Source organism: Mus musculus, chromosome 7 (assembly GCF_000001635.26).
Source record: "Mus musculus strain C57BL/6J chromosome 7, GRCm38.p6 C57BL/6J".
Lineage (NCBI taxonomy): Eukaryota > Metazoa > Chordata > Mammalia > Rodentia > Muridae > Mus > Mus musculus.
In genome coordinates, this window is record NC_000073.6 from 113,465,257 (window position 1) to 113,609,435 (window position 144,179).

The 144,179-nt window shown below is 40.0% G+C and overlaps 1 protein-coding gene, 1 long non-coding RNA gene and 1 pseudogene across 11 annotated transcripts; 2 read left to right on the forward strand and 1 right to left on the reverse strand.

Annotated features, from left to right (window-relative positions):
* Nucleotides 1-48,462: 48,462 nt before the first annotated feature.
* On the forward strand, nt 48,463-106,250 carry Far1 (fatty acyl CoA reductase 1). 10 transcript variants are annotated; one of them, XM_030242932.1, is made up of 13 exons: nt 48,463-48,772; nt 60,732-60,782; nt 74,017-74,210; nt 75,280-75,455; nt 82,146-82,325; nt 84,710-84,887; nt 85,817-85,861; nt 85,979-86,097; nt 86,679-86,746; nt 88,861-89,032; nt 96,120-96,249; nt 101,129-101,256; nt 102,839-105,629. In XM_030242932.1, the coding sequence occupies exons 3-13, from the start codon at nt 74,022-74,024 to the stop codon at nt 102,999-103,001; spliced, it is 1,548 nt and encodes a 515-aa protein (XP_030098792.1). In that variant the 5' UTR covers nt 48,463-48,772; nt 60,732-60,782; nt 74,017-74,021; the 3' UTR covers nt 103,002-105,629. The 10 variants fall into 10 exon arrangements, with proteins under 10 accessions (XP_030098792.1, NP_001347597.1, NP_081655.2 ...); NM_001360668.1 differs by lacking the exon at nt 88,861-89,032 and adding an exon at nt 88,386-88,557 and having other exon boundaries at nt 48,578-48,772; nt 102,839-106,249; NM_027379.4 differs by lacking the exon at nt 88,861-89,032 and adding an exon at nt 88,386-88,557 and having other exon boundaries at nt 48,578-48,681; nt 102,839-106,249.
* Far1os (fatty acyl CoA reductase 1, opposite strand) lies at nt 72,770-99,731 on the reverse strand. The gene is made up of 6 exons (NR_126544.1): nt 99,670-99,731; nt 91,003-91,092; nt 85,382-85,483; nt 80,504-80,588; nt 75,351-75,430; nt 72,770-73,243 (listed from the first exon to the last, which is right to left on the reverse strand). It is a non-coding gene; the product is annotated as a fatty acyl CoA reductase 1, opposite strand (long non-coding RNA).
* A 21,266-nt stretch (nt 106,251-127,516) lies between the features above and the next one.
* Nucleotides 127,517-127,798, forward strand: Gm33828 (annotated as a pseudogene).
* The last annotated feature ends 16,381 nt before the right edge of the window (nt 127,799-144,179 follow it).

The following is a 144,179-nucleotide window of genomic DNA, read 5'->3' on the forward strand; positions in this document are numbered from 1 at the left end:
TTCTCTGGGGTTCTATTATCTGCATCTTAGCGTACACTTGGCCCCCTGGCTTGGGAATCTGTTCAGTATTGGCCTCTCTCCACCACACTCTCCCAGGGCATGCTCTAGAATAACTTAATCATTGCTTCTGGGTTTCACAACCTATAAATAACTTCTTTAGGCCTTTTATCTTCATTGTTATATTGTGACCTATTTTTTTAAAACTATAATCCAATTAATCAAACATATTGACATACTAAAAAATAATAAAAATATGTCCTCATGTAAAGTTTATAGAGTTACTTGCTACATGTAGCCAGAGCATCAGGCCACTGGGAATTTATTTTATATGCAGTTAGAGATCAAAATACACATACATATTAGATTTTGACATTTAATTGACCTATTTTTAATTGACCACAGTAAAATCTTTTCATAGCAAATATCTACATTTTTTTGTATGTCTACCTGGGTCTTCATCCTATTCTTTTGATCTATTTGTCCATTTTTTTGTAATAAATTCAACATGGTACGAATTACTGTAGCTTTATAAGGAGCAATGCTACCTTTCAGAATAAGAGTTTTATTTTATATGTGTAATGTGTGATTTCATACTTTTTAGTATAAATTTAAATCATCTAATCAATTTCTTCAAGGACACATATATGTGCTGGTATATTAATTGCAATTGAATTGATTGCATTTAGGAGAAAAAAATATATTTTTAAATGCTTTGTATGTCAAACTGCATATAATTAGGAGTTTTGTTTGTTTTTTAAGTGCTGGGGACTCAATCTAGGATCTTGTACATATAAGACAAATGCTCTACCACTGAACTGCATCTCCAGCCCTGAGTAATTGGGCCTTGGTTAACTGCTCTGTTTTGTGATTGGTGACAGAGTGCTGTGGTGGCTCTTTTGCTAGATTTTGGTATAGTGTGGCTCTAATTTATCAAAACATATGACATAAAAATTTCATTTTCTACTTGTTTGTTACTGGCTCATACAGATATCTCTAGATTGGGTTTTCTAATAGTTTGCTTAGAAGGATTGCCCACATGGAGACGGATGACAGCAACCTGCAGTGTTCTTCCATGGAATGTCCATGATATTAGGATACTCTTAGATTTACAAATGACTTGAGACATTCTCCCTTTTTCCAGATTATGAAAATATTTGTGCAGGATTGGTGTAAATTCTTCCTTAAATATTTAAAAGACTTCACTAGTGAATTCACTTAGGAAGATTTTAAATTACAGGTTCAATTTCTTTACTAGATACGCCACTTTTCAGATTTCTAGACCTGTTAAATATTTTTTTCTACAAATTTGTCATTCTTCTTACCGAAATATAAAAAATATTGGCAAATCTGGTACTCTCACAGTTTAGGAGGCTAAATCAGGAAGATCTTGTGTTTGGGGCTAATGGGGTCTACAAAAGCAAGAATCTCTCTCTCTCTCTCTCTCTCTCTCTCTCTCTCTCTCTCTCACACACACACACACAAACACACACACACACATACAAACACACACACATCACACACACACAAATCAAAACGTGGCATACTGGTGTTCCCATTATCCTCTTGAAATCACATAGTGTCTATATTTTTATTCTCTGATATGGGTATTTTATGTTTTCTTATATTTTTAGAAATTGATTGAAATAATGAGAAATTTGGAAAATTTATCATATGTCAAAGATACACTTTTGTCTTGAGGATTTTCTTCACTATAACTTGTATTTTGTTGTTGTTTGTATGTTTATTTTATGAATTTCTCTTCTTCCTGACTGAATTTCACTCATTTTTTTGTGTGTGATGGCTGCTTAGTTCAAGCATATCCAACTTTTCTTTTTCTTGCAAAAGATGTGTCCAAGGCCATCCATGCATCTCCCTCTAACATAACATTTTCACTATTATTTCTTTTTTTAACTAAAATTATTTCACAATATTCAAATATGCATAGAGAAATAAAGACTAGCAATGGAGATGTGGCTCAATGATTATTTTCTTACTGTGATTGAATGTGCAATTTTGAAACATCTTTATAGTTACAGTATAAAGACAAAAATAATTGTGTTTCATTTTGAGCAAGGGTCTTACCATGGAGACCAAGATGGCCTCAATCTCAGAAATATGTAGTTGCCTTGGACTTCTGAGCATTAGGATAAAAGGCATGTGTCACCATTCAGCCCAACAAAAGCATTATGACATCAGAGTACATATGGCTGCATTGATTAACAAGACTGAGACTGAAGAACAGAGTCAGAGCTTGGGGAACACATTTGAGGTTGGTGTTGCATCCAACACCCTCAGAGAAGCTTCTTATTGTAGTGGGCAGGCATTAGTGCAGGAACATTAGGACTGGCCACTGTGATGAGAAGAAGTAATGCTGGAGTGCTTAGCCCTAACTGGGACAACTGTATCACCTCCTCCAAGGTACCAAGGCTCAGAGAAACCATGGAAAGGAAGTCAAAGAGTATGTATCAGCCAGAGGTTGGACTAGTGTACACACAACAAAAAGATGTCTTCTCGACATGATGACAGAACTTTCTATGCCATAAAAGCATCAGTCAGCTTTCTGTTACTGTGACAAACTGCCTGACAGGAATTAACATAAACAAGAACAGATTTATTCTGACATGATTTCAGAGGTTTGTGTTCATAGTCACCTGCTTTGGTGGCTTTTAGGCCTATGGTGAGCATGTCATGGCAGATATGTGTGGAGGACAAGCCAGGAAGTAAAGAAATAGAGAGAAGAATGCCTTACTTGCTCCACAAGGCCCTGCCTGCTCAAGTTGTTAATACCAACAAACAGCTCATTAACTTACTAATCCATCACTAGATTAATTGTCCCTGTTTCAAGGGCCTTGTCTTAGACCAGTACTGGACTAGGGATAAAGCCTTCAATGCATGAGCTTCCTAGGGACATTTCAAATCAAAACCAGAGCACAGAGACAAAGAAGATAAATAAAGCAGTTTTCAAAAATCAATGTAAATAACACAACCATGGGTAATACGTAGAATTTAACAGGTGACATAATCTGCTATGAAAATATAAGCTTCAATAACAAGATTTCCACTCTTACTATTTGAACCAAGGTCTCCTGAGATATAGTCTTCTATTGTCAATGAGAACTAAAGGAGTTATAGAAGTTATCAAAAACATAATAATCTATGAATAAATAAAGTCAAAGTGATTAAAAAAAAACCCAGCAACAACTGTGAATGAGCCAAAGTGAGAAGGTACACCAAGGAAATATAATGGTAGCGAATCATCCACAAGGAAAGAGTCATATGGAAAGAGGAACTGAGTGCTGAATGCTAACGTGAGGATCAGTAGACTCCTCTTGCTAGGAGCCAAAGGACTGCCTCAGATTCCATTTCTCTTCCTGTGTAGCTTGACTTTATTGTAGATACATCTAGTGGCCCAATGGTTAAAGTATCCCTGGGTTCCAATGCACATGGAGCTGAGTGTGAACAGGCTTTGCCAGTCACAGAACGGGTGGAATTTAATACAATAATCAGTTAAATAGGTGATGGCAGCAGTAAGAAGGCAAGTAAGATATAAGCCAACCCAGAGACTAACACTGGCACAGGTGGACCATTACGATCACTATTCCGGGCTGAATGATGGCATGTCCCCACAAAGGGCTTATGTGTGGGAGGCTTGTGAGGGAGGCTTGTGACAGGTAGCAGACTGTAGAGGTGGACCTTTGAGAAAGCAACTGGATCACGAGAACTCTGATTGTGTCAATGGGGTAATTCCATTTAGGATTTCATAACATTGGTGGAGTTGTTTGAAATCTTTGGAGATGGGGCCTAATTGGAAGTAGGTTCTGAAGGGCACTTTGGGAGTAGATCTTGTTCTCTTGCTTCCTGGTTGCCATGGAAGTGAGCAGCCCGCACCTCTCCTCCAGGATGTTCATGCCAGGATGCTCTGCCTTATCCCAGGCCCAAAGCTTAGGCTAAATCTCTGAAACCAACTCAGTCTTTCTTCACTTAGGGTGTTTGTCACCAGTATTTCACACACTGTCTAGAAGCTAACTGATACAATGGCAAAGAAAAAAAGCATAGTTTAACAGGAACCGAAGCTTTGCTCAGAGGCCGAGGAACCTGGAAGGTACATTAGAACATCAGTCAATTGCTACGTGCTTTTTGAGCTCACTGAGAAGCTAGAGGTCAGGACTGAAGGCCTTCCCAAGGCCCACCAGCACTGATCCTGTTCTTTTATCAGTCCCCCTACCCCATTCCACCCCCACCAGGGGACTCTGGCTTGATGTAAATCTACCCATATTGCCTCCAGGTGATATGGTGCAGCCCCCCTTACTTGGCTTTTTTTCTTTGTATCTGTAATTACTTGTTTTAACACCTTACACATCTGGCTTACACATTGTCCTAAATGATTTCAGTCTGCCAAAGGCTCTTGTATTTACAAAGGACATGGCCCAACAAGGAACTCACTAAAGCCACTAAGGCTCCAGCCCTGTCTGAAGGTCCCTGATAAATGTACCTCTTTCTTTTCCCTTATACCTTGCTAATTTTAAGAAACAGCAAGAGAGAATTTCTGTCTCATTTTCTCTTATGTAAGGAAATACCCACTGAACAACCATCTTGGCTTTAGATGCGTTGCCTACTATACGTCGCAATGGCCATGTAACTCTGTATCCATCTGCTGACACTCTCTTGTACTACGTAGGGACAGGTAGCCATAATAGCCTTTCCCTCATGGACTCCCCACCCAGACTTTCCCTCTCAGTAGAGGATTCAACCTTGGATGCATGTCTCATGCATCTATTACAGTGTCTGTGGAACTGCTGACATAACCAAAAAACAAATAAGCGAACAGACAGACAACCCCCAGAAACCAAACCAAACCAACCAAACAACCAAACAACCAACCAAACAAGCCCAAAACAAACCACTCTCTTAGAGAATATAGAGAAAGATAGCTACATCAAGACCATCAACCCCCAGCTTCTCCGATGCTCCACCTGCAGGCTGCTTGGCCTCAGTTTCTTGCCTTACTACCTATAATCAGAATCACATGCTCACTCTCCCCAGCTCCTCTTTAGTTCTCTCTCTGTCCAGGTTTCTGACTCCAGTTATGTTGTGTGACATCATTCCTGGGGAGACATGAATAAATGTCTACTCACCCCAGGCAGGAGAGTAACAACAGACCAAAGTATGGATACCACAAAAACCTAACATGGAGAACCAATATGTTTTGTTGGGATTACTTAAAGGAATATGGGCAAGAGGTTACTTACTGACCAGAACAGAAAAAACTCCGAGCTTGTATGAGAGTGTCTGTCAGCAGTCCTTGCTGCTTCGGGAGAAAGGGACCTAGTGAGTGTGGTCAGTTTGGGGGACTTCATGAAACCTTTGTGCTGTTAACTTCCTACACTTAGGGAGCTTCCCTACAGGATGGTGTGTGTCCTCTCTCCTTAGAGTACCCAGTTGTTTTACATCCCTTCAGAACATCCTATGTCCTAAGGCACTTCCCTCCAAGAAGGTGGTTTTATCTTAGAGGAAACTGACAGGCACCAACCTCTCCCTTTGAATATCACACTGTTGAAACAATGAGTGCTCAGGAAACTGGAATTTCTCCAGGAATCTTACACAGTGGGAATGAAAAGGTCCAGGGTCAACCAGCAGGGCAAACTCCTCTGCAAAAAGAGGTCACACACAGTTCTGACAATTGCCAGGTCAACTTTCAAGGGAGAGTGGAACCAAAAAAAATGATGATGGGCGGGAGCTCACTTTGACAGGCGCTACTTAGTAATCCCCACCTTTCCCCTTCTATGTTAAACCTCATGCCAGGATCCTAAGGATGATAGCTTGTTTCTCCCCCCAACGTTTTCACCTTGAAGAACTCTTCATTTGTTGATTTCCACTATTAACTTGTTTGTTTAATTGGCCTATTGAGGATGGGTAACCGAGAGTACCTTATTGGGATGCCGGAATCCACTTTCTGGACATGGTTATCTGGTTCCACCATGGGTTTAAAAGTAGTGGGTCCAGAAAGTGTACTCAAGAACCCAAACCCATGAGACAACATATGTCCCCCTTACAGCTTAATTACCTTTAATACTTCATTATAGTGATGAAAACCTTACAAATTTACTATGCCATAGGAAAATGAATTAGACTCAACTTTAATAGATAAAGCTGGGTCCTTTTCCAAAATACTTATACAAAGTATGTTCTGCCCCCAAGCAATGGTATATTGTAGCTGAAGAACTTTTAACTTGATATTTTTGATATTCATGATTGTTATTTGATTTCTAAAAGAGGTAGCAGTCCTATAAGAGAGGATTAAGTTGTTTGAAGACAATGAAAGATTAGGAATGAAGATGTTATTATTGAATAGCGGTGTGTGAGTCTTGCTGGAATTATTCGACTTCTCTCAGCTCAGTTTCCTTACAGAACTACTTTTATGCTTATGTGAGCTCACATAAAAAGCACTATAATTACCCCTAGTATATGGTTAGTGCTTTGCCTAATCATATCTACTAAAGTATGGCTGTGGTCAAGGTCATTATCATCATTTTATGAGCCTGTGTAATGGTAGGTGAGTATGCTAAGACTAGCTCGGGATTGTTGCTGACATGGATATTACACTCAGACTTCAACTTACCTTGGAGGAGTCCAGGAATACCTGAGCTTACAGATTCTGAGGAGTCTGTCTGCCTCTAGGTGGAGTGAGGAGGCTGGATGTTTTCTTTTCTTTGGTGTGTGTGTGTGTGTGTGTGTGTCTGTCTGTGTGTGTCTGTGTGTCTGTGTATGTCTGTGTGTGTCTGTGTATGTCTGTGTGTCAGTCAGTCTGTCTGTCTGTGTCTGGTTCTGTGTGTGTGTCTGTCTGTCTGTCTGTGTCTGTGTGTCAGTCAGTCAGTCAGTCTGTTTGTGTCTGGCTCTGTGTGTGTGTGTTTGTGTGTCTGTATCTCTGTTTGTTGGCATGTGTGTATGTGTATCTGTCTATGTGTGTGTTTGTGTGTGTCAGCCTGTCTGTCTGTCTGTCTGTCTGTCTGTATTTGACTCTCTCTGTCTCTGTGTGTCTGTATCTATGTTTGTCTCTTTGTGTGTCTCTCTGTGTGTGTCTGTCAGTCTGTCTCTCTGTGTCTGGCTCTTGTGTGTGTGTGTGTGTTTGTGTTTCTGTCTCTCTGTGTCTGTGTGTCTCTCTCTCTGCATGTGTGTGTGTGTTTGGGTACACATATGTGTCATGCACATGTATTCAGAGGCTATAGGTCAACCTCAGATGTCATTCCTCAAGAAGCTGCTCACCTTGTGTTTTGAGACAGGGTCTCTCACTGGACTGGAACCCCCTGACTTGGTGAGGTCACCTGGTCACCAAGCTTCAGGGATCCTTATGTTCTGTGTCTGGGTATTGCAACCATGAGACAACACGTGGCATTTTTTACCTGGGTTTGGGAATTAAACTCAGGTCCTCATGCTTGTGCATCTGTCACTATTTGACTAAGATAGCTTCCCCTACTCTTTAAATGAAGTGAAACTCTACATGGTGTGTTCATCCATAAGACCTGAGAAACAAATGTCTTTAATTAAGATGTAGAAAGGATTCACTTGGCCTCTCCTTGACCCAAGAAGATAAAGAGACTAGCAGATTAGTAAAGAGCTAACAGTTTTTGATTGATTCGTGTATGCTAAATGGTATCTTTAAAATTTAACATTTGTTTTTTTCATTTCTGCGTATGAAGCGCATTCTCAGTCCATTTTACTGAAACACAGAGAAGTAATTTTCCCAAGGTTACTTACCCATTTTGGTATGAAGTTTCACCTTAAATCAAGTCCAACTCATCCAGAATATTTATCTTAATTATTCCTTGATAGTATTTCTCTTTCTCTCTTCCCATACAAACAACCACCAATTACTCAAACACACACTTGCTTGCAGTGCCCATGGAGAAAGGGAATTTGGATCCCCGGAAGCCAGAATTCAGGTGGTTGTGAGCTTCCTAATATGGGTGCTGTGAACTTTACCCAGGTCCTCTGGAAGAGTAGTGCATACTCTTAACCACTGAGTAGCCCCTCCTGTCCCCATTCTTGGTATTTTTAAGCTCTTTCACATCTGCACATCTAAGTTAAGTTGTCATTTCACTAATGTGATTTATCAAATATATCAAACATTGATAAAAATTGATATATATATATATATAAAATCAAACAGCAGAAATGTAAGAATCATTTTCATGTATCTGCTGCTTTGTGTCTCTTTTTCTATTATCGGTTTACTTCCTCAATTTTGTTCCTTTTTTAGTTCACAGTTTCTGAGTATCAGACTTACAGTGACTTTAACACACTCACAGAGAGAAAACACTCCTGAATCTTCTTAAGTGCTAAGAATTAAACAGACATAAAAATAAACTAATAGGCGAAAAGTATGCACATTTTATTAATACTTTCAAATATACATAAGTGAGCTTTTCTAATCAGTTAGGAGGCTTGGTCTCCTTTCACATCTTGGCAGGCTATTTATAGGATTTGTATGAATTATTTGTTTACATCACACTTTTAAATGATCTTTTTGGCTGTAAATAAGTTTTATATACTGATTAAATTAGTTTATAAAGTTTCATGCATGTGTTTAAATGATCTCACAGTGTGGCTTCGGCTGGCCTTCCTTGTGCTTTCCATCTTCCTGCTTTTTATATATAAAATCAATTGTGTGTCTGAGCATACGCATGCACATGTGAGTGCCTCTAGGTGTGGCTATGTGAATCTATGAGTACAAAAGGGAATCAGAGATAGAGTTACAGGATTTGTGGACCACCTCATGTGGCTACTGGGAATGATATTTAACTCTTCTACAAGAGCAATATGTACTCCTTAAAAAAATTCCAATGCATTTTATGTGTATATGTGCTGTGGCTACATGTCTATGCATGTCTGTGCCTGGTACCCAAGAAGACCAGAAGAGTTCGTCAGAGCCTCTGAGATTAGCGTTATGGCCAGTTGTGAGCTGCCAACTCTCCTAACTACTGAGCCATCTTTCCTGGCCCTCAGTACTCACTCTTAACTGCTGAGATATCTCTCTAGCCTCTAGAGCTGCTTCTGGCTCTGCATGAACTGAGCACTACATTGTGGCTTTGAGTCCTTTTCTGAGTTTTCATAGGCATTCCCATTCGGATGAGAGTCTTGTGTTTTGGTTTCTGTAAGTGTCCATACTCCAGTTATTCCCTGTTACTTGGATGATTTTGGTTTTTGCACCATCCCCAACTGCCCCCCTCCCCCCGCCCCCACCAAAAAAGAAAAAAGCTGATGAAAATTTTCAAGGATAAAAGCACTTTTTGTTTGCTTACTTACTTTGGTGTGTTTTAAAAGTAATTATTAACAAGCCCCTTCCTCATATAGGTTTCTTGAGTGATATTTGGTTTTACTGAATGCCTCCCTTTTTTTTTTAATTTTGAAATCAAGACAGCACTGCTACATAATCTTGTTAAGTCTGGTCTTGAATGCACCAGAAGAACCTTGAACTCCTACTGCCTCAGATTTCCAACGCTGTACTACAATCATTTGCCACCACACTTGGATTTATTGTATATTCTTGTCTTTCCTGTCAGCTTTCTCTTAGGGCACTTTCTGTGTGGGAAGGGAGGGCTCGTAATACATCTATTTACTTTCTCAGTTAATGTTTTAGCTTGGTGTGGCTCAGAGGAACAGCTCAAACAGAGGCAGTATATGGGCCCTCAGATATAATTTACATATCATAGAGTTTACCTTTTAAAGAGGTGACCATGACTATATTCATAAGTCTGTACAACCACTGATATTGTTGTGGAACGTTGTGTTCTCTGAGCAGAGACTTCTCACCTTCATCTGAGAGGCTGTTACTTGTAAGAGACTCCCAAGGTCGGAAAGAATGCTGACATTCTCTCATAGAAGGAGAAAGTGGAGAGGGTCACTGGACCCTCATCTCAGATTCCAGCCACTCCTTTCTGCAGATCCCAGTCATTTGTATGTAATTCTGCTCTAATTTCCCATGGTGTAGCCTCACAGCGTGTAGTCTGGTGGTCTTGGGAGGTGCCTGGGTGTACAGACTGTGAAAGGTTAAACTCCATCTGCCAAGCTATGGGGAAGTCATCCATGGTAGGGTGACACTTTGTGGCTGTGCAGGCTGCTTTCGGGCCACCCATGCTCCTGTAAGTAACCTCTCATCTGTACCATGTAAGTAGATTCCATATTTTCATTGTTTCTCCAAGTTGGAGTTTGGTGGAATTATACCGACACCGTCATGGTGGCTATAATGCCAGTTTTAGGGCATCTAAAGCTTTCTTCTGGTTTCCCTGGGCACCAGGCTTGTACATTATGCACAGATGTGTATGCAGGTAGAACACTCATACATATAAAATAAAATAATTTTAAAATGTATTATCTTCAGCAGAATTTTATTCTTTTCAGAATTGTTTTTGGCATCCTTCACGTCATGTTATTTTGTGTGCATTTGAGTGTCACTTTCCAGTTTCTGCAAAAGAAGAGCCGCTGGTGTTCTGATGGGAGTCCACTCAACATGTTTAAGATGCAGACCAATTTGAGGAGTAATGCCATCTTAGTACTGTTACATCTCCCGATCTATAAACAGAAGATCTTATTTGGCTCCATCTTTACTTTCCATTGAGGTTTTGTTGTTTTTCAAGGCAGGTTTTTTACTATGTAGCTCTGGCTGTCCTGGAACTCACTAAGTGAGTGGGCTGACCTCAAACTCACAGAGACCCCTTGTCTCTGCCTCCCCAAGTGCTAGGAGTAAAGGTGTGTGCCACTGTAGCTGGATCCATTAAACTTTTTCTTTTCAGTTTATAGTATTTCCTAGAGCATAAATTACACACTGGTAACACATTACACCACACTACCTCTGCTATAATCCACCATACTGAAAGGAGGCCTTAGATCCATGTTCAGCTAATGTTTTGGCAGGGGATTAATAGCATATGACATCTTCACTGTGCTTGCTTCTTGATGAGTCTGGGGGAGACTATTTGAAATAAATTGATACTTGAATTAAGGTTCATGGAGTCAAAAAAGGAACAAGATTAAAATACACACATGCACATAGTGGATAGAACTGGAGGATATAATGCCGCCTAAATAAGCCATGTGGGTAAATGCACATGTGGTATGGCACCCCTTGTATGTGAGATACAAAGAATCTGTATCATGAAACATGCAAGTAGAATAGCAGTTCTTAGATGCTGAGGGAGAGGTAACAGTCTGCAAGGGAAGGCTTTATAACTGGGTACAGGATGAATGTCTGAGATGATAAACAAGCCAGTCACTCTGTTATGATCAGTATGCAAGACACTCATGTATACAAAGTTCATATCAAACCCCATAGGTATGTATACCCATATAAGGATGAAGAACATTTAAATTTCATCTTTTATTCAATTCTCTCTTTCAAAAAGAGATCATTCAATCAAAAGAAAATGGAATTAAGATAATTTGGGGGGAAAAACCTGTTACAAATCTTTGTCTATAAAATTTCACCCAGAGATGACATAGAGGCTTGTGTGTGCGTGCAATGTGTGATGTAATGAAAAAATGCTGTATTTTAACATTGGTAATGGATATAAAATTCTTTACCAAAAATGTCCTGGGAAGTATGCATTTAAATGCTGAATTTGACATGAATTATACCTCAATAAGGATGTCAAAAAAATGAAAGAACAAGTATATGATAGAATTCTTAGGAAAGTCATTGCCAATAAATCTTCCTTGAAATAAGTTTTGACAGTATATGTTAATGATGTAGACAAGAAATTTGGTACCAGCTAAAGAAAGAAGATATGTAAGAATGGGCAAATACAGTTGATTTTTCATAGTTTATGTAAAAAATGCTTGCATGGGGCAGCAGTGATAACAGTCTAATGTTTGTAGCCTGTTGATACGTGAAATAAGCGTCAAGAGCATCCAATAGGATGGAGCAATTAGAAATGCTGTCTTCGGGCTGGTGAGATGGCTCAGCGGGTAAGAGCACCCGACTGCCCTTCTGAAGGTCCTGAGTTCAAGTCCCAGCAACCACATGGTGGCTCACAACCATCCTTAAGGAGATCTGACTGGTGTGTCTGAAGACAGCTGCAGTGTACTTACATATAATAAATAAATATTAAAAAAAAAGAAATGCTGTCTTCATTAAATGAAGGATGGTGCCACTTGGTGGATATAGAATCTCTGAAAATATTTCACAAAGATCTCAAAGAAAACAATAGATGATCATAAGGAACAAAATATAAGCAACTTATAAAAATAGATTATAGGTTGAGAGGTCAGGTCACAGGGGTGTGTTTGCTTGGCAAGTAGATGTCTGTTTTTTAGTTCTTCCTCTTCCTCTTCTTCTCTTACATGCAAAACTTACACTTTATTCTTAAGAAAGGGGGAGGGGAAACCTGCTCATTCTTTTTCTTTTGTTTTTTTTTCCAATGTAATATTTTTATTGATTCTTCAGAGATTTCACATCATCTTCCACCCTTGTGACCTCCCCTTTAATAGAAAAAAAAAAGCCCAGTTTATGTTATCTATATGCTCACTGGAGAATGGACAAACTCTCAGTGGCCAGCTCCTTAAATAGAGCTGAGTCCTTTCCCTCTCTCACTCCTGCTGGAAGCCGTCTATTTGGAGAGCAACACTTCAGCACCCTATCACAGTATTTTAAAAAAATTATTATTATTATTAATTATTATTATCATTGTATATTTTCTTTATATACATTTCAAATGTTATCCCCTCTCCAGGTCTCCCCTCTGGAAACCCCCTATACCATTCTCCTCCTTTGCCTCTATGAGGGTGCTCCTCCACCCACCTGCCCACTCCCTGCTTTCCTGCCCTGACATTCCCCTACACTGGGGCATCAAACCCCCATAAGAACAAAGGCTGCTCTTCTACCTGATGTCCAACAAGATCATCCTCTGCAACACACTTAGCCAGAGCCGTGGGTCCCTCCATGTGTACTCTTTGGTTGGTGGTCCAGTCCCCGGGAGCTCCAGGGGGTCTGGCTGGTTGACAGGGTTGCTCCCCACCATGGAGCTGCAAGCTCTCTCAGCTCCTTTAGTCCTTTCTCTGACTCCGCCATTGGGGATCCTGTGCTCAGTCCAATGATTGGCTGAGAGCATCTGCTTCTGAATTTGCCAGGCTCTGGCAGAGCCTCTCAGGAGACAGCCATACCAGGCTTCCAAAAGCAAGCACTTCCCAATAGTGGCTGCGTTTGGCGACTGTATATGGGATGGATCCCCAGGTGGGACAGTCTCTGTATGGCCTTTCCTTAGGTCTCTGCTCCACAATTTGTCTTCATATTTCCTCCTGTGAGTATTTTGTTCCTCTTCTAAGAAGCACTGAATTATTCACACTTTGGTCTTCCTTTTTATTGAGCTTCACATGGTCTGTGAATTTTATCTTGGATATTCTGAGCTTTTAGGCTAATCTCCACTTATCAGTGAGTACATACCATGTGTGTTCTTTTGTGACTGAGTTACCCCACTCAGGATGGTATTTTCAAGTTCCATCCATTTGCTTGTGAATTTTATCAAGTAATTATTTTTAATAGCTGAGTAGTAGTCCATTGTGTAAATGTACCACATTTTCTGTATCTATTCCTTTCCTATCAGTTTTTAAGAGTACTTTTCCATGGCTTCCCATTTAGGCTGTCACTAGTTTGGCAATGGAGGTTGGGGTGGAGGTAAGGGTTGTCAAAAAGTCTTCCATGTCTCTCTTTATCAACTGTGTATCTGTAGTCATCAGTCTCGACTGCCAAGTTGAAACTGGACTCACGGTCCTCAGCACAGAACCTGGCAGTCTAGGTGCTGGATTAGTGCTGTGGAGGTTTGAGGTGTGAGTCGTAATGACAGATCATTTCAGGTCTGTTTGTTTGTTTTATTTTGTTTTTATTTTATCAACTGAGAAGGTTACAAGGATTTCTGTCCTTTGTTTCTTTTGTTTTTAATGGGACTAATGGTTTCTCAAAGAATTTATTTGGTAGTTACTACAAGTGTACTAAGAAAGACAGCATTTGTGTGTTTTGTGTTGTTTGTTTGGTTTTTGTTTTCCTTTATAACTTTACAAAAGTGTATAGGCCATAGGTCAGTAGAACATCTAAACTCTGAACTACATAACCACAGTCGGTCTGGACAGCATTGTTTAAAGGGTCATGTGTCTTTTTGTTTTCTCGTTAGACTGTTAACATATTAGGGAAGAAAATGTAATTCCATGTGAATGTTTTCTGAAGTTTAATATTTGTTGTCCAGATTTTAGATTCTTAGAATAAATGTTTTTTTTTCTCTCTTGTGCTTCCTATCATGATACTCTTAGTCTTGTCCAGAGTTCCTTGACATCATTGGCTGCTTCTGCAGACTTAGGACTTCCACACTGCTTTTGAGATGCTCATCTTGCTTACCAGGCTCCACTCTTCTATTTTGTTGATGTTTCCTGGCCTTTCTTGTTACTTCACAGAGGTGTCCTGTTGTCCTTAGATTGTTGAAATACAGCTTAGGATCCTCCCTGAACAGCTTCTGGAGCCCAAGGAAGGAAGTGGATGTCCTCTGGGCCAGAAAGGCTCCACCAATCACTGGTACTCTCCTTTCAGGGCATTCCTGCCTTTGTCAGGTAGCTGCACCCATGATGGGAATGGCCTGAGTCTCCTGAACTCAGGGAAAGGTGGAGGACCACAGCACCACCAGACCATGGAATCCTCTCCATTGAAGTTTTAATAATAAAGTCTTTCTAAGTGTTTTAGTCTGGGTGTTACTACAAACACACTGTTCTCATTGTTCCATTTTCAGACCATCTGTTACTGATATATAGAAATATAATTGGTACTTGTGTACTTACCTAGTATCTAGCATCCTTGGCAAATTAATTAATTATTTTTAGTGGTTTTAAAAAGCATTGCTTGGGATTTTCCACAGAGAAGATTGTTATTAACAGAGTTAGTTTTATTTGTTCTTGTTAATCTGTATGTTACTTATGTATGTTTCTTGGTTATTTGTCCTGACTATACTTCCAGGATAATGTAAGTTGCAGAAGACAGCTCTTTATCCTTGTTTGGCATTTAAAGGGACATCTTAAAGTCTTTCAGTAAGTATGATAGTCACTGTAGTTTTTCTTATAGGTGCTCTTTATTAAATTCGAAGAATTTCCTTAAATCCCTAATTCATTGAGTGTTTTATCAGAAACACTGAGATGAACATAATTTCTTAACTTTCCTACATCAATACTTTATTGAATTGCTTCATTTTAGTATATTAAACCAACCTTGTGTTCATGTAACAAATCCTACTTGTCCACAGAGTATATAATTCGTATATGAACTGCTGTATTAAATATTCCATGACATTCAGTTAAGCCTCAGGTGAGAATTTCTGTGACTTTATTATGAAGAGTGTTAGTCTGGAGCTTTCACTCTTGTGATGCCCTCTTCTAGTTTTGATATCAGGTTCATACCATCTTCCTAGAACAAATTTAAAAAGTCTTTCTCTCCTTGCATTTTTTTTCAAATATTTGAAAAGAACGTTAGAATTATTACTAAAGCTGTGAAAATTAGTCAACTTTTTGTTGAGTAATTCCAGTTGTCTAGAAATCGCTATGTGTATATGAAAGTGTTGTGAGGTATTGTGTCCGAGCCCAGTCCTAGTACTCAGGAGGCCGAGGCACAGCACTTTAAGTTCAAAGCTTGCTTAGCCCGCATAGTGAGGCTCTGTCTCAAAAAAAAAATTATATAGAAAGGTAAAAATTATTCTATACAAAGTTCTTATGGGAAAAGACACTACATATTTAAGAGACACAAATCAAGCAAAGAGGCTGAGGAGATAGGGTTTTTTTTTTTTTTTTTTTGTGGAGAAAAGTGCCCACTTTGTAAGTATAAGAACATGAGTTCCAATGCCAAGCACCCAAAGAAGTGGAGTGTACATGTGCATATCTGTGACCCCAGAACTACAAGTGTGAGAGTGGTGACAGGAATTCTGTGGCTTGCTAACTGTCTTAGTTAGAGTTTTAATTCTGTGAACAGACACCATGACCAAGGCAACGCTTATAAGAACAACATTTAATTGGGATTTGACTTCCAGATTCAGAGATTCAGTCCATTATCATTAAAGTGGGAGCATGGCAGTATCCAGGAAGGCATGGTATAGGAGGAGCTGAGAGTTCTACATCTTCTTTCGAAGACAACCAGAAGACTGGCTTCCAGGGAGCTAGGATGAGGGTCTTAAAGCCCATGCTCACAATGACACACTTCCTCCAACAAGGCCACACCTACTCCAAAGAGGCCACACCTTCCAAATAGTGCCACTCCCTGGGCCAAGCATATTCAAATTATTACACTAACCTAGCTGAAAACAGTGACCTTCATATTCAGTGAGAGACCCTGCCTTAAAGGGATAGTAAGAGCAGTAGAGGAAGTTACCTAACATTCTCTGGCTATTCTTTCACACACATGCATGCATGCATTCATGCACATACTTACATGTAAATGTAACTTTTATTCACCTGATGTAATTGTCATCTTAGAGATTTACTGTTGAATAAGGTCCCCCTTTCTAGTTCTTTCTAAGCTCTGGCTGGCTGGTTCAACTCAGTTGTTCTGGCTCAAACTTCTCTCCTATCTGACTGATTTGATCTGGCTTCTCTCAGCTTCTCACTGAATTTTTCTGCTTGGTCTTAAACTCTGCTCGAGTCTTCTGGCTCCTTATTCTCTGGCTTCAACTGCCTCAACTCTACTGCATGCTACTTATTGCCCTGACTCCCAACTGACTCACTCTTTCTCCCTGTGGTGATTTTAAGAAAGATTTATTTATTTATTTATTTATTTATTTAATGTATGTGAGTACATTGTAGCTGTAGATGGTTGTGAGCCTTCATGTGGTTGTTGGGAATTTAATTTTTAGGATCTCTGTGGAGTGAGGGCTATTATGGTTGGAAAGGCTAAATGGAAGCCTTTAGAGTTGCCTCTGACAAAGAAAATAGTGAATCAAAACCAGTATCTTATTCCTGGAGGAATTGCAGAAAGTACTGCCACTATCAAGGACTTGAAAGATGCAGGGGTGGTGGTTCCCACCACATCTCCCTTTAACTCTCCTATCTGGCCAGTGCAGAAGACAGATGGATCATGGAGAATGACAGTTGACTATCGAAAACTAAATCAGGTAGTAACTCCAATTGAAGCTGCTGTACCAGATATAGTTTTGTTACTTGAACAAATTAACACATCTCCTGCCACCTGGTATGCAGCTATTGATCTGGCAAATACCTTCCTTTCAGTATCGTTCATAAGGACCGCCAGAAGCAATTTGCTTTCAGTTGGCAAAGCCAGCAGTGTATCTTCACAGTTTTGACTCAAATATATATCCTGCCCTGTGTCATAACTAAGTTAGAATGGATCTTGATTATTTGTCTCTTCCACAAACTACCACATTGGTACACTATATTCTCACATCACTCAGATCGGCCCTGCTCACTCAGTCCCTGCTTGCTCTGGCCCAAAGATTAATTTATTATTATACATAACTACACTGTAGCTGACTTCAGACATACCAGGAGAGGGCATCAGATCTCATTATGGGTGGTTGTGAGCCACCATGTGGTTGCTGGGATTTGAACTCAGGACTGTCCGGAGGGCAGTCAGTGCTCTTACCTGCTGAGCTATCTCACCAGCCCCCCTGTGGTGCTCTTAAATAGCTTCTCTTTCCTGTGCTGTTCATGTGAGAGTTAGGCATAACCTATCTCTGACTCATTCTGTCAAATCTTTCTCTGATTCATCCCTTTGTCTGCCCCTCAATTAGACTTTACTTTCAAACATGGTTGCTTCCTTCTACAAACTTACCTACATTGTTTGAGATTAAAGGTATGTACTAAGGGCGTGTCTGTATTCCAAGCAGAAGGGTTGCTCTGTGTCTATATTCTAGCTGGATCCCACAGAGCTAGAAGGTGATGTGATTACTTTCCAGAACAGCCATGAAGAATATTTGTTCATCCTCAAAACTTACCATAATTTGGTCTCATCTCTATATAATCCACTTTTTTTCCTGGATTAAGACTGAGCCTTTACTTTTCAGATCTCACTCCTTTTAATGCATTTTTTTCTCCTCTATTTTTTAAAGTTTGTTCTTTTAAGGAAATAGCTAATCTTATGTTCCATGCTTGTCCTAACTTCTAATTGTTTTAACTCTGTATTATTTTTTGGTCACTATAATTTTATAAATCTCATTTCATGGCTAGGATTATACTCAAATGTTAGAGTGCTTACCTAGAATGCATGATACCCTGTGTATTAGTTACTTTTATATTGCTGTAATGAGACACCCTGACGAAGGCAACTTATAGAAGGAAGAGTTTATTTGAGCTTATGATTCCAGAAGTGTAAGAGTCAATCATGGCAGGAAGTGGTAAACATGGCAGCAGGCATGATGGCTAGAGTAGCAAGATGAGAGCTGACAGCCTGAACTTCAAGCAAGAAGCAGAGAGACAACTAGGAGTGTACCAGTCTTTAAACTCTCAAAGGCCATCTTCCTTCACTAAGGTCACACTTTTAAAGACATTGCATTGTCCCCCCCCCCACTCCCCAGAGTATAATTCTTGTATGAGCATTACCACCTGGGGACCGAGTATTCAAATGCCCCACACTATGGGGTGTTGAAATCACCACACCCTGGGTTCTGTTCCCTCATGGACCATGCCTGTAAGTAACCTCCTGCATTTAGAAGGCTGAGATGAGCAAAGGATAACCACGAGTATATGGTCAGTCTGGACTATGTAGGGAGTTCTAGGCTAGCCTATGCTACATCATGAGACCCTTTCTTAAATAATCAACACCCCGTCCAAAAAAAGAAGAAGGAAGGAAGGGAGGAAGGGAGGGAGAGAGGGAGGGAGAGAGGGAGGGAGGGAGGGAGGGAGGGAGGGAGAGAGGCAGGGAGGGAGGGAGGGAGGGAGGGAGGGAGGGAGGGAGGGAGGAGAGATGGAGCATGGAAAGAAGAAGGGAGGGAAGGAGGACACTCTTACTTCAGTTGTGCTTTCCTGTTCTTGTCTCAGAGTATGTTAGAAGATAGTTGACAGTTGGTCCTCTGATAGTTTTCTTAACTCTATGTTCTCTTTTCTCCCCATCTACTGATGTTGTTTTACTTGGTATCTAAGAACTTGCATTGATAAATTACTATAACTTAATTTTCCTTATGCAAAAAGCATCTGCGTGCATTTTCTTCAGTTCTTCAATACTGACTATGCATAGTATTTTACAGACGTAACTGGGTTTATTTTAAATGCTCTAAAATTCTCTAAGCTTGTACCACTTGGGCATGGCATGGGAAGAAAAAAACATTTAAAAATACACATAAATAAGATAAAACCTTTGTTTTGTTTTGTTTTGTTTTTTTTTGTTTTTTTTTTTTTTCCATTTTTTATTAGGTATTTAGCTCATTTACATTTCCAATGCTATACCAAAAGTCCCCCTTACTCACCCACCCCCACTCCCCTACCCACCCACTCCCCCCCTTTGGCCCTGGCGTTCCCCTGTACCGGGGCACACAAAGTCTGCGTGTCCAATGGGCCTCTCTTTCCAGTGATGGCCGACTAGGCCATCTTTTGATACATATGCAGCTAGAGTCAAGAGCTCAGGGGTACTGGTTAGTTCATAATGTTGTTCCACCTATAGGGTTGAAGATCCCTTTAGCTCCTTGGATACTTTCTCTAGCTCCTCCATTGGGAGCCCTGTGATCCATCCATTAAGCTGACTGTGAGCATCCACTTCTGTGTTTGCTAGGCCCCGGCATAGTCTCACAAGAGACAGCTACATCTGGGTCCTTTCGATAAAATCTTGCTAGTATATGCAATGGTGTCAGCGTTTGGATGCTGATTATGGGGTGGATCCCTGGATATGGCAGTCTCTACATGGTCCATCCTTTCATCTCAGCTCCAAACTTTGTTTCTGTAACTCCTTCCATGGGTGTTTTGTTCCCACTTCTAAGGAGGGGCATAGTGTCCACACTTCAGTCTTCATTTTTCTTGAGTTTCATGTGTTTAGGAAATTGTATCTTATATCGTGGGTATCCTAGGTTTTGGGCTAGTATCCACTTATCAGTGAGTACATATTGTGTGAGTTCCTTTGTGATTGTGTTACCTCACTCAGGATGATGCTCTCCAGGTCCATCCATTTGGCTAGGAATTTCATAAATTCATTCTTTTTAATAGCTGAGTAGTACTCCATTGTGTAGATGTACCACATTTTCTGTATCCATTCCTCTGTTGAGGGGCATCTGGGTTCTTTCCAGTTTCTGGCTATTATAAATAAGGCTGCTATGAACATAGTGGAGCATGTGTCCTTCTTACCAGTTGGGGCTTCTTCTGGATATATGCCCAGGAGAGGTATTGCTGGATCCTCCGGTAGTACTATGTCCAATTTTCTGAGGAACCGCCAGACTGATTTCCAGAGTGGTTGTACAAGCCTGCAATCCCACCAACAATGGAGGAGTGTTCCTCTTTCTCCACATCCTCGCCAGCATCTGCTGTCACCTGAATTTTTGATCTTAGCCATTCTCACTGGTGTGAGGTGGAATCTCAGGGTTGTTTTGATTTGCATTTCCCTGATGATTAAGGATGTTGAACATTTTTTCAGGTGCTTCTCTGCCATTCGGTATTCCTCAGGTGAGAATTCTTTGTTCAGTTCTGAGCCCCATTTTTTAAGGGGGTTATTTGATTTTCTGAGGTCCACCTTCTTGAGTTCTTTATATATGTTGGATATTAGTCCCCTATCTGATTTAGGATAGGTAAAGATCCTTTCCCAGTCTGTTGGTGGTCTTTTTGTCTTATAGACAGTGTCTTTTGCCTTGCAGAAACTTTGGAGTTTCATTAGGTCCCATTTGTCAATTCTCGATCTTACAGCACAAGCCATTGCTGTTCTGTTCAGGAATTTTTCCCCTGTGCCCATATCTTCAAGGCTTTTCCCCACTTTCTCCTCTATAAGTTTCAGTGTCTCTGGTTTTATGTGAAGTTCCTTGATCCACTTAGATTTGACCTTAGTACAAGGAGATAAGTATGGATCGATTCGCATTCTTCTACATGATAACAACCAGTTGTGCCAGCACCAATTGTTGAAAATGCTGTCTTTCTTCCACTGGATGGTTTTGGCTCCCTTGTCGAAGATCAAGTGACCATAGGTGTGTGGGTTCATTTCTGGGTCTTCAATTCTATTCCATTGGTCCACTTGTCTGTCTCTATACCAGTACCATGCAGTTTTTATCACAATTGCTCTGTAGTAAAGCTTTAGGTCAGGCATGGTGATTCCACCAGAGGTTCTTTTATCCTTGAGAAGAGTTTTTGCTATCCTCGGTTTTTTGTTATTCCAGATGAATTTGCAAATTGCTCCTTCTAATTCGTTGAAGAATTGAGTTGGAATTTTAATGGGGATTGCATTGAATCTGTAGATTGCTTTTGGCAAGATAGCCATTTTTACAATGTTGGTCCTGCCAATCCATGAGCATGGGAGATCTTTCCATCTTCTGAGATCTTCTTTAATTTCTTTCTTCAGGGACTTGAAGTTTTTATCATACAGATCTTTCACTTCCTTCGTTAGAGTCACGCCGAGATATTTTATATTATTTGTGGCTATTGAGAAGGGTGTTGTTTCCCTAATTTCTTTCTCAGCCTGTTTATTCTTTGTGTAGAGAAAGGCCATTGACTTGTTTGAGTTAATTTTATATCCAGCTACTTCACCGAAGCTGTTTATCAGGTTTAGGAGTTCTCTGTTGGAATTTTTAGGGTCACTTATATATACTATCATATCATCTGCAAAAAGTGATATTTTGACTTCCTCTTTTCCAATTTGTATCCCCTTGATCTCCTTTTGTTGTCGAATTGCTCTGGCTAATACTTCAAGTACTATGTTGAAAAGGTAGGGAGAAAGTGGGCAGCCTTGTCTAGTCCCTGATTTTAGTGGGATTGCTTCCAGCTTCTCTCCATTTACTTTGATGTTGGCTACTGGTTTGCTGTAGATTGCTTTTATCATGTTTAGGTATTGGCCTTGAATTCCTGATCTTTCCAGAACTTTTATCATGAATGGGTGTTGGATCTTGTCAAATGCTTTTTCTGCATCTAACGAGATGATCATGTGGTTTTTGTCTTTGAGTTTGTTTATATAATGGATTACATTGATGGATTTTCGTATATTAAACCATCCCTGCATCCCTGGAATAAAACCTACTTGGTCAGGATGGATGATTGCTTTAATGTGTTCTTGGATTCGGTTAGCGAGAATTTTATTAAGGATTTTTGCATCGATGTTCATAAGAGAAATTGGTCTGAAGTTCTCTATCTTTGTTGGATCTTTCTGTGGTTTAGGTATCAGAGTAATAGTGGCTTCATAAAATGAGTTGGGTAGAATACCTTCTACTTCTATCTTGTGAAAAAGTTTGTGCAGAACTGGAGTTAGATCTTCTTTGAAGGTCTGATAGAACTCTGCACTAAACCCGTCTGGTCCTGGGCTTTTTTTGGCTGGGAGACTATTAATAACTGCTTCTATTTCTTTAGGGGATATGGGACTGTTTAGAAGGTCAACTTGATCCTGATTCAACTTTGGTACCTGGTATCTGTCCAGAAATTTGTCCATTTCGTCCAGGTTTTCCAGTTTTGTTGAGTATAGCCTTTTGTAGAAGGATCTGATGGTGTTTTGGATTTCTTCAGGATCTGTTGTTATGTCTCCCTTTTCATTTCTGATTTTGTTAATTAGGATTTTGTCCCTGTGCCCTTTAGTGAGTCTAGCTAAGGGTTTATCTATCTTGTTGATTTTCTCAAAGAACCAACTCCTCGTTTGGTTAATTCTTTGAATAGTTCTTCTTGTTTCCACTTGGTTGATTTCACCCCTGAGTTTGATTATTTCCTGCTGTCTACTCCTCTTGGGTGAATTTGCTTCCTTTTTTTCTAGAGCTTTTAGATGTGTTGTCAAGCTGCTAGTATGTGCTCTCTCCCGTTTTTTCTTGAAGGCACTCATAGCTATGAGTTTCCCTCTTAGAAATGCTTTCATTGTGTCCCAAAGGTTTGGGTATGTTGTGGCTTCATTTTCATTAAACTCTAAAAAGTCTTTAATTTCTTTCTTTATTCCTTCCTTGACCAAGGTATCATTGAGAAGAGTGTTGTTCAGTTTCCATGTGAATGTTGGCTTTCTGTTATTTATTTTGTTATTGAAGATCAGCCTTAGTGCATGGTGATCTGATAGGATACATGGGACAATTTCAATATTTTTGAATCTGTTGAGGCCTGATTTGTGACCTATTATGTGGTCAATTTTGGAGAAGGTACCATGAGGTGCTGAGAAGAAGGTATATCCTTTTGTTTTAGGGTAAAATGTTCTGTAGATATCTGTCAGATCCATTTGTTTCATCACTTCTGTTAGTTTCAGTGTGTCCCTGTTTAGTTTCTGTTTCCATGATCTGTCCATTGGTGAAAGTGGTGTGTTGAAGTCTCCCACTATTATTGTGTGAGGCGCAATGTGTGCTTTGAGCTTTACTAAAGTTTCTTTAGTGAATGTGGCTGCTCTTGTATTTGGAGCATAGATATTCAGAATTGAGAGTTCCTCTTGGAGGATTTTACCTTTGATGAGAATGAAGTGTCCCTCCTTGTCTTTTTTGATGACTTTGGGTTGGAAGTCAATCTTATCAGATATCAGGATGGCTACTCCTGCTTGTTTCTTCATACCATTTGCTTGGAAAATTGTTTTCCAGCCTTTCATTCTGAGGTAGTGTCTATCTTTTTCTCTGAGATGAGTTTCCTGTAAGCAGCAAAATGTTGGGTCTTGTTTGTGTAGCCAGTTTGTTAGTCTATGTCTTTTTATTGGCGAGTTGAGACCATTGATGTTAAGAGATATTAAGGAAAAGTAATTGTTGCTTCCTGTTATTTTAGTTGTTAAAGGTGGCATTCTGTTCTTGTGGCTGTCTTCTTTTAGGTTTGTTGAGGGATTACCTTCTTGTTTTTTCTAGGGCGTTGTTCCCGTTCTTGTATTGGTTTTTTTCTGTTATTATCCTTTGAAGGGCTGGATTCGTGGAGAGATAATGCGTGAATTTGGTTTTGTCGTGGAATACTTTGGTTTCTCCCTCTATGATAATTGAGAGTTTGGCTGGGTATAGTAGCCTGGGCTGCAGTTTGTGTTCTCTTAGTGTCTGTATAACATCTGTCCAGGCTCTTCTGGCTTTCATAGTCTCTGGTGAAAAATCTGGTGTAATTCTGATAGGCTTGCCTTTATATGTTACTTGACCTTTTTCCCTTACTGCTTTTAGTATTCTATCTTTATTTAGTGCATTTGATGTTCTGATTATTATGTGTCGGGAGGAATTTCTTTTCTGGTCCAGTCTATTTGGAGTTCTGTAGGCTTCTTGTATGTTCATATGCATCTCATTCTTTAGATTTGGGAAGTTTTCTTCAATAATTTTGTTGAAGATGTTTGCTGGACCTTTGAGTTGAAAATCTTCATTCTCATCCACTCCTATTATCCGTACGTTTGGTCTTCTTATTGTGTCCTGGATTTCCTGGATATTTTGAGTTAGGATCTTTTTGCATTTTCCATTTTCTTTGATTGTTGTGCCGATGTTCTCTATGGAATCTTCTGCACCTGAGATTCTCTCTTCCATCTCTTGTATTCTGTTGCTGATGCTCAAATCTATGGTTCCAGATTTCTTTCCTAGGGTTTCTATCTCTAGTGTTGCCTCGCTTTGAGTTTTCTTTATTGTGTCTACTTCCCTTTTTAGGTCTAGTATGGTTTTGTTCATTTCCATCACCTGTTTGTATGTTTTTTCCTCTTTTTCTGTAAGGACTTCTACCTGTTTGATTGTGTTTTCCTGTTTTTCTTTAAGGACTTGTAACTCTTTAGCAGTGTTCTCCTGTATTTCTTTAAGTGATTTATTAAAGTCCTTCTTGATGTCCTCTACCATCATCATGAGATATGCTTTTAAATCTAGGTCTAGGTTCTCAGGTGTGTTGGGGTTCCCTGGACTGGGCGAAGTGGGTGTGCTGGGTTCTGGTGATGGTGAGTGGTCTTGGTTCCTGTTAGTAAGATTCCTCCGTTTACCTTTCGCCATCTGGTAATCTCTGGAGTTAGTAGTTATAGTTGACTCTGTTTAGAGATTGTTCTTCTGGTGATTCTGTTACCGTCTATCAGCAGACCTGGGAGACAGATTCTCTCCTCTGAGTTTCAGTGCTCAGAGCACTCTCTGCTGGCAAGCTCTCTTACAGGGAAGGTGCGCAGATATCTTGTATTTGGACCTCCTCCTGGCCGAAGAAGAAGGCCCAAAACAGGACCTTTCTCAGACAGTGTGTTGCTTTGGCAGTTCCCAGGTGGTACAGACTCTCACCTAAGCAGACTAAATTCCTAAGTTCCTTGGAGTCCCGGGACCAAGATGGCGACCGCTGCTGCTGTGGCTTAGGCCGCCTCCCCTGCCGGGTGGGCACCTGTCCTCCGGTCCGGAAGGTGGCCGGCTGTCCCCGGCCCACACAGGGTGCTGCCTCAGCGCCTCTGTGCTTCTGCCTGTTCCAGAAGCTGTCAGGTTCTCTGGCGCACCCTCTCACCTGTTCAGACTAATTTCCTAAGTTCGGCGGGTCTCGGACCAAGATGGCGACCGCTGCTGCTGTGGCTTAGGCTGCCTCCCCAGCCGGACGGGCACCTGTCCTCCGGTCCGGACGGTGGCTGGCTGTCCCCGGCCCACAAAGGGTGCTGCCTCAGCGCCTCTGTGCTTCCGCCTGTTCCAGAAGCTGTCAGGTTCTCTGGCGCACCCTCTCACCTGTTCAGACTAATTCCCTAAGTTCGGCGGGTCCCGGACCAAGATGGCGACCGCTGCTGCTGTGGCTTAGGCCGCCTCCCCAGCCGGGTGGGCACCTGTCCTCTGGTCCGGAAGGTGGCCGGCTGTCCCCGGCCCACACAGGGTGCTGCCTCAGCGCCTCTGTGCTTCCGCCTGTTCCAGAAGCTGTCAGGTTCTCTGGCGCACCCTCTCACCTGTTCAGACTAATTTCCTAAGTTCGGCGGGTCCCGGACCAAGATGGCGACCGCTGCTGCTGTGGCTTAGGTCGCCTCCCCAGCCGGGCGGGCACCTGTCCTCCGGTCCGGAAGGTGGCCGGCTGTCCCCGGCCCACACAGGGTGCTGCCTCAGCCCCTCTGTGCTTCTGCCTGTTCCAGAGGCTGTCAGGTTCTCTGGCGCACCCTCTCACCTGTTCAGACTAATTTCCTAAGTTCGGCGGGTCCCGGACCAAGATGGCGACCGCTGCTGCTGTGTCTTGTTTTGTTTTTTAAACAGCGAAGACAGTCTTAGAAGACATACTTAGTTAGCAGGTATAGTTAGTTTCAAGGCTGACTGAGCAATTTACCTACATCATCAAGAACCCGGGCTCTTCTCATCGTTCTCCTCTCTCATACTTTAGATTGAAGAATCAGGAACCATAGCAGCTGAGCCAAGATGCTGTAGTGTTTGCTGGTTCTTCATCAGTCTGCCTTGAGGACCATATGCCCTTGCCTGATGCAGGTACTTCAAGAAGATTCCAAAGAAACACGGCTTTAAGGGTAGTGGGGTTCCAGTATATCTAAAGCGCTGGCTACACCGTCTGCATCCCAGCTCCAGCTCGATTTCTTTGGTGGTCCAGCACAGTCCACGTAGCAGCCGCCAGCACAGTCCACGTAGCAGCCGCCAGCTCGAGCTTTATTGTCCTGAGAAGCAGCATTGACTTCATTCAACTCAGCGATTACTTCCTCCCATTTCGCTGGGCTCTCAATGAACCGGTAATCTGATAAATAACTGAGCTCTTCCTTGGGGATCAATAGCATTGACTTGTCCTAGCTGCTGCCAATAAAGCAGATTCACCATTGAAAAAGGACGTCAAGTCAATACTGAAGCAGCTCTGGCAGCAAGGCAGTGACCAGGACGACCTTGTCCCTTTCAGCCTTCAATTTTGAAGAAGGAAGTATCTTCAGAGTATTTCTTTTTACAGCTGCATATTCCAGTGTTTATATAACAACTTTAGTGTTGCTAGAGCTGGATTCTAAGTCACTGATAAAGAAAAACTGGGCTGTTATGATTCTTTCATGTTGGGAATTTTACTTGAGAGCAACTTGGCCTAACAAGGGGAATTTTACAGCATCTGGCAATGCCTTTGGTCATTAAACTTGTGAGCAGCTAAAGCATTTACTGACATCTATTGGGATCATTTTCTAGAGCTCCAAAGGCAATGTGGACCTACTGATGCCCTTGTAGACTTGACCTCTAGAACCATTTAAAAATGTGTACTGTTTTAGGTCATTAAGCTAATGTTTATCTGTGACAGGAAAAACAGCATCAAGGCACAGACTAACACTGAGTCAGAAGAGAACGAGTCACAGAAGGATGCTTATGCAACTTGAATAATGCAAGGGCACAAGGAATGGGAACCAGATCCAAACAGAGGTCAGACCTAGCCAGGGATCACTATGAGACCTAGCCAGGGATCACTATGATCTGAACTCCTGCTTGGATTCCATCGACACTGACTCTGGTGCACCAGCATTAAATCGTGACACTGTCAGGAAGTGTTGGGGCCATGAGGGCTGCACCAACATTGTGCACATGGGGACCAGAGCTTCAGAAGGGGCCTGCTGGGTAGGTAAGTCCTTTTTTGTCCTCCTTCCAGTGTGTGCCATGTGGGGACATAGTAACAAAGTGTCAACCAAATACAGTGCCATCTCCATCTCTCGCTTCCTATTCAGAGAGCAGGGAGAAATAAAGCCACATTATTATAAGTCCTCCCATCTCAGGCACTTTGTTGTATAAGCAGGAGTAGGCTAAGATAAGCTTGAAAAAGAGGAGATAGTACCATTTCCCACACTAAGATAGGAACCAGACTTTAAAAATTATTTAGTTTATGAATCTTGGTTTTTTTTTTGTTTTTTTTTTTGGTCTGCATGTATGTCTGTGCATGAATGGAGGCAAGTCTGTGCCCATGGAGGCCAGAAGATGGTACTGGATCTCCTGAAACCAGAATTATAAACAGTTGTGAGCTTCCATATGGGTGCCAAGAATGGAACCCCCATTCCCTGCAAGCGTAGCCAGTACTCTTAACTGCTGAGCCATCTCTCCAGTCCCAGGAACCTGGCATTTTTAGGGAATTTGCTATGCACACATTACATTTGGATATGTACATTAATCAGAGTTCATTGAGGGAAAGAAAATGAACAGACTCTCTCTCTCTCTCTCTCTCTCTCTCTCTCTGTGGGTGTGTGTGTGTGTGTGTGTGTGTGAGAGAGAGAGAGGTGTGTGTGTGTGTGTGTGTGTGTGTGTGTGTGTGAGAGAGAGAGAGAGAGAGAGAGAGAGAGAGAGAGCACTATTCAGTTGATACATGGCAGTGACCAGCATTGAGATGCTTCCCGGCTTCCTGGAAATTAGAAAACAAGCCACATAGAATCCTGAGCACATGAGTAGCCAGGTAAGTGTGTCCTAGGATTTAGAAACAGCCGTACACATTTAATTTTTTTATGTGTGTATGTTTTTATCATGCTATTGCCTACGTGTAGGTCAGAGGGCAATTTGTGGAAGTCACTTGTCCCTTTCCCCTATGTGAATCCTGGTGACCAGGTTCATGTCATCATCAGTCTAACAGCAAGTGTCTTTACCCTCTGAGTCGTCACACACTTCCAACAGTTGTGATGCCTTAGTGACTGAATTAACTAAAGGGACATAGGAAACTGGATTTTAAGAACAATTCCAGACTCTAAGGGAAATTCATAAGGGAATTTCTAGGACAATGGAACTATTCTTCATGATAGAACTATCCTACTAAAGACATGTGACTTAGACATTTGTCAAAATTCAGACGTGTACAGTATCTCAAATGGTGAATGTTTCTGCACACAGTTTCTAAGAAAACATGCTGGAATGCCTAGGGATCCCAAGATGCACCGCAGACAGCGACACATGAATCCATTAATCCATTTATCACAGATCTATGAAATACCCTCCGAAGAGAAGGTGGGGTGGAAGGAGACATCTGAGTAACTTTGGAGAAACTTTTTTTTTAATTTATTTTTTCTTTTATTGGATATTTTCTTTATTTACATTTCAAATGTTATCCCCTTTCCAGGTCTCCCCTCTGGAAACTCCCTATCCTGTCCCCTCTCCCCCTGCCTCTATGAGGGTGCCCTTCCACCCACTCACCCATTCCTGCCTTCCCTCCCTAGCATTCCCCTACATTGGGGCATAGAATCCCCTCACGCCCAAGGGCTGCTCTTCCCACTGATGTCCAACAAGGTCACCCTCTACCACATATGCAGCCAGAGCCCTGAGTCGCTTGGAGAACCGTTTTAATTGAATGTTTTGAAGACACTAAAAAACAGTATTTATGGACACCATCCTTCACATGGGGTAGCAAATCTGATCTTGGAGCCAAGTTTCTGTCAGAGTGAGAAGTTTTAAATATATTGCTGGGGAATGATAGAATAATCCTTTGGGCAACATTGGAGCCATGCATGCGCATGCAAACATGCATTTGCTAGCTCTTCGCACTGACTAAACAGGTCCATCAAAGTGAATATTCAGCACTCAAACCTAACTTACTGAACACATTGCTGCAATGAGAAGCCACAGGAACTGACTCAGAAGCACTCTCAATGGTCAACTCTAGAATAAGTCTAGTGCCGAAATATTTAAGGATACTATTGTTTCAAATAAAATAATAAATATGCATTGTATAAAATATTGATTATACAAAGGATAGAACAAATAAATAGATATTGCTAAGGCCCAGGTAACTGTTACCTGTGTAGCCTGCCATTTTATGCTGTTACCTATGTTTTAAGAAAACTTTCTCGTAAGTTATTACTGCTGATACTAAGAAACTTTCTCGTGCCCAAGGTGATTGCATATTGTGTTATGCTCTGTGCCCTTGGAAACCAATCACTACAGAAGTCAGTTAGAGCTGCTTTGTATAGTTAGCCACAATAAACTTGGACCCAAATCAAGCACCCAGAAGCACTTCCTGCACCTGTGTGTGAGCTTTTGTGGTATTTGGCTTTATAAGCTGCTCCTGGGATGGAACCCAATGGGTATGTAAGGAAATGGACCAGAAATTCCTTACAGAACATTTAAAATCATATAAGTAGAGCTTACATTTTTTTCTCCTCTGAGCTTAGGCTGGCCTAGCGACTTGCTTTAAAGAACAGAATATGGGGAGGAAAAAATGATGTCACAGTGGAAAAGCCAGGCAAGCACCACCATAACCAGGAGGTAAGGTCAGCACCATCGTGGCCAAGCCATATGGACAATGTATGTGCTCTAACGGCAGCTACAGACAAAACTGCACTCAGCCTTGGTGACTGTCCTCAAAGCTCATATTGATTGTAAAACTATGAGCAAAATAACAGAAAGAAACAAACTGAAGAGTAGTCTACCCATTACCAACCAATACTCCCCAGACTACCAAAATCATGAAAGCAAGACTTAGAAACTGTCAAAGACGGGAGAAGATTATGAAAACACAGTGACTTAAACACACATGGGATCATAGAGTGGCTTCTAGATCAGAAAAAGACTGTTAGTGGGAAAACGGACTAAATCTAGATCATACCCTCAATTAGTTGCATTAAACTATGTTATTTTCTTATGATTTGTGTGTGCACAGTGAGTGTATAGGCCAGAGAATGGCCTCAGATGTCATCCCTCAAGTGTCATCTGCCTGTTTTTTTTAAGACAGTGTATTGCAGTGACCTGACCTGGAGCTTGCTAAGTAGGCTAGGCTGGCTAGGTTGTGACCCCAGAGATAAGCTGTTTCCACCCCACCAGCCCTGGGATTACAAACATGTGACATCTGGCACTTTTTATGTGGGTTCCTGGGATCAAATCTAAGTCCTCAGCTGAGTTACTTTCCTATCCCTAATTTCTTTGTTTTTACAACGACCGTCAGTTGTCACAATGTTGATTGTGTGGGGTGTAAATTCATAGGCTATTGGGTAAAAAGTATAGAGCAACTTACTACATTTGCAACTTTACAGTTGATCTAAACTTATTCTAAAAATAATTTAAACATTTTAAGCATGTTCAGAAAAGCAATTTTGGCCAGGGTTGTGTAAGGAAATATTTTTCTATGGGTCATGGGTACCTCCCTGAGCCTCACTATCAGTAACTGGAAAATACCTGGAGTCTAATTTCCCCCCACCCCTCAGAAGTAATTCCCGGCTTACCCAGCAACCTTTGGAATTCAACTTTTAAAGTATGGTTTTGGTATTTGGAGGTCCTTGAAGGGGGCCCCTGAGCATCCTCTTTCTTCGAAGAAATATTCTCTAACTGTAAATCAAATCAGCTGGCATTGGGCCAGTCGCAGCAACCTCAAGTTTTGAGATAGTGCATTTTTCACTAAGAACTGGATTATCCTAGTGCCCAAAGTCAACCCTCTAGGCCAAGGCTCAAAATGAGATCTGTGTCTCCTAGCCCCATTCTGTCACCCTTTCCCTCCCCACTGTTGCTTTAGTCCATTGGTCTTCTAGGCCACCAGCTCTTCCACAAGGGCCTCCAGCCACACCATGCCTGCTGGAGACAACAAAGCTGACTTATGATATTTGGTACCACTATTACTTTTTTAAAAAATAAATTTATCTATTTTCACCATTTTGAAAGACACCCCTTTGATGTTTTCATTAAGTAAAAATCGTGGCATATTCTCAAAATCATAAATATATAAAGGCACAACGCTGACTCCAGAATCTCAGCCTGACCAGTCCTTTAACACATTAACAGAAGTCTCCATCCTATATGACTAATTGTTCTTCAAGCTCCGTTTGTTTTCCTGACCTTTCCCTTATCAGTTGGTAGCTTAAAGCCTGGTAGAACCCGAATTGCTACTTTTCATGGGCGAAACAAGAAGTATGTATTGTGTTTGTATTTCAATTCTTGGATCCTTCTGATATCTAACTTTATTTTTATTTTAACTTTCTGCTGAGCTTCAAGTTCCTTTGGCCAACATGACTCTAAACTGGTAATCAATTTCTTTCAGTAACTAACTGTCACTGGGAAGTTTACCACACAAAAGTACAAGTCCTCTGCTGACAGCTATAGTATATAGCCAGAATAAGAGTTAAGGCTGATAAATGCATACTCTGTCTCCTTCAAAGCCTTTTGGTGGTTACTATAGTAACTATATATAGTAACTATAGCAACTTTCATTTTAAAGAGATTGACTGTCAAAGTAACAGGATGTTTATTAGTAAAGACAAGCGTACACTAATAAATATCTGATTTTTTTCTATTTCTCTTCTGGGATTGGGTAGAGAGTGGAGAATTCCTTCCTTTTACATTGTACATGACCACTTAACCCCTCCTCAAAATGCTCTCTGGAAGCTGTTGTCTCTGCCAGGGCCTTAGCTCAGTTTCCCTAACCATTTTGGTCCTTTTCTGGGTTTGCTCAAGATAGGAAAGGTGAGGGAGAAACTAAGCCAGAGGGGCTGGAGATATGATGCAGCCATTAAGAACATTTATGCTCTTGCAGAAGAGTTGGGTGTGTTTCCCAATATCTCCATAGCAGCCCCCACGCGTCTATAATTCTTATTCCAGGTCATCTGATCCGTTGTCTGGCTTCTGCAAACACAAGGCTTGCCCATGGTGTATGTGTGTCTGTAAATACATGTAGGTAAACATTCAAACACATTCAAGAAAAAAAATTGAAACGAATAAAGAAAGCCCAATGGGAAAGCAAAGGACCATACTGTAGATGTTGCAGTATTATTCCACAGTGCTCTTCACCTAACCCACTTCATGCCTCCTAACTTCTGCGTTACCACTATGGTCCAAAAGGATGGCTAAAGCTAGGGATGTAGTTCAGTTGGCACAGTGCTTTTCCATCTTGCTTGAGACCCTAGTTGTATCCTCAACAACCCCGGAAACGTGGCATCATATTGTATACCTGTAATCCTAGTACTTGGGAGAAATTATGGAAAGACAGAAAAGTCAAGCGTTCACAGTCATCCACACCTACATAGTGAGTTTGAGGTCAGACTATGACACATGGAAGGTTGTCCCTCCACCCCGAATTATAACAGTAATAAAAGAGAAAGAGAAAGACAGAATGAATGAAAGGATGGAAGGAAGGGAAGAGAAGAAGAGGGTGGAAACTAGACTACAGGCATTTTTCATTTGCCTGGTAGTGAGGCTTGGGGATGTACCCATGATGCACCCTTTCTTTTAGTTGAGATAATATGAAAAGAAAGGTGAGGGAGGAAAACTCACTCCAAGATTTCTGACCCAAAGCCAGCAATTTCAGGTTATCGCCCTTTTTCTGCAGCCCTTTCTCTTCTGCAAGAGCATCAATGTTCTTTGTCTCACCCACTTCACGCCTTGTGGTTCTGCCTCTGGCCACACTCCACCACTCCACACCCATCCTGTTCTCTCTTGTACTAGTTCTAGTGGCTTGACTCTGGGTGAGTCACACTGTCATCATTAGTGAAGGAACAAAATTCTATTTGCAAGAGAATGGCATTAAAGAAAGGCACGTTTTAACCCCACAAGCTATAATTCTGTCATTTATCTTGATGGTACTAAAATAGGTATGTACTTGATGTATCTTTTTGGTTTTTGTTTTCTTAGGCAAAGTCTTACTGTATAGACTAGGATGGCCTTAAATTCACAAAGATCTGCCTGCCTCTGCCTCCCCGAGTGCTGGGATTGAAGGCATGAGATACCACGCCTGGATTTGATCCGTGTTTTATTTGTAAATTATTCACACACTACTTATTCATGCTACCTCTTCAATATATTCCAGAGTGAAGATATTTAGGCAAAGTTCAAGGAGAAGATAATCCTGAATATTTAAATTTTGGAGTTGGCAGAATTTATTTGAGATATATATCGAATGGCACTGCCAGTGCTATGATTTAACTCTCTCCTCTCTCTTCTCTATGGACACCTCCCACCGTTGCACTGGGACTTCTGTTTGCTAGGCAAACATCCTATGACTGAACTACAGCCCTGTCATTCCTATATTTTGAGTATTGAACACCTGTCAAAGGTCTATGTGTTAAAAGACTTGATCCAGGGCAAGCAGAATATTATAAAATTATATGCCTGTGAAATCCTGACAACCTTAACTTGACCTTTGGAACCCACAGTAGAATAGATCCAACTCCTAAAAGTTGTCCTTTCACTTACACACGTCTTGATTTCCAGCCTGTAGTGATTCTGGGAGGTGGGACACTTTATAGGAGCTGAGGCTTAGTAGAAAGATGGTCACTGGGGACATGACCTTGAAAGGGGACACTGGGACCATGGATCTGCATGCCTTTTGCTTTTCTGTCATTGTGATGACACAAGGCCTCCTCTGCCATCTATTCAAACCTTTGGCCTCACCACCAAAGTAATCATGAACTGCAACTTCCACAGCCATGATCTAAAATAAGCCCTTTCTCTCTTAAATAACTTTTATGTGTGATAGTGGGGAACAAAACTCAGGGCTTCACATATGCTGAGCTAGTGCTATACCACTGAGCTATAACCTAGGGTACCCTTTTAAAAGTTAACTTTTTAGGTGTTTTGTATAACTGGTGTCACTTAAAGCTCAATTTGATTTCTACTTAATGATAAAACATTTTTTTAAATAAAAATTGAGAGCTCAGAAACTCTCACAGCTTTCTTCCCGTGCATGACCTGTAGGGATAGAATCTTTACGTAGCGAGTCTGGAGATACAGAAGATCAGTGGCTGAGTCTGTCGATGCACACCTTCAGTTTTGCAGCAGACTGCCATGTTGCTCTGCAGAGTGCAATTAGTGCCTTTGCAAAGAGCAATATGCTACGGTGAAAGCAGTTTATGAAAGAGTTCCTGTTTCGTCACCCTTCCTGAACCTTTGTGTTACTTGTCTATACTGGAGACTTCTCCCCTCAGCAGTCAGGTCTTCACTTTAACTGTTAGATGAGAAACCCTAACCCACCTCATAGTACAGAGGTTTGATTCCTTTTACCAATTGACCAATAATTAGGCATGATTTAACTGCAATAATTAGGTATGCATTTAACTGCAATAATTAGTATGTATTTAACTGCTTTTTCCCCTGATCCCTAGTCAGTGGTTGAATCAAATAAAGTCAAAACACTGTCACTGAGACCCCATTTAGTTCTAATATACAAGTACAGTACCTTAGATACAATAGAAGTGAGCCCACAGTAAATATTTGCTTGGTGATCAGAAGGAAGTTGGCACTGTGTGGTCATATCACCTAGCAGAAATACAACCTAGTGTGCCTCTTAGTCTCCCACTCCTCTGTGTGTCTCTCTGTGTGTCTCTCTGTCTCTGTGTGTATGTCTCTGTCTCTTTCTGTCTCTCTGTCTCTGTCTCTCTGCCTCTGTCTCTCTGTCTCTCTCTGTCTCTCTCTGTCTCTGTCTCTCTGTCTCTCTCCTCTTCCATATTTGGCCAGGTTTCATCAGTTCTCACCGTCTTAGCTTTACTATCCTTGGCCTCCTGGCATTGCCATTACCACTGTTACCAAATCATGACCATCTAAATCTCTGCCCTGGTTTCCCACCTCCTACTCCACATCATATGATTCAGCCCAACATCCATGTGGAGTGTAAGTCCTTTTTATTTAAAAAAAAAAAACACCAACAGTGTGTGACCCACATGGTTTTTCACAGTCCTGTTTCAACTCATTTTTCCAAATCTACCTCTTAATCTCACCAACATTCCTGTCCCCTGTCTCACCTCAAGGAAACCAGCTATTCATCATCTTTAATTTTCTGGCTACTCCTTCCATTTTATGCTACACTCTACTGGCCAGAAAACACAGCTCTGACAGCAGTCTCCTTACTCAGCCTTGACAGTCAGGTCAAATGCTAATCCCTCCTGAAAACCTTCCTTGAACCCCCTCCTCCACACTCCCCCTGGGGTTCCTATGGACTCTTCTTATGGTTATGGTTTACTGGATTTGTCTCCTGCCACTGACCAAGCTGTTCAGAAATACAAAGCAAACCATTTGTAATTTCAATTTTTCTAATAGACACATTAAAAAAAGATGAAGATAATTTAACGTTTAATTGACTCAATATTATGAATTGAATATAAAACTAATATAACTTTTAATGAGATATTTCACTTTAAATTTTTTTGTAAGACTCCCCCCCAGCCCCCCCCAACCTATATTTAAAAAAATACAGAATAAGCCAGACATGGTGGCGCACGCCTTCAATCCCAGCACTCAGGAGGCAGAGGCAGGCGGATTTCTGAGTTCGAGGCCAGCCTGGTCTACAAAGTGAGTTCCAGGACAGCCAGGGCTACACACAGAAACCCTGTCTCAAAAAACAAAACAAAACAAAACAAAACAAAACAAAACAACAACAACAACAACAACAACAACAAAAGAAATACAGAAGAATCTGGACCAGCCTTAGGGGAAGCACTTAGTAGCTCTCATAGTTGAGAGCTAGTGTGAGCTTCAGGAGGAATGATTTCTTGATTACTTTTGTATTTCCCAGGCGCTGGCATTGCAACACATCTGAGTGCTGGTTAAATACTGTCTGAACAATGATAGAAACAGCTAGCTAGCATTGATTGATGATTGATTGATTGGAAACGCTCTGTGAGGAGGAAAAGAGGTGTTTATTCCTTTCCCTCTCAGCACATGATTGGCTGGTATTCAATGGTTACTAAGTAGCTGTTAGGTAACTATGTAGTTTAAAGCAAGTCATTTAGATTCTCATATTACCAATTTGTTTATTTGTGAAATGAGGCAGAGGGTGGGCAAAGTAACTTTAAGACCAGTTCTGAGACAGTATGGCCGTACTGTAAGTAAATGTAGATCCCTTAAAGCAGCTGTCAGGACACTGGGTGAAGAAGAAACCGCAGGAGCCAGCGCCATGTGGTCTTGGGGAATTTGGTTAAATTCCTCTATATTCTGTGTCCTCGTCAGTAAATGGAATTAGTAATACCTACCTCATTGTGAGGCTTAAAAAAATAGCACCTACTAATTACCCAAAATACAGAAAATAGACAATAGATATGGTTCTTGGTGTTTAGGAGGTATTTTAACTCCATTATTTCTTCTATAAGAATGCACAGACACCTTAGTCTGCCAGGTGCCAGAAATTACTTGTCAGTGATATAAGAGTCTACATTCTATAATACTCCTATGAGGAGGAACCATTAATACCTTCTCTGTTTTAGCTTCAAGAAACCGAGGCAGTGGGTAAACAACTTGCTTGCTCCAGATCACACAGGCAGAAGCAGAGCCATGGTTTTATACCAGGAGTCAAATATTCAAACCAGAACCCATATTCAGTATGCCTCGTTTTCTCATGCCAGCCACTGCCAGTTCCATTATACCATGTTTCAGAGAGACTGGTCTGCACACGGTACTCAGGATAATAAGAGATTACAAGTGAGTCAATTGTGTTTTATTTCCTCAAACAGCAGCCATACCTTTGTACACACCCCCTTTTTTTTTTCCCCACATAGGTGTGGTTGACGTCTTGAAGTTTTTCCAGCTTGGGGCCTTTATTTGCAAATGTGCCCAAGAGAGAGCCTTTCCTCCCAAGCTCAAAGGTGTGTCTGTGAAGTCTCAGCCACTCAGGATCTGTTCTTACAAGGAACCCCTGCCCAAAGACCAGGAAACAGGCAGGTCAGAGCTTGTGGTTTATCCCTTGGAAACACTGTGGTTTTAGAGTAAAAATGACAAATTGGTGACTCTCATCTTTGGGCATCTCAGGCAGCTCCATTCTGATGCAGACACAAAGGGAGCAAGTCCCTAAGAAAGAAGGAAACGAAAACAAAAGAAAAAGAGAGAGAGAGAGAGAGAGAGAGAGAGAGAGAGAGAGAGAGAGAGAGAGAGAAAGAGAGAGAGAGAAATTCCCAGGCCTCGGGATTTCTCAGGATTTTACTGTTCCATTGCTTCTGGGCCAATAAGAGAGCCAAACCATGACAGACAGACAGACAGACAGACACACAGGGGGTGGGGGCTTGGGTGACCAGATGTGCAAAGAAACTGGCCAACAGGATGACTTCTTCATTTCATAACAATGATTGGAAAATTGAGAGCAGATAGCATCTAAAGAAATATTATAAGTACTTGCTTAGCCAGGTGTGGCAACAGATGCCTATTCATCTCAGCACTTGAGAGGCTGAAGCAGGGGGATTGTAAATCTAACTTGGGCTATACTACACAGTGAGACCCAGTCCAAAAAACTAGCCCTCAAACAGACAAACAAACAAACAAACAACAACAACAATAATAACAAAAACCCCAGTGATTTGTGTTTTGTTTTTTTGTTTTTCTTTCCAAGGCCTGTGAATTGGGTAACACCAGCACACCTTAACAACAAATGAGGTTTCATACAGGATTTCTCAAACATGTGGCCATTTTTTACCCATGGACATCTTTACACAGCCTTAGGAACATAAGTATATAAAACAGGTATATAAATCAAACATATGTTGATAATAAATCACACATTTATTTTGAAACAGTTCTTTGGTGTTGAGATATAATTATACCATTTGTTACAGAGAAAAGCAAACTTACATTCTAATGACACCAATGAGATGGACACACTGGTTTATATTTACATAAAGAATGAAAGCTTCAGCCAGACAGTGGTGGCGCATGCCTTTAATCCCAGCACTCAGGAGGCAGAAGCGGGTGGGTCTCTGAGTTTGAGGCCAGCTTGGTTTACAGAGCAAGTTCCAGGACAGCCCTGGCTACCCAGGGAAACTCTTATTCCAAAAACCAAAATGAATGAACGAATGAATGAGAGCTTGAATATTTGATACTGCAGCATGCAGAGCATCTTAACTTTGGTCAGCACTGACTGTTATCTCTAAAACTGCCAATGCTGAGAATACCACAACACACAAATATGTTGTACAAAATGGCAGTTATTTGCTTAGGGTTGTCCCTGGAATTGTTGGAAATCCTTTCTTAATCCCAAGCCAAAATTTATTTAATGATTCTTTATGAAAGTCAAACATCCTTAACAAACATTTTAAAATCAAGTATTTTAATAAAAAAAATCCCAAAGATATAATAATTTAATACATGGTAAAGAACCATGGTATGAAAATATCTATTCTTTATCTTCTACAGAACAACGGTATGAAAACATCAAACCTTTAACGTTCACAGTTAAACTAGTAGGTTGCTATAAGAGCAGAAGTTCTGTGTATTTAGTGAAAAGGGCAATTTCTAACACACAACGGTCTTGAATGTGAACTGCTATTTCAGGCAGGGTTCACTGTTCTTGTGGGTTGTGATGGGATGTGCAGTGCAAAGTTCTTGTGTGTGTGTGTGTGTGTGTGTGTGTGTGTGTGTGTGTGTGTTTTCAGACTAGGGCTTCAGTGAAGTTGTGAGACATAACACAGGTGAGCACTACCAGAAACCTTGATTTCATGTCAGGTTTGATCTGAAGCATTTTCTGATTGTTTCATGTTCAGAAATGTTTTTACTTTTGTCCAACTTTCAGCCTCCCATCCACGCACCAAAGCCAACCTCTGGGTCAGAACTAACATCCTGTGGCTAATAGATACATAGATTAAAAAAAAACATTTGGAACTTATGAACATAACAGACCACTTGTTTATACCACCTCACAGCTAAGAATGTCACCAGATGGCACCTTGGACCTACTGAGACTCTTTCTCCCATCTTGCTGTACCCACCTCTCTGATAGACTCACCACTGTGTTTTAAACTTGCTTCGATTGATGGTTTTTTTTTTATAGTAAAACTATAAAATTTCACGAAATCACTTCTGTGTTGGAACATGAAATCTGGGGTAATGTAAATCTGAGTTTCTGGTCCATGGCCACTCAAAATGCCTCCAGGATAAATTATCTCGTCTTCCCTCTAAAATGACAGCTGCATTATTTGTGTGTACTATCATGACTCTCAGTTTAAGGACCTGGGAGTAGAGGAGACAGCTGAGAATCAGAGTCAATGGCCAGAACACGAAGAGGGTTGTCAAGAGCCACGCTCGCTCCACCTAGGTTAAGCCTGCAGATGCAAAGCAAAGTTCTTTTACAAGTTGCAGAAACTCCCAAGGCAGATAACAGGAAATGAGGAAATGAGGAAATGAGACCAAGGAGACCTGTGTATACTTGCTCGAAATGGTGATTGGTAGATCAGTGGAAAGCTTAGAAAACTGTCAGCATGTCTTTGTTGTTTAGTGCTTTTACTAACTGCCTTTAAAATAGTTTTCAAAGAAAAGGACAGCGATGTAGTTGAGTGGTAGAGTATTTGCCTAGCATGCTGAAAGGCCCTGGGTTTGATCATCAGCAACATACACACACACACACACACACACACACACACACACACAAGCAGTCCAATTCTGAGTGCCATGATTGGATACTGGACAAGTAAGGGCTTATTAAATGAATTTCGGTGAATAACTGCTATAAATAGAATTTAGTTCAAACTTTAGTAAAGTTGCCTGAAACTGCAAGTGAAGAGCTTTGGTGTATTTTAGGTAGCTGTAATGGCACATTACGGTAACATCAGTTTTGTTAAAGGAACTATTCTATTTTTTTTCCCTAATGAATAACAGCTGCTTTCGAGTTGGCATGGCAACTGCCGTTAAAGCATGATGGAAATAATTATGAATCTTAAGACTTTTCTGAGGGATATGCATAAGAATGTAATGAACACACACACAAACACATACACACACACACACATTCACAGGTTTAATTTACCTTGGTAAAGGCACATGGAGCACAGTAACACAATTATGCTAGTTATCATAAATAAATTTGAATGTCAATCTCACTTCTGTCACCTAACAGCTGTGCAACTTTGGGCATGTTTTTTGTTTCATGGAGTCTCAATTTCTTCTAAGAAATTCAAATGATGGTCTTCATAGGGCTACTTGGAAGAACAGAGTAAAAAATCTCATTAGAACCACGTGTAGCAAGACATTTAAAAAACTATCAAGAGCTAGAAAATGATACATGCCTTAAGAAACCTGTTTCCTTGGATTGTGGATAGTATCTGTATAAAATTGTTTGCTTTGATCTCTCTCTCTCTCTCTCTCTCTCTCTCTCTCTCTCTCTCTCTCTCTCTCTCTCGTCCTCCTCCTCTTCTTCTGTATGTGTGTTTGGAATAGATGGTCTCTTCTCTGTGAGCACACATTGGCGTCTCTGTGTATGTCAAGGTGGTGGTGCTTAAGTGGACATCAGGTGTCTTCTTTGATTGCATTCCATTTTATTTAGTGAGCAAAGTTGTCTTTGCTGAATCTGAAGTTCTCAGATACTGGCTAGTGCATCTACCTAGCTTGCTCTAGGAATTCCCTGTTTCTCCCTCACCAGTGCCTCCAGAGCCAGTTCCACTGTGCTGCCGTCAAGGTGCTGGGCTCACTCTCCCAAGTGCTGCAGCCTAGGAGCCTATGGGGTTGAATGGGCCAGCTCTTCCACTCTCACACCCTGGGGCTGGCTCACCTGTGCCTTTGCCTCCACTGTGTTGCTCAGGCAAGGTGCATGGCCCAGCTCCTCAGAGGCAGGGGTCAGCTCTCTTGATCTGGAAGAGAGGGGGAATGGCATCATCCCCACACCCATGCAACCTCACTGCAGATGAGTGGTAAGGCCAGTTCTTCCACGCTCTTGCCCTTGGGGCTGGCTCACCTGCACAGCCTCTAATAGGGCCAGCTCGACTGTGACCCATTCTCCAGCAGCCCACTAGGGACAGGGCCAGCTCACCAGCTGTCATTACCCCAGGGCCAGATCTCCCAACTGCCACAGGTGGTAAGGGGTGAGGGTGGAGGAGGACACCACCCCCACACCCATGCCACGTCATAGCAGATGAGTGTTATCGTCATTGTTCTTGTGGGTTTGTTTTTTTTTAAACAAAAACAAACAAACAAACAAAAAACAAAAACAAGGGTTCTGGGAATCAAACTGCAGATTTCACACTTTATCCAGATTTCACTTTATTCGCTGAGCCATCTCTCTAGCGCCCCCCTTTTTTCTAAAGAAGTTATTGAACTCTCAAGGATTCATAAGCATCAGTAACTACATTTATTTATATGTAGAGTGTTTTTTCTCTGTGTATTTTCTTAGTAAATATATCGAACCTGTATGTAGGATATAAAACATAATATATTTTTTGGCTTGGTGTAATTTACCTTCATTTATAGAATGCTGGTTCTGTGTACAGCTGCTTCACATTTGAATGCTGCTATGCAGCTGAGCCCCAAATAGCACCATTATCTTCAGGGATATTATTTAGTATAGATGAACGTGTAGGGGTGCACATTGGGGTGTAGGTAAGCATATTCATATTGATATGCATATGTGTGTGGAGGCCCAAGGTGGACATTGGCAATTTTCCTAATTGTTCTTCCACATTAGTCTTTGATGCAGGGTATTTTAGCCAAATCCAGAGCTTGCTGATAGGGCTAGTCAAGCTAGCTAGCTTGCTCTGTGGATTCCCTTTCCCACTGTCTGAGGTCACAATTACAAGCCAACGGACAAAAGTACCCAGTATCTATGTGGGTTCCCAAACTCGAGTCACCTTATTTGATTTGCAAGTGTTAACCACTAAGACATATCTCCAGCACTGAATGTTGTTTTTGTTTGTTTGCTTGCTTTTGGTATGTGTGTTTTGCTGCATGGATATGAAGGTACACAAGTGTGCCTGCAGTATGGAGGCCAGAGGTCAATGTCATTGTCTTCCTCAGTTGCTCCTCTACTTGACGTTTTGACCTAGAGCTCATTGTTTAGGCTAGGCTTTGCCAGTCAATGAGGTCTCTGGATCCACCTGTGTCCACGCCCCCTCCTCAAGGGCTGCAGATGTTCCCTGCTGTCCCTGGCTTCTTATGTGAGTGCTGGGGCCCTGAGAGCAGGTCCTCATAATTGTGCAGCGGGCACTTTGCCAACTCAGTCATCTCCCAGCCCAATTAGATTTTTTTTTTTTTTTTTTTAGTGTTTGTTATTAACTAGATTTCCATTACAGCAACAAACTCCTGAGATAACCAGCTTAAAGGGAAGGAACATTTGTTTTAGTACAATGTTTCAGAGGTTTCAGGCCACTGACACATTTCTTTTGAATACATTCTTTCTGCCTGTGGCAAGACAGCATACCATGACAGGGAGCATGTGGCGAAGCAAGGTTCTGATCTCCTGATGGATAGGAAGTAGAAAGGAGAGTAAAGACAGCAGTGCCACAACCCCTTCTGAAAGCACCCCCCCCCACACACACACCAGGTCCCACCTCTTAAAGGTTGTACCATTTTCTAAGGCATCAAACTGAGGGCCAAATCTTTCAAACACAAACCCTTTCAGGGACAACTCAGGTACAAACTATCACAGTTTTCTTTCCTTTTCTAGGGCAAAAATTTCCATTGTCTTTGGTGAAAGCTATTAATCACTCTTGTTTTTTGTTTGTTTTGTTTTATTATCTATCTATCTATCTATCTATCTATCTATCTATCTATCTATCTATCTATCTGTTTATTTTTGAGACAGGGTTTCCCTGTGTAGCTCTGACTGTCCTGGAACTCACTCTGTAGATCATGCTGGCTCAAACTCAGAGATACCCTCTGCTTCTGCCTCTCAAGGGCTGGGATTAAAGGGGTGTGCCACCACCACCTCCTGGGGATCGATCACTTTTATAATGAACAGATTTCATTCGTGAGGCTGCATTACAGGGGGTTCTAAGCACACAACACATTCCAGCCATGGCACCACACTATCCTTGGATCTAAATCTTTTAAATCTTACTCCAGAAAACTCTGCTCATCGGTGTGCAAGTTTCTGCTGTATCATACATGTGTTTGAACCAGACGGGATGCCTTTGTATTCTCAACCCTAAAGCTATTGTTAAGATTTATTTTTATTTTTTATATCTATGAAAGTTTTCTTGGTAGTATGTATGTGCAGCACACATGTGCCTAGTGTCTGAGGAGCACACGAGAGTATGTCAGGATTCCTGGATTTGGAGTTACAGATGTCTGTGTGCTACTATTGGTTGCTGCCAATGGAATCCAGGTCCTCTGTAAAGAATAGCTGGTGCCCCTAACTATTCTTTTTTTTTTTTTAATCCCTAAAAGATATTGTTAAACCATAATGTAATCATAAAGCAAATTACTTAAAGAATTCCATTGCTTTCATCAGAACTAGGTATGGACTTTTGAAATTATGTACCAATATTCCTTAAAGATATTTTTGTCTTAAATTTATTAGTGATCGATGTATTTTCTGGAAACAGTGCCTGGTGTACACATATACTACGCTGCCAAGCCTGAGGAGTGATTAACTTAGTTCCATGTCTTTTGAGAAGATACTAAATGAATGAACATGAATATTATCATCTTTATCTTATTCTGGTGTCCTTTCAGAGTTTATTATTCAGTTAGACAGGCCCTCTCTGCCTCTCTCTGCCTCTGTCTCTCTGTCTCTCTCTATGTGTGTGAGTGTGTGTGTGTGTGTGTGTGTGTGTGTGTGTGTGTGTATGTTTGTAGACAGGCTTTTGCTATGTTGCTCTGGCTGCCCTCTAACTGAATTCTTAAGCTCAGGTGTTCCTCTTCCCTGGACTTGTCCACTAGCTGGGACTGCTGTCGATGTGGCTGATTGGCACAACACTTGCCTATCATGTCCCCAGCCCTGCTTCTAACACTACTATGCATCAAACCTGAAGGAAAGCTGCTATTAGCCTAATGACCTGTGACCTTCAGAAATGACTGTACTTGGGACTGGACTGTGGCTTCCTCCAGGGCAGACGCCATGGGATTTAAGTTCATTTTCTGGACTAGGGACTTAGGTCTGCCATAAAGCAGGCAACTCAGTAAGTGTTTGGAGTTTCTGACTGGGTACTGCATAGTGAGTGCTTTTATGATACCAACCAGGCTGGGCACTAAAACAAGCCCCAAACCCCTCAAGAAAAAAATCTCCCGGCCCCATCCAGCTTGATCTTGAGAGCTGTGGCTAGTGAGTGCTTACTGAGCTTGGGGCTTTTCTCAAGTTCACTACGCAGAAATCCCTTTCCTTAGATATCATTTTCTTCAGTGGTATAGCCACAGATGTTGTCATTAAATTTGGGGTCACAGCCCATGTCCCAAGCCAGGTTGGGCCACCTTCATTACTTAGCCAATTAAAAGAGTCAAATAAATAGTAGAAAGCAGGATAAGGTGATGTATTCAATATGGTCACATTGGTAAGAGGGACAAAGGGATCCAGTGAGCCCTGATGTCTGTCTTTGGTGTCTTGAATTGAGATTAAAGCTTAAACACAGGGCCAAGGACATGCATATTGAAGGAAATCACTGCACCTGGACCTAACTTCCATTTTTTTAAAAGGAACAACTAATACAAATAATTGAATTTTTCCATGCTGTATGGGGCCTTGCTAACGTTTTTTTCTCTAGTCCCCTAGCTACTGACTCCTCAAACCAAATGACATCTGTTTGAACTAAATAATGATGGGCCTTTGGAATCCTCCCACTCTCTGTTAAAAGGTCTCATTACAAGTATGGTCTAATGCTGACCTCTGAGTGTCTTACAGACTGAAAGTCGCATTTGAAAAATTGCTTTCTAGACAATATGGCTAATTGAAACCTGAATAAATGTCTGTTTGCTCTGATAAAGTAAGTATATTTTGCTATTGTATATATGAAATATAATTGTATATTATCTGTTTGTAATAACTAGCACTGTTTCCTGATTTTATAAGAGATTTAAACATTTGATTGTCAAGGCCTATAGACTTACTCTACTAAACTAGAGATTTTAAATTTTGCTTTAGAAGTAAGATTCTATATTCTTCTGTGCTGTGATATTAATTTTTCCGGGCTCTACATGATTCTTTTTAAGTTGTGCAAGCCTTTTAAAGATTGACAGGTATTAGATATTTGTAAATCTATATGTAATTACCTCATTTTCCAAACAGATGTACTGTTGTGGTTTTAAATAATCTTTTTTTTTTTTTTTTCCCGAGACAGGGTTTCTCTGTGTAGTCCTGGCTGTTCTGGAACTCACTCTGTAGACCAGGCTGGGCTCGAACTCAGAAATCTGCCTGCCTCTGCCTCCCAAGTGCTGGGATTAAAGGCGTGTGCCCCCACCGCCCAGCGGTTTTATATAATCTTATAGCTAACTATTTTCTGTTGTGGTGATTTTGTTTTTGTAAAGCCTTATAACTAAGCAGTCTGTTAGAGTTCTACAGCGGTACAGCTTCTGACAGAGGAATGTGAACAAGATTTGTGAGGTGAAGTAGAATATTGTGAGTGCTTTTATACTACCAACAGGGGTGGACAACAACACAAGCCCCCAAGCCCCCAAGCCCCCAAGCCCCCAAGCCCCCAAGGGAAATCACCTGGCACCACGTAGTCTACCCTGAAGCTATTCTAAAGAGATACTTGTGTGTCTCAGTCAGACTACAGAAACAAAGGACCTTAGAGAAATGGGAATTTCCCTAGAACTCTCAAGCTGGGGGAAAAAAGAGGCCAGCCAGAGAGGGAACTAGCTTTCTAGAAAGATTTCACAGAGTTTTAGCAATGCACCAGACCAAGTTATGAGATGAGACTGAAGCCCAGACAATGATGGGCCAATGGCGAGTGAGATAACACATTGACTGTTACTGCATAGACGTGGATCTCCTGGGCCCTTAAACTTTAATCTTATGTCAGGATACTGAAGATAGACTGTGTGTGTTGTGTGTGTGGGTGCAGCTAACTGGATCTCCCTGTCCCTCCACCCTATGTGGCCATGTTGAATAAATCTCCTTATTCTGCTCTCCATTATTAATGCCTTTTAGTTGCCTTGAGGACAAGTGACCCAACCTGGCTTGGAGTTCCCAACTAAGTTTCAATAGTACGTTGCCTATGTTCTGGTAAATACCCCCCACTCCCCATCTTCAAACACATTCATGCAAGCAACTGTAATTAAACTCGGGGATTAAAAAAAGACATCGAAGTAGCAGGAGGCTTTAGAGTGAGATGATTAATGGAGGTGTATCTGTTAGAATGCATCCAACATACATATGAGATTGTCAAATAAAAAAAGCACAGAGTTTGCAAAAAGGGCAATCCCTTATACCCGTAGTAGTTTGTAGTTCTTAAGTATTATTTCTATTATTTTAAATTACGTGTATGCGTGTGTCTGTATGTGGGTGGTATGTGGATGTGAGTGCAGGTGCCCATGGAGCCCAGAAGGGAGGCATTACTAGCAGGTGATTGTGAACTGCCAACTGTAGATTACTGGGGACTGAACTCGCATTTTCTGAAAGAGCAGTACCTGCTTTTAGCCACTGAGTCTTCTCTCTAGCCTCGGTTTTTAGTTTTTGAATGACAGCTAAAGCCTGGTGTTGATTATAACCAGGATGCAATAGTTTTTTCCAAAATGATTGCACCGTGCATGAAGCACACAGCCCCACGAATCTTCTTCATACACCCGGGTAATCACCACCACATCAAGAAAAAACAGGTTCCCAGCTCATACATTGTAATGAGCATAGTTTTTTAGAAAAATGTTTTTTAGGCATGTAAAAATAGTGTAGTCAGGATCCCCACTACACTCAAGGCTGCACCTGATAACCATAACTCCGTACACCACTCACTCAAAGATAACAAGAGATAGTCCTAGAACTAACTCCACGATGCCCAGTGAACAGTATATAAGCAGAGACTAAGAGCAATGCTCTGCTCTGCACATCTGGAGAGATGCCACTTTGATCTGCCCTGTGGCTGGAGAATCTTTTCTAGGATCCTGCCCCTGGAATCAGAAATTTCTGTTTGAGACTGGACCTGACCTTCAGCCAAGATACATCGCATAGGTAAGCAGCCTCGGGAGATAGGCTTAGGACCGTAGTTAGGAATTCAGAGTGTTTATATTGTGTGAAGACCCAAAGCATAACTAAATAAAACTTGTTATACTAACTACGCGTATCTACCTTCTAGCTCGCGACACTCAGCAAGTTCCCGTGCACCCTAGCTCTCAGCACACGCCCCACCTTCCAACGCTGAAACTTCTCTCACTGTCCCTACATCTTGCACGGGATTGTCTTGAAGGAGGAAGGACTAGGTGGACAGTCTCTCGGGGAGGATGGACGCGGGCTCCAGTCCTCCCGATGGGCCCTTCAGAAGGTCCATACAGTGCTGGCTCCACATTCCGAAGGAACCAAGCTGGCAGTTATCAGGGAGGATCCTCACACTCAGTTAAGACCGAGGGTAGCCGGCCCCATCTGGGGAGCGCCAGGGTGCACGTTGGCAGTACTCAAGCACGCCGCGATGGCTGCGGGGCGGGCTCTCACGTCTGCCACTTGTCCCGCACCTTTTGCGTGGGCTGGGCTCCCGCGCCAGGGTAGTCGGGCGTGGCCCAGGGCGCGACCCTCCGGGAAGCGGGCGGCCGGGGGCGGCGCTGCTGAGCGGGGATGTGCGGCGCGCGCCCATTGGCTGCGCTTTCCCCGACCACACCGCCCAGCCGCCCACTTCCCGGCCTCTCTCCGCTCCCCCATTGGCCGTCCTGCCTGGGGGGTTTGGGGTGGGCGGCTGAAGAAGAGTGGAGGGTGAGCGGTTCTCCCGGGAAGAGTGTGAGCAAGAGCCAATCAGGAGCAGACGTGGAAAAGAGGCGCCACGCCAACCAGTCAGACCCCGAGGCGCGGTCGGGACCCGTGACGCCATAGCGCTCTCAGCCAATGGGCGCACCGCTGTCGGTCCGCTCTTCAGCAGCCGGTCGGGGGCGGTGAAAAGCGAGTGAGGAGAGCGCGACCACGGCGTAGCCATCGCTGAAGGGAGAGCGAGGCCCGAGCTTCCGCGTCGAGGTGAGCGGCACGGGCTCTGTCGCAGGCTCGGCCGCGGCCCCTCCGCACTTGGCCGCCGTTTTGCGGGAGTCCTAGGCCGGGCTGCGTTGAGGTGGGGCCTGCGAACCGCCCCGCCCCCGCCCCGCCACGGCCGCCTGGAGGCGGGGGCGCCTCCTCTGCTGGGACTGTCCCTGCGCGGCGTGGCCGGGCCGCCGCCCTCCCGACTGCCAGGGCCGCGGCGAGGGAGCTTAGAGGCCCCTGGCCTGCAACCCGGGGAGGCAGGGGTTCCGTCTGCGGGGGGAGGCCGCGCAGAGGCGGCCACGGTGGGGGCCCGAGTTAACGGAGGAGGGTGGCGGCCTGGGATTGAGAGGAAGAAAGTGATGGGAAAGGGGTGATGCTCTGGAGAGGGCGTCCAGTGAGGAGGCCCCTGCTCCAGAGTGGGATCGGCCTCTGGGAAGTAGGTATCAATGGCGTTGCGGAGAAATCAGCTGAGAGATGGAGAACTGGTTTGGGGTTTGAAGGTTAAGGTCTCTGGACCAATGGGGACAGGGCATGTGGAGTGTGAGAAGGTACACACAGAAACCGGAAGGTGTCCGAGGAGTGGATTTTAGATGAGGGGTGGATGGAGGCTGTCTGACTAGAAGGCGTTATTTGGTTTCTTGGAAAGTACACAAGGAACAGTCAAGGTGGATTTCTGTGTGCTTGCTCAAGGGTGGGGATCTTTTGTGAACAGTGGAGTGAGTTGGGAGTACAGAGTTGAGAGAGAGTATCTCAGGATGACAGCTCGGAACACTCAACGTAGCTACCTACTGAGGCTGATCATTAGCTCACCTTTATGCTGTCCCCTGGATGATCCATCTGATTGTTTAGCCACAGCTCACACAAACTTAGCTCTTAGAAGTAATGGGTATTAAGTATTCTTTGATTTTTTTTTTTTTTTTTTTTGGACTGGGAAATTGCTTAATTCTTAAAGAAAAGTGCTAAGGGCAACATTTAAAGAGTCTGGTTGGGGATGGATAATGGATGGGTAATATGACATGAGGATGGTGCAAGGTGTCTTACAAAAACAGAAGTGATACTGTGTGAATGTAGTTGTGCAGTTCTGAATGAGCAATCTTTTTAATGTAGTGGAATTTGTTTTATGCTTGTTGGGCAGTTGCTTTCACTTTTGAGACTAGTTTTGTAGTTAAATAAACAAAAAATATTTTCACTTAAGAAAGACATTAGTATATGTGTGTTGCTGTCAACTGCTTTCCTCTTTGAAGCTTTTATTTGTAGGGTACAGGTAGAATTAAATCCACATTTTCAGTGGATTTAAATGGGAGAGATAATTTCTGCTTAAAGATAGGACAAAAGGCCGGTGAAAAGTTACAGTTTGAGGGCAGAATTCAAGAGAGCAGTTGTATAAATGTTTTCTTATTCACCAGCTCAGCATAGAATTTTAGCTAATGGATCATTCTTTAGGACAGAGAAGGTATTTGTGGGTAACACATTACTGTAATTACATTTTGCTTTTAGTATAATCTAGTTCCCAAAGGGCTGAGTTACCTGTAAGCAGAGAGACAGTTCAAGAGAAGGGCAAGTTTTTTGGAAAAGGTGAATTTTGGGTCATTTGCACCAGGAGTTGGTGTGTGGGTTATTACTAGACACAAGAATGATTACAGTAGTTTGGATGAAGTATAAGCAGACTGTGGATTTAAAAACCTCACAAGTGTAAATAGTTTCTAAGTCCAATTACAGATCTGTCTGAAGAAATGGTTAGATATGTAGCCATCAGTTAAGCTTCTTCCTGCAGCTTGGTTGGTTGGTAAATAGTGGTTCCCTGTGATGGCTCGAAGGAACAGAACAGTTGGACTGAAGATGGGGCATATATGCACCCCCCAATTTTTTTGATAGTTAGAAATTTATTGGTTGCTACTTTGTGCCAGAAACTGTTTTGAGCTTTCCAAGTATCATTATTTGATTGTATTTCATAGGTGAGGGAGAGGTTCAGACAGATTTGACTTGCCTAAGGTTACACCAGCTATTATTACATGGCAAGTCGGATTTGGCAGAATCAGACATGAATTGAACATTTGCTTGATGACAGACACTGGAGAATGCTGGAGATTCATGATTTACCAGAAAATCCAAAGGTCAGACCTGAGCCTGTTAGAGAAAAGACTTGTTATAAAAGAAGTAAAGGAGGCATGGGGGCTAGGGGATGGTGGTGTTGGGATTGTCAGCACACGCCTTTAATCCCAGCACGCAGGAGGCAGAGGGAGGTGGGCTTTGAGTTCGAGGCCAGCCTGGTCTACAAAGCAAGCCCAGGACAATTAGGGCTATTACAGAGAAACAGTGTCTTGAAAAACAAAACAAAGTCAGTAAAGGATAAAGATTGCTTGTAAAGATTTTGTAGGTACTGAAGAGTATGCTGTTTAGAGAAGCCTAGAGCTGACTTTTTTGAAAGAAAGACCTAGAGACTGAGAAGAAAGATGGTTAAAAGAAGCCACTGAGTTAAATAAGGAAAAAAGAAATGTAAATGTAGAGTCAAGATCACTGAGGTCAATCATGATATGGGTCAGCAATCATGCTTGGTGTGGTCATAGTTATGGTCACATGGGGGAGGGGAATCATAGCAGGGCCCCTTGCAATGTTTTAGTCTTTGACTAAAGAAGATCTGAGTACTCAATATGCTTGTACTGAAAAAAAAAATTCCAGATAAAAATGAGCATTGTTTTTATCATTAAGGGATAACATCTATTCAACAGAAATGGGACAGTTGGGGCTATGTAGGTCTACATAGCTTGGGGTGAGAGCAGAGATGGACTTACTTAACATCTGCTCCATGTGAGCTATTTTGGAAAGCATGTTCTGATGTTGGAAATGACTGAGTTGTTGTGAATTGAAATGGTACATCCTAAAAGATGACTTTTGCTTAATCTGAAGTATTAGGTTATTGAAGCACCTTGAATCATAGAGATAGGGTCCTGACTTTTCTGAACATTTATTTTTCTTAGAGATTAAGAAAAGAACTTAAGGTTAAAAGAAAGCTGTGAACCACTCATAGAACTGGGTCATTTTTAACTGTTTCTTTTGGTCTTACATCCTTCCTTCTTCCCATACATAGTTTCTTTAGTTCCTCCCATTGTTGGGTTTGATATGGACCTAAGAGTTTCAGTTCAGTAAACAGTATAAAAGTGCTACATTTATTTTTAACTGATTAAACAGTTAAAAGCTCACCACTAGGACTGGTTAGATGGTTCATTCAGTAAAGTGTTTGCTGTTCAAGCATGAAAACAGTTTGGATTTCTGGCACCCTATGGGGCATTACACGGCTGAAATCTCAGTATTGAGGAGGTAGAGACATGGGGATCCATGGGGCTCGCAGGCTTGCTAGTCTAATCAGAGACTTTGTCTTAAAAATAAAGCAGAGAAGCAATTGGGGGAAATAGCCTATGTCAACCTCTAGCTTTCATATATAGAAGACACACTTGTATAATGCACACACATGACACACACAAATGCCACATATACTTCACTCTTGTATTCCCAATTCAAATAGAGACATATCAATCAAATAGTTCTTTGTTTAGCAAGTAATTATTCCCAAGCAAACTAGGAGGATCTTTCCAAGGATCAGTGCAGATTGAGTTCAATCTCATACATGAAAAGGGAGAAATATTATAAATCCATTTAGTTTTAACCTTCATTTGGCATATAGAGATTGTGGAATAAGTATACATGTGATTTCTGTTTCATCTGGACACTGTTATGTTCCTTAAATAGATAATCACAATTACCTTTTGTTTTCTTATGTGCGAGCTGCATTTTACAAATGAGAATGAGGCTCAGAAAACGTAGGTTAGAGAGCTAAGTGTCAGAACTAGGATATAGTCCTTACTTTGGCAGGGCAAGGTGTCATGTGCTTGTAATCTCAGCACTGGGGAGGCAGAGGCAGGAGGATTCTGAGTTTGAAGCTGCCTGGGTTGCATAGCAAGAGTCTGTATAAGAGAAAAAACAAAACAAAACAAAAACAAAAAACCCCAAAAACCTAAACCCATGTTTTGTTTCTTAAACTCACAAAGATAAGGACTTACTTATTAATATCTGTAATTGAAAAACGTGTCATATAACCTCTAGTATTTAATAGCTATTTAATACCTTAAAGGATAGGTAGGTCTCAGCCCCCACTCCCCAACTTTGAAACATAATCTGTGTTGTCCTGGCTGGCTTAGAATTCTCTAGGTAGACCAGGCTGATATTGAACTCACAATTATAGTCTGCTTTTGCTTTCTGAGTGCTGAGACCAAAGGTATATGCCACCATGCTAAAATCCTGCTTCAGTTGTTTGTGCCCTGTGATCCTACCTCTAAATATGTAGTAGTGAGTTTGTTTCATACAGGGTTGATTATGTTACATTTTCCTGTTTTAGAGATATGTGTCTACATTTCAGTATTTTTTAAATGTTAGAAATGGATCCTGTATCTTAAAGTCAAATATAACTGAGAATTGAGGAAGTATGGGAGTTGCATGTAGTTTTTATGTATAATGCTTTTAGAATTTTTTTGTCTTCATTTTCTTCCTAGCCTCCCCCTTTTTATTTAACATTCATTTACTTTTCTTTAAATTATTGCTCATTCTCTTGAGTTAATACGGTGTAGAAAATGTGTCATAATGTAACAATTCACATCAAACTTTGAATCAGTAGGTTTGAGGTTTAATTTTGGCCTTGTCAGCAATTTCATGTTTAACTGTAAGCAAGTAACTTCCCCTTTGTGGGCTTTAGCTTCTTCGACTGTCACGGTGGCAGGGAGAGCTTTAAAAATGATTATTGCTTTTTTTTTTAACCTCATTTTCCCTTTTTATCTTCCTTTCTTTCCTCCTGTCATTTTTGACATGGATTCCTAAGGATATAGTTATGTTCTTAATTATTATAAAGAGTGAATTCCTTGTGTTACTGAGACAGGCTATCTTAGCAGATACTCATTAAATTGTTAGCAAAGAAACAGATAAATGTCATCTCTTCTCCGAGCTAATTAATAAAAACTAATAAAAACATGTTGGTAAAGTACATGTAATTTTTAAAAAGCTGTTGAAAATCTAGCATCAGAGCTTAATGGCAGAAAAAGTACTTAGCGTATGTAAGGCTTAAGAGTTCAGTCCCCAGGACTACAAATAACAACAACAATAAAATGCCAGATCTTAGCCCTTGGGAGGCAGAGGCATTGGATCTCTGTAAGTTCAAGGTCAGTCTAGTCTACATAGTGAGTTTCTAGACAGCCTCTTGTCTGGTGGCAGTGTGTGTGTGTGTGTGTGTGTGTGTGTGTGTGTGTGTGTGACAGAAAGAGAGACAGAGGAGTTTCATTGAAAGGCACCTTTGCCTAAATAAATGTGTTTAGCAAAACTAAATCAGCTCTATTTTTAACAAATGTACAAAGGAGAAAACTCGTGGACCTGATTTTAAGAATCCTTCTATTTTCCTCCAGCTTTAAAAGTTATGAATCTTTTTGTCTATATTGCTTCATAGCTTGTACCTCCATTCACTTTCCCCATAATTTCGAAGCAAATTAAAGAAATAAAAAATTAATGCCATACAGCCTAATAGACATGTTAATCAAAGTGGAATGGAATTTTTTTTTCATAAAAGTGTATTTTGAAACTCTGCTTTCTATTGTATTGTGCAAGAGAAATCAGATATAGTAAGGTGCCCTGGGGCAGGTAGAGTGTTAGGAGGGAGCCTAAATATGTGTACTAGAAACAGTGTAGTTAAGCTGGATTGTGCACTACAAATGGGTAGTTAATTGAACTATTTTGAAATTAAGTAGAATTTAGATAGGTTGAGATAGGACTAATAGTAGGTGGTAAAGGAACTTACACTTATTTATGCATACAGATAAAAAAATCTAACTTTGGCTTTACAGAATAAAATATATCTTAATCTGTGTCTTTTTATCTTTTAGACCCAAATAAGATATTATGTACATAGTAAAGATCTTTTCTCAGTTCTTGGAAAAAGCCATTTGTTGTACTGAAAATCAAGGCACAATGTTTTGTGAATGTATTATTGTCCCTGGTGGATTATTTGGCACATTCCATTAAAAAGTGCCAGTATCGTATAAATATTGTATGCCAACACGTAATAATCGATGCACTTTGGCTAAAGTACTAGTGGATGTGTACCACCAGCTTTTAGGTATAAATCACTTGGAGCTTTTACATTATTTCACTTTTGTGTACATACACATGTGCTAACTACTTCAGAAACTTAGAATTTTGAAATATATAGTTTATTGCATTTCATGGAATTCTTAGAGATGTGGGTGTAAACATTCATGAGATATCTTTGACTTAAAGGAATTTATACCATGGCTTCTTATGAAATATTCTAAGAATAACATTTCCTAGAATTCAGGCAGTTTTAAGGTTTATGAACCTCTCCGAGCATCTTCATAAAGATTTGTCTCTTTAGAAGAAAACAATACATTTAATTTTTGGTATAACTTTAGTGGCTTCTTAAAATGTTCAGAACCTCAGCTGTAGCTCAGTGGTTCCCCAACTTTCCTTTTAAAGCTTAGTAAAAAAAAATTTTTGAGGTCTGTGGATCCTGGCTTGCTGTCCCTTACCCCTTTGTGCAGTGCTAGAGATTGAACCAGGGCTTTGCGTATGCTAGGTAAGTGCTCTGTCTACCCACGAACTATATAGTCTTAGCTAATAATTTATTCTTTAATGTTAGGCAGAAAACTCAACTCTGCTCTGTTTTATATATTATGATTACCTTTAAGTAAGTGACTTAATAGGAGTTATAAAATTATGAAACTTATCATGCAAATACTAGCTTAAAAAGTAGACCAATTAGATTCTCAATTGGATTCTTGGGGAAAAGTAAGCCATAGCCAGGTTTTTGTTTAACTGTTGTTTTGAGGTGGGTCTTTTTCCGTGGGTTGTACTGACTTGACTAACCAACTTTCTGCCGTAGCTTCCAGAGTACTGGGAGTACAGGTACATGGCATCATATTTAGCCATAAGCCATTCAATAGTATAGAAGTAACTATAAAAATTTTTGGAATACGTGTATGTATAGTGCTTTTGTATACAGGATGTGAGGCAGTGTATGCTTGAATGAACAGAAAGTGGAATATAGTAGAATGCATAAATACCTTTTACTTTTCTTGCAGCAGAAGAAAATTCTTTAACTTATTCTTAACAAAGTTTGTGGAGGAAAAAATAACCTTGGTGTTTTTTTTTTGAAGCTCACATCTGGGTTGAAAGTAATTCAGGGTTTTTGTGTCCAATGGGATTGATTGATCATGAAACTCTGAGGCCTATAAGCACTTATGCTCCCCTTAGAATGAAGAATGGTTTTAATATGTTTCTTAGAAACATGTGATTTTTAAAACCTTGCAGATTGTATTTAAAGTATAGGTCATATCAATATTAGGTCGTTACCATAAGCAGAATCTGCAGGAGAGAGGAAGCAGGTAAATTGGCAAATAATGGGACATTTGATAAATTGATTGATAGATTGTAAATAGTAGGTGAATTGCTTTAAAGTGATAACCTTGGTGACCTTTTGGAGTTAATAATTCCCTAAGTATCAAGTGCAAGACTAGGAAACAGAAGATGATAAGTGATCTGGCCTCTCAGTGAAATTGAGCAAGAAACCAGAGATGTTAATTGGCTTGCCCAAACATGGTCATGGTGGTCCCAGTAGTGTAGTAACTGAGTACACTGAATCTTTTTAAGTCTTTTATACTTTTTTATAATTTTGACTAGAGCCAGGAAGATGACTTAAGGAAAAAAACTGTTGTGTAAGATGTGACCCGAGTGTGATCCCTGGAACTCACGCAAAAACCTAGATAGGCTGATTCTCATCTGTCATCCCAGTAAGTCTAAAGCAACAGGAGGCAGACAGAAGCAGGTCTTTCAGGGGCAGCACATCTAGGTGAGAACCAAATCTAGAAAGTTCTCCCCTGACCTCGTGGGCCATGGCATTCATATACCCACATTCATGCATAGAAACTTTTTTTTTTAATTTGCCTATCTTTTCATTATAGGTCTTAGTTATATAGAGACCAATATGTTTTAGTACTAGAGATTTTAGCACTATGATTGATAATTTGACCATGAAAGCCCTGAGTTTATATAGTCTCAAATGTTTATTTCTGCTGCATTCTTAATGTTGTTAATGGTTACAAGGCTTATTTTAGGGTGCCAGGTACTCAATTCAGTTTTACAACTGAAAACCTACTGCAAATCCAGAAAATCACTAGACATTGCTATCCTTGTGACTTTTACATAGCCTGTCCTTCATGCTATGTCTTAAAAGATACTGAGTTTTAAGAAGACATTATAGAATTTAACCCTTTAAAGACCTCCTTGAAAATATTTCTTCTCACTCAAAACTAAAAACCAGAAGGATCATTGGCATCCAAATACAGATGACCCTGATTCTGAGTTCTTTATCACTTTTGCTTGCTGTGGCCAGAGAGAAGGCTCCTCCCCCACATTTATATCCCCTAAATCAGCAAGGATTTGTAAGAGTGACTCTTTCTAGTGGAATAATTGTTACTCTGATCCAAGTGTGCTTTGGGTAAATTTCATTAGGAATATGGTAGTTCCTAATTGAATTACAAAAACGGAATCTTGGTTAGAAAATCAATGATGAAATTGTAGAAGTTTAATAATAATTATAACTAAATTGGCAGTGAATCTAAACTAATGGTGATTTTTTTCAGTTAAAAATCAAGACAATAATTGAAAACCATAACTAGGTAAAGACAGCAACGGTTTCTCTTGAAAATTACTATCATAGTTTCTGAGTATCAGATGAGGTAGCATTATTAGCTGAAGTAACCAGACTTGAATACAGAAAGACGTCTTTCTTTCATGTATTTTGATAATCTTTTTCTTGGTAACTAGTTGAACATTGTTATTCATATATAGCCTTATGCATCAAAGGACAATTGTCCTTTCTTACATGATTTATATTCAGAGGTTTGCCCCAGTTTTAGAGAAGTGTTACTTAGATGGCTGAGCTGATGATCACAAATGGGCATTGTTTTCCTAGGTGTGTTGAGAAATTTGTAAAGGGCCTGACTTGAAGTTCACCTAGTTTCTTTACTTCTAGATAGCTTGTAGTCTTTGATATGTTAATCTCCTTTCTGTAATCTGATTGGATATAGTTTACAGTTTCCCAACCTCATTTCACAACAAAACTTCCCTGTTTTTAGGTTTAACCTTAAAAACAGATTCAGAAACCTTATGAAGAAGTAATACAAGAGTAGAGATAAAGTATAGGCAGGGAGTCAGGACAATTTCCTGCTTTAAGGATTACATACAAGTCATTCAATGTGATAATCATATTGAGTCAGAACTATGCTTGCAGTTATGGGTGTGTTAATAGAATACCCAATTTTGTCACCCTGTTTTGAAAGTTTAACTTTGTAAATAGAGTTTAATAAACTTTAGACTGTGCAAGATACATGATTATTAATTTAATACCATTTTGGGTATGTAATCTATAGGTAATGTTTTAGGGTTAAAGTGTACATTTTTCTTTAACATCAATTTAAGCTCAGTATTTTAATATTGATCATGAAATACATTATGTACAGTACCAATCTTCATGACTTTATAAACCAAAGAGAGTATTTTAGTTTCTTTTGCAGGCTTGACAAGGTTTGAAATTACACCTTTGGTAACATGAAATAATAATAGTACACTTTTGTGTTAAACACTTTTTTATTTCTCTGAGGCTAAAAATATTAAGATAAAAATTTCTTAATATGGAAACATTTTTATTAAGGAGTAAATACAGCCTAGTCATTTGTCTATAAAGTAGTTTGTCTAAAATAAAATCACATATGACTGACTTAATGGGCAAGTTTCTTTGAAGAATTCTTTCCCTGCAATGGAATTGAATTTGTTTTTCCAAGTGGTAAAAATGATTCTCATTCCCCCACCCTACTAAACTCACTGTTAGGATTGTTTGTATTATTTTCTTGTCATTTCTTTCTACTTAGTACTCTTTTTTTTTTTAAATCATGCTATGTATGAACACGAACATAGTTCATTTTCTATAGGTTTTATAGTAATTAGCAGTTTAAAAACTGAAAAAAGAAAATGTATAATACTGAAAATTTTACAATATTTTTAAGTGTATAATTTTAGTGTCATAGAATTGGTACTTCCTCTTTGATGTAGTGTAAGTTGCTTATTCTTGAGATGGAGTCTCCACATCTAAAATTTTCAGGATAATAAGATCCTAGAAGCATTCTTGTTCTTGTGCAAGTGTTGTGCTTATAGAAGGACATCAATGTACAAAATGGTTGTGTAATAGCCAAGAACTAATCTAATGTACCATTGAGACTCCTCAATACCAATGCCTTAGACATTAGAGACACAGAATACAGATATCGCTATATCAGTGTCTGTGTAGACAAACAGAGTAGCTATTATGTCTACTTCAATGGATGCTTACAGCAGAGTTGGACACTAGCATCTTTTATTGAAAAAAGAAATGTTATCCAAGATGCTAAAGCTATTCTTTTGTCTGTGGAAAACTGCCTGATAAGCCTTAATTTTTGAGAAGAGGAAAAAGAACTCACTGTTCTATGCTGTGTGACCATAGTTTGTACATTTTGAGTTTGCATTTTGGTTGTTTATTTGTTGTCTGTATTATACTTTCCTAATGAAAAGACTACATATAGATTGCATTCACAATGTACATGTGTTCAAAACATGTTGTGTATATATATATATATATATATGTGTGTGTGTATATATATATATATATATATATATATATATACATACATACAATTTTCTTGCTAATAAGTGTATTCGTTTACCTTTTGTAGTTACCAAAATAGAGTGCAAAAGACACTAACTAGATCTTTGTCTTCCAATGTGCCTTCAGAACTTTGTGTGTGTGTGTGTGTATGAGTGTGCGTGTGTGTCAGTGTGTATAAACATTTGAAAGTATGAGACCCATGGGAACATATTTTTTAAAGTTTTGCTAGCTTAAAGAATAAAAATAATTAAATTAAAAAAATAATTAAAAAATAACGTGGGAGAAAGACGATGGCTCAGTAGGTGCAGTGCGTGTCTCTCAAGCATGAGGACCTGAGTTTGATTTCTAGAACCCATAAGAAGCCAGCTGTGGTGTATGTGTCTTCCCAGTACTGGGAGGGAGAGAGGGCTTATCCTTGGGGTTCACTGGGTTACACAGCCTAGCCTATCCAGTGTGCTCTAGGCTGATGTGAGACTTTCAAAAAACAAAGTGGGTGGCTCCTTAGGAATGGGACCTGAGGTTGGACTCTGGCCTCCACATATGTGGGCTCATCTACATGCACACACACCAATTATTTGCTGTACTCATTTGGTAAATAAAAATTACAAGAAGCTATTGTAGTAAGATTCCTGTACTAGTCTGTCCCTACCATACCCTGTATAAATAAAAATGGAGTCATTCATGTAAAAGTTGTGTATTACCAAGCTGAAGCTCTCAGCTGTTTTTTGACTTCCTGGAATATTATTAGATTATAGCTATAACAGTGAAACATCCCATATTTTCATTTGGTATGAAAATAAAGTTCACTCTTCCTTAATCTAAAAAAGATAACCTTTAAAAAAAATCTAATATAACCCATCAGCTATTTTGCTGTTCTAAAGCTGTCTCTAACTTTACAAGGAAACGGAGTATAATTGTGGTCTACCTTTTGTTTTGTTTTTTCTTTTTTAGCCTTTTTTTGGGTCTGTTTTTGTATAGAAAACCAACCTTTTTATAATACATGGTGTATGTATGCTTATAATTCTAGCATTTAGGAGATAGAGGCTCTTGAATCCAAGGCCTGTCTGACTTACATAGCAAGACTCTGTTTTAATGCAATAAATCAACAAACAAACAAAAGATCCTTGGATTTTTTTATTTGTCCTATGCAGTGAAGTATAATTTGATTATAGAATAGAAAATGAAGTCAGTTAGGGTTTTTTAAAATGCATGTTGTAAGGCACTGGGGCCAGTCTCCATCACTGAAAAGCAAAAACAGATTGTTAAACTAAATTGTTCTTATATTTTCCTTTGGCAGATTTGGTGACTGAGGAAAGGACCCAGAGACTCCTTGAACAACTAAGACAAGGTACTGTTAGCCCTGTTGAGAGTCCCTATCTATCTTATGGAGCACCTTAGGGTTTCTAATAAATTCCTCCAGGCCACACTCTGTTCTTTTTGCATTAAGCCTAGGTTGTTTTTAGTTTGGGGGTACCATGCTTAGTTTGCTTTGTGGGTACTCATCTTGGACATGTCCCTCAAAAGAGGAGTTTGTGACCATGCTGTGCTTGTATGTAACTGCATACTGCACATGTGCTCACCTGCTGTCCTAGCTGTAGTTAAAGGTAGTGTTCAATGATGGCAGTACTAAAAGGGATGAGACACTTGTCCTCAGAATTTAATTTATTTTCATCTTTTTCTTCTTGGACATTGAACTACAAAAAACATGAGCCAAGTTGGGTGAAGGGATCCTATAGCCACAGCCACAGCTTGAGGCACCGTTCTAGCCTCATTCAGAAACCATTAGAATGCTTGCCATGGTGAGGTAGTGTTTATCTCTTGAGGTTGGGCTGTCTTTCGATCACTTGTCAATAAAAAGTTATACTGTAGTGACTTCTGACTGTCAGAAAAGGTGAGCTCTTCTGCCTGGACATTCACAGTCTGGTTGTGAGCACATTGGCAGCTCTGTAAGCAGTCTAAGTAGCCTGAGGTTACTGTGGAGCCCAGGCTGCCTTGTTGCAAGAGGCAATGACACTTAAAATCAAGAACTAGGGCTGTTCACTTGGAATTGTTCTGTGGAGCCTTTTCTAAATTCCTGACTTGAAGAAATTGTGAGAGAATTAAGTGGTTGTTATAAATTACTTCGTTAAACCAAAGTGTGGACACTTTGCCCCTTCTTAGAATTGGTAACAAAACACCCATGGAAGGAGTTACAGAGACAAAGTTTGGAGCTGAGATGAAAGGATGGACCATCTAGAGACTGCCACACCCGGGGATCCATCCCATAATCAGCCTCCAAACGCTGACACCATTGCATATGCCAGCAAGATTTTGCTGAAAGAACCCTGATAATAGCTGTCTCTTGTGAGGCTATACCAGTGCCTGCCAAACACAGAAGTGGATACTCACAGTCAGCTATTGGATGGAACACAGGGCCCCCAATGGAGGAACTAGACAAAGTACCCAAGGAGTTAAAGGGGTCTGCAACCCTATAGGTGGAACAACAATATGAACTAACCAGTACCCCCGGAGCTCCTGTCTCTAGCTGCTTATGTAGCAGTAGTTGGCCATCACTGGGAAGAGAGGCCCATTGGTCTTGCAAACTTTATATGCCTCAGTACAGGGGAATGCCAGGGCCAAGAAGTGAGAGTGGGGGTGGGGAGGGTATGGGGGACTTTTGGGATAACATTTGAAATGTAAATGAAGAAAATACCTAATTAAAAAATAAATTACTTCGTTAAATAGTGATATAAAACCAGAATACTACTTTTTCTGCATCTGCTGCTATTTACTGAGATTTGATGACATACAGATATATAACCCATAAGCACATGTACCCAGATGATGTATTCTGTGTTTCCAACCTTCTTGTGATCTTTCATCTTTGGTATGTAAAACATTGTTTCTCCTATTCTTTCCTGTGCTTGTTTGAAAAGCTGTTCCAGCCTTAAGTATTTAGAATGTATTTTTGTAGCTGCAGCTGTTTTCCTGTGTGTTGGGAAGAATGTATATTTATCTTGACATGAAGCTTAAGCATCATCTTTAGAAGGCCATTTGCCTAGGGCCTTAATTATAGTCACTATGACATTTGGCCTTCTATCAGTTTTTTAGGGTGATGGTTACAAGTCTTCATATAGTTTGGCTCCTTATTTCAATGGAAATTTATTGTCTCATGGTTCTAGAGGCTGGAAGTGTGAAATAAGTGTGGGGAGAGCCATGCCTGGCTTGATTTGATGCTCTATGACTCATTTGGCCTTGTTAGATAGTGTTCTTCTTGTGTTAGTGCTTTTCTAGACTGTATTTTTGAACTGTGATGCTTTTCTCATTCATGCTTCATTTTCCTGAATGCTTGTGAAATACTAGAAATTATTGTTTAGAACTTGTCTTGGCATCCATGGTCTGCAAATGGTGGCTTTCTGATTTTTTTTTTAAGTTTTACTGAAACATAGTCCATTTTGTTTATTTTCTATTGCTGCCTAATCCATGTTTATGAAATATCTGAGACTGAATAATTTATAAAGAAGAGTTTATTTAGCTTGGAGTTGAAGGCTCAAGGTGCTGCATATGGTGATGTCTTCCTTGTTCACAAAGTCCCAAGACAGACAAGGTATGACAAGAGACGGAGTGTATGTGTATGTCTAAACATAATAGCTGGATTAGATATCTATTCCCTTAATAATTCACAGTGGAGATTAAACTGCAGCATGAGTTTTGGTGGGATGACAAACAATTCCAAACACAATCCACTTTATGCTGTAATAGAAGTTACAAAGTTGTTTCTGAGCTATGGGTCACACAACTGAAAATGCTTACTTTTTAGTCCTTTATGGAAATCCTTGCTGACCCATGGTTTAGAATATTTTGGATTTCTTCCTCTTAGGGAATATTTGAAATTACTTTTCGTTTAGTTTTTTTAAATAAGATTTATTTTGTTTTTAGTTGGGGGGGGGGGTGAGTGCTGGTGTCTGCAAAGGCCAAAAGCATGTGATCCCCTTGAGCTGAGTTAAAGGGAGTGCTCAGAACCCATCTCAGGTTCTCTGCAAAAACAGTATGTTCTCTTCTAAGCCATCTCTCTAGCTTACATTTTACTTTTTAAGTCATACAACTTAAGGAATGTTAAAAGATCATGGATAGACCTGGAGGGCATCATCCTGAGTGAGGTAACCCAATCACAAAGGAACTCTCACAATATGTACTCACTGATAAATGGATATTAGCCCAGAAACTTAGGATACCCAAGATATAAGATACAATTTGCTAAACACATTAAACTCAAGAGAATGAAGACCAAAGTGTGGACACTTTGCCCCTTCTTAGAATAGGAAACAAAACACCCATGGAAGGAGTTACAGAGACAAAATTTGGAAGTGTGACGAAAGGATGGACCATCTAGTGATTGCCATATCCAGAGATCCATCCCATGATCAGCTTCCAAACGCTGACACCATTGCATACACTAGCAAGATTTTGCTGAAAGGACTCAGATAGAGCTGTCTCTTGTGAGACTATGCCGGGGCCTAGCAAACACAGAAGTGGATGCTCACAGTCAGTTATTGAATGGATCACAGGGCCCCCAATGGAGGAGCTAGAGAAAGCACCCAAGGAACTAAAGGGAACTGCAACCCTATAGGTGGAACAATAATATGAACTAACCAGTACCCCGGAGCTCTTGTCTCTAGCTGCATATGTATCAAAAGATGGCCTAATAGGCCATCACTGGAAAGAGAGGCCCATTGGACTTGCAAACTTTATATGCCCCAGTACAGGGGAACGCCAGGGCCAAAAAGGGGGAGTGGGTGGGTAGGGGAGTGGGAGGGGTGGGTATGGGGGACTTTTGGTATAGCATTGGAAATGTAAATGAGCTAAATACCTAATAAAAATGGGAAAAAAAAAGATCATTTAGCTTAACTGTCTTGCCTGTCTGCTGCTGACAAGAGATTTTCCAGTTGAGGTATAGAAAAACAAAATAAACAAAATTAAGGAATTAATTTTAAACCAGCATTGTATATGCTATGCTATACACAAGAATTATACCAAATTGGGAGCTTAAAAATGAATAAAGATAGATTTGGTGGTGTTGACCTGTAATCCCAGCTGCTAGGGTTGTTGAGGCACAAGAGTAACAAATTTAAGCCTGTCTGGACAATTCAATGAGAACACTGCCTTGTCTTTGAATGAATGAATGAATGAATGAATGAATGAATGAATGACAATTCAATGAGAACACTGCCTTGTCTTTAAATAAATAAATAAATAAATAAATAAATAAATGGGTGAGGATATAGGTCCCTTTCCTATATATGCAGGGGTTTTGTTTATACACAGACACACTGTGTGTCTATGTATGTATGTATGTATGTATGTATGTATGTATGTATGTGGGGGGGGGAGAGACAGACAGACAGACAGAATGAATGAATGAGAACTGAAATACTTTCTTCTTTGTCCATCTGTTTACCCAGCTGTCTCCACTAGTGGACCTTGGCTAATGTGTTTGTATATTAAGTGCATAGAGAGACAGTTTTAAAAGAAAAGGAAATAGAGCCAACCTTGAGTTATAGCTTTAGGAGATGGAAATTGATAGAAAGCAGGATTGAGTAGTTAGGCATCCATTTTGAAACTTTCACATTCAGTCCTTAGTATCTCTAAATTTGTAGAAGGGAAAAATACAGACAAGCTAATTCCCTGCATCCCCTCTTTATAGTTACAGATACCTTTCTTCAGAAGCCGCCAGTATTACCAAGTTTTTGGTTCTCCTTGAGAAATAATCCATAAAAACATGAATACATTTAAGAAATTCCTTTTCCAGAAAAGTAGTATCCATGTATTGCATTTTTAATGTTTTAAAGTAATATTTGGAGAGAGGCAGGAGATATGGCTCAGCAGTTAAGAATACTGGGTTGCTTTTCAGTGGACTTGGGTTTGATTCTCAGCATCCGCACGGCATCTCAAGGTCATCTTTAACTTCAGTTCCTGAGATCCAGCACTCTGTTCTGACCTCCATGGCACTGCATGTAAGCAGTCGCTGATACACATGTAGTAAAAATACACACATTAAGAAAAACTTTTAAAAGATTATTACATGTTTTAATCTCTTATTTTAATATTTTTAAAAATATTAAATATTTTTATAAATTTTGTTAGAATTTCATACATGAATATAGTCATTTTGATCATATTCACTCAAGCTGCTTCTCCTTCTAACTATTCCTAGATCTACTTCCAGGCAACCCCCTTCCAAATTCATGTCTTTTTTTTTTTTTTTTTTTCCTTAACTCACTAATGCAGTTTGTGGTGTTCATATACTCAGTGGGTGTGACGCCATCCACTGTAGTATGGTCCATCTACTAGGATCCATATCATGAAAGATAGCTGGCTTTTCCTTCCCCAGAAGCCAACAGCCGTCAGTAGCTCCTCAGCTAGGGGTAGAGGCTTTTCTATGCTTTAATGTTGAATTGCTTGATCTTTGCAGGTAACCACAGCTGTGAGTTCATACGTTCAGCAGTCCTGACATGACAATGTTTTGGTCTGGTCCTCCTGGAACTCTGGCTTTTCAAGACTTGTTATCCCTTTCCTGATACCCTCACAATATGCCTAGCTTTATACTTCTCTCTCTCCCCAGAACCTAACCTTAAAGTAATGGTCTCTACTGAAAATGCTAGTTAGTCCCTAATATTCCAGACAATAACAACAAAATAAAACAAAACAAACCCTGAACTTTGTGGGGAAGGGATATGATATTGATATCATCTTGGAATTGCTACTTTATAGCAATATATTCAATGCCACGCCACTTTATTCTTTGTTTAAATACAGAATATACCACCAGAGGAACATTTTAAGTTTTACCTGCTCCTCTGTAAAAATGGACATTAGGGTTTTGCATTTTGCTGCAGTGGGTACAGCCTTTTCATACATGTGGAAAGAAGAACTGGGGGATACTTTTTAGAAATATTTTCAAGATCAAGAGGTAATGAGCATTTGCATTTTTATAGACATTGCCAAATTCCATTCTCTCATTAAGATTCTGTTCCTTTTGTATACTTTATTAAAAAAAAGAACAAACCTTTATTAGTGATTGGAAATCTGGTAGATAAAAGTGCATCTTGCTCTACCAGTTAGAACACTTTGAAACACTGCCTCATGTCATTGTGGATATATGATGTCAGTGTATAAGAGGAGTGAATGAAAGAGGGAATATTTGGAAACTTCAGTGTCTTTTCATTAAAACTAATATCTATGGCTCAGAGGTGAAGACTACTGGCAGCTTTTCTAGAGGTCCTGAGTTCAATTCCTAGAACCCACATGGTGGCTTACAAACATCTATAAAGGAGTCTGATGGCCTCTTTTGTCATTGAAGGTATACATGCAGAGCGAATACTCATACATTAAAAAAATACATAGATAAGAAAAAAATATTAAAAAGCAAAACAACAAAACAGTCAAAAACAACAGCAGAAATAACCAAATCATTATAAATTATTAAATAGCCTTGCTACTCAGGGGCACAGGAGCTCTATCAGTTGGTAGTAGACATGGGTCAGTTCAGAGCGAGGCCCCATGATCACTTAGTAGCTTTCAGGAACAAGGGCCAATTGAATTAGAATCAGCATTTTAACAGACCCCCAGGTGATTTCTGTGTACTTTAATGTTTGGGAAGTTCTAGTCAAGTGTTCATTTGTGGCTCCCAAGGAACACACGTGAAAGATACATTTAAAGAAGGGTAGACATGGAGGGGTATCCTGAACTTGGTTGTTAATTGGATTGGTAAAGACATTTGAGGTGTTGGAGTGTGTAGAGGAATTACAGCAGAAGTCTATGTGGCTTTACCACTTAAATCTTTCATATAGGGGGTTTTGTTTTGTTTTTTGTTTTTGTCTGCAATATTAGGGACTAGCATTTTCAGTAGAGACCATTATGTTAGAGTTAGGTTCTGGGGAGAGAGTAGTATAATAACTAGGCATATTGTGAGTGTGTCAGCGTTTGAGTCAAGAGTTTAAGGGACAGTGATAAATCAGAATGCATTCCTAGAACAGGAACACAAACTTAGTATTTTTGTCTAAGCTTTTTCTATAAAAGGCCAGATGGAATATTTTAGGCTTTGGGACTATATAACTCTTTGGGACTATGTAACTGTTAGTTATAGTGAAAGTAGACAGGTTGAAATTCTAGATTATTTATGGTTATTACAATAAAATGTTATATGCAAAACCAGGGAATAGGAGAGATTTGGCCTTAGGGTGGTGGTTTGTTGCTCTGTCTAGTGTCTTTGGAGAATCAGGAATGAACTAGAGTGTTGTGGGTAGTTGAACACCTTAACAGTTGATGCACTAAGTAACAGAATTTAGGTTTAAGGTTTTGGGCTCCTTATGAGTCGAGGCTTTGTAAAGCTGTGCTTGTCTTTCTTGTAAGCATAATGCCTAAGTGGCACCCAGCTTCAGATTGAAGTTTTTGAGTTCTTGGGCCAGACTCAGGTAGTATACTTGTAGTTAATATGCTTGGGCCAGACTCAGGTAGTATACTTGTAGTTAGTATGCTTGGGCCAGACTCAGGTAGTATACTTGTAGTTAGTATGCTTGGGCCAGACTCAGGTAGTATACTTGTAGTTAGTATGCTTGGGCCAGACTCAGGTAGTATACTTGTAGTTAGTATGCTTGGGCCAGACTCAGGTAGTATACTTGTAGTTAGTATGCTTGGGCCAGACTCAGGTAGTATACTTGTAGTTAGTATGCTTGGGCCAGACTCAGGTAGTATACTTGTAGTTAGTATGCTTTAAATACTGTTACTTCTTCTTTTTTTTTTTTTTTTTTTTTTGGTTTTTCGAGACAGGGTTTCTCTGTGTAGTCCTGGCTGTCCTGGAACTTGATCTGTAGACCAGGCTGGCCTCAAACTCAGAAATATGCCTGCCTCTGCCTCCCAAGTGCTGGGATTAAAGGCGTGCGCCACCACGCCCGGCTAATACTGTTACTTCTAAAGAGGCCTATACCAATGGTTCTCAACCTCATGTTGTGGTGACCCCAACCATAAAGTTACTTTTGTTGCTACTTTATAACTAATGTTGCTACTGTTCTGAGTTGTAATGTAAGTATCTGACATACAGGATATTTGATGTAGGACACTTTTGAAAGAGTTGTTTGACCCCCAGGCAATGCTGCTTATATTAGAATACAGTTAAATGTGGAGGACTACTTAGGAGGGATGATGCAGCGTAGAAATGACATAGGAGTTGCTATATAAAAAAACTTTCTCAAGTCTAATCAGATGTTTACAAGTACAGCTTTATTAGTGAATAATCATAAGGTAAGCTCACTCATGTAGTCAACTTGTGCCAAGGGAGTGGAAAGATTTAGATCCCCATAAAGCCTACTTTGTGCCCCTTCCTTCTCCCTGAGATATCTTGACTTTGTGTGTGTGTGTGTGTGTGTGTGTGTGTGTGTAAACAAAGAGAATCTCACAGACTATATTATTTTTATCTGTATTCTTTGGCTAACATTTAAGAGCTCTTTTCAACTGCATTGCTATATAAAATGTTGCTGTAATTACATTTTACTACCAATGGGCATTTGAGAGTTTTTAAAGATAATACTGTTGTTTGAAAATGTTCCTAAATACTGCTGGGAAGCTTTCCAAAGTTATCATACCCATTTTTTACTCTATTAGTACTATTTTGGTTCATCTCCATTTCTATGTTTAAAAGTTTCAGACCAGCCTAAGTAAAGGGGCTACATGTATGGCTGGCGGTGGTGGTGCATGCTTTTAATCCCAGACTTCCGAGAGGCTGAAGCAAGTTGATCTCTGAGTTTGAGGCCAGCCTGCTCTACAGAGAAAGTTCCAGGACAGCCAAGACTAGACAGAGAAATCCTATCTCGAAAAACAAAGTGGGGGGTGGGGGGAGTGACTACATGTGTGTGTTGTATCTACTGGAGTAGTCTGAGAGTAGCACCAGAGCCCTTCAGAGTGTTTGGGGACTTGTTAATTATTGTCAGCCAGTAAGTGAGTAGTTCTGGTTTATTTCTATGAACCTTCATATACTTGATATAAGCCTGGTTTTGCTAAAATCATTAATTTAAATAATTAATTGTTATAGTTTGTATTATTTGTATATCATTAACCGTATTTAACAAATAAATAGATAATGCTGTTTTTTAAATAATCTTATTACTGAGGCTTAACAATTACACTATAAAATTAATGATTCTTTGAAAAATTACTTGTTTATTAGTTCAAATGATTCTGGTATGGGTACTGAATTTTGCCTGTATCACCAGAAGGCTTAATTTTCTTGAAAAATTTTCATACATTTTTTCAGTTATTTTGTCAGTAATTTCTATTCATTGCATCCTGTCTTTGGTGAACAGAATCCTGCTGACCATGCCTGTTGCCATGAATGAGCTATGACAGCTATGACAAACTGTGGCTTGTGTCTTTCCACAGTGTCAGAAAGATATTGAATGAAGTTTTCGAGCCTTTTAAATGTTACCAGCTCATCTTCACCAATATTCCTGGTTTCACTTGAAATTGTGTTTCTTATACTCATTAAATCATTTGTTAACAATGCAACACTAAAATTGCATAATACACTTCAAATAATATTTAGATTATAGAACATTGTAAAAAAGAGAATATAAAGGAGCTAAACAATAGGTTAAATACAGGTAGCTAGTATTAGGCTTACAAACCAATTGATAGAAAGGTGAAAGGTCTGGATAGTGTCAAAGTGGACAGTTGAATTATAGGATTGTGCTGAGCTGAGGACAGAAACAGGAGTTTGTTGCCTGGTGATTTTGGCAGAGGCAGGAGGGAGATAGGATTAGTCCTTGAGAAAGTGATGGTTTAGTGCTCTATGCTGCAGTCTATATGTCTTGCTTTTGCTTTGATCCATTTCTGTCCTAGGTTTGTGGGCCATTTACATGTATTGTTTTTCAGTGCCTTGCTTTAGTGTGTCTTGGTAATTTTAATGTACAAAGTTAATCCTAATATATGGTGGTAGTTGTTTATTTGTATAAATAAGGTTATTCACCTTTACGTTGGTGCCTAAGTGGGGAAGCTTGGGACAAGGTACAGTCAAGAAACTGGGGCTGCACAGTTTCTTCATAGCCATAGCTTGCTGGTTTTCAGAAACATTTAAATCAAAGTCAGAGAGCTTTAAATGAGGAAATATCCTACAGTCACACTTAGAACAGTGTCTCATTAATGCCTGGGTTTTTTAATCTTATCTGGTTGAAAATTGAAATTAACCATCACAGCATTATATTGGAAGCTTTAATTACATTTTTTGTTTCATCTTATTTTGTTTCATCACAGGGTAAGGGGATGTCTGTTTCTTGGCAATAAAAATATACTTCTTTTAAAGAGGTAAATTTTCTTAGAGTTAAAAATGAAGAGGACCTTAATTTTAATTACTTAAGTTTCCAAAACTATTAACCTGATTACAACTTCCATTAGTACTAGGATATTTGTTAGGCAAATACACTTAAAAGTAGTTTATTTTGTATGTAAGTTGCTATCCTAGTCATTTTCTAATTCTTCACGTGGTCACTTTAGGATTTGTTTGCCTATAAGACCTGCATGCTGTATGTTTTACAAATAAAACAGGTTCTGATTTGTAGTAGCTTTAGCTTAAGTGGCAGAATCTAGATTTGAAGTTTTAGTTAAGAATATATCTTAAGTCTCTCTATGGTATGTTTCTCTTAATGAGATTTTAAGTGAAAATATTCTTTTTTAAAACAGCTGTTGGAAAACACTTTTGGCAAGTAAACCTTAGTGAATTCCTTGAAGGCAGTGGTAATATTTGGTAAACAGCACTTTGTGAGACTTTTAACTTCTTTTTGCCAAACTTTTGAATAGGAGAATATAGTGTCACTTAGAGAAACATCTACTTGCTAAGAGCTTTCCCCTTTCCTGAATGATAATTTTTTGTTGTTCTTAGGAGTGCCAATAGCTAACTCCTTGCCCATCCATGATAGGAGCTTGTTAAACTCATTCACTAATTCTTTGTAAGTTATTCCTTGGATTTTCTACCTTTATCTGGCTTGCTAATTTCCAAACATGGTATATCTTTGTTCCTTTTTGTAGTACTTATTTTGTAGATGTAATACTTTAAAACTTTTAATGAATTTGTTTTGATAACTTTATACATGTGCAATCCCTTAATGTCCTTTCTGTTGTCCCGTATCTCCTTTCTAACCCCATTAGTCTCCATTCTAATTCTCCCTTTCTCTGTCTGTCCCTCCCTGTCTGTCTGTCTCTCTCTTTGTCTCTCTCTGTGTGTCTCTGTCTGTCTCTCTCTTTCTCTAAGATCCATAGAGTTTAACTAGGATTATCTGGGTATAAATGTAGATATTTGGAAAACAGCTTGTTGCTGTGGTAATTTACCTGGGCAACAATAGTAAGCTTCCCCTGTAGTGTCTAAGTTGTTTGTAGCCATGGGGTTTCAGATCAAGTTACAGTACCAGATATGAATTCTCTGTTGTGGAGTAGGCCTCAAATACAGTAAAGTAAAAAGCAGTTGTTATTTCCATAACAGTTATACACCATTGCATGGGTGAGCACATCTTGCCTGGCCGGTTGGTATTGCAGATTTTAGGGTTCATGGCTGAGTAAGACAGTTGATGCCTTTACTCCAGCAAACGGCATAGTACTTTCAGGTACAATGAAAGCTAACTAACAGGAAGAAGCTTTCAACTTGGTTCCAGCAATGCCTTACAACCAGTGTATGTGGTGTCTTCAGCAACAGGGTCTTATTAAAGTAGTTCTGGTGGGCAGTCTACAAGAGTGGTAAGAGCCTAATATTGTTTGTGAAGCTTCCTTGATCCTAAGGCTTAGCCTATATCAGTTTTGTCTCAAACACCCATCTGGATACCCTTCTCAAACATATACAAATATTAAGGCTAGAGCAATGTTCATACAGAAAATCAGACTGATAATGAGTGGTTTGGCTGTTCTGTGCATGCTTTTTGAGTACTTCGACTTTATACTCTGATCCTGTGTTTGGTGTTTTCTCCTGGGTTTCAGTTGAGATGATAAATACAGCTCTGACCTCCTTACATTACTTTTCTTCTACCATGGCCTCTCTGTCAGTTCATTCTCATCTGTTCTTCTAGGAGTTATTCTGTTTTATTCTAAACACCTTTTGCTTATCTATAGATTTTTGTTCCTATATTTTAAAAAAATTGAAATAAAATGCCATCCCTTCCCCCTCTATTTCCTTCCTCCAACCATTCCTAACTACTTTCTCTCTAACTCCTCCTATACTCCCCACAACTCTAAAATTGATAGCCTTTTTTCCTTTGGTTGTATTTGTTACATCCATATATGTTTATATGTGTATGCAAAAATAGGTGGAGCCTGTTGAGTCCACTTTTACTGCTTTTATGTATATGGCTTCAAGGCTGACCAGTCTGCATTGGACAACCAGTAAGGGAGAGGATAATTCTCCTTCTTCCAGCGTTTAGGAGTTCCCTGTAGTTCTTTGTCTAGGGGTGAGATGTTGCTAGATTTCCCTGTCCCACGTTAACTTGCCCATTGTGTTTCAATCTTGTTTATGTAGCCATTTCCAGGAGAGACTGTTTTATGGCTGACTTCCTGATCTTCTGGCTTTTTAAATCTTTCCATTCCCCTTAAGTGATATTCCCTGATGGAGGAGCTGTGATAAAGATGTAGATATATATGTTGGGGCTGGGCTCCGCACGATTGATTTCTGTCTTATGTACAGTTGTTTTCTGTGATGCTCTCCATTTGCTGTAAAGAGAAGCCTTTTTGAGGAGTGGTTGCCACGTTTGTCTAGGGAAGATGGGCCACACCTTCAGAACACATGTAAGTTAGAAGACTCTAGGACATAAAACATATGCATCTGTTACACTTTTCAGCTTAAATGAGACTAAAGTACTATTGAAGCTTTTTCTCTTCTTTGATTGTACTGCATGCCCTTGGGCATGTGTTACTATTTCATTCTATGGGTATGAATTTCTAAATAGCATAGAGTTTAGATTTCAATATAGTGTAATAGTCTCGTATAGTAACATACTTCATAGACCTTCTTGTACTCACCCCATTCACACACACATCAATTTCTTGTGTATTTTTCACAACTTTTTTTTTTCTTACTATCAAGTATGTGTAGAAGAAAGGATTCGATGTTACCTCTTCCTGTTTCAGGGGTTGATGACTGGTGATGTGACACCTGGCAGTGTTATTTAAGCAGAGTGAGTTTGCTGACATCCATTCAGTGTTATAAATTTCTTTGGGAACAGAATCATAATTCAGTTGTATTCAGGGTTTAACAGAGGTTGAATCAATATTTGCGTTCTTATTGTAAGGAAGTTTTAGAGATATTTTTAATACAACTGAACTAAGGTAAAGAAACTTGGGACCAGAAAACGTGAGTGATTTGTCTGATATGATCCAGGAAAGAGCTAGCTCTTGAGGGAGCTGCAATCCATTCTTGCTTCCACTGTAGTATAATGAACCAAAGGTTGGATTCTTCTATTGTCAAAATTCAATTTTGATTTTTGCCAACCTTTTAAAATATTTATGTGGAAACTGAGAGATCCTAGTAAGATTGAACATACATTTGTAAACTAATGTTGTCATGTTTTTCTCAGTCAGGATGGTTTCAATCCCAGAATACTACGAGGGGAAGAATATCCTTCTCACAGGAGCCACTGGTTTCTTAGGCAAGGTGCTTCTGGAAAAGTTGCTGAGATCTTGTCCCAGGGTGAATTCTGTCTATGTTTTGGTGAGGCAAAAAGCTGGTCAGACACCCCAAGAGCGAGTGGAGGAAATCCTCAGTAGCAAGGTAAGTTTGGGAGCTGAGCGTATGGAAGGGGGTTAAAAGAACATGCTTGTGTGGATTTTGTGAAGCATTATTAGCTTAATATTTTGCTTCAGTATTCAAAAGTAAATCTGGGGAAAAATTAGTAAGTTTCTGCAATATGGCAGTGAACTAGAATCAGGAAAAGAAAAAAGCTTTCTTTTATGATAGACCAAATTTTCTAATAAGGTTTAAATTACTCTTTGTTTTTTTTTTTTTATTTTTATTTTGAGGTAGGATTTCACTGTGTAGCCTTGACTGTACTGGAACTCTGTAGCCCACCATGATTTTGAAACAGAAATAAAGAACATAGATAGAATATATATATTATTAATATATTAACAGTATTGGGGTGGGGGAGGTATTACTTATTTAACTGTGCTGAAGACATTTTCACACTGGATAGTATTTTCTTATAAAGTACTGGTGTGTTTTTGGGTGATCAACAGGATCCCTGGCCTATATACATTAGGATCCAGTTCTGACAAGTATTTCACATATCACCAAATGTTTACTGGGGACCAAAATTACCTCAGGTTGAGAACCATTGATTTATAGGAATGCCTCAAGGAAAAGAAACTTGATTGGATGGTGGAGATTCAACTAAAATAGTTGATCATGGGCTGTGGATGTAAATAAATAACTTAGATGTAGAGTGCTTAACAAGAATATGTGAAGAAGCTCAGAGTTCCACCCTCAGTATGCTCTCAGCAAGTAAAATAGCTGATCATGAAGTATGTTTTAGAACGTTGAAAAGGTATCAGTAAACTTAAAGTAGGAAGTAACGGGAGTATTGGTGAGCAGAAAGCAGGTCTACTTATCCAGAGCACGGACAGTTAGTGTTTGTGTTGCTGACTACCATCTGTTTTCTTGGAGCACTTCTTGAACTCGCTGAGTCTTAAGTCTGTGTCTGTAAGGTGAGCAGTCTTCTGTGCCCCATGAAATCTAAAATGTTAAAATAACTGTCTTTGGTGGGGAGAGAGTTTACAGTAGGCTTTGAAAGTAGATTAGAATAAATAACTACCCATAGAATAAATATCTTCCCATTTGATAGCTTTTCGACAGGTTGAGAGATGAAAATCCAGATTTTAGAGAGAAAATTATAGCGATCAACAGTGAACTTACCCAACCTAAACTGGCTCTCAGTGAAGAAGATAAGGAGATCATTATAGATTCTACAAATGTCATATTCCACTGTGCGGCTACTGTAAGATTTAATGAAAATTTAAGGTAAGAACAGATACTTACTAACATTTGAATTTCATACTTTATAGACATAATGTTAACTCCTCTTTTTATTGAAGTTGTTTTGAGAGTGATGCGAAATTGTCATAAGTTAATAGTGACTTTCGATAACAGAATTCTCTTTTTTTGTTATCATTTTGAAATGAAACATAGAAAATAGCTATTATATGGAAGATAGCTAGTATATGCCAATTAGAAAACCTTGCCATGACTTCATGAAATAGGATATAAGCAAACAGTGAACTAGAAGAAAATAGGATGTACTTGGGTAGGAAGGTAGGAATAGTTCACTCAGTAGTTGTTTTAGTCACCTTTTCATGTAGTGTCAGAATCCCCTATGCTTCCATTCTACCTACACACTATATAGAACAGTGATCAAAATTAGGCTCAAGTTTTGCATATTAAGAAATGGCTTGTATGTTATAGTCACTCTGTTTATATTTGAAAAACTCTGGTGGCATTGTTAAGGGACAAGGTAATGTCAAAAATAAAGTTAAATTTAAAACATTTGAACTTCAGGCTACATCCTTCTTCTAAAAACAAAAACAAAAAAACATTCCACTATTAAGTATTTTAAAAATAATAGGGTTATTTGGTTCTAGAAGGGGGAACAAAATACCCATGGAAGGAGTTAAAAAGTTTGGAGCAAAGACTGAAGGAATGACCATCCTGAGACTGCCCCATCTGGGGATCCATCCCATGTACAACCACCAAATCCAGACACTATTGTTAATGCCAACAAGAGCTTGCTGGCAGGAGCCTGATATAGCTGTCTCCTGCCAGTGTCTGACAAATACAGAAGTGGATACTCACAACTATCCATTGGACAAAGCGCAGGGTCTCCAATGAAGGAGCTAGAGAAAGTACCCAAGGAGCTGAAGGGGTTTGCAGCCCCGTAGGAGGAACAACAATATGAACTAGCCAGTACCCCCAGAGCTCCTTGGGACTAAACTGCCAACCAAAGAAAACTCATGGTGTGACTCGTGTCTCTAGCTGCATAATATAGTAGAGGATGGTCTAGTCGGTCCAATGGGAGGAGAGGCCCTTGGTCCTATGAAGGCTCTATGCCCCAGTATGGGGGAATGCCAGGGCCAGGAAGCAGGAATGGGTGGGTTGATGAAGGGGGGTGGAGTGAGGGTGGGGTTGGAGGGGAAACCAGGAAAGGAGATAACATTTGAAATGTAAATAAAGAAAATATCTAATAAAGATAAATAAATAAACATAAAATGAAGGGCTGGAGAGATGGCTCAGCAGCAAAGAGCACTGGCTACTCTTCCAGAGGTCCTCGGTTGATTGCCAGCACCCTTATGATGGCTTGCACTCATTCTAGGAGATTGGCCGCTCTCTTCTGTCCCCTGTGGACACTAGCAAATACATGGTTCACAGACATATATGCAGGTAAAACAACCATACACATAAACTAAAAATAAATCCTTTTAGAAAGTAAATGAATATAAATTTCAAATAATGGCATTTAATTCATAGGACTGTTATTTTTGACGGTGTGTCTAAATATACAAGTTAATCTCATTATATAGTCTTATACTAGTTTAAATGAGAATGCATTTGTTTTTAGGTTTAAGAATATTTGTGATGCCCTCCTCTTCAAAAATGCTTAAAAGGCAAAGCTCTGATTGTAAATGGCTTTGGCAGTACTCCCCATAATTTTTTTTTAACATAAAAGTGTAACTCTTAATAGCGATCACACTGTGTGAGAGCACAATACCAAGCATTTTGGTGTATGCAGTTGCTACCACTCTCTTACAGTTTCAGGGTTGTGCTTTACAGCCCTCAAAGCATTGCTCACTTGCCAGTTTCTTCCTAACTTTACCAAGCTTATCCTAGGCGAATCCATTTTATTCCTGAGGTGGCTGAGGTAACACTATGGAGAAAAGGGAAGAAGTCTTGGAGTTACATACATAAGTGTTTACATAGCCACCTTAAACTTAGTGAGTTTTCAGGAGCTGGTGCACAGTAGATACTATAGTTCTTGTCCACTTAAAGGGGGAAATTAGGTGCTTTTAAAGGGAAGTTTTATTAACAGAAAACATTAATTAGGGTAAAACACATCAAAATAACCTTAACATTTTTTGATGACTCCTTTTTCTTTTTTTATGTACATTGGTGTTTTGCTTGCATGTGTCTACATAAGTGTGTTGGAAGCCCTGGAACTGGAGTTGGAGTTATGAACTGCCAAACTGGTGCTGGGAATTGAACCAGGGTCCTCTGAAAGAGCAGCCAATGTTCTTAACCTCTAAGCCATTTCTCCAGCCCCCAAAATAAACCTTACCGGAAGGACCACAGTATATTACTTTTGTGTTCTTTTTGGATCACTATTATTTCTTATACCAGAGAGAGACCATGTTAGAAAGCCTAGGTAATTTATTATTTTTCTCTTCTATGTCAAGATATGAATGTTCACTATTCTAGCTCTAGTCACATCATAATTATTTCTGTGAATCAGATTTAATAGATGTTCACATTTAAATATTGATAGAACATTAGACTTGGGCCAGATATTCAGAAATACTGGAAATAGCCTATAATAGCCATTTAGGGGAAAACCAGTTATAACAGTCACCATCTGCTAAGTCACAGATATCACATGGTATAAAACTGTTACTATCGAGGGGACTCAGGAGGAGGGAATTCACCATATCTGGGTCCTTGGAGAGGAGCCAAGATGAGTTTGTGTATGGACTCTTTCACAAAGCCCTGGGGTATGTGTTAACTTTGTTGATATAGAACTAAATGCAGGCAGCACTGGACAGCATATGTTGAGAGTTGAGGAGGCAAAGCTCATTAGTTTTAGATATTTTTCAAATATTAAATGGGGAGAAATTGACAGGACTAAAAGGTGAGGAAGAGGGGAATAAGCAGTTGCTTAAGTAGTTGGTCATGAGGTCTTGTATTCACTAGATGGGACAGTATCAGTTGCATGGAAAGGAATATTAAGAAGTGAGAAGCCATCATGAGGTCAAAAACAGTCAGAAGAGAGAGAATAATCTAGTGGCTTGGGGAAAATACATGAGATATTAGGAATGGAACAGTGATGAGGCTCAAGGGGGATGAGTATGGAAGTAGGTTTCTAAAAGGAGTGAAAGCACCGATTAAGATATAGGAACGGTGGAATCTTAAGTGTATTATTCAGACTCTAAGAATGTAATATGACTAGAATAATGCTGGGAAGGGCTTGTGGTGGATCCTGGTGCTTGTTTGGGCATTTTGTGATGACTATTTTTCTAGTTCTGTCTCTGGCTCTGTCTCAGGTTGTGAGCTTTTTTAGAAGTGCTCCTGTAGGGAAATCCTCCCTTTTCTACCTCTAAATAGAAAACTATAATAACTGGAAAACATGTTTTAAAAAGTAGGTTCCTTGAGTGTACTTGACCCAGCAGTTTTGGAGGCTCCTCCTTCCATTTAGCAGAAACATTGGCTCTCCTGGAGAGCTGCTGCACTTATGCTTCTCTTTCAGAGCCCTTGCTTTGGACACAGCTTAACAATTACAGATGCCTACTTCTAAGTTTGATGTCACTGACCCTAAACATCTGTCTCTATCAAGTTTAATTTTTAAAAGTGACTCTTACAATAGTAATAAGAGATAATTGAGACAGTAGTTTGTGGGGAATGAGAAGAGTGGAAAAGAAAATTGTCAAAATGGCCTTACTTAGAATGTAGTTTCTTGGTCCTTATTTCAATCATTAAAAAGGTACCTTCATCTTTATATACTCCCAAGTGTATCTTAAGCTTAGTATAAGCTCTGGAGTAAAGTTTATAAAAACATCAAATAGATTTTGAATAATTTGGGATATCTGTAGGAAACAAAGAGGAAAGCTTATTAGCCATTAAAATGGAATATTTTTTCCTTACTAATTTTTTCTTTCTGAAGTGATTTTTATGTCTGCATTAGGGAAATGCTACACTAGCTTATTTGCTTTCTAGCAAGCCTGTCTTAAGATGCTTTTCCAACAAAATATAATTTTATTTCTGTTTACTTTCTGGTCTAGTATGTAAAGAACTCAGCCTGAAGTCAAACAAAATAGAAACTAGGGTTTCCATTGAGTGAGGTTAACTAGTCTTGCAGATACTAAAGTAACTTATGTTATTTTATTATGGCTTTAGGCTTGGGCTCTCAGATGCAGACAGAGTGGAGAGACTCAAGGCACAGGAGTGTGTCTTTTGAGTTATTCTCATTTTCTGTGACCTAGAAACTCTGTCACCATTCTCAGGACGATGCAACAGAATATCCCTTCTGATCCCCATTGTTTTGTAAATGAGAAAGAAAATAGTGCATCCTCTAATGCCCTGGTGGATAGTATCCTCTCTGTGAAAGGTCTCTTGCTAGATTTCCATTTGAACAGATTTTTTTTTCACTCCTTAGTTGAGATTTGAAGTGATTTTAAGACCCCACCCTAGTGTCATTAAAAATGTTTTTTTTTCCTTCTAATTTTTCTCAATAAGATATCAGGTGCAATTAAAAGAAAAAAAATAGTCTAAAGTCATTTGCTTATTTATTTTCCTTTTATGAGATAGTCCTTGTTTCTGGTGACCCAGAACTTCTTGTCCTGTCCTCAGGAGCTTGTAATAAAATATTCTCTGTTTCTCAGTATACCTCTTCCTAAACAATAACCTCCTTGTCCCCATTATTTTCGGACAGATCAATATCAAAGTATTGCTGTACAGTCAGGTAGATGGAATTGTCTGTGACATATTTTTTAAATACTGACAATATGAGCATTTTTGCAAAGTGCTCGAAGCCATTTTCATTTTTATAAATGTATTTCACACTTGGAGTGATGCTGCATGTGTGTAATCCCAGGATTCAAGAGGTGGAGGTAGGAAGATCATAAAATTGAGGTCATCCTAGGCAACATAGGTAGTTCCAGGCCAGCCCTGGGCTACATGACTCTGTCTTAAAAAGACATCCCTCAAAGTTCTTTGAATCTATGTTTAAACATAACTGTTTTACTGCTGTGAAGAGACACCATGGCCAAGGCAACTCTTATAAGGATGACATTAAAGTAGGGCTGGCTTACAGGTTCAGTCCATTATCGTCAAGGCAGGAGCATGGCAGCATCCAGGCAGGCATGGTGGAGGAGGAGCAGAGTTCTACATTTTGTCCTGAAGGCAAACAGAAGACTGACTTCCAGGAAGCTAGGAGGAAGGTCTCAAAGGCCACATCAAGGCCAGATCTCCTAATAGTGCTACTCCCTGATCAAGCATACTCAAACCACAGTAACATTTTTACATAGCCCTGAAAATTAATTTAATAATTTCACCTTTTAAATTTAGCATAGAAATAATTTACATTTTTCTCTCTTCCTCCCTCACCTCCTCTTTTTTCCAAGACAGGGTTTCTCCCTGTAACCTTGGCTGTCCTGGAACTCACTCTGTAGCTGAGGCTGGCCTTGAACTCAAAGAAATCTGCCTACTTCTGCTTCTCCAGTGCTGGGACTTAAGGTGTCACCACCACTGCCTGGCAGTTTATAGGTTTCTAATATTTTACATGGTTATATTTTAGTGACTATATGATATTCTATCATGTTGATATATAATGTGTAATTTTCACTTGGTATAAAAACTTTATTTCTTGTTTGAAAAATTAGGCTTAGGGTGAGCTTTTGCTTTGAAAATTGGATTATTAGATTAATAAATGCATAATTTCAATAATTACTGGTACTTTATCCTAGTTTCTTTTAGATTAGTTGTATTAATTTGTGGTTATAACAAAACTACTCTGCCAGTTTTACCACTCAGTAGTGTTGAGTATTCCAACCTGTCACTTCCTCTACCTTTATATATGTGCAGGTGTGTGTGTTTGAAAGCCATAGGACAACTTGAGGATTCCTTAGGTGCCATTCAGTTTTCATTTTCTCACTTTGACGTAGGATATCTTGGGCTCAGCCATTAAAGGCTACTGAAAAGATAAGAGACAGGATGTCACTGGCCTGGGACTCCCTCTATATGTTTACATGTATAGTACATGTGCAGTGGCTAAACTGAACTAATTAATAGGTGTGTGACCTCACATAACTTTTCTTGTATTGAGATCACTTTAAAAACCAGTGATTTCTAGTACTCTGGTATATTGTTATTAAGTCTAATAATTACTATATTGTACAATAAATGTCTTCATGGACCATTAAGGAACAATTGTATAGAAAAACATTTTTCTGCTATCTCTTCATTAATACTCACTAGCTGCCTGTTTTGAGATGCTTACAAGAATAACATACTAAATGCATACAAGTTATTCTTTTCATTTAGTCTTTCCTAATTCTGGTAGGAGATTTTGTTTCTTGTTCCCATTTACTGATGAGAAAGCTGAGGGTTGAGTACTTGTGCAACTAAGCATTTTAAGTGAATATTTAAGTGAGACCACACCGATCTGAGCCCAATCTGATTCCATAGCTTTGTACATAATCTTGTTGTACATCACAATGTATGCTTTGTTTTTCAAACCCTTATTGGAGTTTATATTCAGAAAACTTACACATAATTGGTATAGTGAAGTCTTTATACTAAAATAAAATATAACAACTCAGAGCTAAAGGAGGAATTGCAAATTAACCATGCTTTTTTTCTCTGTACTTCTTTAATACAATTCAGATTTGGTTTGTAAATAGATTAAAGAAAAAAGATAAGGTTTCTAAGTTTCGTTGTCTCTTTCTCTTGCAGAGATGCTGTCCAGTTAAATGTGATAGCTACACGACAGCTTATTCTCCTTGCACAGCAAATGAAGAATCTGGAAGTGTTCATGCATGTCTCAACAGCGTATGCCTACTGCAATCGAAAGCATATTGATGAAGTAGTTTATCCACCCCCTGTAGATCCCAAGAAGCTGATTGATTCTTTAGAGTATGTTTGAATTTATACACGTTGCTTTTAATTCTAAGACTCTGAGTCCAAATATATATACCCTTCACTCCCTCTAACCCCTGTGGTACAAATATACATATGCATGTATTTACTCTGCATATCCTCTGCCATATTGTTCATGGTTATGTCTGTTGATGAGGTCAATGTAGAGTTTTCCCTTTCGATTAGCTAATGATTAGAGAAAGGCCTCTGAATAATTTATCCATGTGTTAGAGGCTTGGTTTTTTTAGGTAGTCAATTCTAGCTTCATTGGATCAGAGACCAATGGCTGCTTAATTACAAGGTTCTAACTTACTAAAGGACCTCCTCTCCTGCAATGGACAATACCTATAGAGAAGCTGTTCGGGTTAAGAGAATCATAGGAATTATAACCCTTTAGTTACAGTCTTCTCTAAGGCCTGGGGTCTCATCAGCAGTTGTTACTAAGGACTACATGTGTATTTGGTAGAGGATTATGTGAAGTGTATACACACAGCTGCCACTTGCTTTTTAGTCTATGCTTTCTTAGCATGGGCTCTTGGGTTTGTTTTTTTGTTTTTGTTTTTTTTTGGACTACAATTATAGAGGCATTCCAACAGCTATTACATCCTTACATAATTTGTTTTCAAACAGTATATATCTCTGAGTTGTTTTGGGTTTTTTTTTTTTTTTTGTTACAGTTTTTGTTTTTCCTTGGTTCCATCTTTCCTCACAGATATTCTACTTACTTTTGATTCTCATCATGCCTTGATTTCTTCAGAATTAAACACACATGATCTTTAAGAAAGGCTTTTCATGTTGAGGAAATGAATTGTAAGAAAAGCAATACCAGAGATGACTGAGACATTTCTTGTGAGAATTATCTACTTTTATTTTATGACTCAGTTTCATAGATGTTCCTAAATATATACCTCATTTACCTTACAGATCAATAGATGTATTTGGATTCTGGAGAAAACTGAAGTTAATGAAACAATACTACTTTTTGACTTCTTAGTCTTGGCTTATGCAGGCATGTAAAGAAATGAGAAGAGCTTATGACCTGAATCTTTTTTCTCCTTTCCTTGCTTACAAAGAAATCTATCTAGTAAATGATTGACGAGTTTGCTCTGTAAACTCAGGAGAAATAAGGTTTACTGGCCCAAGTCTTTCTTCAGCAAGATTTTTTTGTGGGGTGTGGGTGGGTGGTAGTCTCCCACCTACCAACTACCTATCCTGTTCACTTTTCAGAACTCATCCTTTATCATTTTTCTCACATTGGATATGTATTTGCCTGCAGTTTAACATTCTTAGTCTTCCACATACACAAAGTACTTCCATATGTGAAGCATTTTAAGCTTCCCTAGTTGTTAGTATGCTTAGTTGTTAGTGACTGTGCAGAATCTAAGTGTATACTTAGTAGGCAAAAAGACAAGTATCTGGAAACAAGAACACAGCGCCTTAGAGTAAAGGAGGAAAGACTGGGACATCACCTGACTGTGGTTGTTTTACAGGGGATCTTCAGAGCTGTTGAGATCATTAAAGCATTAAACCTGCATTGTAGGTTGTTAACTGATTTTTCATAACATGCTTCAATGCTTTTACTAATCCTAGTAATTGTTAATGTCACTTGTGAAGATGTACAATTCCAGTAGTTCATCTTAAATATTTAGATTATTAGACCTTTTATATTAAATGTAAACATGTGAATAACAAATGTGTTTATTTGTTGGTTACTCTGTTAGATAGTAATAAACATCTTTAATTTCTAATGAAATATTTGAGGCTTGATACATTTTGGAATTTATTTGGACTTTGGAAAGGAGCTCTAATTAACTCTTTGATAGTAAATTACTTCATTTTGCTTTTCCTTAGCATTCCTGATCACCCTGATCAAAGACACATGAAATGCTAAATGTTTAAACTAAATGATACCTTCTAAAGACCTATGGTTGGTTTAGGTCAGTTAAATTTGCTATCTAACATACGATTTATAAAAGGACTATTGGTTCTTATTTGATCCAGGCGTTGCAGATTGTGGATCTGTGATTGATATTTAAAGAGACCACTTTTTTTCTTCAGTTATTTTGAAAGCTGGGTGTGCTGGCACAGGCCTTTAATCCCAGCACTCAGGAGACAGAAGCAGGTGAATCTGAGTTAAAACTCAGCCTGGTTTACAAGCAAGGTCCTGGACAGCCAGGGAGGGGTGCACAGAGAAATCATGTCTTAAAAAAAACAACAATGACAACAGCACACACAGAGAGAGAAAAGAAAATGTTTTTTTTGCGAAAATGTTTGAATCAGAGCAATACATAGGTTCATACAAAGTTCAATTAAGTAGGTTTTTATCTATGATAAAATATTTGGAATTTTTGTACATGTAATTTTTTTTTTTTGTTTGCCAGATGGATGGATGATGGCCTAGTAAATGATATCACACCAAAATTGATAGGCGACAGGCCTAACACGTACATATACACCAAGGCATTGGCAGAGTATGTTGTGCAGCAGGAAGGAGCAAAGCTAAATGTTGCCATTGTAAGGCCGTCGATCGTCGGCGCCAGTTGGAAAGAACCTTTTCCAGTAAGCTCTTCAAAGCTGTTAAGCTCTTGGGACTCAGAGTTTCAAGTTAGAACTGTGTAAAGACTTGGGATGTAATTTAAGAGCAGGTGCTAACATGATGAATGTGTTTTACCATGGCAGAGCTAACGAGCATAGAAAGAGGTAATATTACTGATACTTATATTTCTCAGGTGCTTCTTGAGTGTATGGAATGTAGATTAACAGTTTTAAGTTTTAATTGAAAAATCAGAAGTATTCAGTAAAGAAGACCATGGTTTCATCTGTTTTCATTGCGAAAAGCAAGCCTTGCAAGAAGTGTATTTTTCCATGTGTAGATTAGAAAGCTAAGAAAAGTATAAGAGATTTCTTTTGTAACTGGCTACTAAAAAGAAAAAAAAAGATGTTGGGATACTTTTAAATCCTCCAGATAAGAGAAGGCAGAAACAAAAGCCAGTAAGTAAGCTGATACAGGAAAACCCACAAAAACAAAAAAACCCCAAGTTCTGTATACTTACCAGTAAGTGATAGCCTCTCCTTTGTTGTTTTGATAATTATCCTGTTTTCTTCTGATTTACTCACTAAATTTGAGGAACATGTATCATTTTTCCCTTAAAATGCTGCATTAATAAATAGTATAAAGTCAGTGGGGAACAGGGTTAATTTAGGAAAAGTGATGCAAAGTATATACTTTTTTTTTTTCCTTTGCAGAGACTTAGCAGAACTAGGTAATCCTTTAAAAATACTTTCATTCAGTCATTTATGACTCCAGAGGAAACTTTTTGGGAGATTCTTGGGGACTAAGAACAATATTCTGCATGGAGTGTAGCGCTTTCTTAGGTTTTGGGAGAAAACTACAAAGTATACATTTGGAGTTAGAACTTTCAAATAATAAATCTACTTGGATGTTAATTTATTCTCTTCTCTTTTTTTCCTTTAATTTTTGGTATTAGGGATGGATTGATAACTTTAATGGACCAAGTGGTCTCTTCATTGCGGTAAATAAACTTTTTATGATTTACTATTTTATATATTTTCCTGTATCTTTATACATATGTGCACATATACATGTTTTGGCTATGTATTTTAAGGTGTTGTTTTTAATTTCAACAAAGGCAGGGAAAGGAATTCTTCGAACAATGCGTGCCTCCAACAATGCCCTTGCAGATCTCGTTCCTGTAGATGTAGTGGTCAACACGAGCCTTGCTGCAGCCTGGTATTCTGGAGTTAATAGGTATATGAGGCAACATCGTTGTTTACTAACTGTAGAAACTGAGGGAAAGGAGCTTCTGCTCTTCATCCCCTGGTCCTGGTTGGCTAAGTTAGTGGTAAAATGCCTTTTGCATATAGGAAATACCAGTGCTCATTCTAAGAGCTTGTACAGTGGACACAATGCCATGTGGACCTATCTGTGGTGAAGAGGAAATGATGTTTAATCTCATGTATTTGCAGAATGTATAGGTTTGTTAGGAACTAAAAATGGAGTCTGGGAGGGATCCTTATGAAGGATGATTTAAGACAAAGTCAAACTTAGTATAAACTCAAGTTGAAATTCACAAGAAATGCTCCATCTGTGTCAACCATGGCACACTAGAGCAGTCATAATTAACCTGTGAGCATCCTTTTAGATGGTAATAGTAGCATTTATAGTTAAAGCCTAAACACTTAAAAAATAATCCCTTAAGGGTACCTTTTACATGATAAAAAAAGGTACTCATTATCATCTTGTCTTCCTACTTAGATAGTACATAAGATTTAGCTTAGACACTTTTGACTTCCTCTTATGTTTCCTTGCTTTCATCTTTGTCTTTGCAGACCAAGAAACATCATGGTGTATAATTGCACAACAGGCAGCACTAATCCTTTCCACTGGGGGGAAGTTGGTATGATTTTATCTATGTTTTTGAATGTTAGAACATAAAGTGTTCACTGACTTTTTAATGTTAGAATACCATAAGGTATTAGGGCCTCTGAGTTACAAAGGTATTCCTATTTCAGTTGCTGTTTGAAAATAACTACCAGTCCTGCCTTGTGATCCATCTTTAATGTTTCCCAATATGAGAATAGCCTGATGTATGTGTTCAGTGACCTAGTCAGGCCCTAGTTGTTCTCTTGTTATCTGCAGCACCCTCATAGACTTATCTGTAGCTTGGGGCAGTTTTTTTCCTAACTAATGAGCACACTCAGGCCTGATATTACCAGTCTGTAGTTAATATTATTTGCACCTGTAAGAGTAGGTGTACCAGTTGGTCCCTAGAGTTAACAGTGAAGGAGTTAGGAAGTAGGAGACATTTGGCCAAGGTATGTTCTTCTAAATTCAAAGATCCATAGCAGATAGTACATTTGTTAACTAGCTCTAAAATAGGGCTAGTATAACTTGAAGCATGCTCATTTTAAATTATTAAGTGAGTCAAATATGAATGTATTTATGGCATTGCTTTTTGCAATGGATCATTTTATTTGTAGTTGAAATTTTGCTATCCTTACAGAGTAATTTGTTTTTAAAGTAGATTGGTGCTGGGAATCAGCCTGCCCCTTTCCTCACCCACCCACTAGGTCTTGTGCATGCTAGCTACGCACACACTGTACTGCTACGTTTCTAGCCCTTGTTCTGCCTTGTCAGTTTTTTGAGATAAAGTCTCACTAAGTAGCTCAGACTGGCCTGGAACTTGCAGTATAGCCCAGGCTGGCTTCAAACTATCTATCCTGCCTTAGCCTCCCAAGTGCTGGAATTACAGGCATACACCACCACACCTAGCTACCTTAACATAATCTTATGTGACATTATCCTAGGGTTTTTCTGTGGCATTTGTATTTAAATTTAAAGATTGACTGTTGAAGTAAGTAAGAAAAGAACTGTAGAGTGATTTCACAGTATTTTAAGTCACTGTCCTTCAGGGATATTGAAGTGGTGTAAGTGAGTGAGGTTTTTATAACTTTTGTTGTGCTGTACAGTTTTGTGATAAATCAAATTCAACATTCTTCGTTGGTGAATGCCTAAGTATACATTTCCATTAAAGTATTAAAATAGAAGATACCAAGTTTGTGTTGATGTTGAGTAATGTAAATAAGCTACAGCAGAGGTTAATTCTGGGTTGTTTCAAGCTTGTCTGATGTATGTTGAGTAACTAAATCATTCATAAACAGAGTATGATGATTTTCCTTTTCTTTTTAAGTAAGTACAGTATAAGAATCTGGAAAGAGGAACAGAAAGAAAGAAGCTATCGTGAGAGGTGAAATATAGAGAGTGACATTATTAACTGACCTAGGTAAAACATTAAGATTTTCAGAGTGAATTTCAGTAAAAATTCATTCATTTAATTAAAATACTGGAAGTATTTTAGCTCCTTGGACCCAGCAGTTTAATACAATCTTCTCTTAGCTGTGGAGAGTAGAAAAGCTTGTTTTTTAAATGAATGAACTCTGCCTCTGGTAAAATATTTTGCATTGTACAAACATTTCTTTTTCAAAACTTCATTACATGGTTATTATCAAAGCTGTTACACAACTTTTCTTCCTCAGAATACCATGTAATTTCCACTTTCAAGAGGAATCCTCTCGAACAGGCCTTCAGACGGCCCAATGTAAATCTAACCTCCAATCACCTTTTATATCATTACTGGATTGCTGTAAGCCATAAGGCCCCAGCATTCCTGTATGATATCTACCTCAGGATGACTGGAAGAAGCCCAAGGTAATGGTGACTAGCTCTGTCTTTTCTGTTCCTCTGACTGTTAAACAACCCATGCTTAACACTGAAATGCACATTAACTCTGTATCTGTTCGTGCTTATGATAAGGCTTAAGGGCCTTTTGTGAATGAGAAGACTGTTGAAAAAGACATTGTCAGAAAAGCAAAGGTAGTGTTGTAAGTCATATTATTTATTCTAAAGTTTGGATAATAAATTACTGTCATATTGAATTCTAGGTCTAACTTTAGGTGCTTTTCTGAATAACAAATAATATTTAAAATGCTTTAACACTTATTTTTCCTACAGGAGATTATCTAAATCATTCCTTCAAGATGAATCCTTTAAACCAAGTATTCAGGCACCCCTATGTTAAATTCTGTTCCAACAACCTAATGCTTCATTATTGGAAGGGTGTCAAACATACAGTACCTGCATTATTGCTCGATCTTGCTCTCAGGTTGACAGGTCAGAAACCGTGGTAAGAAGAATAGCAGTATTACACTGTGTATTGGTAAGGTGGTGGAAGCTTGCTGGAGAGACACCATGTCGCTAGCATGAGCTTACTTTTAGAATTACTAACCCGATGAAGTGCAATCACAATCAAGATGCCAGGACATTTCCTAGAAATTGGAGATGTTTGGAGGCCAAGAATGGACCTCATCATATTGGGTCATTGATTCTCCAAAATCTCATTATAATAGGAAATGTCCTACTTCAGGATTGTCATTGTTATTATAAGCTGAAATTGAATCTCTTCCCTCTCTCCCTTAATAATCTAGGGGTGAGTTTTTATGGGGGAGTCAGAGTAAAATATTTTGCTTTAAAGTAGATGGTTTAGTTTTATATGGAAAATATAGGATGCTTCTAGAAAATTACTTGAAATATTTTAGCTACTTATTCAGCTTATAATATGGTAATTACAGTTTTTGACTAATGTTCTAGTTTTTAAAAGTTTAAACACAGAAAACTTGCTATTTTCATATAGTTGTAATATCCTTTCTTTCTTTTCTTTTTTCCATTGAAACCCTACAAAGTTCTCCTGTCTTAATCACATAGTTAGTGAAATGTACTAGAAAATGTTTATTTTTAAACTATATTAGTATCTTTGATTGGCAAGTTCAGGATTTGAGTATGTATTTTCAAAGAAGATGATTCCAGGACTTCCATCACTGCTGAAAAAATAAAAGTTAGGTATTTGCCAGTTGGAGTATCTCAGGATGAGAGTAACCATAGAGACTTTCAGTATGTTGAGTAGTTTAGGATGTTTCTAACTATACATTCACTATTGAAATGGGGGGGGGGGGTTATTGAATAGAACAACTTATAGAACAAACATTTCAGGTTTTCTAGAATGATTTGCAAAAGTAGTTTTGCTATATTGGTGCTTTTTCATGGCTAAAAATCAGATGAAATTAATGATTTGCTAATGCATATTTATGTTAGTATAGTTGCTATAATTAGGGCAGAAAAGGCAAAACTGGTTCCAAAACATAAAATAGATTATATACCTTATAGTATCTTACAAAGAGAATGGGTTAATTCCTATTAATTAAAAATTAATTCATTTTATTAATTCTTTGAGAATTTTTGTACAGTAATTGATATATTTTGATCATATTCACACCAACTCTTTCTATACCCACCTTTATATTTTTTTGGGGGGGAAGGAGTATTGGTTTTTATGAGACAGGGTTTCTTTGTGTAACAATCCTGGCTGTTCTGAAATTCACTTTATAGACTAGGCTGACACTGAACTCAGTGATTTGCCTGCCTCTGCTTCCCAAGTTCTGGGATTAAAGGCGTGTGCCACGGCCACCTGGCTTATATTATTTTAAGTAACCCATTGAGTACCCACTTATGTTGTGTCCTTATAGCATTGGTGTGGGGCATTCCACTGAAATATGTTGGACCTACCCAGAGCCCCATGCCTGTGGAAAACTGACTCTCCCTCCACTGACAACTGTCAACTATCAATTGAGCTTTTTAGCTAGGGGTGGAGACACATGAGAACCTACCCCTCCCTTTTGGATGTTAACTGGCTTTATCTTGTTCAGGTCTAATGAAGGCAGCCACAGCTGACAGCTCAGTAAACTTAAAAATATGTATAATAAAAAGGAAAAAAACTCCATAGTTACTAAGAGTATAGAAATGATACTGCTGGAGCTAAAAGAGCTGAAGTCTGATGGAGGCTGGGGTATTCCATCAGCCAGGGCCAGGTATTATTGTGTCTCATCAGGATTGCTTTTTGTAGGATCTTTTTAAGGCCTAGGGGTTGCCTCTAAGAATTAACTTTTGCATAGCAGCTAAAGTGGTGGAACAAGTAAAGTGGAAGCTAGAAAATCCTGCATTTTTGCCTTGTTTGTTCTTTGAGATAGGATCTCATGTAGCCCAGGCTGGTCTCAGGTTGAGAGCCAGAATCATAAGCAAATGCCACCACGTCTGGCTTACCTCTTTTTTTATTTATTTTTTTTAGTTGCAAGCAGATCACAAATCCTCTTAGATGTAAGGAAAGTGGGTGTTCTGGAGAGGACTCAGATCCTGAAAATGAGGAAGTGAGAATGGCTTTTAGCCATTTTTGGAAAGTACAGTCTGTAATAGTTTACCTTCTGGCCCAGAGAATTCACATTCTTCTGCCTGAACAATGCAGTTAATTTTTTTCTTCTACAAACCCCTATGGTATCAGCTGGATGTCAGGGTTTTACCATTTAAACCTGATCCAGTCACAGAAATGGTTGTTTATTGCAGATGATACTCCTCATATGAAAGAAAACCTATGAAACAAAACAAGTTAGCAGCTGCCCATATATTCTACATATATTGAGAGAAGTATAAGACAGTGTATTAAACATGAGAAAAATGGAAGGCACACAGCAGACACTGTTCTATACAGTTTCAATTGAAGTCCAGGTATATGTTGACAGCTGGGTCAACTCCTACTCTCTGAGTATTCTCCAACAACCCCCCCCCCCCCCGTAAGACTGAACAGATTACTAATTCTACTTCCTGCCCATAAAAAGTTAGATTCCAGGAAAAGGGTCAGAAAACCTTTCTTATAAAGGGCCATGTTGTAAACATTTAGACCTTGTAAGCGCATAGTTCTGTTGTTACCTCTCTGCCTTGGTGTTAAAGAAAGAAAGCAGTCATAGACAGTTTATAAATAATGAACATGATTGCTTTAATAAAACTTTATTCACAAGATAGTAATAGAGTGTACTGGCTGTGTGGGCTTTTGTTTGCTGACTTATGTTACAGAGACATTTTTATTGGTATACTTTCCCTTCTTATTTAAATTCGTGTGGCTTTTAAAAAGTTTCCACTGAGTATTCTAAAGATAATCCGAAGAGATGGACTCAGATCAGATAGATCAGAGCCTATTCACAAATCTCTTTGAGACAAGCCTTTAGGTCTCATCAGGATGCTGTGGAGCAGTACCTATAGATATTAAATATTTTCTCCTTAAAGCCTGTCATCCAACAGTAGAAAATGTGATACGTGTCTTTACACTCTGAAGAAGTTTTTCTCATTTGTTTTGTTTATTTGTTTTTGTCTTTCTGTCTGAAAGGTACCACAATGTAGTCTTAAAGAATCTTATATCTCTATCTTTTATCTCTACCCTGAATTTGATTTATGCTCAGAAACTATCTTTTCCCCTTTTGTTTTTATTTATTAAATAATTGATGTGATACAACCTAAAATTTCTGAATTCCAGATATAAAAATTACACTTTTTGAACATTTGATGTTACTTACAATTCACAGACTTGTTAATAGCCTGACAGTAGATTAGCATCTGTCTTCTCCTGTCTTGTCAAGTCTCTTGCTACTTTTTACTTTCCTAAGGGATTACCTCCTGTCTTCTTTTAAATAAATTCTTAGCAAACTGGTTAACTGTTACTTGCAAGGGTGCCATCACTGGAGTGGTCCAGTCAGCTTTCAGTGTAAAAATCTAGGGAATTTCTAGCTTTCCTATACGTATGTTTCTCCCAGCTTACTGTGTGCAGCAGTTCCTTTGCGGTGAAATATGCTGCATGCTTTTCAGCTCCCAAGGCAATACAGCTGTGTTCCCTCTGCCTAGCACTGTTCTGCTATTATAAGCCTACAGTGTGGTACTTGCATATTAGCATACTAGCTTATGTACGTGAGTGAGAGAGATACACTACAGTTAGAAATTACTTTTTAAATAAATCCTGAGTAGCCTTCTACATTTTTTCCAAATTTCATTCAGATAGTTCACTTTCTAAGATCAGCTTTGTCTTCATTCAAGAAATCTTGACTAGATTAAATTTTAGGAAAATAGGTCTAGTTTTTATCTTCCATGTTGTATAAATTCAAGTTCCGTAAAGCTTCCTGTGACTTTCTTTTCATGGCCCTTTCAGATTTCAGTAAATGAACTCAAAGGCCACAATAGAGTCTTCTACTTAATTCTAAAATGCCACAAACTTTAGATTTTTTTTATTATTGCCAGTTCTTCCCAGTACTAAGATATATTACTCTGTTGCACGACAAGTCATCACATCCATAATTCCTTAAAGAAAGTTGTTTTTTTAAATGTGTCACAGTGCCTGTAAGTAAAGAATTCTAGAAAGATTGGTGTGAATGACTTTGGCTAAAGGTCTTTAAGTCAAATGGACCTGAACACTAGAGAGAGTTGTTAAGGGAGAGTAAGGTTGCGTAGTAGCTAGGCAGCTTTCTCTCTTCATGTAGAGTTAGACTCTCCATGTGTTGTCTGCACATGGTCTGCTTTGAGCTTCCTTGCAGCGTGAAAACCTCAGGGGTCATTGAGCAGCATGCAGAGTGACTGAAGTCTTCCAGGGTGAGTATGATAACGAGCAAGGCAGAGCACTCTTAGTACCTTTCTTTTCCAGCCTGTGACGTCACCACCTCATTCTAGTGCTTAACAGATATTTCCCCTTGTGGTGGGACGTTAGTCTAGGTAACAGTGTACCTTACAGGATGGGTGATAATAGTCTTACCTGTATCAGAGCAGGAATAACCTGAGACCTCTCTAAGTGTATAAAATAAAAGCAACAAGGAGTAGGGTATGGTGCTGCAGACTGTACTTTGCGCACTCTGGAAGCTGAAGCAGAAGGATCTCCACGCATTTGAGGCCAGCCTGGGCAACAGAGTTCCAGGTCAGCATAGAATAATTAAAACCCTTGTCTCACAAAAACAGAAGTAAATGAAAGCATCAAGAGATATAAAAGTTTACTTAGGCAATGCATACATGTTAACTTATGTCTCAGTTTATTCTTTGGATGTTTACTTAGTCAAGAGTAAGTAAATATTACAACTTATATAACCCTGATATAATACTTCATTCTACATTAAACTAATGTAATTCATGGTATCCAGCTTACTCATTTACATGATTTTGAGTGTAAGCTAGATAAAATCTGACTTGCTGTACATTTTGAAATAATTATAAGTTCTATTTCATAATATATGAATTTTTGCTTATAAAGAGACCAGAGTACATATCTAGAATCATCATTAAATTTTCACTTAACATTACATCATTGCTACTTAACATTACATCATTGCTACAGACGGCATCTTTTGAAAAGTTGCTTCATGTTTTTTTTTGTTGTTGTTGTTGTTTAGTTTAGCATCTCTGAACCTGACATTTTTCATCCATACAATTCTCAGCTTGAGGACATTTGACAATATTTGGAGTTCGTCATCACAAAGGGGAAGGGTGTGCTTCTCCTCAACCCCCAGTGTGCTAAGGCCATGGATGCTGCCAAGTGTCTTAGTACATAGATTATTTGTGATCGCTAAGGTTGAGAAACCCTAGATTAGATAATTATTAGGATCTGGCCTTGCTGTTAACTATGAGTATACTTTAGAAGTTATTGTAGTAAAGAATAAGTACATCCTCAGCAGGTGGACGACAGTGTAGTCACAAGCATTCACTCTGGCCTGATGAACCAGAGTGATGGTGCAGTTTTAAGTGTACTTTGGTTTTCTGATAATATTGTCTGTTAATTTCTCCTGTATATGAATTTTCAAATCTCCCACCCCCTTCCCTCTCCTGTTTTGGAGACAGGGTTGAATTTTAAACCATGCTCACTCCACATTCATGGCAGTTCTTTGGCTCACCCTCCCAAGTGTGTGATTATAAGCATGTGTGAGCTACCATGCCTGGGCCCTCTCTCTCTTTTTTTTAAATAAATATTTTTTGATGAATCAAGGGTTGATTTTTAGGGCTCCTGTATCACTTGAATGAATTTACACATGAAAATAGGCAAAACCTGACATTTAAGGAATCAGGGAGAAAAATGTTTCAGGAGACTACTAATTGGAAAAACGATGTGAACTATGTATATTTGGGATGAAATTAATGTATATTATTATTATTCTACCTGTGATATTGTATTGATTATTACAGATTTGTTACATCTGTAAAGAAATTTTTATAGAAAAGTCTTGTTTTTTAAAAGCAACTTCCCCCAATCTATATGGTTTATTCTAGATAATAGCCTTGGGTGTTGGATAATTCTTTTCATGTTTAATGGAGGATTTATTTTGGAATTCTTTAGTGAATGAAAGTTTTTCTTTACATTGTCTGTACTGCCTCATTTTCTTTAAGTATTTAGGTTTTGGGGTTTCTTTATAAATGTATTGAATGTGTTATCATTGTTTCTTGGCTAATGATGCTGCTTTTATTTTCTTCATTACTTTTCATATTCTGCTTTTCTCCCATGTCCTCCATTTGTAAAGCCCTTAGTTTGGGGTGTTTCTAAATTTCATATACTTTAAGCTAATTCTTGTGGGAATGTAAACGGAATTCTTATATTTCTTGATTATTTTTCTGGTGTTTTGGTGTATATTTGATTCAGAAGCTCTTAATTACTGCTTGGATTAGTGCTTTGATATCAATGACTTGTAGCAAGCGATAATAAATAAAATTTCAGATAAGATTAAGGTTCCTTGCCCTTAAAAAGAAACAAAGAAGTATTATACTGTTTTGTTTCTCTAAGGGAGAACATAGGTGAGGCCTGAGGAGAAGAATATTTCTGAAAATCCTCAGTATTAGTCATTGATTTCATAGCACATCCAGATAATCAGGAGTGGTGCCAATCACTGTTGAAGAGAAAGTTCTTGTATTTTTTTAAAAGCGTTGACTAAATGGCAAAAGAATATTTCTGTATATCTGCCTCAGTGATGCTGGAGCACTGGGATTAGAACATAGTTGTAGGATCCTTGTTATGGATTCTCCTAAGTTCAGGGAAGCTAAAGGAAGACTAAACTGAATCCTTTTGCGTAGTGTGATATATAGAAAATTTGAATTTAAACTTTAGTGTTGCATATCATTTGAGAATTCTGTATCAGCAGAACTTTATGCAGGCAATATTAAATTTTAAATTCCCTTTGCTGCTGCTTATAATTTGTTTCTCCATTTTATAATTATAAATTATTCTCCCAAGATGCAGAAATATTCTAATTCTCTACTGGTTTGATAACTTACTGAATCACAGTTGGGAATACGTGATTGGGACCTGTGTGGTAATGGATTTTACACATTCTATATACTATATGAATTTCTTGATTTTTCTTGAAACACAGGATGATGAAAACAATCACTCGTCTTCACAAAGCCATGGTATTCCTTGAGTATTTTACAAGTAACTCTTGGGTTTGGAATACTGATAATGTCAATATGTTAATGAACCAACTAAACCCTGAAGATAAAAAGGCAAGTATTTTCTATTTTGGGGTTAGAAAATGACCAGTAGGCACCCTGAAACCTAGCCATTTCTAATAACTATCACATAGGAAAGTCATTGATCTCATATTTTCTCAGTGTTTAAATCATAATATTTATAAGGAGATAAAATTTGCTTTGTCTTAAAACTGATACAGAGTATTTGAGAGTAACAAATGCTTTTCAGATTAAGTTGTTATTCCTTCCTATAAGGTTGAGTTGAAAGAGAACTTTAACATCTTTGTGGGTTTTATGTAAAGAATTCCTTGTTTTCTCTAAATGGGTGGGGGGTCGTGCTAAGAGGAAGTGGACTCCAATTGCTTTTTTATATTGTATGAGCTTTGCCATTTCATTTTGCTTATTTGAAAGTTTAAACTGTGTTCCTTCTGAAGTTAACTCAGATTTTGTTTTGTTTTGTTTTTGTTTTGTGAGACACTGTCTCTCTATAGCTATTGTGATACTCACTATGTGGTCCAGGCTGGCCTCAAGCTCCCAAAGATCCACCTGCCTCTGCCTCCTGAGTGTTGGATTACAGGCCTGTGCTACTATGACCCAGCTACCGCATATATTTTAGTATATTTATCTGTCTTAAGTTAAACGTATTTAGTTATTTTACTTTAGGGGATAGAAGTACTAGGGGCTGAACCTAGAGCCTTATTCTCTGTAGTTTCCTCCTTAAGGTAGTTACGTTTTGCTATGCTAATGTCTTGAGTCCTCCAGGGATGTGGGAGTTTACCTCTAACTGGTTCTCCAGGTCAAGCCCCACAATTAAAAGACATTTGCTCCATCTACTTTCATTCTTGGAGCTTCTCTTTATTATCATTTTTTTTTCTGTCTGACATGTATTTAGAATACCAGAGTATGGCTAAATTAGGAGATTGATCATAGTGAACTTTCAGCTTTTGATTGTTAGTCTTTAGTTCACCCTAGGGTTTTCATTTTGTTTTGTTTTTAACACTAGTGCAGCACATTAAGGATTATTTTATGTTCTGTCAGTTTTGTTGCAGTTGAAATGTCAGTTATTTGTTTTTCTGGCTCTTTTCTAGGTTTTCCACGTTTGGTTTTCTGAAACTTTGGGCTTTCTCTACCTTTAGATGGGTGTTTTTCAGCAATTTGGGAATTTCTTAAGCATTTGTTTCTTCAAATGTTGCTACTTCTCTACCTTCTCACAGAATTGTTATATGGTAGACCAATGTGTCCTTAGGTCTATAACTGCAAATAAATACTTTGCTTTTGGACTAAAGTGTAAATAATTTAAATTTTTCAACAGAAAGTCAGCTGGGTTGAAACCATTCCATTGAGTTTATATGTTTTCATTTTTAGAAAGTTCAACTTAATCTTGGATATCTCCTCATAATTGCTGTAAATCCTTTCTCTCATAGTTCACATTTAAATGATAGGCAGTGTCCGATTCTGCTGTTTGAGCCCAGTCTAAAACCAGGGTACCTTGTTTCCAAGTTGTCGTTTTGTTAATCATTATTCATTTTTCTTTAATTCATATTCTTTGAGGATTCTATTGAATTTTGGGGGATGTAGATTAAAGTTGAAGCTTTTTATAAGAATTTGCTATCAAGGAGGCCTTCATAAAGCAGAGCCTCTAAAACATGTGCTGAGTATTTCACCTTTGTTGAGGTGAATGCAGTTATATAGACCAGAATACTGGGTCAGGGTTAGTTTTCCAAAGAGACTTTCTGTTTTCCATCCAGTGCATTAATTTTTTTAAAGTATTTGATTTAACCTGATCTCTCAAAAATACTTTGAACATATCAAAACTTTAAAATAATTTAGATCATTTCAGTTAATTTTTCATTGACACCCAATGTGCCTTTGCATCTTAGCATAGTTCATGTTGCTTGTGAATTCCATATTGAAAGTAGAGAACCAACTCATTCCACTAGCTCGGTAGATAAGAGGTTTCAATCTAAATGTTTTATTTGATTTTTTCCTTTGCTCTGAAGATACAGCTCTTTTATTTTACTTAGTGTGTGAGTGCGTATGTGTGTTTGTGTCTTGATATCAGTATCTGTTTTCTAATACAATGCTTACATAGAAACAGTGGTGTCAGCAATTCATTGCATCATAGGCTAAGGAGAGGAACAATTTACAGAAAATGATTTGTGACTATTTAAAAACATTTGTAAGAATGAAAGTCAAAAGTAGACTGAATTGTATTTGTTATTTACCAGATTTTTAAACCTGCAGGCTTTGACAGCATACTCTAGTAGGCCTTGGCCAAATTCATTTATTACTAGTAGTAATGTGTGGCTTGCCTGTCTTCAACTTTGTGTTCAGCTAGTTTGCATTCTTATCTTTTAGTCAGGTGTCTTGTAAACAACATAGTTGTTATAGTTGTTATTACAGTCTGTTAGTTATTGACCCATTTTGGAGAATTTAACCTGTACTATAACCTGTAATTTTGTTGGAGTTACATGTTGTTGTACTAAGACAGACCTTTGCAAGGGGGTGAGCTACATCCCAACCTCAATTTTAGATTTAAGTTTTAGTGCTTAATTTTGTTGTACCTAGCTTAATTATCTTTTCTGTTCTCTTTTTTTCCCTGGTTTTTAGTCTCTTAGACATAGTCAAAGTAAGACACAAGCTGGCCTTAAACTTTACCTTAAACTTCCTACCTTCTTAAACGCTGAGATTGTAGGCATGCTCTATACACCTGACCCTTTAGGTTGTTTGTTGTTTTTCATAATTTTAATTTGCCACTTCCTTTAGTTGTATCAAAATGCATTCTTTTCCAACTTTTTTAGTACTTTACTTTAGAAAATACAGGTATTGGGTATAGTATTCAAGACAGGATTTCCCTGGAACTCTCTGTAAACCAGGTTGACCTTGAACTCTCAGAGATCCACTTGTCTCTGTCTCTTGGGTGTTGGGATGAAAGGCATAAGCTACCACCACAGTATCTTTTCTTAAGCCTAACATAAATGGATACTGTGACCTTTTTTTGGATAGAGAATAAACAATGCCTCTATTTTGCTATAACAGGTCATTTGTTATTAGTTTTTATTATTTATTTATTTATTATTTTATTATTTATTTGTTGTTATTAGTCTGTTTTATGCTGGTGTAGGAGAAAAATAGGTAATTTCTAATTAATAGAAGTTCACAGTTCTGGCTGCTAAGCAGGGACTGACATCTGATAAATGCCTCCTCTTGCTTCATTTCATGGTAAAAGAGCAAGAGAGAATAGGAGATTGAACTTACAACCTTATCTCCTTTAATTGGCATTGATTCATTCATGAGGGTTGTCTACCCTTACAATGTAGCCGCCTCCTGTTAGTCCTCCCCTTTCAAAACTTCTGTTAAAGATTAAACTCCACCATGTATTTTGAAAGGAACAGAAGTAAAATTAGTGCAGTCTATGCAAAACATACTCATATAATTAGTCAGGATCATCACCTTTCTGCTGCCTTGATTTTCTTCCACCTGCCGGTATCCACAGAGACTTCTGTGGAGAGTCTGGAATCTGGAGTCATTCTACTTCTGTCCTAAAGAATACTAAAGAATTCTTCATTGTGGATGATACCATATCGCTCCAGTTTTTATTCTTCTGGAAATATCTTTATTTCATCTTAATTTTTCAAATATCTTTACATTGGTGTGGATTGTTACATTAGTTGCATCGGTTACATTAGTTAAATCTGTTGTATACTTGGAAAACATGGTCTTTTGGGTTCTACTGTATCTGTTGTCTGGTAGTTATTTTGTAGGTAACCTATCTGGACTTCTTTCTGACTTATTCTTAGATGCCTGAATGTGTATGTATGTATATATGGTAGGTATGGTATTTAAATTTGTGTTTGGTGTTTCATCATTTTTGCAGGCAACATGCTCTTACGTACTGTTTGGGCTCTTTTTTTTCTCTTGTGGAGCTCCAGTCAGTTGGGTATGGCTCCTTTGTGAAATCAAGTCTGCATCTGTGTTGGTGCCATGACACTATCTTTTCATTTCAGTACTTTATTTATAATATTTCCCCCTCTAGAACTTGTTATTTTTGGATGATGGTTTATAGTGAATAATTTACTTGTCATTTCACAAAAATACCTGACTGCCTGTTTGCTCAAGAGTACTGAACAGTTATAACCCTCTTACTTCTCCTCTACTTTATAGAGTAGCATTTCTATAAAGTCTGCTTTTCTAGACTTATCTACACTTTTCATCAAATTACATAAGAGCTGTTACTAAAATCCTAAGCCAGAATTTATGCGGTTCCGCTTTTTATTGTTTGTCTTAGTCACTGTGAAGAGACACCATTTAATCAGGTTCTTGCTTATACTCTCAAAGTCCATTGTCATCATGGCAAAGGCATGGCGGCTTGCAGGCAGGCTCTGAAATAGTTGCTGATTCTTAAGCAGAGAGGTAGAGAGCCTAGGCCTGGTATGGGCTTTTGAAACCTCAAAGGCCACCCCAGTGACTCTTTATCCAACAAAGCCACACTCTCTAATCCTTTCAAAGAGTTACACTCCCTAGTGACTATTCAAATATATGAGCCTATGTGGGTGATTCTTATTCAAACCACCACATAGAGACTGGCTTCAAACTGATGACCCTCCTGCCTACTGTGTGCTCATATAATAGTGTGTGCCACCATGTTCTGCTTGATTTCTCTTGATGTAAATATTTTTCTCTAGGAGAATTAACCTTTATCCTACAGAAACTATATAAGAAGGGGAGGCTGCAGATGGAAAAAATTTGAAATGTATATCAGTTCATATGTAAGTAGTTAGGAGAAATATAGATAAGTTGACAGTAGAAAAGGTAATACTATATCGAAGTGTTTGTAATCTTTTCATTTGGGATTATAGTTCAGAAGAATAATTTTTGGCAAATTATAATAACTTTTTTCTTTGTACTATAGACCTTTAATATTGATGTACGGCAGTTACATTGGGCAGAATATATAGAAAACTACTGCATGGGGACTAAGAAGTACGTGTTGAATGAAGAGATGTCTGGCCTCCCTGCTGCTCGGAAGCATCTCAACAAGTAAGCACGCCCAGGCTTGATGAGCCTTTTCCTGATTTGTGAACTGTTACACGGTTGCCTTGGTAAAGGACTGTTCTGAATACAAATAACGTAGCATATTAAAAAATGCTTGCCCTTGGGTTTGTAACAATGTGATAGTTATCTAACTTAAGATTATTAAAAGACTGGAGAGATGGCTCAGTGGTTGAGAACACCGGCTGCTGTTCCAAAGTAAAGATAATTAAAACTTAATATCTTTATTAATGTATGTGTATTCCTGAATATGGACTTTGAGTAGAACTTAGTTTCAAAAATCACTATTTGCTTCTAATAAATTTCTATTGAAAAAGTAAAAATGTTAGCAGAAAATGAAAATATCTTTTGAACCAGAAGTTACTTACATATTTTTTTAACATATTGCACAGAATAATGGTTCCTTAGTCTCTTAGTAGAAGTAGTTCTTGCTGATTTAAAACATAATACACTCAGAAAATAGAGGAGTCAAGATTAGCTGTAGTCAGTCATTCAGAGATTTAGTTCTACTAAGGATTATCGATTTCTGAGATTCATACTTTTCACTTGCCAAGGCCACAGCACTATGGAGCTGGCAAAATGCCAGATTTGTTGATAAGGAAACTGAGGTTTACAAAACTATATTTTACTAATTGGAAGGGAAACTGAAACATAAATGTTTTGACTGCTTATTTAAAGCCACAGTCTCTACTTCTACACTTTCACTGCTACAGCCTGTCTTGAACTGCAATATAAAAAAAATAAAATATAAATATAAATAAAGTTCCTGGAATTTATAATATACCTATCTGAAGGGTTAAATTTCTTCAGGCAACCATCAAAAGCCATAAAAAAATGTTTAGAAATATGCACATTGTAACATGCTTGCTGATCTTTGAAAGCAGAAAGGTATTCTATGGAGCTAATGCTGCATTATTCTTAGATGAGGACTTGTTAGTTGGCTTTTGAGTTTGGGGACTATTAGCTATTCGAGGCTCTTTTAGATTAGATAGACGCTCCAGAAATTCAGCACACACAAGAGACTGTTTTACTTCATTTGTTTGCTTGCTTGCTTGCTTGCTTGCTCACTCTCTTCCTTCTTGCCTCCTTTTCTTCCTTTCCAGATTTCTCCCCACACCTTTTTATTTCTGACAGAATCTCATTCTGTGGCCTAGTCTGACCTCAAACTCAGATCTTCCTGCCTAGGTTCAGCCTCCAAAATGCTAGGATCACAGGAATGAGGCCAGGCTTGGCTTAACCTGTAGTTTGATGATGTCTACCATAGGAATTGGTACACAGGATGCTCAGTTTGATTGATGCTTACTAAGTCTGTAGTCCAGGTACACTGACAAGATGTTGTTGTACTCCTTGTTGCTAGAGTAATGCATTGATGTGCTACTGTCCAGTTGTAGGCAGATATGTTTGAAATGTGCTAACTTGAATTTAATAACTTTAGTTTTGTTTAGTTTTTAAATATTGAAAGTTAAAAGATGTTGTAGAATTTTGATTAAATTTATAACTTAATTAGCTCCTATCCAAAAATAATTTTATTATAGAAAATACTTAGTGTGTCTTTTGCTTTGCTTTTCAGGTTGCGGAATATCCGTTATGGTTTCAATACAATCCTTGTGATACTTATCTGGCGCATTTTTATTGCAAGATCACAAATGGCAAGAAACATCTGGTATTTTGTGGTTAGTCTGTGTTACAAATTTCTGTCATACTTCCGAGCATCCAGCACTATGAGATACTGAAGACCAAGAATTTAGCATTAGAACATCTATGCATATGGTGATCTAAATGCACAAAATGTAAAATGTACTTAAGACATCTCACCTTTTGTTAAGACATTAAACCATCTTAAATTGGAGCGTGGAGTAAATTATGGTCCATTTTATGTAGCATTTTAATGTTTATGCTCAAAACCTAGTGAACACACTGTGGTATGCCAGCTCAGAACTGCAGTAGTCACTCAAATTATGATTCAACATTTTAATCCTTGGAATGCAAAGGGTAGGAAGGGGGCAGAAGTGGGGCTATGGGAGCATTGACCAGTATAACTGTGCAGTTCTGGAACATATTAATTAAAACATGCCTTAACATGAAGTCCTAATATTCAGTGCAATGGAAAATGTGCAGACAGAAGGCCTAGATAAATTAGTTAAGGATTTGATTTGATTTGATTCTTCAATGTTGATTTCTTTTTTCTTTTTAATCCTTTGAGAGGTGGGGTTTAATTTTGCTAAGACCACAGCCATGTGTTTTTTCTTCCTGTAAGTTACAGGTGGTGTCAAACGCAAAGACTCGTTCTGATTTTCTTTCTGAATAAATGTGTGTTGCATATCATTTTTTATAAGTAATTAGTTGCTCTTATGATCAGAAGGCCAAATATTATTCTAAAGACACTAATAGATCTGGATGAATTTAAGATTCTGTATCAATGTATACTCTGCATTTGAAGCAAAGTGAAAACATGCACGGTAAAGGAAACCACTTTTCTAGTCTGCATTTTGTTCAAATGGAACTCTGGTGAGATGTGTTTTCATTTTGAAGAGGATTTCTTGAGACGTGATGAGAGGTGGGATTGGGGAAGGATTCATTATATTTATCCTCTCCTCCTTATAAATTTTCCCACAGGACTTGCCCCATATGAACATGCATTATTATGAAGGAATGTAGTTGCAGCTTTTAACATTAAGAAAATGTCCTCATGTGTTTGCCAACACACACTAATTTGATCTTGAAAGCTGAATTCCTTTAAAAATGAATAATGCATAAGTATGTGTATAAAATTAAATAAAGGATTTTACCATGTAAAGTAGCAAACTGTTGAATGAGTTTCAAGTCATCATTTCTTTGCATGTTGTTTTAGCTTTAGAAAGACATGCGTTATAGAAACAAGTAATAGCAAAAAATTGATGTATATTTATTGATTCAATTCCCTTTAAATCTTACTAGTTTGTTACTATTTTATCCATATTTTTAATGGCTTGTTCAGCATAACACAGTTATAATTAAGCTGATCAAGTTGTACTACATTTAAATCATCAGCAGTGTATCTTGAAAGTGCTTAAAGGGTTAGTTCATAGTACAAGAAATTAAATGCAACTTTACATTTTAATTTTTTGTCAATTAAAATACAATGTAGAAGTTTATTTTACTATTGTGGACACAAAATGTAAAGGAAACCAACTTTTTCCATACTGATGTATAATCTTGAAAAGGAAAAAAAAAAAAAGCTTCTCTGTTGAAGCCAGACTTTGTGTAGTAAAACTTTTAAACATTATTTTAAAAGAAATATGTATATAAGTATCTGTGTATTCTTTGGAATGATTCTGAAGTCTCTGGTCTAGGACCATGCCTGTATAAGGTGTGAGAGACCATGATGGTGTGTGAGAATGGAATAAATGATGCCTTTGATTTAAGGTGGCCCATATAATATACATTGAGTACTCCATGTCTCCAAATGGATTTCCATGATGTAATGAAAACACACTAACCTTTTTATGATTTTTATACATCTGCCAAAATATACTGAGAATCTGATAAATTGTCTTTGGGTCTCTGAAAAGAATCAGGTGCAATGTGGGCAGGCCTGTAAACTGAACCAGATATGTGTCTTCTATTTTATTGCTCTTGTAATCTAATGTAAAGAATTGCTAACTAAGGCTGTGCTGAGGAGGTCAAATTAATTTTTATTTGTTTAGAATTCTGTTGTCAAAAGAAAGGTAATGAATAAATGATGCTCATCCTAGAATGTATAATTTTGAAATTAGTATGGAGTAAAATGTGAGAGCGTTGAGCTTTATCAGCTACACTTGCATTCAAGTCATATTGTAAGAGTTTGGAGATGTATGCTCTTTGTAATTTGCTACAGTGTTTTTAGTTCTGATTATATTTTTCATATAGATTATTCAATAGGACAACTCTGTTAAATAAATTAATTTCATTCACCTCATTTGGCAAAACTGTATTCTGAACCATTTAGGGTTTTTCCCTTATCTTTCCTTCTCTGAACTCTGGCATACATATTTGTACACTGTAATGTCATTGTAACTGTTTAATTGCCTTGGCAATGCTAATGTATCGTAACACTTAGTTGAGAAAAGCATGACCGGGTCATATGTTGTTTGACTTAAGGGTAACATAGAATAAGTGTTTCTCCAGTCTGCCAGACAAAGCTTGGTAGTGGGAGGGGACTCTGACCTCTCCCTTTTGTGTTTGTCTATAGGAATTGATTGGGAAACTTTTGTTTTGTGTTTTTTGTTTGTTTGTTTGAAGTGTAAACTGATACTCTTTTATAAGAAGTAAATACAAACATTATTGGGTGCCTTTGTTTGTAAACCAAAAAGTAATAAATGAATCCCTATATTTCTATTATAGCATCTATTGTATTTTTACATTGTGGAAACCATCCATGAGTTAAAATGGCTACGATGGCAAAAGTAGTCCTTGGATCTTTTTTCTTTCTTAGGTGTCCTCATCTATTCTCATCATCTTTTTATTTATGTCTTGAGTTGTTCACACAGCACTTTAGGGGAAGCATATAGGCAGAATGAACATTTATTTAAAAGTATTTTTATATAGTGATTAATAATGAGACAGATTTTTTTTTAATGTAAATAAAACCGGGAGACCACCAGCGTGTTCCAAGGATGAATGACATTATGTTAGTTTATAGGTTCTTCACCAGTAGTAGATCTGACTTCATTTAAAGGATTATTCATTTTCATAGAGATTGAGTGAAGTACTTGGCGGGGGTGCTGAGAGTGTGTCAGGATGGGGTTAGAGTGTAAATGGCTTTGTAAGCATTCCTTTCTAGGCTGACTTCCAGCTCTGACTTGAAACCGTTTGCACCGACTTGCTCTGCTTTAAGAAAAACATTCTAACTGCATGAGAAGCTTAGAGAAAAGGGTATGTGCTGCGTAACTTACTACAAAAAATGAGTTTATCAGTCTGTTTATATATGAAATATTTTCTTAATAAAGAAAATTTGAGCAACATTAAGTTTGATGTACTCCTTTGCAAATTGATGAGTCTAAAAATGCATTTACTTAAAAAAGCTCCAAGTGGTCTGACAAGTTTAATACCTTTCCATTGGCTTGGGCTCTGAGGAAGAAAGCTCTCTTCATTCTGTGTGTATTTGCGCTGGCCTGAAAATCATGGACTGTTAGTCAACATTCCTTTGAAATATTCTTAATATCTTATGATAAATATGCTAATGACTTTGACATAGTAAAATTGTATATGAATAAACCTTTTAGAAAAGGAAACATGCATGTTAACAGGCAAATAGTTTTATTTGAAGTAATTGTCCAGGGAGATCATATATTTTGTTTTGTCAGCATTTAGTTTGATATTAGGTTCCTGCTTTATGTCACATCTTTCTCCGGTTCTTTTTTTTCCAACTTGGTTCTTTGCATCATGAGAGCAAATCCAGCCTGAACCTTGGATGTTGTGAATACACCAGCTAACGCTTTTTGAGTGCTTACTGTTTGTTAGGCACAGCTCTAAGTATTTCCATGTGTTCTATTTTTGCTTTCCTATTGTTCCTGTTTTAGAAGTGAGATAACCAAGGCATGACACATAGTCCTACCACTTGCAGAGCCAGGACTTGAACTCATTTTCCTCTGAAGCCTATAGTCTTTTCCAATATAACTATAGCTCATCCTCCATAGCCACATCTGTGAATTTAAGCAACCATGTCTTGAAAATATTTTTTTAATTACTTGTAAACTTCAGTTCCATGAACAATATAGTATAGCTTTAGTCTTGTGCCCTTAATTACCTGGGTGTGTTTCTCAGGTGATTTTGTTGTGTCAACCAGTATGTACTTAAACCTAGATGGTTTATCTATTCTATACTTAGGGCATGTAGTATATACTGTTACACGTGTGGCCTATCATTTGAAATGTTCTGTGCTGCATGACTATTTACTAGTGTTTATATCATATTAGGTATAAATATTTCAGAAGTTCTTTTTTGTGTACCAGTCAGTGTGCACACACCAGACAACTTCTGTAAACGACTCAGGCATCCAAAGATTTTGAATTTGAAACTAATTCACTGTTTAGAAAAGTTTCTTGTCAGGGTTCATTTTTCATGCTTAAAACTCAATATTCATTCCTTCAACGAATATTGAATTCCTGTTTGCTTAGGAACCATTTTATATCACAAATGTATAAACAATAAGCTTCAAAGTGATCCATTCCTGAATGTGACACACAATCTTTCCTTGAAAACTTTTTGATTTGATAAAAAACCAAGTTAGTATATATCCCGAATAAGGACAAAATACAGCTGAGAGGAGGGAGCACTTACTGGTTTAAGAACATCTCATAGAAGCATAAAATACTTGGGTTGTGATTTGAATACCTAACAGGAAGAGGGTGGTGAAGAGATTTCTAAGCTTTAGGAAGTATATCTTCAAAGACAAGAATGTGGTGAACCACAAGATTTGGGGGAGGGTGGGGGTGATAAAAGACAAGGTCGTCTGGGAAAGTTGAAGCTGTTAAGGGAGGGCAAATGTAGGACCTTTGAAGTCACTGTTTTAAACTCAAACACTTAAAGATTTTCCTGGACTACATATATCTATTAAATATGAATAGACTTAAATAAAACTGTCCAAGAGAGAAAACCGTTGATTTAGTGCCACTATGTTTTTTCGAGTATAAGCCACATCTATGTTTAAATAAACCTTTGCTTTCAGTTTTCTCCAGTTTGTATTCTCCAGGTAGCATGGCTATCTCATAGGAACCCAGAAATGTACATCTGAGTCAGAGCCCTGGGTTCAGCAGTCTGTTTTTAAGACTCATCATGCAATGCTGAGGTCCACCAAAGCTGGAGAGAGCTGCTGGTTGAGTCAGTTCTAGTGAGGTGCAGTGTTCTAGGCTAGCCCATGGGGATTTTGAAGGGTCAAGAAAAATAATGATGATGGGATATGGACATATGTAAAGGTCTGAAATGGCCTGAACTGAGGAGACCAAATACTAGATGCTACTGCCTGTGGAGAGATGGGGTAAGCTAGTTTTTTTTTCCCCACCTTTTCTTACATTCTTTGTTCTGCCATGAGCATGAGTTGTCTTTAAACCAAAACAAAATTTATGTTTTAAGTTCCAGATAAATGCATAATATAGAGGGCATCATCCTGAGTGAGGTAACACATTCACAAAGAAACTCACACAATATGTATTCACTGATAAGTGGATATTAGCCCCAAACCTAGGATACCCAAGATATAAGATATAATTTGCTAAACACATGAAACTCAAGGAGAATGAAGACTGAAGTGTGGACACTATGCCCCTCCTTAGATTTGGGAACAAAACACCCATGGAAGGAGTTACAGAGACGGAGTTTGGAGCTGAGATGAAAGGATGGACCATGTAGAGACTGCCATAGCCAGGGATCCACCCCATAATCAGCATCCAAACGCTGACACCATTGCATACACTAGCAAGATTTTATTGAAAGGACGCAGATGTAGCTGTCTCTTGTGAGACTATGCCGGGGCCCAGCAAACACAGAAGTGGATGCTCACAGTCAGCTAATGGATGGATCATAGGGCTCCCAATGGAGGAGCTAGAGAAAGTAGCCAAGGAGCTAAAGGGATCTGCAACCCTATAGGTGGAACAACATTATGAGCTAACCAGTACCCCGGAGCTCTTGACTCTAGCTGCATATATATCAAAAGATGGCCTAGTCGGCCATCACTGGAAAGAGAGGCCCATTGGACTTGCAAACTTTATATGCCCCAGTACAGGGGAATACCAGGGCCAAAAAGGGGGAGTGGGTGGGCAGGGGAGTGGGGGTGGGTGGATATGGGGGACTTTTGGTATAGCATTGGAAATGTAAATGAGTTAAATACCTAATAAAAAATGGAAAAAAAATGCATAATATAATGGGGAGAAATAAACAAACAAAAAAATGGCAGAGGTTAAAATGTGGATTTGCTCCGTTAAAGGACGACCAGGGTGTGTTCATTTTGGAGTGTTGGCTTGAGGAAGAATGTCTAGCTCACAGATGGGAATGATTTACAGCAGCTTTTCTGGGTCTTGTGTTTTAATTTTTCCTAAGTATTCTCATAGTTAACCAAATTGTGACTCAGCCTATCTATGGTCATCTTGTCAGCTAGGAGTAGTGCCTGTCTGCAGCTAGTCACAGACCTCAGCTAGCTTTGTTTTCTAATGATAATGCCGTGTTGGCATTCTCATTTATAAATAGTGGACATTGAGTTTATAGAATGGACTAGCCTAGAGGTGGTTCCTCTATTAGTGAGGGCTGAGAAGAGATTTCTGGTCTTTAAAGCTGAGTTCTAGAGTCCTGTGTCATGGTAGCATCTCACCACCAGAACATGATATAGCCAGTTGAAAGTAATGAAAATGTTAGTACTAGTTGAGGAAATTGATTGTTTTTGTTACCCTCTAAGAAAAACAGGACATTTTCTTACAAACCCCTTTAATGGAAAATACCTATTCATGTTTCCTCTATTCCATCTGTGAGCTCTCTCAGCAGGTAGACTCTACTTTGTAAGATAATTGTCATAGAAGTTACTTACTACTAAATTCAACTTAAATGATGAAATAAGGTTATGTACAAGATTTTGCAAAGAGGATAATACAACTTCATGTCAATAACCTTTGTTATTTAATCTAGACATGTTAATACAAGTGGCCAAATTAGAAACTTTACAGTTGTTCTAGTTTCATTCTTTGCTGTAATAAAACACTCTGATCAAAGCAGTTTAGGGGAGAAAAGGATATATCTGACTTGTACTTTGCAGTCATAATCCATCACTGAGGGAAGTCAAGGCAGGATTTTGAAACAGAAACCATGGAGGAACACTATACGCATAGGTTCATTCTTAGCCAGTTTTGTTATATAGCCTGTTTAGGGAATGGTGCTGCCCATAGTGGGCTGGGTTCACTTACATCAATGCACGATCAAGGGACATTCCTACAGACCAACTTGATATAAGCAATTCCTCAACCCAAGCTTTACACTTAGATGATTCCAGGTTGTGTCAAGTGACAAACTTGACAACAGTTGACAAGCTCCATTGAATATACACTTGTAGACTATTTGTTACCATCTTCTAAGATCATAAAAGTATTACGTGGACTTTTTGTTTTGCCCTTTTTGGTGGAGGTGGTCTTGTGACATTTAGCCAAAGAAATTTAGTTGTATAGATTAAGGACCCATTTGATTCTTTCTTAGCTCAGTAATGCTAAGCTGGTTGGGAAGGCACACTGACAGCACAGTAGGGTAATCTGCCCTCATGCTGACCTGCCCTCACATATGTCTTCTCATTACCAGAATGCATCACTAGGCCTGGGCCAGTGTACTGTAAAACACTACTCATCCACTTAGATGTCACCCAACATCACGCCTCAGTTTTCTCTTTTCATACTTGTAGGATGATTTGAACTCATACCATGTTAGGGGTTACCTCTTACCTTGGATGTTAGAGACATTCCCTACAAGCGCATTGTTTATATCCATATTCTTGTTATTTTAGCAGACTGTCCAGGGTCTAGGTCACCACAGAACATATAAGATGGTTTCATGAGGAAACACCACTAGTTGTTTACAGGATACCTGCTTGGCACTGAGATGAGCTAGCACAGTTTCATAAAGGCATCTTCAAAACCACTCCTTAAAAAGAAAAATGGAGGAGTTTCTTGGGTCAGAGAAGAAATCAGTACTCTTTTTTTCTCAACAAGTGCAGGGGGAGGGGGCTGTGGATGTGGAGGCTCTTTAAAGCTCCACCGTGGACCATTTCTTCTTCCTCAAGGCCAGGCATATGGGTTTACCTACCTACATCTCTGAGGGCTGTGCATTGTCTCTGCCAGCCTGGTCCCATTGCTGCTCTGCCCCTTGCTTCATATTTCTTGGTTAACCCTCTATCTGGTTTGGGTTCCCACCTCTCACTTGACTTTCAGAAGCATCTGGCATCCATTTCCCAATTCATTGGGTAACAGGCGGAATAAATACACATGAAGAACAGATGTAAGGTTTGGGACATAGTCACAAGGTTAGATCGGGATTGATCATTTCTATTGATGACTTGATTCTACTTGTCAGCCTGTGGGTTCTTTTCCTTTTATTAGGTAACTCAGCAAATAAGAGTTGTTATCAGAGAAAAGATTTTTCACACATGCTTATTGAACTCCTTTTAAGTTGGTTTCTCTGACCTTACATACATCATCACATTTCTAGGGTTCTTGAACCACTGGGTCACAGAAACTCCCAACTTAAAATGCCTTCCTTCCCTGAGTGAGGCAACCTGTAAACCACACACCACACACCACACCATTCTTCCCTGCTAATCCCTTAAGCCAAAGCTCCAGAGCTGACCAGTGACCAAAATAACCAGGATAACATTTCAAACCTGAATGTTCTTCAGACGTACGCTGGAGCTTCTAGCCAGTGCTAAAGAGACGCTTAAGAGCCTGAATAGACGTTTTAAACTCTTCTGGTGATTCTGATGATGAGTCAGTTTGCCTTTCCATTCCCTAATCAATAGAATCATGCTTTAAGGAAGTGCCTGAGCCCAACCTAGGGAGCTGGCATGAGTATTTCTAAGAAGGCTTGTGCCTAGGGCGACCAAGAACCACCCCAATCTTTTTGAAGAGTTGCCCTTACTACTCCCACAGTGGGGAAAGATCCACCATTTCTTTTCCAAATGCAGACCACAGCAATGTGCAAATTACCATTGTTTAGCATTTTCCAGGAAATCCCAGTGACCCTTTTCAGTAAAGAATGTGCAGTTGTTTGTAAGTGAACATGCTGCATTGTGTCTGTTGGTGACTGCAGAGTGGAAGTTCGTAGTCACTTCTAAAGAAAAAAGGTAAACAAAACCTGTTCTATAAGAACAGAAGCTGACAGACGTCTGTACAGAATATAGTGTTTAGTAATTTCCCTCAGAATCACCAATTTTTCTTGAACTTGTTACCTAATTTATATTCTCTACTGTATACCATGGTCTTTCCATTTTTAGTGTTTTCTTTTACATTTCTTGCCTTTAAGAAATACACATTTTTATATTTTGAGAAAAATATTAAAATTCAGTTTTCTTCTAGTGTCCATAGCAGTTCCATTGAGCACCCTTACCTGTTGGCTTTTCTGCAACCAACGGCCCTTGCCTGGGATAGTTCTTTCAAAACAACCCCACCCAAGACAGTGTTTCCACAGTCCTCACCCAATGACAGAAGGATTAGCCCATTTTAAAACCAGCTGTTCCCATGGGTTCTGTTAGGCACACCTTAAGACAACACACCCTGTGTTCCAGTTCCCGTTTGTAGCCCAGCAATTGTTTGACAAACAAGTTGGTCTTTCCTTTCTTAAGGGGCCAAGAGATTTGTAGCTGGTGACCTGGGTTCCATTTGTGTGTCAAGAATGTTTTGGAGTTTCCCTCTTGCTTTCCTTTGAAAGAGAAAGCTAAGATGTAACACCACACACACATACACCAATTGTGCAGCTTGACTCTTCTAACAGAACTTCACATGCCATTAGCCTGATCATCTTGATGCTGAAGGCATGGTGCAAACTGTGCCCTGTAATTAGTAAGAACTTCAAACTCCAGAAGCTAACTTAGAGCCAGCCAAAAGGGAGGGGAAGTCACAAATAGGATAGGAAATAAATCTATTTGGAAGAAGAAGGAAGAGGGGGAAGAGAAAAACATTTCCAATTTGAACTAGATTCCTTTCTCAGAACCCAAGATGTTCCATTTATAACTACGAGTTATAAGGTACATTCATTTCAAAGCTGTTAGATCATGACCTTGGTCTGCATTTGGATCTGGCTACTCTGTGCTCTCCACACAGCGTTTTCACTTATTTTAAAAATGGGCAGTTTTCCACAATAAGTTACCCGCTTTTAAAATTTTTTACTATTTTATGCGTGTGTATTTCTTGCATGAATGTGTGTTTGTGCACCACAATGCATGCTTGGTACCTTGAGGAGGCCAGAAGAGGGCATTGGTTTCCCTGAAACTGGAGTTACAGATGGTCATGAGCTACCATGTAGATGCTGGGGATTAAATCTAGGTCCCCTGGAAGAGCAACCCAGTGCTTCCAACTGCCGAGAGATTATTACAACCCATCAGTTGTTTTTAAGGCTTAAATGACTCTTTCCAAGTCAATAGTTAATAAATATCTCTCTCTCTCTCTCTCTCTCTCTCTCTCTCTCTCTCTCTCTCTCTCTCTCTCTCTCTCTCTCTCTCTCTCTCTCTCTCTCTCTCTGTGTGTGTGTGTGTGTGTGTGTGTGTGTGTAAGCCAGAGGAAACCATCAGCTGTTACTCAAGTGTGGTCTACCTTGTTTTCTCTCACTGGCCTGGAACTAGCCATGTAAATTAGGCTCATTGAGCCCCAGGGATTCTCCTGTTTCCATCTCCAAGATCAAACTCAAGGTTTGCAAAGAAAGCACTTTACTGACTGAGCAAGCCTTTTCCCTCCACAGCCCTTAATTATTTTTTCTTGGCCAGATCTTTATAATTTTAGTATTTTCTAACTGGGATTCTGTATCTCTTAGAAGTTCCCCAGCCATCTCCCTTTCTTCTCTCTGCATTGTCCTCTTCTTCACACTGCACTTGCCACAGCAAAGTGACCTTCGTGAGACCCATTTGGACTTTTTGTCTTTAGCTTCCAGTTGAGTTCAGTCCATGAGAGCTGTCTGCTAGAGTAGAGGACCCGAGGAGAAAGTTCATTTTCTGAGTTCTGGCTTGACAGTGTTACCTGCCTGACTGCAAAATACCAGGGCTGTTACACCTCTCTGCCCACTGCTCTGTGCAGCGTGTTTCTTGGAGTTAGAGTCCTTGCCTTGTGGCATTCCCATCAGTCAGTCAACAGTGCTTCACCATTCCTTTTTGGCTGTCATAACACAGCTTACACTTTTGTAGACTGTTTGCTCTCTTCGTATCAAGTCTGAAAGTCCTAGGCTTTTCATCTACTAAAAAAAAAAGTCCTTCATCCTTTCTGTAGGAGCAGTTCAGCTCTGGAAGAGATTGCCGAAGGTTACCCAAAGAGGGTGTTCTCTCTTGCACCTACACACCTTGTCCCCCAAGAATTCTGATGTGTCCCATCCATAGAGATCATCCACGTGAGCTAGAAATGAGAATCATCCTTGAATGATCCACCTCCTTATCCTAAATATAGTGTCTCTGGCCACGGGAAGAGGCAAGCATCCATCTTCACTCCCACTCTGTAATACAGAAGGCCTATACTTTGACCCAGATTACAATGTTTCTAACTGGTCTCCATGCCTATAGTCTGATTCCTCCACAATATATGCTCTTCAGCTGCCAGAGTAAATTTTCTGAATCACAGGTCTGATTATTCTAGCTCCTATGTTTAAACTTTCCGAGCAGCCCTTACTGTCTGCACATGTCACCTACGACCAAACCTGCAGCTTCTGAAGCTCATGATATGAACAGAGGCTCTCATTCCACATCTGCTTCTCTTGCCTTAAGCACTTTTTGTCCTTTCAGAGTTGTACTTCATTTTTGGTCATGGTGTCCTTATGCCTGAGACGTCTGTTCTTACCTGTCATGCAGGTTTGAGTGTAGACTTCAAGTCCTTATCAGGAACACTTTCAACTGCAAATATAGGAAAGGCCAGGTTATAGATCGTTTTTCTTCAGCAAGGAGCCTGGACATAGGCAGATTCAAACAGTGATTCACTGTTGTCATACATTCATAACAGTAACTTACAAACCACACTTTTAGTCTTTAGTTACTCATCTTTCATGTATCATTTTGTCTTAATTTTAAAACTTAACTCTCTGTGTGTGCACATGTGTGTATGAGGTGGGGGGGAGGGGGAGGGGGAGGGGGAAGGGAAGTGAAGAAAGGGAGAGAAAGAACTGTGTTGAATGCAGCAATTGTGTGCTATGACACATGCACGGCACTGGGGACAGCCTTGAGTGTCAGACCTTGCCTGCCTCATTTGAGACAGAGTCTCTGTTTTCTGCCCACTGGACACACCAGGTTTCTGAAAGGCTTGCTTCTTGCCCCTGAACTTGGAGGAGGTTGTATTAAGGAGTTGGCTAGAGTTCATTTTTATGGCCAAGATAGCAAACCAATGTCAGAGTGAGTGAGAAAGATGAAGTTTTTAATCAGTTCAAATTCTCTCCACATAGCAGAGACTGCATCCCAAGGCATGAAGCCACCTCCATATAAGCCTTCCCCCAAGTCTCAGAAGTTGCATCTGGGCTATGCTCTTCTCCAGTTAATGGCCCCAGGACATCCACCTGTCAACTGTCACTTGACTTACTGAAACCTTCAGGGGAGGGCCACTAGAGGGGAACAAAGACTAGTTCTCACGGTGACAAATGCTCTGGATGTGCCTCAGTCTACCCACAGCGTTTCTCTGCTTCCAACTTTACTGTCTGCTCTTTACCCTGGAAATACTTTCTCTGTCTGCTGTAGAGACATAGCTCCTGTGTCCATGACAGACGCAGCTACAATGCCTGCAGAGCCAGGCAGACTGTCAGGAAAGATGGACTTTGTCAATTTGAGGCTCTCACTGATTTATAACTGTTGCCTGACAGTGGCCCTCAGGGACCTTTGGAAGTCCCAGGGTATGTGTATGCTGACTATGGATTTTCTGTTGGAGCATTAGCAACTGCTGCATGAGTGGTGTAGAAAGTAGAGCTGAAGGTCTCAGAAGACTGCTGTCCCTCTGAGAAAAGAATTCTGGGTGCTGTTTCTGCTAGGGGCAAATTCTCACCAAGAGAAAGGAAAGCCAGAAGGAAGTTAAACTAAACAGTTCTGAGTGGCCTTGGGGGACTGCCTAACCAATTGTACTGTAATGGTTATTTTGTGCCTGCTCCATTTTCAGTGACTTGATTTTGAGACAGGTTCTCCTCACTTGCCTGGAACTCATCATGTAGTCAAACTGGCCTACAACATGATCTTACTGTCTTGGCCTCTGGAGTGTTGGAATTACTGTGGTGGTTTGAATAGGTATGCCTTACCCCATAGACTCATTTGTTTGAATGCTTGGCCCATAGGGAGTGGCACTATTAGTAGGTGTAGCCTTGTTGGAGTAGATGTGGCCTTGTTGGAGGAAGTGTGTCACTATGGGCCAAAGGAGCTTTGAGGTCTCTTATGCTCAAGGTCCGGCCAGTGTGGAACATAGTATCCTTCTGCTGCCTCCAATTCAAGATGTAGAATTCTCTTCTCCAGCATCATGATTTCCTGTGCTCTACCATGTTTCCCACCATGATGACAATGGACTAAACTGAAACTGTAAGCTGGCCCCAAAGAAATGTTTTTCTTTATAAGAGCTGCCTTGGTCATGGTATCCATTCCTGCCTCCACAAGTTTTTAATCAGTTCAAATTCTCTCCACATAGCAGAGACTGTGTCCCAAGGCATGAAGCCACCTCCATATAAGCCTTCCCCCAAGTCTCAGAAGTTGCATCTGGGCTATGCTCTTCTCCAGTTAATGGCCCCAGGACATCCACCTGTCAACAGTTCCTTCTAAAACGTCTTGTATACAACCCCTCTCTGAACAGGCTGTCTGAATATAACTCACTGAGAAACAGGGACCACTCCCACTGGGTCTGCCTCATGCCAACACCTTTCTCCGTTCACATCATCTTGAGAGTGCCTTTTCTAACTTAACTTTCCCCCTTAATATTCACATTGTAGTCTGGCTCAGATCCTAGTCATTAAATCCTTAGTTCCCTGGACCTCTTCCCCCACCCCCTTGGCACTGTTGGCTGCTCCAACTCTTTTGTGTAAGCCTCTTGTTTAATGGCTGAGCCCCCAGTCTTTCCAGCTCAACCACTCCATTCTTTTCTGGGGCAGGGGGAGGAGCGTTTAAGTTGGCTTACTCCTGATTCCTTTTATTAACTAATTAATTAATTAGATGAGGCAGCCCACTAGAAGGAAAAGGTTCCAAAGGCAGGCAACAGAGTCAGAGACAACCCCTGCTCCCCCCGTTAAGGGTCCACATGAAGACAAAGCCACACAACTGTAACAAGTGCAGAAGGCCCAGGTCTCTGGTTGCATGCTCTCTGGTTGGTGATTGAGTCTCTGTGAGCCTCTGTGGGACCAAGTTATATGATTTTGTGGGCTTTCTTGTAGTGTCCTTGACCCCTCTGTCTCCTAAAATCCTTCCTCCCTCTCTTCCACAGGACTTCTCCAAGCTCTCCCTATTTGGCTATGGGTCTCTGCGTCTGTTTCCATTAGCTTCTGGTTGAAGTCTTCTTGATTATGCTAGGCTGCTGTCTGCAAGTATAGCAGAAGGTGATCAGCAGTGTTGTGTGGGCTCCCTGTCATGGTTTGGGCCTCAAGCTGGACTCATTGGTTGGCCACTACTTCGTTTTCTCAGTTTCTGCTCCATCTTTACCCCAGCACATCTTGTAGGCAGGACAAACTAGGTGAAAGGTTTTGTGGCTGGGTTGGTATCCCAATCCCTCCACTGGGAGTCTTGCTTGGTTATGGGAAATGCCCTGTTCAGGCTCCATATTCCCGAGTCTCACAGATTCCTGAGGGTTTCCATTGCCCTGGGTTTCTAGTTTGTCCCAGAGGTGACTCAACCCCATTCCAGTTGTCTTTCTCAGTACTGTCTCCCTCCATCCTCCCACCATCTACCCTCTTGTTCCCATCCCTGCCTCCACCCCCATGTTTCTCCTTCCCACTTTGGGTCTGTGAATTGTAGCATGGTCATTCTTTACTTTATGGCTAATATCCACTTATAAATGAGTGCATACCATGTTTGTCTTTCTGAGTCTAGGTTACCTCACTCAGGATGATCTTTTTTTAGTTACATGTTTGCCTGCAAATTTCATGATGTCACTGTTTTTAATAGTTTACTACTATTCTATTGTATAAATGAACCACATTTTCGGTATCCATTCTTCGTTTGAGAGGCATCTGGGTTGTTTCCAGTTTCTGGCTATTACAAATACAGATGCTATGAACATACTTGAACAAAAGTCCCTGCGGTATGATGAAGCACCCTTTGGTTTTATACCCAGAAGTGATATAGCTGGGTCTTTAAGTAGGTCAATTCCTGTTTTCTGAGTTACTACCAAATTGATTTCCAGAGTGGCTGTACAAGTTTACACTCTCACCTGCAATGGAGTGTTCCTCTTGCTCCACATCCTCACCAACATGAGCTATCACCTGACTTTTGATCTTAGCTATTCTGATGGGTTTAAGATGTACTCTCAGAATCATTTTGATTTACATTTCCCTGATAGCTAAGGATTTTGAACATTTCTAAGTGATTCTCTGCCGTTGGAGATTACTCTGTTGAGAGTTCTGTTTAGATCTGTAACCCATTTTTAATTGGATTATTCGGTTTGTTGATATCTAATTTCTTGAGCTCTTTATATATTTTGAATATCAGCCCTTTTTCAGATGAAAAGGGTCGGTGAAGATCTTAACCTGTCTTGTGAGCTGCTGTTTTGTTCTTTTGATGGTGTTCTTTGCCTTACAGAAGCTTTTCAATATCATAAGGTCCCATTTATTGATTGTTGATCTTAGTGCCTGTGTGATTGGTGTTGTGTTCAGGAAGTTGTTTCCTGTGCCAATGGGTTCAAGGCTATTTTCCACTTTCTTTTCTGTCAGGTTCAGTGTATCTAGTTTTGTGCTGAGGTTGTGCGGGGTGATAGATAGGGATCTAGCTACATTCTTCTACATGCTAACATTCGGTTAGACTAGCACCATTTGTTGAAGATGCTTTCTTTTTTTCCATTGTATATTTCTGGCTTCTTCAAGTGTCCATAGGTGTATGGATTTATTTCTGAGTCTTCAATCTTATTGATTATCTGTTTTTATGCCAATACCATGTTTTTAATTACGATTTCTCTGTAGTAAATTGGGGAAGATGATACCTCCAGAAGATCTCTTATTGTACAGGATTGTTTTAGCTACCTGTCTCTGTTAGGGTTTTACTGCTGTGAACAGACACCATGACCAAGGCAAGTCTTATAAAAAACACCATTTACTTGGGGCTGGCTTACAGGTTCAGAGGTTCAGTCCATTATCATCAAGGTGGGAGCATGGCAGTAAAAAGGCAGGCATGGCACAGGCAGAGCTGAGAGTTCTATGTCTTCATCCAAAGGCTGCTAGTGGAAGACTGACTTCCAAGCAACTAGGGTGAGGATCTTATGCCCACACCCACAGTGACACACCCATTCCAACCAGGTCACACCTATTCCAACAAGGCCACACCTCCAGATGGTGCCACTCCCTGGTTCAAGGATATACAAACCATCACACTACCCTAGGGTTTTTGTTTTACCATACAAGGTTGAATATTGTTCTTTCAAGGTCTGTAAAGAATTGTGTTGGAATTTTGATAGAAATTACTTTGAATCTGTAGATTGTTTTTATTAAGATGAACACTGTTACTACATTAATCCTACGGATCCATGAGCATGGGAGATCTTTACATCTTCTGATGTTGTCTTCAATTTCTTTCTACAAAGACTTGACGTTCTTGTCATACAGGTGTTTTATTTGCTTGGTTAGAATTACACCAAACTATTTCATATTATCTGTGGCTATTATGAAGGGTGTTGTTTCCTTATTTCTTTCTTGGCCCTTTTGTTATTTCTTTATAAGAGGGATACTGAGATAATTTTGTTGAGATAACTTTACAACCACCCACTTCACTTAAGATGTTTATCAGCTGTAGGAGTTCCCTGGTATAATTTTTTGGGTCGCTTATGATACTATCATATTATCTGGAATAGTGAGACTTCTTCCTTCCCAATTTTTATTTCCTTGATCTGCTTTCGTTGTCTTATTGCTCTAACTAGAACTTCAAGTACTAGATTGATGAGATATGGAGAAAGTGGACAGCCTTGTCTTGTCCCTGATTTTAGGGGAATTGCTTTGAGTTTCTCACCACTTAATTTTATATTGGCTCTCTAGTTGCTGTATATTGCCTTTATTTTATTTACTATGTCCCTTGTATCCCTATTTCTCCAAGACTTTTATCATATAGGGATGTTGCATCAATATTCATAAGGGAAATTGGTCTGAAATTCTCTTTCTTTGTTGGGTCTTTGTGTGGTTTAAAGATCAAGGTGACTGAGATTTTATAAAATGAATTTGGTAATGTTCCTTCTGTTTCCATTTTGTGGAGTAACTTGGGGAGTATTGGTATTAGCTCTTCTTTAAAAGTCTGGTACAGTTCAGTGCTATAACCATCTGGCACTGGGCTTTTTCGGTTGGGAGACTTTCTTTAAAATTTTTATTTATTTGCTTTATATCCTGATCACAGCTCTCCCTCCCTCACCCCAATCCCTCCCTCTCACCTTCCTTCGTCTCCCCTCCCCTCCACTTTCTCCTCAGAGAAGGGGAGACCTGGTTGGGAGACTTTTAATGACTGCTTCTATTTCTTTAGGGGTTGTAGGCCTATTTAAATTGTCCTTAATTTAACTTCAGTAAGTAGTCTCTATTGATAAAATTGTTCATTTCTTTTAGATTTTCCAATTTTGTAGAGTACAGGTTTTTTTTTTTTAATAAGACCTAATGATTCTTTGAATATCCTCAGTGTCTGTTGTCATGTCCCTCTTTTCATTTCTGATTTTGTTAATTTGGAAATTTTCTCTCTGCCTTCTAGTTAGTTTGGCTAAGATTTTGTCTATCTTGTTAATTTTCTCAAAGAACCAACTCTTTGTTTCATTGATTCTTTGTATTGTTCTCTTTGATCCTATTTTATTGATTTCAGCCAGGAGTTTGACTATTTCTTGTACTCTACTCCTCTTGAGTGTGTTTGCTTCTTTTTGTTCTAGAGCTTTCATATGTGCTGTTAAGTCACTAGTGTGAGATCTCACTAATTTCTTTATGAAGGTTTTTAGTGCTATGAATTTTCTTCTGAGCACTGTTTTCATTATAGAACATGATTTTAATATTTTCAACTGTTAATATTCAACAACTAGATTCATTTGGTTCATAACTTCTGTTAGTTTCTCTGTGTCTCTGTTTAGTTTCTGTTTCCATGATCTGTCCATTGCTGAGTGTGGGGTGTTGAAGTCTCCCACTATCATTGTGTAGGGTGTGGTGTGTGCTTTGAACTTTACTAAAGTTTCTTTAATGAATGTGGGTGCCCTTGCATTTGGGGCATAGATGTTCAGAATTGAGAGTTCATCTTGGTAGATTTTTCCTTTGACCAGTATGAAGTGTCCTCCTTTATCTTTTTTTTTTTTTTTTTGATAACTTTTGGTTGAAAGTCGATTTTATTCGATGTTAGAATGGCTACTCCAGCTTGTTTCTTGGAACCATTTGCTTGGAAAATTATTTTCCAACATTTTACGCTGAAGTAGTGTCTGTCTTTGTCACTGAGGTGCATTTCCTGTATGCAGCAAAATGCTGGGTCCTGTTTATGTATCCAATCTGTTACTCTATTTGTTTTTATTGGGGAATTGAGTCCATTGATGTCAAGAGATATTAAGGAAAAGGGATTGTTACTTCCTGCTATTTTTGTTGCTAGAGGTGGAATTATGTCTGTGTGGCTATCTTCTTTTGGGTTTGTTCAAAGATTAGTTTCTTTCGTTTTCTAGGGTGTAGTTTCCCTCCTTGTGGTGGTGTTTTCCATCTGCTATTCTTTGTAGGGCTAGATTTATGGAGAGATACTGTGTAATTTTCTCCATCTATGGTAATTGAGAGTTTTGCTGGGTAGAGTAGTCTGAGCTGACATTTGTATTCTCTTCGGGTCTGTGTGACATCTTCCCAGGATCTTCTAGCTTTCATAATATCTAGTGAGAAGTCTGGTGAAATTCTGATAGGTCTGCCTTTATGTTACTTGACCTTTTTCCCTTACCGATTTTAATATTTTTTCTTTGTTTAGTGCATTTGGTGTTTTGATTATTGTATGATGGGAGGAATTTCTTTTCTGGTCCAGTCTATTTGAAGTTCGGTAGGCTTCTTGTATGTTCATGGGCATCTCTTTCTTTAGGTTAGGAAAGTTTTCTTCTATAATTTTGTTGAAGATGTTTATTGGCCCTTTAAGATGGGAATCTTCACTCTTCTAAACCTATTATCCTTAGGTTTCATCTTCAAATTGTGTCCTGGATTTCCTGGATGTTTGGGGTTAGGAGCTTTTTGCTTTTTGCATTTTCTTTGACTGTTGTGTCAATGTTTTCTATGGTATCTTCTGCACCTGCAATTCTCTCTTCTATTCTGTTGGTGATGCTTGCATCTATGACTCCTGATCTCTTTCCTAGGTTTTCTAACTCCAGGGTCTCCCTTTGTGATTCCTTTATCGTTTCTATTTCCATTTTTAGATCTTGAATGGTTTTGTTTCTTCCCTTCGCCTGTTTTATTGTATTTTCCTGTAATTCTTTAAGGGATTTTTGTGTTTCCTCTTTAAGGGCTTCTAGCTGTTTACCTGTGTTCTCCTGTATTTCTTTAAGGGAGTTATTTATGTCCTTCTTAATGTCCTCTATTATCATAGTGAGAAGTGAGTTTAAATCTGAATCTTGCTTTTTCAGTGTGATAGTGTATCCAGGACTTGCTACGGTGGGAGAATTGGGTTCTGATGATGCCAAGTAACCTTGGTTTCTGTTGCTTCTGTTCTTATGCTTGCCTTCCACTCTCTGATTATCTCTAGTGCTACCTGCCCTATCTGACTGTAGCCTGTCCTTTCTATGATCCTGGTTGTGTCAGAACTCCTTAGAATTCAGCTGTCTTTTCATGTGATTCTGGGTTCTATGATCCTGAGATTCTGGGTGTGTCAGAGCTCCTGGAAGTCAAGCTGCCTCTGGTCCCCTGAGATCCTGCTGTGACCAAGCTCCTGGGATCCTAGGATCCTAGGTGTATTAGAGCGCCTGGGAGTGGAGCTTCCTCTAGGTATTGAGGGACTGGCTGTGGAGTTCGTGCCCAAGATCTGCTCAGGGCACCAGCCCAGACTGGAAGGAACCCGTGCCCTTGGTTGGGTGGAATTCCTGGCTGCCTGGGTCCCACTGGTCCCAATTACTTCCAGTGCTGGGGCAGATGTTGTATCCTCCTCACCTCTGATCCTATGATCCTGGGAGTGTTAGAGCGCCTGGGAGTGGAGCTTCCTTTGGTTGTTGTGGAACTGGCTCTGATCCTATGATCCTGTTAGAACACATAGGAGTGGAGCTTCCTCTATTCTGAGCACTGCAGATAGGTCTCTACGTCCCAGCCAAACCAGGCAGCTATCCAGGCTCCAGGTCTCTGATTATCCCTGTTCCTCCTTCTTGTCCCACTTCACTACCATAATCAGCTGTGGTTGTGCCCTCTCATCCAATCACTGAAACCATATCCCTAGTGGATCTGCTTCCTCTTCTCTGCTACTTCCCAAATCCATTCTGACTGGAGACTTTTCCAAAGCACCTAGCTGGTCATCTTCCCAATTAGGTACCGTCATTAACAACCCACTCCACACCAATCGACTTAGAGTAATGCATATTTGACTTCAACATACTTTATAAACCACCCTCATCCCTAATCTCCATAGTCTCTCTCCCACTCTGCAAGGAACCAACCAAGGGCAAGGGTTCCTTCTGGTCTGGGCCAGTGCCCTGAGCAGATCTTGGGCACGAACTCCACAGCTAGTCCCTCAGTACCCAGAGGAAGCTCCACTCCCAGGAGCCATGCTGAGCTGATGTCTCTGCATGTGTTAATGTTGTTCCTTTTGGCTGAAATGTTCTCTTTATGTCTTCCCTTACCTGTCCCTTTATAGTAGGTTCAATTTGGCTCTCTCTCCAAACATAGCATCTGATTTACATGCAACTGTGATCGCTTTGGTCATCACTGCTCTGTAGTTTCTTATGCAAAAGAATGTTCTAGCTAAGGCCTGACTGCATCAGATGGTGTACTATGTACCCTCTTGGATTCCATTACAGGAGCTAATATGCATAAAGGTGTTTCTAAGGGAAATGACATGAGTTTAGAAGAGTGAGAAAGAGAGGGTAGGAGAATATGACATCATAGGTGTTTATTCTGGACAGGCAAGTCACAGATGTTTTGAAACTGGGCTTGTACTGTGCTGCTTTGGGGTCGGCAGGTGACCAAGTCCAGAGCAGATGTGAGGGGAAGCCATTATTTTTATCTTTGCATGGACCACAGTGTCACTGTGCCAACCTGAGTCCTAGAGGCTGGGGAAGTGTCCCCAGAACCCATGGAATAGTTTCAGATTCTGACTTGCATTCTGACACTGGAGAGGGAGTTGGGAATGGAGCTTGTATCCACCAAACCAGTATGGTTTTGTCTAGAGCACTTTGGAGTCTGTCAGCAGTCTCATTTGTCATTTCTGGCTATGTATGGATCATCTATGTAGCCATAAGAACAGAGGTCATTGGCCAGGTAAGACCAAAGTGATGCAGAGAGTGAGGACCAAGTATGGGTTAAAAAAATTTATGGGTTGGTTCATAATCATGGTTACATATTCCTTGGTAACTAAGTATTTGAGGGCCATAGTACAGGGAATTAAAAGGCTCTGAGGGATTTGATTAATAGGCTTCATGTGTATTACAAACTGATGAATGGTGGGGAACCTGGGTTTTATTTTGTCTGTCCACAGCTACCCTCCAAGGCTTGAAGATGGAGACTCTTTATACATATGGTTGGCCACATGGCTGTGAACAGCATCTGCATAGTGTAGATTTTTAAAAAAGGGAGGGATGAAAAGATGCCTTGTCTGGAATCAAAGTGATGGAGGGGGTGGACACAGCAATCCTGAACAAACCAGTCCCACAGCTTTTGCTCTCTCTCTCTCTCTCTCTCTCTCTCTCTCTCTCTCTCCCCCCTCTCTCTCTCTCTCTCTCTCTCTCTCTGTGTCTCTGTGTGTGTCTCTCTCTCAGTTCTTCATGTAGGATAATAGCCCTCTGATACTAAGAGACCCAGTTCTCATCCAGGAAGCTGCTAAGAAAAACAACCACTGTCGAATTTGCCTTGTGCCCAGCTGACTGTGAGCTGCATCTTTGTGTTATCTCATGTGGGAAGAGTTGCCCTGGGGAAGCACAGTACCTAAGTGTTGCCCCCATGGACAGAGCCACTCTGTTCTTGAAAGAACCTGTTACCCAGTCACTTCTGTGTAGCCAAGGTATAAGCCCTGAGCAGTGAAGCAGCAGAGACCAGTTTGTTTTCCTGGAAGGGAACATCCTATTAACTCTATGTTCTGTGACTAATGCCATAGGCTGCAGCCCCAGACACCAGCTTTCAGGGCACCCACCACAGTCTTCTGTACTTCTGAGCCTGTGGAGAGAGCTGGATTGGGATGACATTTTCATTGTCTAGTGGTGTCCTAAGCTTGAGTCTTTTTCCTCACCTTCAGAAGATTAAGATTCCCCTATGTGCCAGTCAGCTTTCCACCACTGTGACCAAATGCTAGTGATAAAGCACTTATAAGGAGGAATATTTATTTAGCTCGTGGCTTCAGAGAACTTAGTCTGTAGTTTGTTGGTTTGTTGACCAATGGCAACATACTACATCATAGTGAAGGTGTGTGGTAATAAGGGAAAGTGTTTGTCTTATGGTGGCTGGAAAGGGCTAGAGTCTCAACAGCCCCTTCAAGGGCACACCAACTAATTAAGCTCTACTTCCTAAATGTTCTGTTGTCTTTCAGGAAGACCAGAGGCTGACAGCCAAGCCCTTCCTTTCAACACAATGGGCTTTAGAGCACAGTTAGACACCACATAGCATGCCATGCCAAAGACAGGTTAAGAAAGAACAAAAGCCTTTTACAACTCTGCAGTCAAGGGCTGGCTTTGCCTCTGAGGCTCCTCAGGCAACTCACTTCTGTAAACCTGTTTTCTCTCAATAGAAGTTGTCATGAGGATGAAATGTGATCATGTGTGTAAGGAACCCAGGGCACCGCCTGACTCAAAGTTAATAAATGCCAGCTCTTATAATAATTGACAAGACTAGCCTAGCAGGTTCCTGGGTCCCCCTGGAATGAAGACCCTGGCATAGGCTCAGATCAGATATTCAGACAATCCAGTGGTTCCAACTTTACTGATTGTTATTGTTAAGAGATGAGTAATACAGCAAACATTTGCTTTCTCTGAAGTAATGGTGTGAATTTGGTAGCTAATCCAACTGAGCCAATACTTATCTGCATCCACATTAGTTTGGAGGCTTAAAAGGGAGAGTGGAGTTGTTCTAGGGCCAGGATCAAGGATATGGGGAATCTAGGAACCTGTCTGCTAGAGCCCTGGAAGTAAAGCTAGGCACTGGGTTACATCCACAAACCTCCTTCCAGAAGCCCTCAGAGAATGTCTTGGGTTCCTCTGCAGATGAGAAGGAATCCAGTAGCCCTGAATCACCTGTAAGAGCACTCAAGCGCTACAGTCTCGTGGCTTCCTTCCCAGCTTGTCTTAGCTTGCCTTCTGTGTTGGTCAGGATTCTCTAAAGGGAGAGAATTGATGGAGTGAAGATATATTAAAAAGGGATTTATTAGGTTATATTACATAATATGGGCCTGGCAGTTCAACACACTGGAGAGGCTGGGAATCTTGTATTAGTTCTGTAAAGCTGGTTGTCTCAGCATTCCTAATCTGGTGCTGATGTCCTAGAAGATTCCTGGAGCTACTGGTCTCAGTCCATGTTGGAAGCCCAAAGCTGTTTCTAATATCAGCAAAGGAATGTGGTAGCAACAAGATAGATGAGCTTGCCAGAAGGAGTGAAGGCAACAAGCAAAAAGGGAAGTTTCCTTCTATCCGGCTGCTAGCAGAAGCTGCCGTCCACACGTATCTGATGAAGACAAGTCTCTCAGGCCAGGGGGTGCTGGCTTGCATTTTAATTTACTTCAGATTTAGTCAGGCTGATGACCAAGACTGGCTCTCACCCCTTCCCACGTCTGTCTACTCTTCCCTGTCTGTACGTTAGTTTCTCAGCCGACATGCTGCTGTTCCAGGCAGAACGTGTCTTCACTGTGCAAGCCTGTCTTTCTGTACCCACTCCTTACTATTCCTTCTCAATGACAGTACCTTTTCACTGCTGTCCCCAGGGTCCTTTGCACTAGCTCTTCCTGGAATGTCCCTTCCCTTCTCCACCAAGAGAAGACTTCCTTCATGAAAACCCAGCTCAGGTGTCATGTGCCAGATGTCACAGGAAGCTATCCCCTTTCCCCTGCAGGCCTCTCATGATGCCCACACTTGTCACTCCTCTCTCTGACATAGCAGAGAGTTCCTCTCCTAGATGTGTTCTTTGTTTGTTTGTTTCTTTTTGAGGAAGAGCGATCTCCTGTCTTACATTTCTCAAAAGACAAAATTACAACAAATTTCATCATAAATATCAATGACTTTTCTTCAGGGTTAGTGAATCAGGGCTATAAAATTGAACAGAAGCCATTGTGCCCAGCAGTGGACTCAAGACCAGTAGACCTCGGCGAACCTTTGCTCTTGACCACCCACAGACTTTCGGAACCGTGGCAGCAGTAACAGCAGCCCCGGCAGAACTGCTCATCATTGGCTGGTACATCTTCCGAGTGCTGCTGCATGGGTTCAGGTACTCCTTGCAGAAGCTGGCGCACACGGTGTCCTGGACTGGGCAGCAGGTGCTGGGGGACAGCAGGCAGCGAGCCCCCAACTGAGGCCCCAGCTCCCAGGCCTGGGCAGCTATGTCATCAGGTGTTCCTGTACTTCTCACCCAGCATGGGAGCCAGTGCAGTGCAGGAATGGGGGGGGGGGTCCCCTGTGCTCCTTCATCAGAAGAGCACTTGCCAAGGTCAGTGAGAGGCCGGTAGGCCCCCCAGAAAAGCAGCACCAGACAATGATGAAGATATCAGTTCCCTTCCCAGCCCCTTTGTCCCTGTTCTACTACCGGCCGGTGGGAGAGGAAGGGGGGAGAGGGGAGCAACCCTCGAGATATGAGCATAGGCACCACATTCTGATCGGACCAAGTCTGAACACTCCCATCTCAGCCGGGCAAGATCCTACCGTGGAGATCCAACACCCCACCAACCAACAGAATGGACATTCTGACATCACCAGCTGAAGCCCTGAATCTCAGTGCAAAAGAGAAAGTGCCAACTGCATGCAGCATGGTGGGAGTGGAGGGCGTGGGTGGTGGAGGAAGAGGGTTAAGAAAGCTAGTGAGGCCCTCTTGCTGTCCCTTGCCTATGGCACACATATTCCTGCCTTGCTCCCTCATACTCTCTTTCCCCTGCCTTCCAAAGCCCTTCCCAAAGTCTGTCACTGGATTCGGACATATCCAACCCGTAATTGAATCCCACCTTTACCAAAACGCCGTCTCTGACCCGGGGCCCTTCACTGATCTTGCTTCTTCCTGGTGGCACGCAGCAGTTGTGGTCAGTATTGTGGTAGTTGTTAATTGTACTGATTTAAGTGTGCATTAGTTGTGTCTCCTGAGCTAGATTGTAAGCTCCTGGAGACAAGGACCACCTCCACAAAAACAAAAACAAAAACAAACAAACAAACAAACAAAACGGACCTCTCCTGTCTTGTACAGTGTCCTAGGACCCAGCAGGCCAGTGGAGGTGCACAAAAAAAAAAAAAACAAAAAAAACAAAAAAAAAAAACAAACAAACAAAAAAAAAGAGCAGAAGCTCTCACTTTTGTTAGACAATGTCTGACAATGTTAGAACAGTTAAGCTTTGCACAATGAGACAAAGTAACCGAAGAGGTGAAGGAAGCTGAGGGCCTAAGGTAAAGTTAGGAGATGGAAGCAGAGTGAACTGAGTGAACTTCCTTTTTTTGGCTTATGTAGACTGGAATCTGTTTCTGGAAAGCTAGTATGTTTTGGGGCTAATTTACTTACCTTTTGGGTTGTGAGCCTAGCCTTTAACAACTAAGCCATCTCTCCAGCCCTGATTTACACACTCACCTTTTCTGTTTATGTGGTATTAAGCTCTAATGACTCTATTTTGATTTGGTCTGGTCTGTTGGGGCCCCAGGCAAGAGTTCAGCTCTAAATTGTGTCCTCCTGTAATTGTTCTTAACACACTAGTGCTCCTGAAGAGCTGTTCTGTGTTGTAGAAGCTTTCTGTGTTCTTCACAGTGCCTGGCATCAAACTTGAGTTGCAGGAGGCTTTTAACTCAAGGAGTCCTCCTGGGGCAAGGGAGGTTCCTCAGGGAGATTGCATATTTTCCAGTGCAAGGCCGGCTGTGCTGCTGGGACCAACGCAGAACCAAGTTCAGCTTTTACTGCCATCTAGTGTCAGACCCGGTATTAGGTTTTGATGTAATTAAATGTAAGGAATGGCTGCTGGGCCCAGGGCCAGGCCACCAGAGCAGTTGTTAACCATTTACAACATTGCATGCCAAAATATGATAGTTATCTTTATGAATATTAATACCAGGACAACCACTATTTATGAAGCTATTTACAGTTTAAAGAGATTTTACTTCACTCAAACCATGTTGCAACCTGAGGTCAGCAGAATAGCAATGGCTTTTATTTACACAGGGCTTAACAGAGATGAGTAATCTCAATGGCATTGCCTACTATTACCGCTACTACTACTACTACTACTACTACTACTACTACTACTACTACTACAAAACAGCCCTCTTCTTCCATTTCCTCCTTCTCCCTCATACTATCCTGTGTTTAGAATGTGCCAGACAGGGGACTGTGAGATCTCCAGATACCATGTAGAAGGCCCTTGAACTGGACTTGTCATACCTTGGAGTTTTAGTTCAGGTAAGTCCTAAAGAAGCCACGTGTTCATATATTTAAAAGCAGTGCTGTCTAGTAGAGCTCTAATACAAGCTGTGTATGTGGTCTAACTTTTTCTAGTAGCCATATTTATTTTTAAAAGGAAAGAAATGGGATCAATTGTAATGAACTGTATTATTATTAACCCAACATGTTACACAGAGTCCCATGCCTATTCATGATGAAGATAATAATGAGATGTTTTACATTCGTTTATTTTTACTAAGTTTATAAATGATGGTAATGGTTATACTCACAGGGCTATTGCAGTTAGGACAGCAACTCTTCAAAGTTTTCATTGGCCATATGTGGCATGTGGCTGCTGTGTCAGATGGTGCAACTCCAAAGGAAAGAGGGTGGCCTTGCATCTAGGCTGGCCTCACTGACTAGAAGTCTGCAGTCAGACTGGGAGCCTCAGCCCCCATTCAGCCATTTGTATGAGGAGGTGGGGCTTGAGGAGAGAATCTGAGAAGAATTTCTTTGAGATAGATCTGAACACCCTGTGGTTTCTTGAGGAAGGTTAGTGGCCTTCATCTCAAGTTAGAGAGCACCAGAAGTTTTCACAGTGCAGACATGGATACCTGACTTCTCCACATCTGAGAGGATGTGGTCAAGATTAACTGCAGGCAATCATGATGTCAGGAGAAAGGAACCCAGAAGGAACAAGCTTGGTTGTGCTAAGGGCAGAATAAGGGACGTATTCTTGGAATATTGGCAACCTTGAAGAATCCAACCCAAAATTCATGAACAGGGATTATGGAGTTGTATGAGCAGCTGGCCAGAGGTTGCTTCAGCAACCAAAGAGGATGGTGTGGTGTGAGAGTCCCAGGGAAGATGGTTTCTGAGAAGGTCCCAATAGAACTCCATGATAGCAAGAACCAGGACTCTGTACCTGCTTCCCAGAGCTGAATTCTCTGATCTTATATCTGTGAAAGCCTTGCCTATTTTCACAAGCCTCCTATTGCTCTCTATGTAGACCCCAAATGGCGTTTTCTGTGAGGAGAAGGCAGTGACCTTCCTTTCCCTTTGGTACATCCACAGCAGCTGTCATTTTACCAGGATCTGGGACAAGAACTGATATTTCTGGAGATGAATGCAGGACTGTATCACCTCCACAGGGCCCCACTGAAGAAGGCATTCATTGCATCTTGAAATAATAATTGTTAGTTTTCATTGCTATGAGAGATACGGCAGCGATTGAAAGAAGGGCAGATTTGTTGGGACTCACTGTTGCATAGGGTTTGTGTCAAATGCCAGCTGGATCCGTTGCTTTTAGCCCAAAGAAGGGCAGAGCATCATGGTGGTAGGAACATGTGGAAGAGAAAGCTGCTCACATCAGAGAAGCCAAGAAGCAGAGAGAGAAATGGAAGGAACCAGGATGAAACACTCCTCAAAGGCTTATTCCATCCTCTACTATGTCCTACCTCCCACTGTCTCCTGATCCATTACCAAATTGTGAATTCAGCAGTGGGTTAATCTGTTTATTATGTGTATTCGCTTGTCAAAGATTGGATCCACTGTTTGGAGAGCAAGCCTATAAGCTATTGAGGGAAATTGCACATCTAATGGTAATATTTTACCCCAACAAACATTTACCGGAGACCCAACAACAGTGGCTGCTATTGTTAGTGTGCTAGTTATTTGTACTACAGCGTATGAAAATCATTGGTGTCGGTAGACCCACAATATAGACATGTTAATTGAACATCCCTACTAGAAGCAGAGGAAATCCCACTCAGACGGGGGAAGTAAACATTGAATGGAGTGGCTCATATAAGGATGAAGCCTGGAGGTCACCAGCATGCGTCAGGGACAGGTCAGCCCAGATACCTTCCCAGCACTGTAGTCCAAAGATAAAAAATAGCATCAATGTCTGGGTCCACTGAGGTTGATCCTGGGTCTTTATTTGACCTAGGGAGTTAAGCAGAATGCACATAATGCTATTGAGCACCCAAGGATCTATGGTGGATTCTTGGAAATCATGATGGTGTTATTGCTGGAAGAGAGAAGGAGCCAAGAGAGAAAAACTATTCTACCATCATGCACTGCATGATAACTGCAGAAGGCGGCGAGAATACAGGCAAGGGCCGGATCTCTGTCTCTGTCTCTCTGTGTCTCTTTCTGTCTCTGTCTCTCTCTTTGTCTCTCTCTTACTCTCTTTGTGTATCTGTGTGTGTGTGTGTGTGTGTGTGTGTGTGTGTGTGTGTGTGTGTAGCAAGCAAGAAAGCAGTTGACTCAGTAGCCAGTGTTGGTTCAAACTTCAGTCTGTCTGAGTTGTTTATTTTAGATATATTTAAGCACTGCACAATTTGGTGAAAACTATTCTTGTGATGATTAACTCAATCCTGTGTGCACAGCTAAGCATGGCTAAGTCTCTCTAAGGAACAAAGTAAACTACATACTGATTAGACATGACTACATTTGAAACTCTTTGTGAAGTATATGTGACACCTTCCATAAAGATGGGTTCTATAGAGTGACTGAGAAAAACAAGTTTACAAGAAGGGTCTGGTCCAAGAAAGTCTTCAACCACACACATTTTCCAAAGGCCACCAGGCTAGAAAGCACTGCTGCTCCAGCCTTCTGGGTGGAAAACTGGTTTTTTATTCCTTCCCTTGAAGGAACAATCTCCTGTGCTTAACATTCCATTTCCCCCAGTACATGTCTGTGAGCACAAAGACCTCAGCGGTCTCCCTACAATTATATAACAACAAAATCAATGATGAGAATCCAAGTCTTCGTTTTCTACAAGTCAGCAATTATATGGATCTCATTAATGACATGTGGTTTGTTTAACCAGCTATGAACCCATATACTGTTTGTTTCTTTGACTTTTTCTCATAAAATTATTACCCTCTCTAGTCTGTTTGCCCAAAGAATCTCACTATCCATGCCAGTCTGGCCATGACCTTAGAGTCCTTCCTTCCTTTCTTCCTTCCTTCCTTCCTTCCTTTCTTTCTTCCTTCCTTCCTTCCTTCCTTCCTTCCTTCCTTCCTTCCTTCCTTCCTTCCTTCCTTCCTTCCTCTGGCTCCAGAGTGTTGTGATTAAAGGGCTGTGCCACCATGCCTGTCCCTCAAGGGATCCCCACAAGCTCTCGTCAGTACCTTACTCATGGGAGCTGGAGAGAAGATTCAACAGTTAAGAGCACTTGTGGCTCTTACAGAGGGTCTGGATCCAGTTCTCAGCAACGCCAAGATGGATCACAACTGTTGGTAACTCCAATCCCGAGGGATCAGATGCCTTCTTCTGGCCTTCATAGGAATTTGGTATACATATTGTGCACTTAAATATACATATGTAAAATATCTGTACACATAAAATAAAAACATAATTTTAAAAAATACTGCACTCATGGCCAAAAACATCTTGAGTCTTTTATTTCTCTTAGCATCCTCAGGTGGCTGTCTTCAATTTGTCACCTAGATCTACCATCCCCACCTGCTATGTGTCCCTGGAGATTGACAGTTCCTACCACAGCAATGGTTCCTTCACCCTGTAGTTGAATTTCCAGTTGCCTTTGGTTAAGGGGACAATTGGAAGAAGGCAGACTAGCTGGTTGACATGCTTATCCTCTGAGCTCTCCCAGTACAAGGTCATTTGAGTTTTACCCACACAGAGAAAGTGGTATGCTCTGCATATACTCTCCAGGTTGGCTGGTTCAGGGCGACATCCCTCCCACCCCCCGCACTTCCCTCAGGCTCAGGCATGGATGCTGCCTCACTGTTACTAACTCAGCTTCTGTCCCACTGACCCTCTGTGGTTTCCTTACTCCTCACTCCTCTTTGTGCTCAGCTCCTTTGTGAAAGTCTCTTTGGGAAGTAACCTAGTCGAATACACCATCTATCTCCTGCCAAGAGCCCAACATAAAACTCGTCCACAAAGTGAGTGAAAATTAGTTAAACGTGACTGCCATTGGGGAGCACATCCGATCTTCTCGTGGCTCCATTCTTTTTCAGGGGCTCACAGGCCATTCTTTTCACCTATATTCTTGTAATCTCAAACATTGAGATTGACAGCCCTTAGTTTCTGGAATGTCCTTTGTTATAAATCCCACTGATCTCTTCAGCCTTTGCTGCTCTTCGTTCTTTAGGATTCTCTAAAGTGCCCCAGAGGTTAGACCATTCTACCCTTTAAGGAGTTTCAATCAAAACAGAGCAAATTATGCTGATGTAGGAAACATGTGCCAACATATTTTGCGTTGTTTGGGGTGGGGCACGAGATCTCTCTTTATAGCCTAGACTGGCCTTGACTTCACAATCCTGCCTCTGTCTCTGGAATGGTGTGATTACCGGCACGCACCTCCTGACTTATTACACCTTCTCACCACAGATCCATCGTGGCTTGGCAAGAGAGGCAAATCCCAGTGGACACTGAGGGACTTGAATGACAGAGCTGCCTCAGCTGAAATGATGCCAACCTGTGTGCTAGCAAGAAAGAGAGATCACAAAGATTCTTCATGGGCAATTAGATGCTTGGCCCCCTGGTCATGCAGTTCCTTCACATCTCATGTGGCTAGGAAAGACATTTACAGAGTGTCTAGGAGGAGCCAGTCCCTTTGGAGAAGTGTAGTTATTTCATGTGTGTGCCTTACTGTTTTACTAAGGTTATATAAGGTTTCTTGGGGCAGAGACTTTTTTTTTCTGTTCCTCTCTGCCTTTAGGGGGTGCCTTGTTCAGCTAGTTTTATTTTTCATTAATTTTAAAATATTATTATTATTATTATTATTATTGAGCTAGAGTTACAAGCAGTTGTGAGCTACCTTATGTGAGTGCTAAGAAGCAAACTCCAGTCCTCTGGAAACAGTATATACTGAACTGTCTCTCCAGCTTCAGCTACAGTTTTAAACATGAATAGTATAGGAAAGCAGGAGAGTATCCTACGTGGTGGTCATTGTAGCCAGAGTTGCCATGGTGCCATTGAGTATGTGAATTTTAGTGTCCATTGCAAATACTATTTTTTTTCCACAATAGAATCTCCAGCAAGAGGCAAAAAGATTGACACAGAAGGCAATAAACGTCTTCCAGATGTGACACTATTGTTTATTCTGAAATAACTAAGCAATTTGTGTTGGAATCACCACAATCAGCCTTTTATTTTGTGGCTAGACAGCAGCGAGCATGTATTTGCTTTATGCACCGTATAATATGGAGGAAGGCAGTGGGTTGTATGCAAAGGTAATGTGCAGGAGAAATCTTATTAACAGAAAAGCAATGGAATCTAGACCAGGGATGGGGTGTGGGGTTCATATAGCCCACAGCCACTATTTGCAGCTGAATTCCTCCTCTTTTTCCCCCTCTTGGTATTTCTGAGACAGTCTCTCTGTATACTTCTGGCTTGCCTTAAGCTCACAGAAACCCTGTTGCTTTAGCTTCCTTAGTGTTGGGATTACAGGTGGGTGGCACCACTCTCCTCTTGCCTGGCAACTTTTTGACTCAATTATATACCCTCAAATCTACCCTTTCCCCAACTTTACTAATCCAGGAATGTAAGATCCAATAAGTTGATGCAGAGGCTCCTCTCTGGGAGCTGGGAGTACCATCTCTTCCCAGGAGCGACAGGTGCTCTCAAAGCCAGCCCAGCCCTTCTGTACACCTCTTCTCTGATGTGTGCCTGTCCGTGCTTTTCCATTCCTCCGTGTGGGTTAGTGCCTGCAACACTCCATCTCTGCTGATAATGCCATGTATTGTATGCTTTACCACATACAGCTGTGTGTCCTGTGTGCCCCCAGCCCTGCCCTCAGCTCTCATTGTGTCTCAGTTTGCTATGCAGATTCCTCCTCCAATTCCAGCTTGCCGACTCAGCTCCAGCAACAGCACACAGGGCTGCACTGGCAGAGTCCTCAGCTTCTGAAGGCTTCCCAAACCTCCTCCACCCTTACCCCTCCCAAACTCAAACTCTATTCCCTGCTTCCTCTTTGACCATATTCTCCCTTTACTCCCTACCCAATTGGAATGGCTCAAAGGTAGCTCTCAAATGGCGCCAGGACTTGACCAGCATTTTCTTTTCCAGCTTTGGTTTTTGTGGTGTTTTGAATGAGAATATTTCCCACAGGCTCTGGCATTTGAATTCTTGAACCCCAGTTGGTGGTACTGTTTGGAAAGGGTTTGGGGGTATGATCTTGCTGGAGGAAATAGGTTACTGAGGGGTGGGCTTTGAGGTTTCAAGGCCTCAGGCCATTCCTAGTTTGCTCTCTCTGTTTTGTGCTTGAGGTTCAAGATGTGAGCTGTCAGTGACCGTATCTGTCACTTGTCACCACAGTTCCTGTCATGACCTCTCTGGAGCCATATGCTTCGTAACTCTTTCTTCTATAAGTTGTGTTGGTTTCGGTGTTTTATTACAGCCATAGAAAAAATAACTAGTACAGCCCTCATCTCCTTTTTGTGCCCTCTCAGGGCCCTAAGCACTTCATCTGTACTTCACATCCTTCCAGGATTCTTCACTACAGCAAATGGATATTTGAGAACACTTGCAGATGTTCCTAGCTAAATAGCAGTCACAGGCCCTGCCAAACCGATACCATTTGCTTTCAGTGTCCTACTTAATACTGTAAACGAACTAAGTAGAGTTGATACCGAGAGGGCACTAGCATTGCCCAAGGTCAAACAAGCAGCTGATGATAGATCCAGGCTCAAAATCTTTACCTGCCTTTGCTCTCTCTGCTTATAGCATGCGCCTCTGATGCAAAGCAACGACTGGTCCTTTTGAGATAAGTATTAAGATACAGACATTGGCTGTTTCAAATCAAGATCTTCTCTTCTCTTCTCTTCTACTTGTCCCTCCACGTGTCTTCCTTGTCTCTGTAAATGTTTATATCCCCTGCTCAGCTGCCTCCTTCCAGAAGTGTAAATCATTCCTACCCTCAGCCCTCAGGAGGACCTCTGTGCTACTTAGCATAGCTAGCTCAAGGTCCACCCAGCCGTCTTCAACACCACTCTCCTGGCCTACTGTCAGTGCCTCTAACTATCGCCATACTTCTGAGCTTAGGACTTTCCCCTTAATTCTCCATAGAACAAACCTGCTATTTTGGGGTTGCATATACCATGCCATCCTCCCTCATGTATCTTGAACAAATTGCAGAATATTTTTGAGCCTGCCTCTCCCATTCTAGTCTGGGCTTGATGGTGTCCTTTGCTGGACTATGCAGGCCGGCCCCAGTTAGCTGGATATCCCCACTGAGAAACTGGACTTGAAACTGCAGACATTCAATTGTGAGGAGAAAATGTTTCTGGGCTGTGTAAAGCATAAGATAGCAAGTGAAAGCTTGCAGAGTGACGTTTTTTTCTTCAAAAGATTAGTTTAAAAGAGGCCAAGTCTTTCCTTGGGGAAAAGAGGTAGTGACAGATAGGAAACCTGCCAATCACTGTGGATACCTCCTCTCAGTCTATGCCCCCAAACCATGCTATCATTTTCAGAATGCAGGGGTGGTGGTGGTGGTGGTGGTGATGGTGGTGGTGGTGGTAGTGGTGTGGGATGCCTTCAGGAATTCAGGGGACAGGGAAGGGAACATGTTCCCTGTCTAAGGAAGGGTTGGATGGGACTGACTAGTGATTGTTTCTGAGGTGGGACAATAGTGAAACACCCTAACTCTCCTAACAGATTAATGTCTGTTTCTCAACTCAACCATAAGTGAAAGAGACTGGGTCAGTTCTGCTGGCTTTGACTCACTATGGTGTCAGGCATATGGTAGTTAGACATACATTTACTCGATGAGTGAATTGGATGGTCTCTTTTTTTGTATATTGTATTTTTTGTGTGTGTACATATATATTACATATTTATACATATATGTAAATATGCTTACATAATGCGTAAGTATGTACATTTCTAAGGTTCCTTTTTAATGAAAAGGAATTATGTGTGTGGTGGAGGCCAGAAGAGGGCATTGGATCACTGGGATCATCTGGAACCAGAGTTATAGATGGCTGTGAGTTGCCTCGTGGGTGCTGGGAATCAAATCTTTATTTTCAGGAAGAGAGACCAGGGCTCTTAACCACACACAGAGCCATTTCCCAGCTTCCTAAGGTTTTTCTTTAGGATTTATTTTTGTCTATGTGTCTGTTTGGGGCTACATACATACATGAGTGCAGTTGCCCATGGAAGGCAGAAGAGGGCATCAGATTCTCCCAAAGCTGGTCTTATAGGTACTTGAAAATCACCCAACAAGGGTTCTGGGATTGAACTCAGGTCCTCTCCAAGAGCAATATATACTTTACTGAATCATCTCTCTAGTCTCTAAGTACACATATTTAAAACATGTGCAACACATGTAGACATATCTATGCATAATTATATGTATATATCTATTGCTCTGCAGAAAGTTGATTCACAGTTAAAGAAATATTCAATGATTTATGTTAAACCACTGCATGGTAGATTTTATTCAAGACCTATTATAGCTGGAAGGGCCCATGTAATGAGCTCTGCAATGAGGGAAAGAGATTTGAATCAAGTCTGAATACAATATGGGCGAGTGGAAGCAGGGTGTGGGCCAATGAATGGAAAAACTCACCATCCTGAGGCCCGAGGGATTCCTGCTAAACCAATCTGACAGCATTCTGGGGCTGGTAGAGGATGGGGAACCTGGTCTGGGAGAAGAGAGTGCTTCGATACTTACCAGAACATCGGGTTCTGGGGATCAGTTCTGGTCAAGCTGAATGAACAGGAGCCTGCCTTCCATATGCAGTTTGCATGTGGCCTGGGAGGAACACGAAGCTTGACTGAAGTTTGGCCAAGCAAAAGGTCTTTGTACTTGGTGAGTCGTTAGGATACTAGTGAGGAAAGAAAGACTTTAAAAGTGGCAGACCCGAGAAGGAAGTGCAGGAAAGTCTCCCTCCTTCTCTCTGGCCTGGCCAGGAGGGGCTGCAAAGCTGTGACCCTCCACACTGAGTTTATCATTCTCTCTCTCTCTCTCTCTCTCTCTCTCCCTCTCTCTCTCTCTCTCTCTCTCTCTGTGTGTGTGTGTGTGTGTGTGTGTGTTGAATGGAATAAAAATATTACTATTTGATTTAGTTTTTAAAGTAATTACATTTTTATTTTAAAGAATGAGGGGGAAATTTTTATATCTAGCAAAATGAAGATGAGATTAAATAGTGTTGAAAACCACCACTGTTCTAAAGAAATCAGCAGGTGTCAGGAGGAAAGGCCTGTCTTATACATATTATTATTATTAAGAAAATTTCTGCCTAAGGATAGTATTGGCCAGGAGGCAAATTCTTTCTTAAATGAGTGGAAGTAATATCTCTTGGGTGTAGAACAGGGTCTACTGAGGTACCAGCACAGAGCAAAGAGCAGGTTTACAGAGGAAGGCCAGGGGTGGCTCCCTGCTGATTTGACACAGAGCCCAGGTAGGAAGGTGGTGAGTGGAGCAAGATGCCCTGGAATACAGCACTCAGAAGCCACAGCAAAGGGACAGAGATCAAAAGCAGGACATTTCTTTGAGAAACAGAATCTGCTGTGGTAATTTTAGTGTTTGGAGGATCCCACTCCGAAACAGATCTACATCTGCCTGTATCTGCCAGGATTGGTAAGGAAGTGTATATGCCTATGTGTATTTGGTCGTATGTGAGCATGGCTGTGGGCAAGTCTATATGCATGTATGTACATATTCATGTATACATACATCATGCATGTGTGTTCATAATCTACATTTGTTTGCATATGTGTGATTATGACAGTATGAGTACCTGAGTGTGCAAGTAGGGATATGTGTGTATGTGTTGTCTGTATGTGTCATGCATCTATTTGTATACCTGTCTGTGTGTTTGTGTGTTCCTGTGCACATGTTCAAGCCTTCATGTTTGTAGCTCATTTAAGAGCTCTGGGGCCTTATAGGCATGCACAAAGACTCATTCTTTGTATGTCAGTACAGCTCCTGTGTGCCTTCCCATGTGCTATGTTTTGTATCTGAAATGTCTATCAAAAGCCAACGTGTCTCTAGTGCAGCAGTGCTCAGAAGTAGGTTCTTTGGAATGTGATTGGCTTGTAGGAACTCTGGCCTCCTCAGTATGTGAGAATGGTAATGGATTCTTAATTTAATGGACCTTTAGATGATTTGGAAACTTTAGAAGGTGGGGCCTAGTTGGAGAAGGTTATTAGGATATTCCTTGAAGGATATATTTTCCCCTGCATCTCTCCTCCCTCCTTCCCTTTCTCTGCTCCCGCCTCTCTCCTCTCTCCTCCCCTTTCTTCCTCTCCTGTTTTTTCTTCCTGTTTCCTGATCGCTATGAGGTGGTCAGCTTTGCTCTGTCATGTGGTACCTGTCATGCTCTGTCCCACCTCAGGCCTAGAAGCAACAAAGTCAATTGACCATGGGTGAAACCTCAGAGACAGTGAGCCAAAAAATAATCTTTCCTTTAAAAATATTTTTTACTTTTATTTTATGTGTGTGTGGGTGTTTTGTCTGTATGTATACATTCAGACCATGTGTATTCAGTGCCTGAGGACACCAGACGGGAGTGGTAGATGCCCTGGAACTAGAGTTTCAGTTGTTTTTGAGCTGCCACATAAATGCTAGGAATTGAATCTGGGTTCTCTGGAAGAGTAGCCAGCGCTCTTAACTACTGGGTCATCTCTCCAGCTCCCTCCTCTTTCCTTTCAGAGCTGATTTTCTTAGCTATTTTTGTTGCAGTGATGGGAAGCTAGCACAATGGTCAGTGAATTCCAGTCAAGGGCAGTGGACTCCATGTATGTTATAAGAAGCCCGAAGGGCTGGCAGTGCTGCTCAGTGGTAGAGGTTTGCCTCACATGCTTGAAGCCCTGGGTTTGATTGGCATTGCAACAAACAGCAAATGCCTTTGAGCACAAAAGTTTTTGTGAAGACTCTTGAGTCCATTTCTGGCTCCTGGATTCCAGTATCCTTATTCTGTTTGGAACATCTAATAGTTTTTTGTGCTTCATGTCTGTCCCTACCTTACCTCAATACTTGCCTTCCAGTCCAGTTTCATGAAAGAAGCATGTGACTGGCTGATTAGAATACTATATCTCATGAATTTGGTGATTGGCACACTAATCAACATTTATTCTACAGAGAGGCCAATATAGTTTTTGTTTGTTGGTTGCTTGAGACAGCTGCTGGGGCCACCACATGGTGATTTGGGTTTAGATCTGAAGTGTTGCTCAAAAGCTCATATGTGGAAGACTTGGTCTACAGTTATAAGGTACTGCTCTTGGAGTACTGTGTTATAAGGTACTGCTCTTGGAGGTGGGCCTAGTCAAAGAAAATTAGGGGTGTGTCCTTGAAAGGGTTATTGGACCTCAAGCCTCCCCTTTTTTTCTATTTGCTTCAGAAAGTGGTCAATCAGCCTGTACTACCACGTAGCTCCTGACATTAGGTTCTGCTTTAGAGCTGACCCACCTAGGATTGACACCCTTGAGTCTGTGAGCCAAAATAAATCCTTACCCTCTTTTAAAATACCTTCTCAGGTACTTCAGCCTAGTGATGGAAATCCAATCCTACCACATATGAACACATGAAGTCTGATGATAATGCCAGAGAGGAAACATAATATAGAAAATTTTCATTTTTAAACATCCATCATTTAAACCACTTGGATCGAGCCATACCTGAATTTTAGACTTTTTAGATAAGCCAATAAATCACTCAATTCACTTCACTTCTATCTCTTTAAAGACTTTCGACTGTATGTTCTATCATTTATAATAGGAGAAACTCCAAAAGAATGTTCATCCTGCCCATCCCGGGGGAGTTACACAAAGGAAGCCCACGAATTCAGTGACTCCTGATTCACATCTCAAAGAGTGTGACTTCTAGAGTCAGATGTGTTCCCTCTGGGTCATGAGGTCCCTGAGATTCTCTTCTGGACCAGGAGTTTTCTCTTAAAGGCAACTTTTGCAATGGTTTCTACTTTGGTTCAATCAAATCTGGAGGTTCAATGTGACTACCTTTAGAACAAAAGCATGATATTTCTCCCATAAGGCAAAGGCCATTTAGCTCTCTGGGACACAAGTGTTTGGCTGTCCTTGAGCAAGAAGAGAGAGAGATTTTGAAGTTTACAATTGCCTACCATTTGGGAAGATATAAGTGAAGTCAGCCAAGTCTGTAATTGTCTATCTTTCTTGCCAGCATAGCACATCTGCTTATAAGCTAATAAGTAGTGAATTGAGGCCATGTTTGGACTGTCTTTTCCTTTTCTTTTAAGTCCAAGGTAAACTGTCTCTTGCAGGGGTCATGTTCATGAGAAACACTCTTGGATGGGTGTCTGATTCAGAGCACCCTGGAGGATGGGTATCTCTTTCTGCTTTGCTTTGAAGAGAGATACCTCCTTGTCTTTGAACACATGGCTTGGGTGGGACCAAGGGCCAGCTCACTCTGGCTTGTCCAGAGACTTCATCCTTGGATCACTTTAGAATTCAAAGTCACCGAGCATGCCTATAAGCATCTAAACGAGAGAATCATGATTTTGCTTTTATTATTTTTTTTAGCTAAAATCATTAGGAAAGAGAAGGTCATTCCCTTTCAGGATTGCTGCCTGTGAGGGTTTTGGAACTGGAGGGTCTAGGCACCATCAGTGGGAAATGATGATGGGGGGGTGGGGTGGGGAAGGAGCCACCAAGAGAAGCAAAGAACTGGGGAGAATGGAGGTAGTTGAGAAACACACATACCGAGGGACCAAATCTGTGTCCCCAACTTGAAGCTTGAAGCCCCATTTACATCTGGGCACTTTAATTAGCAAAAGTGTTGTCGTTTCTAGACAGATTTTCTCAAGGGTAGCTGAAATAACCTTGTGAATACATAAATGCCTCAATTGCTTACCATAGTACTGCACTTTAGACATGAAGAAGGCTCAAAGCCAAGGAGCCAGGATAGGGTTCCCAAGGCCCTGCTGGGAGATACGGACATCTGTGACTCTCATGATAAAGCAGGGCTGACTGGACCTGATCCTGCCAGCAGGGGGAATGGTGGTGGTAATGTCGATGTGTACTGGGGAAGCAGCCCACGCTCAGTCTGTTTTGCTGTCACACTTGCGTGTTTGTGTGTGATTTTAACATAAATTAGCTCAAATGTGCTTGATAAATGGAACAACGCCAGTGAAATGCGGTTCATCTGCGAGGCTCCCGGCCTGCCAACATTTTGCACTGGCAGGCCTTGGAAGATGCAGGCAAAGTGCAGGAACCCAGCTGGATACAGCACGGAGGGAGAGAGACAGCATTTCCTGCAGCTCCCAGCAACTCCAGGCCTTTTGCCTCAGGGAAGTCTCCAGTCCATGTTAGGAGTACTTGTCAGTCAGGTCTCACTGATCCTGTGCCCGGGGTGGGGGGGTGGTGGGGGTGGTGGGGGTGGGGTGGGGGTGGTGGGGGTGGTGGGGGTGGTGTAGGGTAGGGGGTGCGTGTTTCCTTCTCCAGGTAACTCAGAAGGTCGTAGTTTCTCTTACATTGACATCCATCAAGCTGTCCTTTCTTCCTGTCTTAAAGGCAGAGTCCTCTATTTTCTCCAGGCTGTGTTGTGTATTAGGAACTGGACATTCTTCTTAAACCACTGGCATCTTTCACGGAGGTTATCTATTTGGGGTTGTCTGCCGCCGTCCTATTTTTCCCATAAGTCTTAATTATTTTTAGTTTGCGATTTTGCAGAGAGTGTGTTTCTTTCCCTCCCCTTAGGAACACATACAACTCATTGCTGCAAGAGCACCTGGTTTTGTTTTTTTGTTTTTTGTTTTTCCTTCTTTTTTTTTTTTTTTAAAAGAAGGGGGAAAAATGAGAAAATATCTGAATAATAGCTAGCTACGGATGTGCTGACCACATCTGTTTGGCTACAGGTCATGTAGGTTTTTCTTGCTATTTCAAAGTATCTCCAGAACTCAGCCTACTTTCTTACCCTATTCTTGACTAGTTGGAAATATAAAGAACTTGTAACCGACTTACAGATCCTATTGGGTCAAGACTGGATGCCTGCTTGGGTTTCTGAATACAATTTTCAACCCTAGAGACCCAGCACGTGCTCTGTCCCCTAGTCTCCAGAAGGAGCCTTCAGGCAAAGCCATATCCATGAACAATGCTGCATAAGCAGATGCTAACACCGTAAAGCATGCAGGATGCAGGCAGCTGGAAAATTGTGCTACAAAAATAAACACCCTGTTTCTGCAAATTGGGCAACTCTCATTAGCCCCAGGAAGCTCGTTTTCATGGTTAAGTAGTTAAGCGGCTGATTAAAGGCACAAGACCATTTAGGCACCTGCTTATTTGTGCATTTTCCTTTTTGTTCCGAACTTTGGCCAGAAGATGGTGCTCGTGAACACACTTTGGCAAAGTCTCTCTCTCTCTCTCTCTCTCTCTCTCTCTCTCTCTCTCTCTCTCTCTCTCTTGCT

Excerpts from the sequence above, each read along its gene's own strand:
- Far1 (XM_030242931.1), top strand. The coding sequence starts at position 62,978 with ATGGTGATGTCTTCCTTGTTCACAAAGTCCCAAGACAGACAAG. Across the intron at positions 84,888-85,816 it reads GTTGGAAAGAACCTTTTCCA|GGATGGATTGATAACTTTAA; the intron begins GTAAGCTCTTCA and ends TTTTGGTATTAG. Across the intron at positions 96,250-101,128 it reads TAAACCCTGAAGATAAAAAG|ACCTTTAATATTGATGTACG; the intron begins GCAAGTATTTTC and ends TTTGTACTATAG.